At 45.3% G+C, this 143,514-nt stretch overlaps 5 protein-coding genes and 3 long non-coding RNA genes across 15 annotated transcripts; 3 read left to right on the forward strand and 5 right to left on the reverse strand.

The window, feature by feature from the left end:
• Nucleotides 1–8,113: 8,113 nt before the first annotated feature.
• On the reverse strand, nt 8,114–9,173 carry LOC109257323 (olfactory receptor 6N1). Its single transcript, XM_019433358.2, has one exon. It carries the CDS (start codon nt 9,086–9,088, stop codon nt 8,114–8,116), a length of 975 nt encoding a protein of 324 aa, XP_019288903.2. The 5' UTR covers nt 9,089–9,173.
• A 9,602-nt stretch (nt 9,174–18,775) lies between these two features.
• On the reverse strand, nt 18,776–21,728 carry LOC109257214 (olfactory receptor 6N2). The gene has a single exon (XM_019433175.2). The coding sequence runs from the start codon at nt 20,654–20,656 to the stop codon at nt 19,598–19,600; it is 1,059 nt and encodes a 352-aa protein (XP_019288720.2). The 5' UTR covers nt 20,657–21,728; the 3' UTR covers nt 18,776–19,597.
• Nucleotides 21,729–30,423: 8,695 nt separating this feature from the next.
• LOC109257209 (uncharacterized) lies at nt 30,424–37,842 on the reverse strand. Its single transcript, XR_002075917.2, has 2 exons — nt 37,604–37,842; nt 30,424–31,083 (listed from the first exon to the last, which is right to left on the reverse strand). It is a non-coding gene; the product is annotated as an uncharacterized LOC109257209 (long non-coding RNA).
• A 5,848-nt stretch (nt 37,843–43,690) lies between these two features.
• On the reverse strand, nt 43,691–45,763 carry LOC109257211 (olfactory receptor 10C1-like). The gene has a single exon (XM_019433173.2). It carries the CDS (start codon nt 45,375–45,377, stop codon nt 44,433–44,435), a length of 945 nt encoding a protein of 314 aa, XP_019288718.1. The 5' UTR covers nt 45,378–45,763; the 3' UTR covers nt 43,691–44,432.
• Nucleotides 45,764–51,497: 5,734 nt separating this feature from the next.
• Nucleotides 51,498–56,683, forward strand: LOC109257322 (uncharacterized). Its single transcript, XR_002075955.2, has 3 exons — nt 51,498–51,739; nt 53,652–53,755; nt 56,615–56,683. It is a non-coding gene; the product is annotated as an uncharacterized LOC109257322 (long non-coding RNA).
• A 6,067-nt stretch (nt 56,684–62,750) lies between these two features.
• MNDA (myeloid cell nuclear differentiation antigen) lies at nt 62,751–70,799 on the forward strand. Its single transcript, XM_053908893.1, has 4 exons — nt 62,751–62,890; nt 66,241–66,674; nt 68,294–68,482; nt 70,616–70,799. The coding sequence occupies exons 2-4, from the start codon at nt 66,252–66,254 to the stop codon at nt 70,751–70,753; spliced, it is 750 nt and encodes a 249-aa protein (XP_053764868.1). The 5' UTR covers nt 62,751–62,890; nt 66,241–66,251; the 3' UTR covers nt 70,754–70,799.
• A 16,500-nt stretch (nt 70,800–87,299) lies between these two features.
• LOC109257229 (pyrin and HIN domain-containing protein 1) lies at nt 87,300–111,980 on the forward strand. 8 transcript variants are annotated; one of them, XM_019433194.2, is made up of 12 exons: nt 87,301–87,539; nt 92,002–92,280; nt 93,165–93,295; nt 93,910–94,077; nt 97,609–97,776; nt 100,329–100,514; nt 104,021–104,188; nt 106,690–106,857; nt 109,251–109,670; nt 110,540–110,725; nt 111,347–111,462; nt 111,667–111,980. In XM_019433194.2, the coding sequence occupies exons 2-12, from the start codon at nt 92,016–92,018 to the stop codon at nt 111,719–111,721; spliced, it is 2,031 nt and encodes a 676-aa protein (XP_019288739.2). In that variant the 5' UTR covers nt 87,301–87,539; nt 92,002–92,015; the 3' UTR covers nt 111,722–111,980. The 8 variants fall into 8 exon arrangements, with proteins under 8 accessions (XP_019288748.2, XP_019288739.2, XP_019288743.2 ...); XM_019433198.2 differs by having other exon boundaries at nt 110,540–110,645; nt 111,333–111,462; XM_019433196.2 differs by having other exon boundaries at nt 100,347–100,514.
• Nucleotides 111,981–130,000: 18,020 nt separating this feature from the next.
• On the reverse strand, nt 130,001–135,977 carry LOC128778810 (uncharacterized). Its single transcript, XR_008424523.1, has 3 exons — nt 135,360–135,977; nt 132,613–132,673; nt 130,001–132,121 (listed from the first exon to the last, which is right to left on the reverse strand). It is a non-coding gene; the product is annotated as an uncharacterized LOC128778810 (long non-coding RNA).
• Between the last annotated feature and the right edge of the window lie 7,537 nt (nt 135,978–143,514).

Here is a 143,514-nt window from a genome sequence, read left to right on the forward strand (position 1 = left end):
TGGTTCTTTTTATTTTGGAACTGGAAAATGATCAGTCTTATAACTAAATCCCTTCACACAAGAGTCGGACGTTCTCAGGGCATGGGCTGAAACACTGCTCCTCTGGGTCTAGGACAGGAGATTCTCATCCCAGTTGAAATTTCCTTCCCTCAAACAGGGACTGAAAACACCAGGGAACAGAGCAGCAAGCCTGTCTAAGAAACATGTGCTGGCCTTGCAAACCCTTGGTTTGGGTCAGTTTAACCAGTGATATCCCTCCATTCATGTATATTTTTCCTTTTTAAAAATAAATGTTTTTAATTGTTTCTTTTGCTACACTAGACTGCCTTCCATGTGTCTTATATCTTTGGACTAATCAACTCCCATGTTGGGTAAAGTAAAAAGGAAAATAATCATGGAAACAGTTATTTTGTTGTTTTTCTCTCCCTTAGTCTCTTCCCCTCCCCTTCGTCCACCTAAAATCATATGTTCAGAGAAAGTAGTCATGAAGGCATCTATATTTCAACAGAGAATTTCTTTACGAGTTGCATGAACTTGAAAAATACTTCATATGTATGTTTCCTCTTTAAGTTTGATATATACGATCTAGCTATCTATCTATATACACACATACACATGGAACATATATATATGTATATAACTTTATATGTAACATGTACATAACTTGTATATTATTTTTATGTATGAAATTTATGTAATATGCAACTAAAGCTTAATTACATATAATATGGTATATATTTATATGATATAATACGCATATTTAAGTGTAAGTTTGATTTTTCCATATCCTCACTTATTATTTGCTTGACACAATTATTTTTAATTCTTTCAGAGAAATGTCAGCAAGTGTTAGTGTCTTCCCCTATTTTTGTCAGCTTTTTACATGCTTCGAAGCTATGTTGTTAAATGCAACCGGGTAAGAATGTTATGTCTGGAATGAAATTTTCCTTACAATATTTTAGAGTTTCTCTCTATGTTGCTACTAATACTTCTTTCTCATAGATTCTATTTTGTTATTATACCGTGACACCAAACATTTTCTCTTTCTTTCCATACTTTGCATGTCTGTATGTTTAGACAGATCTCTTATAAGCAGCAAATAGCTTAATTAAAAAGACTCTTATGAGAGTCTTTGTATTATAATAAGTACACTTAGCCATTTACATGTTTTGTGATTTAAATAGGCTTGAAAGTGTTTCTCCCAAAATACTTGTGTTTCCTGTTTTTTTCATTCATTTCCAATTTGTTTTTCTTCCTTTCCTTTTCTAATTGGATGGATAAAATTTTCTATATTTTTCCCTACAAACTTTTTTCTCTGCTAGTTTGAAAACACGGATAGTCTTCTTTTAATGATTATTCTATTTCTTTGTTTTTTAAAGTTTTATTATGCAATATTTGTAAACATTCATGAAAGTGTAGAAAATATTAAACCCATAGATTTCAAAGTTGAATCATACAAAATATTTTGTCATTTCCACTTCGTCTATTTTTTTAATAATTTATTTTATTATATTTTTAAATGTTTATTTCTTTTTTAATTTTTATTTTTTTAACGTTTATTTATTATTGAGAGACAGACCGTGAGCAGGGGAGAGGCAGAGAGCGAGGGAGACACATAATCCAAAGCAGGCTCCAGGCTCTGAGAGCTGTCAGCACAGAGCCCAAAGCGGGGCTCGAACTCACAAACCGCAAGATCATGACCTGAGCTGAAGTCAGACGCTTAACTGACTGAGCCAACAGGTGCACCAGTGTTTATTTCTTTATTTTGAGAGAGAGAGAGAGAGCACACATGAGTGGGAGGGGCAGAGAGAGAGGGAGACAGAGAATCCCAAGCAGGCTCTAAGCTGTCAGCGCAGAGCCCAATGCAGGGCTTAACCCCACAAACCACAAGATCATGACCTGAGCCACGTTCAAGAGCCGGCCGCTTAACTGACTGAGCCACCCAGGCACCCCTTTTAAAAAATATTTTAAAATAAATTCCAGGGGAGGCAAGAGTCCAGGGCCAGATGGCTTTCCAGGGGAATTCTACCAAACATTTAAGGAACGTTTAACACCTATTCTCTTGAAGCTGCTCCAAAAAATAGAAATGGAAGGAAAACTTCCAAACTCTTTCTTGAAGCCAGCATTACCTTGATTCCAAAACCAGACAGAGACCCCACTAAAAAGAACCATAGACCAGTTTCCCTGATGGACATGCAAAATCCTCAAAAAAATCCTCAAAAAAAAAAAAATCCTTTTTTGAGGCAAAAATCCTCAACAAGATATTAGCCAACCGGATCCAACAATACATTAAAAAAATTATTCACCACGACCAAGTGGGATTTATACCTGGGATGGAGGGCTCATTCAATGTCTGCAAAACAATTAACATGATTCATCACATCAATAAAAGAAAGGACAAGAACCATATGATCCTCTCGATAGATGCAGAGAAAGCATTTGACAAAATACAGCATCCTGTGTTGATAAAAACCCTCAAGAAAGTAGGGAAAGAAGGAGCCTACCTCGAGATCATAAAAGCCATATATGAACAACCCAATGCTAATATCATCTACAACGGAGAAAAACTGAGAGCTTTCCCCCCAAGGTCAGGAACAAGACAGGGATGAAGAACTCTTGCCACTGTTATTCAACATAGTATTGGAAGTCTTAGGCTCTGCAATCAGACAGCACAAAGAAATAAAAGGCATCCAAATCAGCCAGGAGGAAGTCAAACTTTCACTCTTCGCAGATGACATGATACTCTATATGGAAAACCCAAAAGATTCCACCAAAAAACTGCTAGAATTGACTCATGAATTCAGCAAAGTTGCAGGATATAAAATCAATGCACAGAAATCGGTTGCATTCCTATGCACCAACAATGAAGCAACAGAAAGAGAAATCAAAGAATCGATCCCATGTACAGTTGCACAAAAAACCATAAAATATCTAGGAATAAATCTAACCGAAGAGGTGACAAATCTATACACTGAAATTTATAGACAGCTTATGAAAGAAATTGAAGAAGACACAAAAAAATGGAAAAAGATTCCATGCTCCTGGATAGGAAGAACAAATATTGTTAAAATGTCAATACTACCCAAAGCAATCTACATATTCAAAGCAATCCCTACCAAAGTAACACCAGCATTCTTCACAGAGCTAGAACAAATAATCCTAAAATTTGTATGGAACCAGAAAAGACCCTGAATAGCCAAAGCAATCTTGAAAAAGAAAAGCAAAGCAGGAGACATCACAATCCCCGACTTCAAGCTATACTACAAAGCTGTAATCATCAAGACCATATGGTACTGGCACAAGAACAGACACTCAGATCAATGGAACAGAATAGAGAACCCAGAAATGCACCCACAAACGTATGGCCAACTAATCTTTGACAAAGCAGGAAAGAATATCCAATGGAAGAAAGACAGTCTCTTCAGCAAGTGGTGCTGGGAAAACTGGACAGCAACATGCAGAAGAATGAACCTGGACCACTTTCTTACACCAGTCACAAAAACTCAAAATGGATGAAAGACCTCAATGTAAGACAGGAAGCCATCAAAATACTAGAGGAGGAAGCAGGCAAAAACCTCTCTGACTTCGGCCACAGCAATTTCTTATTCAACACGTCTCTGGAGGCAAGGGAAACAAAAGCAAAAATGAACTACTGGGACCTCATCAAGATAAAAAGCTTCTCCACAGTGAAGGAAACAATCAGCAAAACTAAAAGGCAACCGACAGAATGGGAGAAGATACTTGCAAATGACACATCAGATAAAGGGTTAGTAGCCAAAATCTATCAAGAACTTATCAAACTCAACACCCAAAAAAACAAATAATCCAGTGAAGAAATGGGCGAAAGAGATGAATAGACACTTCTCCAAGGAAGACATCCAGATAGCCAACTGACACATGAAAAAATGCTCAACATCACTCATCATCAGGAAAATACAAATCAAAACCACAAACAGATACCACCTTACACCTGTCAGAATGGCTAACATTAACAACTCAGGCAACAACAGATGTTGGTGAGGATGCGGAGAAAGATCTCCTTTGCACTGCTGGTGGAAATGCAAGCTGGTGCAGCCACTCTGGAAAACAGTATGGAGGTTCCTCAGAAAACTAAAAGTAGAACTTTCCTAGGACCCAGCAATTGTACTGCTAGGCATTTATCCATGGGATACAGGTGTGCTGTTTCGAAAGGACACATGCACCCCCATGTTTATAGCATCCCTATCGACAATAGCCAAAGGACGGAAAGAGCCCAAATGTCCATGGACGGATGAATGGATAAAGAATATGTGATACACACACACACACACACACACACACACACACACACACACAATGGAGTATTACTCGGCAATCAAAAAGAATGAAATCTTGCCATTTGCAACTATGTGGATGGAACTGGAGGGTATTATGCTAATTGAAATTAGTCAGTCAGAGAAAGAAAAAAATCATATGACTTCACTCATATGAGGACTTTAAGAGACGAAATAGATGGACATAAGGGAAGGGAAACAAAAATAATATAAAAACAGGGAGGGGGACAAAACAGAAGAGACTCTTGAATATGGAGAACAAACAGTGTTGCTGGAGAGGTTGTGGGAGGGGGGGTGGGCTAAATGGGTCAAGGGCATTAAGGAATCATTGTTTCACTGAAACAATCATTGTTTCACTATATGCTAACTAATTTGGATGTAAATTTTGAAAAATAAAAAATAAAAAATAAAATTTAAAAAATAAAATAAATTCCAAAGATGTTTACATTTCCCCCTAAACACATTTTCTTCACTAATCACCGTACCATTGCCTCATTCTAAAAATTCAACAATTTCTCAGTATCACCTGATATCCAGTCCATAGTCAAGTGTCTTCACCTGCCCCATAAACATCCTTTCACGTTTGGTTTATTTGAACCAAGATTCACGTTACTTTGGTTGTTGTCTCTTTCAATTTAGAATAGTTCTCTCATGTTCACTCACCCTCTACCCCTTCCCCTTTCCACACGTCATCTCTCTCTCTCTCTGTCTGTCTCCCTAAGTCTAAAGATCATGTTTAAAGGCTTCTGCCCTGTGGAGACATCTAGAATGAAGCCCATCCTGTCAACAAGCTGCTGGACAGGTTGGCTGTGTTCTGGTGAGACTGTGTTCATTCACCTGTTAAGCCCAGAGCATCCCAGAAAACTCCAAACAGTGTACCACAGTCGGTTTTAAAGCAAATATTCATCAGGTGAGCTTAACTTCAGCCCCATTTTTTAAAACAGGTTTACTGAGATACAATTTACAAACCAGACAATTCACTCATTTTGGTGTAAAACTGAATGGCTTTTAACATATTCACAGATGTTGCAAAACCATCACTACAATAAACTTCAGGAAGGTTTCAACACCTCAAAAAGAAACTCTGTATTTTCTAACTATCACCGCTCCCTGGCCAGTTGCCCCCCAGCACACATTTCTGCCACTAATCTAGTTGGGGTTTTCTAGATTTCTCTCTTCTGGGTATTTTACGTGAATGATATCACAGAGTATGCGGCCTTTGTTGTGTCTGGATTCTTTCACGTAGAATAAAACTCGCAAGATTCCTCCAGGCCGCGGTGTGTATGGAGACTTCATTGTTTGTTATGTATGAAGATATTCCGTTGCTTAGATATGTACACGTTTAGTTCATTCACTTCTCCATCGATAGACATCTGGATGGTCTTTTTGTTTTGGCCACTAGAAATAATACTGCCGTAAATATTCATGTACAAATTTCTGTGTGGACGTTTATTGTCGTTTCTTTTGGATAAACACCCAGGATTGGAATTGCTGGGTCCTGTGACAACTCTCTGTTTCATCTTTGGAGGAAATCCCAGGCTGTTTTCCAAAGTGCTTATGTCACTTTCTGTTCCCACAAGCCGTGTGTGAGGGTACTGCTACTCAGACCCTTTGTTCATTTTTCAATTGTGTTATTTGCCTTTCTGTTATTGAGCTGCAAGAGTGCTTCATACATGCTAGAAACAAGTCCCTTATCAGACACATGGTTTGCAAATAATTTTTCCTATTCTATGAGTTGTCCTTCGCTTTCTTGAAGGTGAGACCCCCTTTCACAACTACCCCTACAAGTCCTCGGGTGCCAACGTCCTGGGGCTGCCACCGTCTGCTTGTTTCCAGACCCAGAACCCAGTTATCAACTCATTCAACTGTCACTTTCATCTTTTCTCCTTGTCCTGTCCTATCCTGGACCTTTTAAACACTAGAGGCACCAAGCCGGGAGGCTGAGGATTTGTTTTCTTAATCAGAATCCCTGACTGATTTTCTCTGTAGGGTCGGCAAGGTGTTCTCTCCACCTGGGTCTCAATACAGATACAATCATTGTTTTGATGAAATGGCTGATTCGGGTCTATCTCTCAGTTTGCATCTTCACTGTAACCTCCTCGAGAAGAGGGTGTAGGGGTATTTATCACTAATTACCACAATTTTAATTAACTAACAGTAACTAAGTATAAATCAGTTGTAATTTTAATATTTATATTCTCAACTCTTTCCAACCAGCCTAAGTGCAGGAACTGGACAGTATCTGTTTTGTTCATCCTTCTGTGGCCTTAACAGACACGTGATGTATGTAGTCAGAGCTAAATAAAGAGCTGAATGGAAAAGATGGGTGGTTGGATGGGTACCTTTAAGATAGTACAAATATCAACTTTGGGATTTTCATAGAAAGTTCTATAAAACTGCAAGTTTTCTAATAGTCAATACTTGACTTTCTATTCACAGTAGACATTCAGATGCATGATAACCTCTAACACCAGCTAATAATTCAATCACCATACACGTCATACGTTAAGCTATAGGATTATTTTTCACATATTCTCATATGTTTAAGGAAATAAGTAGCTTGAAACAGAATAAAGAAGATGTCCAATGTAAAAAGTAATCGTATTTCTTGCTAGTGGTTAGACTCCTACACTCTCCCTGTGAATGGATGTCAAGGCCACCAAGACTGACATGCACAACCAGGCAGAACCCAAGTGCAGTCAGCTAGCTGACTTCTCAAGTACGTCCTCTGGCTCCCTGATTCCTGTCCTTTGGGGAAAAGTATCCGGGAAGTACTTTTGCTTAATGACATCTTCCTGGGTATTGTTCTAAGGCTCAGAGTAATGAGAGGTTTGGGGCAGATACACACACGCACACGCACACACACACACACATTTTTATGTATACACACATATATACATACACATACATGTATATATATATATATATATATATATATATATATATATATATATTCTTTTTGAAAGAGAGAGAGCATGAGTGGGGAAGGGGCAGAGAGAGGGGGAGAGAGGATCCAAAGCAGGCTCTGCCCTGACAGCAGCAAACCTGATGTGGGGCTTGAACTCACAAACTGTGAGATCATGACCTGAGCCGAAGTTGGACTCTCAACCAACTGAGCCACTCAGGTGTCCATATATATATATATATATATATATATATATATAGTTATCAGTTGTATCCCAGACACTTTACCTGTGGTATACAGACCTTATCACTAACTCGCAAAATAACCTTCAAAAAATGTTTTTAACAAATGGTGAAATTAAGACTCAGAGAGTTTGAGTTACTCACTAAAGATCGTGTCATCAAAGTAACTGAATGAATTAGGATTTAAACCCGCATGTATACAGTCAAAAACACGCTGTCCTCTACTATACCGGTGTTTTCCATTTCAATACACAAACAAATGGTATACATGCAATACCATTTAAGTGTAAATGGTACACGAAAAAAAAAACAGTTATTTTTTGTTCTAAAATGTATCTCAATATTATTCAATATTATTGTTTAGAATACGAGTAAATGTATTTACATTAAATATTCATCAAATTTACTGTATATTGACATATAGTAGGTAAGGCCCAGATGTGACGAAATTCCTATGTATGATATACAAACATCTGAGATTTGAAAACCACATTCCAATCTCTGGTCTCTGGCCGCGTGTGGCTCCAGTGTGGCGGTTATGTGGACGCTGAGAGCCAGGCAGCACTTGCCCCAGTTCTGTATCCCACGTAGAAAAGCACTCAACGCTTGACTTCTCATCTGCGGTGACTGGCGACCCCCTGGGTCACCGTACCTCATCTTCTCCCTTGGCCTGCCTTCCCCACCTTCACTTCAATAAGTATCCCTGACCTCTTCAACTGCCTCCTCACGGCCTCCTTAATATCCTTGTTGCGCAAGCTATAGACGAAGGGGTTGAGGAAAGGTGTGAGCACCGAGTAGATCACAGCCAGGGCGCGGTCACAGTCCAGTGAGTAGCTACTCTTCAGCCGCACGTACATAAAGAGGATGCTCCCGTAGAAGATGAGAACCACGGTCAGGTGGGAGGCACAGGTGGAGAAGGCCTTGGTCTTGCCTGCAACTGAAGGAATCCTGAGCACCGTGCGGACGATCTGGACGTAGGAGCTGAGGATCAACAGGAAGGTGGCCAGGATCTTGCAGGAGTTGATAGCAAAGTCCACTAGGACGTTGATAGATGTGTCAGTACAAGCCAAGCTCAGCACGGGCGGGAAATCACAAAAGATGTGCTGAATGCGATTGGGGCCACAGAAAGGGAGACGAGACACCAGGGAAATCTCAGCCACTGGACCAGCCAGACCTCCCAACCAACAGCCAACGGCGATCTTGGCGCAGCGTGCTGGGGTCATGAGGGTGAAGTAGTGGAGGGGCCGGCAGATGGCTAAATACCTGTCATAAGCCATAGCTGTGAGGAGATAGCACTCAGTGGCCCCAAGAGAGTGAAAGACATAGATTTGCAAGAGGCATCCGGAGAAAGAAATGGTCTTCTCCTCCCTGAGCAGGTTCGACAGCATCTTGGGGACGGTGGCAGCCGTGTAGCCAAGCTCCAGCAGGGAGAGGATGCTGACAAAGTGGTACATGGGTGTGTGGAGCTGGGAGTCCAGGCGGACCACTAGGAATACCAGCAGGTTTCCCAGTACGGTGGTGACATAAATTAGAAGTAACAAGACAAAGAGGTAAGCCTGGATACCCTGGAGATGGGGAAAGCCCAAGATGATGAACTCTGTTACCTGGCTCCAATTCCCAGCATCCATGGCTCACCATTCATATTCCTAGACTGTGAGGCATGGAGGGATGAAGAAGAAAGTTGAACCACAGAAATCCTAAGGACAAGATCCCTCAAAGGACTTTATCTCCCCTCTGCCACCTCCAGAGTAAAGGGCTCCCAGCAAATACGTTAAGAGGCCAGAGTTTGGATCCCTTTCTAGCCCTTACCATTGTCAGCAGCTTCCTTCAGAGTATCTGCTCTTGTAATCAGACTCTAAGTCCATCTCTGGTGTCACAGCCCATTTTTTGGCCTCCATAATCCATTGTGTAACCCGGTTATCTTGCTTAATGGAAACTATACAGGTTTTGGAAACTTCAGTATTCCTCATCCAAGGTTTATCTTATTATTTACCTATATTCCTTGTCATTTATACTGATAAAATATCGTAGTATACTGGACCAAGATTACATCATTTCAGTTATATATTTTGATTTGTAATTTCAGTTTATTTTCTTCCTCAACTTTCTGGATACCAAAGCATCAGCCCTTTCACCCTCGGCTCCCTCTCATTTCCTCATGGAGACTCGGGTCTGGCAGCATCCTCCAGGAGCAGGTAGGTCAGGGTTTCACCTGTCTCGGACTCGGGGGTGAATCTCAGTCAAGGCAAGGGGGTTTGAGTTAATATAAGAGCCACAGAAAACAAGGGGGCAAATCTATGTCTTTGCATTTCTATTCCCAGCTGTGGCCACTTTGTTGGTCCTTCCTTCCGCTTTCCTCCTCCACCAACCTGGAGTGTGTTCTTCTGGTTTACTGCTTTTTAGATGGCAAATATTTAACTTGTACTGAGAGGTCCATGTGACAAAAATTTATTGAACATTTTCTGTATTGGAGGTATTGTTCCTAGAACGGGAGCTAAAACAGTAAGTGAAGCTAGGCAACTAATATTCTACTAGAGAAAATAGAGAAGGCCACTCATTGCCAACCAGCTCTGTATTGGAACACAGCATCATCACAGAAACGTGCTCCTGTTGTCACTTGTTAAACAAGTAAAAGACAAGCCCCCCAAATTCCTTCTCTTGACTCACTTATCCCAGAGCCGCTGGTCCGTTTCCTCCCCTGTTCCTGCAACAACACCCCCCCTCCCCAAAGAGCTGCCTCCACTCTCATTCCTAATGGTTGGTTTTCTCTTAAACCTTTCCATTCAGACCTTCACCACCTACCACTCCATCAGACCACCCCTCTTCACACACACGAGTTATCTCACATTTACCACATCCAGTTCCTGTTCCTTAGCTTGCCCAGGCTATCCTCCAGCCTTGACAGAGGTCCCTGTCCTGCCCTTTGACACACTCATCTCATTGGTTCTCAGGGCTACATCTTCCTATCAGAGTGCCATCATTCAGCTTCTTCCTACTTGACTGGTCCCCCCTTACCTCCTTTGCTAGTTCTTTCTCCCTGACCTACCTTCCTAATTCACAGCGGTCAGTGTCGGTTCTCCTTTTTTCCTTTCTCTGTAAACTCACTCCTTGGTCGATGCCATCCAATGTCATGACTGAAAGCACCACAGATGTTTAGACAGCTTTCTAAATAGACTCCCCAGCCAACACGGTCTCCCCGACTAGGCCTCGCCTCTCCCACATGGACCGTCACAGTCTTGCAGCTCATGGACCCAAATTCTCACAGTTGTCATTGCTTCTGTATTTCTGCCAAATCCGGGAGCTGGTTTTCACTGGGTTCGAGCCATGACCTCGCTCACCTCCATCACTGTAATGGACTCCTAACAGATCCTACTTGTGTTGGTCCGTCTGTAGCCTGTCCTCGACACTGCAGCCACATCTGTCCTTTCCATTTCAAGTCAGGCCCTGCCTTCACTGCTCAAACCTCTTCAGTGACCTAACAGCTTATAGTCTTTGTTGTAGCTTTCTCTTCCTCGAGCCATCTTCTGCCAAATCTCCCCTTGAGTAGCTTTTTCATTTGTTCCAAGCCTTGGTACAGATCTGCCCTCCCCAGCAGCCCTGCCTGAGCTGCCCTAAATAGAACTGGAGTCTGCCTCCTTCCCCACGCCCAGGTCCTGTCCTAGCACCACCTTTCTGTACTCCCCATTTAATCCTTTCCACGGTACTTACGTGTCCTAACGATACAAATGAGCTTACTTGTCATCTCAACTATTTGTGGTTTCTCTCCCCTATGACAACGCAAGCTCCACCAGGGCAGGGAGATTTTCTGTTTTGCTCCCTGATGAATCTCAGGTGCCTACAGTTGGGTCTGGACCATGATAATGAATGAATCAAGAAATATTTGTTACATGAAAAAGCAAATTGGGTAAGGTAGCTAACTGCTTATTTGCATATGCAGGAGGAGCCATGAATGAGCCCTGGGCTGGAAGTGGAGATCAGGACCACCTCACAGAAGACATCATTTTTTTTTAAGTTTATTTATTTATTGAGGTGGGGAGGGGAGAGAGAAACTTAAACAGGCTCCATGCTGATGCAGGGCTCAATCTCATCAACCATGAGATCACGACCTGAGCCAAAATTAAGAGTTGGATGCCCAAGCAACAGAGCCACCAAGGCACATCAGAAGACATCATTTTTATTTGAAGTAAAGGGTCAGAACTTCCAGGTGGAAAAAAACACAAGAAAGGTATTCTAGGCAGAAAGGAACACTTGCTCAAAGGCAAAGTGTTACAAACGCATCCAGTCTCCTCCTCTGTTCTCCAAGCTGCTTTTCACTTCTCCCTCTCATCCCATCCAAACCTACGTTATTTACCCTGCTTGCTCCTGGCTGCACCGTCTTCTAAACCCAGGCAACATGCCATCTTCTTGTGCCGAAACTTTCTCATTCCAAAGATAGGATGTTTCTCTACTAAGATGTCAGAAGACCATTTCCGGGCAGGATCCTTCTGAGTGATCTTGCTTCAGCAAAGCCTTAATAACCATCTTAATATTAGAGATTTCCCCTTTGCCTTAGTTTTCTTTGCTTCAAATCCATACCTGCCCATTGTCCAATTCTGCCTTTACCTCCTTCAAATCTTAGGTGCAGATGTGCCTCCTATAAAACATCATCCCAACATTTCTATCCAACTCAGATCATATTTATTCTAGGCTTTTTACATTCCTTCCCCTTCAAGTGTAAATATAAAGTTTCTGCTCCATCTCTGGCCTCCCAACCACACTCAAGATGAATTGTTTAGTGACCTTAGCTAAACTTCCAGATATATGGGGGCTGGCCTCAAGGTTGAATAATGGAAGGCAACGTCTTGCCCTTTCCTTCCTCAGAGGGTAAGGTTTCCACATGACTCCAAAGACTTAGTCTCAAGCTACAGAATAGTCCCCCTTATCCACGGTTTGTCTTTCCACAGTTTCAGTTACCTGTGGTCAACTGCCGTCTGAAAGCAGACGGTCCTCCTTCTGACCTATCATCAGAAGGCCACTAGTAGACTAATGCTGTGTCACAACGCTTACGTCATTCACCTCCTCCATCTCATCACCTAGGCATTTTGTCATCTCACATCATCACAAGAAGGGTGAGTACAGTACGGTAAGATATTTTGAGAGAGAGAAAAGCCACATGCACATCACTGTTATTACCGTGTATTGTCATAATTGTTTTATTACTGTTGGTAACTCTTATTGTTTGTTAATTACAAATTTAATTCTATTTATAAATTAAACTCTATCATAGGTATGTATGTATTGGAAAAAAACATAGCATATGTAGGATTTAGGACTATTTGTGGTTTCAGGCATCACTCGGGGTCTTGGAACGTATCCCCTAGAGATAAAGGACCTTGTTTCTCTGCTCGCTGATGTCCTGCTGACATTCACTCCCTGGATACTCCACCTGGGAAATCGAAGTCAGCATAACCAGGTCAAGCATTATTTCTCCCTGAAACTAGTTCCCCACACCTGCTTCAATCCCCAGGTCACAATTCACAGAGATTCTGGCTACTCATCTCTCTCCCTCACACCCCACCCAATATAGCAAAAAAACAAAAAACAAACAAACAAAAAAAAAAAACCTGATGGTTTCCCCTTACGTTGTCTTTTTAAAATTATTATTTAATTTTCTTTTGATATTTCTAATTACTGTTTTAATTCAGTTTCCAAAACTGAGAGATATTGAGTCAGTGTTGGAAGAAACTTGAGGAAATACCAATTCTCTTTGGAGCTCCCATAATCTTGGGTTTCATTGGATCATGAAAAATATCTTTTTTAATATGAAATTTGTTGTCCAATTGGTTTCCATACAACACCCAGTGGTCATCCCAACGGGTGCCCTCCTCAGTGCCCATCACCCACTTTCCCTTCCCTCCCACCCGCCATCAACCCTCAGTTTATTCTCCATTTTTAAGAGTCTCTTATGGTTTGGCTCTCTGCCTCTCTAAATTTTTTTTTCCTTCCCCTCCCCCATGGTCTTCTGTTAAGTTTCTCAGGAGCCACATAAGAGTGAAAACATATGGTATCTGTCTTTCTCTGTCTGACTTATTTCACTTAGCATCACACTCTCCAGTTCCATCCATGTTGCTACAAAAGGCCAGATTTCATTCTTTCTCATTGCCAAGTAGTATTCCATTATATATATCAACCACAATTTCTTTATCCATTCATCAGTTGTCAGAAATTGTGGATCATGAAAAATATCTTAACTGTATCAGACATTCCCATGAATTCATAAAAATAAAAGATCTTTTAACACTACCACAAAAAAAGAATAATAAGGAGGCTGAAGTTTCTTGCCCCATAAGACAATTCTGTCTGTTGTCAAAGAACTTCAGTCTGTAAACTGGGTCACTGAGATCCACCCATTATCCCTACTTCTGCTTACAGAAAATCCCTGTCATTCTGGTCCAGATTCGTGCTTTAGACACTGTTTTCACCATCATCATAGAAATTTCACCGTTTGCCAAATGGGTCCCTGTACTTCGTTTTAATCTTTTTGTTTGCAATGCATCCCCCAAGACACTTCTTCCTGAGTCAGTCTGTAGACATCTAACCATTTGGGGGTTCAAGTCCACCACTGTCTTTCCTTGAGCGTCTACAGTGAACACCAGTCTCCCCCACCAATCTCCCCTGCTGAATTCCCAGTAGTCCTTCCTCACTTTGCCTCCGACTATACCCTGTCAAGTGCTGCAGTGTTTTCCATTCATTATTTTATTCCGAAGCGACTTTCTGTGAGGATTTTGAAATTAAAGATGTCTCACTTTACGTCCCGCCTCCCGGAGGATTTGGCACAGCGACCGATGTCCCAGTTGTGGTAGGAAATGAAAGAATCGATGGCAGCCAGGATGATTTGTCCAGACCCTTATCTCACAACTAACTACTCGTCTCCTCCCTTCGGTCTCCTGATATTGGAATTAGATCTCTCATGAAACCTAACACGTGCATCTCATGTATGAATTAGCAGTTATCTTACGTGGGTCCTTTTCAAACGTACTGTGTTCCTCTTACTCCAAAATGCTTTTAGAACAAATCTTTTTCATTCTATGCTCTAGTTCTCACCATTGCATTCTCCATAGTATCTAATTATTTAGGCATAGGGCCAAAGCGCTGGGTCAGGAGGGGATTCCATTTTAGATGATCTCATTCTGTGTCTTCATGGTGCAAGAGAGGAAACTGGGACCCAGACAAGGGACATGGCTTGCGCAGGATCATACTAGTTTTAAAAGAGCCCTATTTGCTCATTCTGCACGCAGACTGTATGATAGCATTAGCAAGGCAGAATATCTGTGTATGTTTTATTTTAAATAGGTTTCATGTTCTGAATGATATGTCTGTGGACCCTAATTATCTGATACTTCTCCTTAGTTCTGAATTCCCTCGGTTTCTTCCCAGTGCCCCAACCAGAGAAGGACCTGGGGGCAAATGTGCCTGAGCGACAGCATCCTTACCCAGAGCCCAATGGTGGGGAGCACTCTGCACGTCTTGCCACGGGCAGTCCAGTCATGGCTCAGAGTCTGGAGCTGGGAGAAAGCTCTCTGCTCACTTCTTCCCCTCTCATTTATGGTCACATGGGGCACCCCGGAGCTGGAAGGGATTGAAGCACTTTGATGGGGCCCGTGGGAGTCCGTCCCAGCATGAGGGACTCCTCTCTCGTGACTGTGTCCTTGATAGGTCCTCATAGAGACAGAAGCCCCTGGGCCTTCGGAGCAGCCCTCCTGGGGTTTTCAAAGTGCTCTCTCAGAGAGGGAACTGAGACACAGGAAGTTCACTAACCAGTGGTCCTTCATCACCTGTGAGTTCACCTCAGTAATAGGAACTACCCGCCCGGCTTGAGATAGAACATCTCTCAGGGAGATGATTTTCTTCGACACAATACAGTAATTGGGGTGGGGGTTTGGGCGGCAAACAGAGTCCTGCGAGAACCTCTTTCTCTTGTGGGACCTGCGAGAAAGCACATACCTTCCAATCATAACAGGGTCTTTCTAAAATGTGACTGGCTTCTTGGACCCTGAGTGAGGGCAGGGATGGGCTGAGGACACAACACTCGAAGCAGACCCTTGATCCTGCCCTTTGTTCCTACCTACAGTGGTCTTATCTTCGCTTGCACATGGGAGCCACCCCTCTACTCTCCTGTTATCTTGCCCGGAAAAGAGCCTTGCTTCGGAATTTTGGATTTAAATCTCAGTTGTTCTTCCGGCTATTTATGTGACTTTGGCTGCCCAACGGAGGGTTTGATTTCCTGTATTTCATAGGGAGAGGCCACAACTTGCCTCATATGAAACTCACTGAGATGACCAAGAGCAAAAGACAGACAGTAACAAGTGGGGGTGAGGATATAAAAATTAGGACCCTCGGTACCGCTGTGAGAATGTAAAATGGCGCTGTCACCTTGGAAAGCAGTTGAACCGTTTCCAAAAAATTTAAACCTGCCGCCACCATATGACCCGGTCATTCCACTTCTAGGTATGTCTACCCAAGAGAACGGAAGTAGAACTCGTACACAGAGGCACTGTCCACAACAGTCAAAAAGTGGGAATGATCTAAATGTCCATCAAATGATGGATGGACAGATAGAATATGGTATATCCACACAATGGAAGATTATTTAGCATTAAATGTATGTTAGCATTTAACTTAAGTATTGATGTGGCTGGATTAAAATCTATGTTACAGCATGGATGAACTCTGAAAACATTACGCTAAGTGACAGAAGCTGGTTGAAATAAGAACACATATCCTATGATTCCATTGCTATGCAATGGCCAGAAGAGGCAAATGCCTGGGGTAGGGGGCCGGGGGAGGATAGGGTGAGGCAAATATTCTACAATTAGATTGCTATGATTGTTGCACAAGTCTGAAAATACACTAAACATCACTGAGTTGCACAGTGTAATAGGTGAACTGTATGGCATGCAAGCTGTAGCACAATAAAGAAAATAAACATTTTTAAAGAGGTGAAATAAAGACATTTTCAGGAAAAGAGTGAAAGAGATTACTGTCCGTAGACATGCATTGCACGAAATAGTAAAGAAAACTCTTCAAGCAGAAGGAAAACAATACTAGATAGAAATTTCAAACCACACAAGGAAATGTAAGACCACAACAAAAAGCGTAAGGCAAATACCTAGCATCAAATTGTGGTGTATTCCATAGCAGCCGAGAAAGTAAAAGATCTACAGCAAAATAAGACAGTAGAGGTGAATCTCGTAAACATGATGCTGAGTGAAAGAAAGCAGAAACAGAAGCCTGTAAATTATCGGAACCGATTTCTATAAAATACCAGAACATGTAAAATCCACCTTCAGTGTTAGACGCCGGGTTAGATGTCCTGGGGCAGGAGAGGAGTTGTGTCGGATCTGAAGGAGCGTGGGGGAAATTTTGGAGATGTCTCCGAAGTTCTGTTCTGAATGTCCCTTACATAAAAGTTTATTAACCTGTGGAAGTTCACGGAGTAGCACACTTATGTCCTGCACGGTTCTCTGTATGTAAATTTCAATGCCTTTGAATATCGGTGGTCCCCCATCCAGCTTGCACGTTTTCATTTCTTTGCCAAGTTGTAGATTCCGTGTAATGCAAGGGTTGTGGTTCCACAAACAGTGGCTGCACGTGGGTCATAATTTACTCGAGTGTAGCAGAACAAAAACAAAATCAGAGTGGGTGTAAAACAAACTAGGAAACAGGCCAGAAGAAAGGAGAGTGTTCTCTTCTATCACTTCTGAATGCTTTGCTTTCTGTTTTCCATGGAAATTTTGGTTCTGCTATATTTAACGTAAGCATGGGGGGGCTGGATGAGAAAGGAAGATGATGGCTTTCTCAGAAGTAGGAAGTAGGAAGGGATAGTGTGAAAGCTTCCTGCTCCCCATACATGTCTAAGGACCATATAGAGAAGTAATAGTTGCAATACACAATAATATAGAGAGAAAAATGGATACAGAAATAAGAAAGGTGAGGCATTAAAATATAGGCAAAGAAATACTAAAGCAGTCTCATCTATAAATGAGGATCATGATTTCTTCCCTCTTTGTTCTAAGGAGTTTTGAAAGTTACATATATGTGTGTTTATATGTTTGCATACTATATATATATATATATATATATATATACACACACACACACACACACACACAGAGTTTTTATAACTTCATATCCATATGCTATACATAAGAAAAATAGTTTCAATGTTCAATTAATCTGCATGGCTAAGAAAGGTCTTATATTTGAGGTAATTGTTTGAACACCTAGAAAATGTAATAAATGTATGAGGAATCTTAAAAGATTCTGGGAAATTTGTGACTCAGAAAAAAACTCTTATGTTTGTGATAAATTACTAGCCTTGGAATTCCAGGCCCCCCAAAGAACATCTAAGAAAGTAAAGGGTTAAATGGGGTCTTAGAACTGTATCATGTTAGCAGGGAACGTCACCTAACGCTCGCTTACTCGTCCACCACCGTTTGTGAATAAAGAAATAGAGATCCAGAAAAATCACTGAGAGCAGCACACAGTTAGTGGTTAATAAGGGTTAGTTGTCAGTTATTAGCCAAAAAGTGTTAAATGGCAAAGTGTTACATGGTTACGGACAAGTTGAGGCTGGTTGTGTAGGAAACACGGGTGAGTTCAACTGGTGTGGATCAAAGCATTCTAGGAAAGAGTGGGTTCCAGTAGTGATCAAAGTAGGGATCAAAACGTGTGAGTGATAGGAGTAGGTAAGATTGATTACATTTTTCATTCTTGGCATTTTTATTGATACTCAGCACGTTTAAACACTCGTTAAATTCTGGACATACAGTGAATAACAAAACTGACATGATTTCAGACCAAATGCAGTTTATGGACTTGTAGGAAAGAATGACATATAATATCTATATAATACCAATATCTATACCTATCTACCTACATATACATATATAAGTTGTAGAACACATTTTGAAGAAAGCAAACATAATTCAAAAGAGAAAAAAAAATGAGTAACATACATTAGGTGGGCGTTCAAGAAGTCCTCTAGAAGTTAATGTCACTTGAAAGTGACATTTGAACAGAAACTCACACAATGAGAAGGATTGAACCAAATGAAGGTCTGGTGGGAAATCGGTGCGAATTCTCAGATCCATTCAAGTCTTAATGCATTTGAAGAATTCAAAGAGTTCTGTCATAGGTACGAAATTGAAAGCCATAAGGACACCTCAAGCATCAAGTAAGATAGGACAAAAAAGACAGAAAGATGGAGTCAATGAAGAAGGAGAAAATCAAGAGATAATGATGCAATCAAAGCGAAGAGACCACTTTTTAAAAAAGAATTGGTCATGTATATCAAGAGTTCAAGAAAGATGAATATCATACGATTTCACTTATATATGGAATTTATGAGACAAAACAGATGAACATAGGGGAAGGGAAGCAAAAATAAGATAACAGAGAGGGAGACAAACCACAAGAGGCTCCTAAATACAGAGAACAAACCAAGGGTTGCTGGAGGGGCGTTGGGTGGTGGGATGGGTTAAATGGGCCGGCCCTTGTTGGGATGAGCACTGGGTGTTATATGTAAGTGATGAGTCACTAAATTCTATTCCTGAAATCATTATCACACTATATGCTAACTAATTTGGATTGAAATTTAAAATAAATAAATAAAAATATATAAGAGGAAAGACAAGACGAGTCTAACAGATAAGGCAGCATGGAAGTCATTAATGAGCTTGACACAATATTTTTTGAAAGCTCTGAGCCAAAGCCAGATGGCAGTGGGTTGCAAAATGTGTAGGGAGTGAAGACGAGGAGGTAGACTGTGTCATTAATCACGTTGAGAAGTTTAATTGGAAATGAGAGCTTAAGAAATAGACCTGTAGCTGGCTGGGAATGTATGCCCAGGGAAATATGTGTGCTTGTTTCTAAGAAGGAAGATTCTAAAGTATTCTTAAATGCTGAAAGCACTGATCAAGTGAAAAATGGAAAACATAAAGACGTAGGAAATAAAAGAAAAACGTACTTTGAGAAGGCAAGAGGAGATGGGATCCATAGCATGTGTGATAATGGGAAGATTATTCAACGCCAGGACCAAGGTACATAGAACGTTTCTGAGGCCAACCCTAAAATGGAAGAAGGACCTTGGTAGAGAGTCAATGGTGAGCCCTTCCTGACTTCTGGCAGATGGTCCTTTTGATGGCCTTAATGAGTTCCTTGTTACGAAGACTGTAGATAATTGGGTTGACGAGTGGTGTTAGTACAGAGTAGACTACAGCAAGTGTCCGGTCAAGGGTCAGGGAATAGCTCTTCTTCAGGCGCACATACATGAAAATGATACTCCCAAAAAAGACGAGCACCACAGTGAGATGTGATGCACAGGTAGAGAAGGCCTTCTTTCTTCCTTCTGCTGTTTTTATCTTCAGTACAGCACTGATGATTCTTCCATAAGAAACCATAATAAAGAGGAAGGTGATAAGGATGATGACGGCATTGATAGCAAAGTCCACAAGGACATTAGTGGATGTGTCCTTGCAGGCCAGGCTCAGCAGAGGTGGGAAGTCACAGAAGATGTGTTGAATTTCATTATAGCCACAAAAGGGGAGCTGGGAGACCAGGATGACTTCAGAAATGGGACACAGGAAGCCACAAGTCCAACAACCAGCAGCCAACTTGCCACAGAGTGTCGGGGTCATAACTGCAGGGTAGTGGAGGGGTCGGCAGATGGCCAGGTATCGGTCATAGGCCATGGCTGTAAGAAGGTAGCATTCAGAGGCCCCTAGGGAGTGGAAGAAGTAGGTCTGAAGGAGGCATCCAGCAAAAGAAATGGTCTTCTTCTCACGGAGAAGATTGGCTAGCATGTTGGGGATGGTGGTGGCCGTATACCACAGTTCCAATAAGGAGAGTATACTGACAAAGTGGTACATGGGTGTGTGCAGGGCTGCGTTCAGTCGTATGGCCAAGAAGGTGAGCAAGTTGCCGCAGAAAGTGAACAGATATGCCAACAGCAACAGGGCAAAAAGCCAGCCCCTGACATGTCCCACTTTGGGGAAACCAAGGAACACGAACTCAGCCAGGCTCGAATGGTTTCTCCGTTCCATGGGAGGCTGGGGTGGGGAAGGGAAGGAGAAGAAACTGAGTGGAGGTGACCGCCAAGCCCAACTCAACACTTCATTTCTCTTTATTGTGTTTTTAAATTTATTTAAAGGCTGCATTTTATTACTCTTTTTTTCATTAAATTTTTTTTAATGTGTATTTCTTTTTGAGAGTGAGAGGGGAGGGGCAGTGAGAGAGGGAGACACAGAATCCCTCGTTTCTCAGACCAGGGTGACTGAGAGGCTTCTCAGAGGAGGAAGCTCCAGAACTTTCCAGGCACAGTAGCAGTTAGTTAGAGAAATGAAGAAAATAGACAGTTCAGACAAGAAGTACATGAGCAAATGCTGAGCAGGAGAGAGACGGACTTAGGGAAATGCGTGTTCTCTTCTATAGCGAGGCAACGGGGGAGGTTCCCCCAGTGACCTGGGACTTACCCCCTTAGGAAGAATGCCAGCCAGATGCCTGGCATCATCAGATGCAGTTTTTAAAGCATCACTGATGTTTAACTCTTCTAACCTCAACCTCAGAGGCGAAGGTGTGAATTCGCCTTGTGGGTGTTTCTGGCGGAAAGAGGAGTGGGGTGTTTCACAAATCTGGTGAGACTGTGGACTCCAAAAGAACCGATCAGGTGGCAGGAAACATACATCCTGCATTTTCACAAAACTGATTGTATGACTAGAGGTTGGGGATACAGAGCTGGCTTGGTGAAATTTCATGCCAAAAAAGTGTGGCGCATTCTAATTGTTTTCAAGCACAGTGTGCAGCAGATACAGAGAGACAGGAAGGGAGAGAGACAGAGGGAGAGGGAGAGGGGGAGGGAGAGAGAGAAAAGAAACCACCAACACAAAACATCGCAATGTGACTACAAATGCATAAAAATGGTGGCCAGTGTCAGCCATGTCATACCCGGTAGAGGTCACAGTGCCTCTGGAGAGGGCTGTCCAAACTCTAGCTTCCATATTGACAAGCTGCTGTGTCTTCTTTTTGTAGTCCTAATACTTGGGACAATGGTTTTCACATTCAAGGTATTCAATGAAACCATTTTTTAAATCAAACTAGTAAATATAACAATTAACGCAGCCCATACGCTTTCCCTTCAGCCCATACCACTCACTCAAACTCAAATGTTACTCCTAAACCCATGTGCCCCGCAGCGCAAATAAACTTCTGAGTTTGAGACTTTAAAATGCTCAATTGATTCAAAGCAATCAGTGTTTAAGGCACTTCTCTGTGACCTCTTGGATCTGCAGGGAACGCGCATTCACCTCTCTAATTATAGGAGACAAATAATGTTAACACATAAATCTTTGCTTCATTGCATTTCTGACATCTGTGCCCCTCCTAACCGTGCGCTTCCGGTTTGCCCCTCTCTCTTTTTTCTCCACCTGGCCACTGTTTCTCATCCTTCAATATTAGGTCAAGTGTCAACTCCTCAGTGAAGCCTTTCCTGACTCCCTTGTTCCTTCTTCTATGTCTCGTAATGTTTACAGTGCCCGCTAAACACGCTGTAGTACCTTTATAATGAGTGTGCTCTCCCCCTTGAATTGGCAAGATCCTTGAGAGTAAAGGTAGTACTTAATTAACTGCTGTGTGTCCGCACCAATGCCCAGAATAACAAAGCACAAACCTATGAACTCGTTAATGTTTTTCCAATGTGCTTGAACTTTTTTGTAGCCTGAATTTAACTGATATTTTTTAATTGCCCCTGAACACATCCTTCTTGTTGTCCCCACGGCATCATGGGCTCCATATATCTAAAGGAACTTAATGGGGCACCTGGGTGGCTCAGTCGGTAGGGGGCAGACTTCGGCTCAGGTCATGATCTCGCGGTTCGTGGGTTCGAGCCCCGCATCAGGCTCTGTGCTGACAGCTCAGAGCCTGGAGCCTGCTTTGGATTCTTGTCTCCCTCTCTCTCTGACCCTCCCCTGCTCGTGCTGTCTTTCCCTCTCTCTCTCTCTCTCTCTCTCAAAAATAAATAAACATTAATTTTTTTTCTACAGGAAGTTAGCATCATAATTTTTTCTTGCATCGCTTCCTGTAACCCTGTTGAAGAACCCATTACCCTTCCCCACCCAGAGAAGTTAAATTCAACAAGTATTCTTTATCATCTTTTGTGTGTAATTGTTATTGATGATGTTTTATCCTTCCGCCAATTAGCTTTTCTGAAACCGACGGTTTGTGTAGATCGGTAAGGTCTTGCAAACATGGAATAATTCCAGAAGCACCCACCTTCTGGATCTAAAATTCTTATGTCAGCAAGTGTCTTTAACCTCCCCAGTTAGAGAGCCTGCATACGCCCCTCTCTAGGTGAAGTTTTGTCCTTCTTTTTCTTTTTCTTTTTTTTAATGTTTATTTATTTATTTTGAGAGGGGTGGTGGTTGGGCAGAGAGAGGGAGACAGAGAATCCCAAGTAGGCTCCACGCTGGCAGCTCACAGCCCGACGCAGGGCTTAAACCCATAGACCCTGAGATCATGACCTGAACCTCAATCAAGAGTTGGACGCTCAACTGACAGAGCCACACAAGCGCCTCTGGGTGAAGTCTTTTCAAATACGTCTGCTTCTGAGATGATAAAACACCTCATGATCTTTGTATTCACCGTTCCTGTGTCATGAATAATTTTCACAGGAGCCCCCACGTTCTGCCCTCCGTGCAGCACACACAGGGCAGCTTCCTGTCTCTCAACATTTTCAAAGCAGGTGTTAGCACAGTTAGCCACTCTCTCGGTTGTAGAGTGAATTTAAGTATCGAATGGGGAGGACGATGGACAGGATGGCCTTCAAAGTCTCTTCCAATGTGGTAGTCTATGATTCTCACAACAGGACATTCCAAATCCTTATTTCAGTCATCTTTCCACTAAGCCAACTCTCTGATTTCAAAATATTAGCTGTTTTCAAATCCCGTGTTCTGGGTCCCAGAATCGCATAGCTAGTGTGGCGGTCGGCTCACCTACCAGCAGTTGAACATCGCCCACATCTGCTTCCGTCTTTCCTGGCTCAGACATATGTGGGAGACCAAGACTGGATCCAGGAGCCTTTTCTTCTCTTCAGAGAGTCCTATCCCCATGGGTCAGGGTCCCCTGAGCCCACTCTGACTGTTTCGGGCCACAAGGGGCGCAGGCAAGGGAGAGACCTCCAGCCCCAGAGGCAGGTGAGAATCTGGCTCAAGCCAGCCTCCTGGGAGGCACTCGGACAGATGCCACGTTGCCTTCCACCACCTGGGCTCCAAGAGGCTGTCCCCAAACACTCCCTATCTTGTCACCGCTTCCTCCATGCCCACCCCACTCCTATCACCACTGACTTCTGCACACAGACTCTTGGACTCTGGCTCTGAAAAACACAGCCCCATCCTATCACCTCCCTTCCCATAACCAATGCACCCTTGCATTTCCTGTCTCACCTCACAGGCCCGAAGAGACCGCGTTTCCCCACCTCTTTCTGAACAATCACTTCCCCGATCGTGTGCCTGATTCAACCCTACATCTCTCTTTCTTTGAGATGCCTCTCTGATTGGAGCTGCCTGTTCTGGGGGTCGGAGGAAGCATGGGTTTTGGAGCCTCAGAAACGTTCACTTCAACCACAGCTCTAATAAAATACCCATTTACTGAGCCTCTGCTAGGTCACACGTATCTTGCTCGGCACGGCCCTTGCACTAACCCTTGCAGTTACCCGGTGAGGTTGGTGCCGTGGCTACTCCGTTTCACGTTTGAGGAAACCAAGGCACAGAGACTCTCATGATGTGCCCCAGGTCACACGGCTATAAGCGCCCACGCTCTGGCCTCAGAACCATTGTTCATCACTTCTAAGCTCAGGAATGTTGGTAGCGGTTGAAGAGACATAACCAAAGTCCCAAGTGGTGACTGTCTCAAGGCTTGTACTCCTGACCCCCGCTCTTTGCCAGCCTGCCCTTAGGCAGTCATTTGTGTCCTTGAGTCTGTATTTTCTTGTGTATAAATGTATGTGGTGAGGATTACGTGAGAGGACTGTAAAAAGAAACTACATTCGTTCTAAAATGTGTCCACCTACCTGTTGTTTAATGGAATGGGTTCTACTGACTCACCGCCATGAGGGGGGACACACAGTGGAATTTCCAAAGGATTCATGGATTCGTGTTAGGTGATCTGGGGTCAGCCTCCTGGAAGCAGGGCTTTATCTCAAGTGAATCCCGCCAGTTACTGGACATAAATCTATGAGCAGGCGTCTTAATGAATCTTATCTAGAAGTCAGGCAAAAGCTGTAACTGATAGAGAAGCAACAGTCATTCATATTAGCTAGGAGAGGGAGATTCTTTTTTATAGTTTGTATGGTGATCTCATGTTTGTACATGCTTCTACAAGATTTTTTTTTCCTCATATCATCACAATCACAGAGTGGCTTAGTCTGATGTTGGTCTCCTGTGAGAACACCATAGCTGCCTTTCAATGTCTTCCATTTCTCCGATAAAATACATAAAAGGCAGCGCGTAAAAGTACACACTAGGTGATGCATATACTTTAAGTTTCTTCCCCTCCCTGCCATTATACCATTTTCCTGTCTAGTGTGTCCAACATTAATTTATAGTTTCCCGATTGAGGACTTGACTTGTTACAAAATAAAAGTACCAATCTGAATTGTTGAAATGTGAGTTTCCAGGAACTGAAACTCATCTCTTTGTCACTCTCACACATTGGTCCTGAAGTGACCTTCTGGACCCCATATGACTCTATTTCACCAACACTAGAGCACGGCTTTCATGTCCTGACTTGATTATCTTTGCTTCTAGCGGAAGGACCTCCGACTGTCCCACCTCAAAGTCCTTCAGCATACCGGTCACCCTATCCCAGATGGGCTTGAGTTTGTCTCTGCCTTGGCACTGAAAACAGCAACAAGGCTACAAAGATTTCACATAAAAAGAGAAATCAGCTACATGCCCTAAGTTTTGGAATCACACTCCACTCTGCTTGGAACATTCTACAACAAAACCCCATTGTTGTGTACCTCTGTCTCCTCCTCCAGGGTAGCACCTCCTCATTCTTTGGTCTCCACCTTAATGTCTCTTCTTCAAAGATGTCCTACCTGACCACATTACGTAAACACCCTATCTTCCAACCTTTATTTTGTCATTGCAACTAGGAGATTCTTTTCATAGCACACATTTTAATTATTGATTTATATGCTTATTTCTCGCTATTTACCAATAAATTACAAAGTCAGTGAAGACAGAGACCAAGTTTAACACTATCATTCAGTGCTGGTATTTTTCCTTTTGCACAAAGTAGATATTCAATTACTGTTCATTGTATGAATTAAGGAAAGGGTTCCCTGGGACACCTGGGTGGCTCAGTACATTGGGCGTCTGACTCTTGAGTTTGGTTCAGGTCATGATCTCATGGTTTGTGAATTCAAGCCCCATGTTGGGCTGTGCACTGACGGTGTGGAGTCTGCTTGGGATTCTCTCTCACCCTCTCTATCTATGCCTTCCTGCTCTCTCTCTCTCTCTCTCTCTCTCAAAAATAAAATAAATAAGAATTTTTAAAAAGGGTTCCCAGATAATTGTCCCCCCCATCCACCCTCCATAAATGTACTCAACGTTTACAACCAGGGTAGGCCAGATTCTTCTGTTATATGTTTCCAGAAAACTCTTTATTTATGAATTCATCTCATTTCTAGTAACTTACATCCACTATCTATTTTCAAATGGAACTGTAAGCTTCATTAAGGCAGAGATTATGTTTGTCTATTCCATATTTGTCTGTTCCATGCTAAATCCCTCTTTCTGACACAGTGCCTGGCATAGAGAAGACCCTAATAATGCCTTAATGAATGGATACAAAGATTTTTTTTTCCTATCCATATTTGTTTGGAGGGTTTGTTGTGGTTATTGTACTTTCTGTTTTTGTTTTGCTGCCCAGACACAAGACCCTTCCTTACCTCCATTACAGTCTATCTTGTGTCACTCATCTGTTTCCCAAGTGCTTGGATGCTAAAAGATCCTGACTCTCTCATCTGCCAACTTCATGTGACCTACAAACTTGATGAATATACTCTTTAGGTTTCCCTTTGAGGTTATTAGGACAACTTCTGAGTGTCACTGCTGACTGAGTAGAGATCCCTGTGACAAAGCCCTGGATCCTTTTCTTCAAAGTTATATAAAACACGTTCTTGGGGTGTTTGGGTGGCTCAGCTGGTTAAGCATCTGACTCTTGATTTCGGCTCAGATCGTGATCTCAGGGTCGTGAGACTGAGCCCCACGATGGGCTCTGTGCTGACAGTGTGGAGCCTGCTTGGGATTCTCTCTCTCCCTCTCTCTCTGCCCCTCCCCTACTCATGCTCTGTGTCTCTCTCCAAAATGAGTAAACGTTTAAAAAAATTAAAAATATTTAAAATAATAATAAAAAAAAGTGTTCCTCAACACATCTAAGGATGCCGTCTCCGCACCAGAGCCACCAGTGGTGAGATGCCAAATTGCGAACAAATATAAAAACGATAAGCAAACACTTCATTAATTTGTGCTAAGAATATAATTTGCCCTAGAACTATAATGTAATCTGTTAAAGTTTCCCAGTCTATACTTTATTTTTTTTAATTTTTTAATATATGAAATTTACTGTCAAATTGGTTTCCATACAACTCCCAGTGCTCATCCCAAAAGGTGCCCTCCTCAATACCCATCACCCACCCTGCCCTCCCTCCCACCCCCAGTCTATACTTTATAGGATAACATGTAAATACTGTACAAAGGCACGGGCAAACTTTTTATTGAGCTACAAGGTAAATACTTGAGGCTCTGCAGGCCTTTTGGGTTCCGACACAGCCACTCAGTCTGCACTTGTAGGACACAAGTAGCCATAGACGATACCCAGATGAATGTACGCGGCTGTGTTCCAACCAAAGTTTATTTCCACAAACAGGCTAGAGATCCCATTGGGTCCATGAACCATAGATGGATCTGGAGCTATAGTTTGGAAACCCTTTCCACGTTCGCGCACGCGCACACACTTTATATTGAATAATATTTCTCGACTCCAGTGTTTTGATGCTGCTTCTATTTGCCATCGCCCCTGAAAAGGTATCTCGCCCAATCCCAGAAAGCCTTTATACAGCCTAAAATCCTCAAGTGTATGTAGAGCAAACAGATATTCTTCCACAAGTTTTCTCTTATGTGAACTTCAACGCAATCTATAAATATAAACGTCGCCCACCGAGAACAGAGACAGAGCTGAAATTGGGGCGTCTGGGCGGCTCAGTTGGTTGAGCGTCGGACTCCGGCTCAGGTCATGATCTCGTGGTCTGTGAGTTTGAGCCCCACGTCAGGCTCTGTGTTGACAGCTCAGAGCCTGGAGCCTGCTTCAGATTCTGTGTCCCCCTCTCTCTCTGACGCTCCCCCATTCATGCTCTGTCTCAAAAATAAATAAATGTTTAAAAAATTTTTAAAAAGGAGTCAGAGCTGAAATAAAACAAGTGAAAGCATTTATTTGGGGTCTCACAATAGTGATTTGGAGAGCACAGATTCAGGTAGCAACCGAGATTGTGTCATCCTAGGGAACAAACAGGAGGGACTTTTAAGGAAAATTGAGAAATGTGTGTGTGTGTGTGTGTGTGTGTGTGTGTGTGTCTGTCTCTGTGTGTGTGTGTGTGTGTGTGTGTGTGTTGTTTACAAAGAATTTGGATCGGTGTCGGCAGCAGGAAAGTCATCTTGGCTGGGCATAATTGGTCGTGAGGGCTCTCACCAAGCAAATCCAATATGTAGCAGGTTGTAGATGTTCGCGCAGAGTCGTTGGAATATTTGTGGTTTGGGCCAGTTCAAATGTTCGTGGTTCCACTCGGTGAGGACGTGCATGAAGCCCGCTTCCCCAGTGGCCCCCCAGCTCCATTGTAAACCCCCTGACATAAGTGACCCCATTTCAGGTCACCTGTCACAACTTGTAGAGCCCACACCCACCCTGCACCCTGTCACTTAGAGCTCGTAGGCAGAGCCCTTTGTGTGGCTTGCTGATGGCAGAGATGCACTCACAAGCCCTAATGAGAGCAAGGGTCACAGTGGGCATGTCGCATTAGCCCCCTTTTGAAGAAGAAAAATGAAAATTTCGGAGTAGCCAGCCCACGAGGAAGGAAATTAGCTAGAGTTGAAACTACAAAACCATCGCTTGGACCTCAAAGTTTGTTTAGAAACTTTTTAATAAATCTCCTGATGATCATTAATAAGAGAAGCATAAAGACATAATGATATAAGGGTCGCCTGTGTGGTGCAGACAGTTAAGTGTCCAACTCTTGGTTTCGGCTCAGGTCAGGATCTCCCAATCCATGAGATTGAGACCGCATCAGAGAGACAAAGAGCCTGCTTGGGATTCTCTCTCTCTCTCTCTCTCTCTCTCTCTCTCTGCCCTTCCCCAACATGTGCACTCTCTCCCTGTCTCTCTCTCTCTCAAAATAAATAAATAAATAAGCAAACAAACAAACTTAAAAAAAAAAACTGTGTGTGTGTGTGTGTGTGTGTGTGTGTAAAGTATATAAGATGTAAGTCCCTGGAAACTAGACCATTGCGCATAGGAATCACGCTGAAGCAAGATTCATGCTAATGCTGCCCAGAAGTCTACCACCCGCACAGACCGTATCTGTTTTGTTTCTAGGTTAATTTGCATCATCCACATTATTTCATAGATCTGAGGGCATCGTAAAGTGTGTCCACCATGACGGATTAGGATCGGTTCGTGACCTGTACTGGTGGTTAATCATTTCAGCTATATCTGAAGGTGGTATTTCCCCACCAAACCAAACAAAAAATAGCCTTTGTTTTCCAAGGTAAAAAAAATTATGAAAATTCATAACAGCTCTTGATTTCTAAAGTGGTAATCACTTGATTTCTAACGTGGTAATCACGTTCACTCTCTTCCTCCCTTCTGTTCACACTTGTAGGAGTCTAAAAGAAATAAAAATAAAAGTCCTTTTGGCAATTTTTTTTAATGTTTATTTATTTTTGAGACAGAGAGAGACAGGGCATGAGCAGGGAAGGGGCAAAGAGAGAGGGAGACACAGAATCGGAAGCAGGCTCCAGGCTCTGAGCCATCAGCACAGAGCCCGATGTGGGGCTCGAACTCACAGACTGTGAGACCATGACCTGAGCCGAAGTCGGACGCTTAACCGACTGAGCCACCCAGGCGCCCCATCTTGTGGCAATTTTTGAGCTGAAATTATGTGGAGTTTTTTATAAACTATGGTGGACACCCTACAACCTCCTGTTGAGGATTCCAGATGCCGAACATGGTTCAGCTCCTCATGTGGATTTCATACTCTCCCACATGGTCTATTTTAGTTCTGTGTCTAAAAAGCCATTAGAGAAAAGATTTACATTCAAAATGGCTCTTTATTGTATAAAACAAAGTTTAAGTTACAATTTCTTTTAGTACTGTCACTTTCCTAGACCACTGAGTATAACTAAATTATCTTATAAACCTGACTCACCTGATCTATGATGGGATCCCTGTCACCCCCACGTAGGACACTTTTTCTCCCTTTTCATCTTGAATATCATGATTACTTTTGACCTTGGGGAATGACCTTGGGGAAGGTTGTCAAATTCCATGAACACTACTTCCGGAACTTGTATGAGATTTTGTCTTATCAAAAGGCCAATACAGGGTAGGGAGAGGTTTTCCTAATATTGATTTCCCTTCACACAAATGTGTTCAATCTCATCATTTATATATAAGTGTTAGGTAATGATGTTGAATACAAATTCACAAGAATTTCTCCAAAAGTCTTGAACATCTTTTGTTAAGTACTTTATATATTTTTTATTGCTGTTGTGAATTCTCTTTAATTATATTTTATGATAGTTGTCATTATGCAATAATGACATTGGCTTTTTTGAACTGAATTGTATCCAGCAAGCTGGTCGACACTCCATACTAATTTTAATAATTTATTTGTGGTTATGATGCTTCAACACAAGTAAGAGTACATCTACCAATAGTTACAGTTTTTCCCAGTATTTATTCTTTTAATGGCTTTAACCTTTTTTGTTTATTTGCTGCAACAGCCACTATCTCCTCCAACGCTGAATGGAAGTTGCGTTAGCCATTAATCGTGTTTTGCTCTCGATCTTAAATGTTCCTTAAAAGGAAATGCTTTTCACAGTTCACTCTCGGATCCACGGCGTGACTTTTTTAAAGCGCCTTTATCAAGAACTGTATTTTCTATTTGTAGCTTTACTGTTGTTTCTTATCTTTACATTTATGAACGATTATGGTTTTCTTATTGCCGCGTCAAAGAGATAATCATTCTTTCTCTTTCAATCTGTTAATATGATAAATTACATTATTCATTTTTTCAAATGTTAGATCAATCTTGAATTCCTGAGATAAACCAAACTCAGCCATAACCACTTAGTGCACAGGATTGAATCTGGCTCAGGAGTACGTGGAGGGAGAATTTTGCATTGACGTTCACGAGTGAGTCGGCCTCTGAGTCTGCTTCTTCCACTGGTTTTGTTTATTTTGGAATCAGCATCAGGCATCAGGCGAGCTTCATAAAATGCATCGCTGAGTGGAATTTCCAGGTTTCTGTTCTCTGCAGGGGTTAAAAGTAGGAGTTACCGTTTTCTTCAATATTTGGTGGAACTCACTTGTTAAGCTATCTGGGCTTGACGTTTTCTTTTACAGTAATATTTGTAACTAATTCACTGTTAAGAGTTTCTAGTGCTTCCAAACTTGACATTGGTGATTTTAAATTTCCTGAAAATGGGTCTAGCTAATTACATTTTAATTAATTGGCATATATTGTTAATACTTATCATCTGGGGGGCGCCTGAGTGGCTCAGTTGGTTCATAGTCCAGCCCTCGATTTTGGCTCAGGTCATGATCTCATGGTTCATGGGATTGAGCTGCCTTGGGCTCTGTGTTGACAGTGCAGAGCCTGCTTGGGATTCTCTCTCTTTCTCTCTCTCTCCCTCCCTCTGACCCTACCCCTCCCATGCACTCTCTCTCTCTCTCTCTCTTTCAAAATAAATAAACTTAAAAAAGTTATCAACTTCAACTTTATAGTTTAAACCTGCAGTTTATCCATTTTTCATTTTTAATATCCATATTCTTACCCCCTCTCCCTTTTATTGTTTGTTAGTCTTATCAGGAGTTTGTTTCATTATATTTTCCCTATAACCAATTCTTTAATTTATATATCTTTGTTGTATTTTTTTATTATATTATTTCTGCTCCTGTATTTATCTTTCTCTTTCTCCCCTTGTTTGTTTTTCCTCCTGATATTATTTTAATTATTTTATTATTTTTCCTAGAACCAACTCTTTAATTTATATATCCTCTTTGTTGTATTTTTATTATATTAATTTCTGCTCCCATATTTATCTTTTTCTTCTTTACTTGTTTTTCCCCTTAGATTATTTTAATTATTTTATTTTTTTTCCTAGAACCAACTCTTTATTTTTTTAGGTTTATTTATTTACTTTGAGAAAGAGAGAGACGGTGAGCAGGGGAGGGGCAGAGAGAAATGGAGAGAGAATCCCAGACAGAGAGAATGTCCACTTGGGGCTCAAACTCACAAACCATGAGATCATGACCTGAGCCACCCAAGCACCCCGTAGAACCAACTCTTTAATTTATATATCCTCTTTGTTTATTCTTTATGTATTAATTTCTGTTCCCATATTTATCTTTTTCTTCTTTTCCTTGTTTTTTTTCTCCTGATATTAGTTTTCTAAGTTCCTATTTTAGATCAATTTTGCACATTCCTTCTCTGACAATGTAAACACTTAAGGTTATGAATTTCTCTCCAAGAAGCACTATAGGTTTATCCTGAAGTTTTGAAAGTATGATTAATTTTATTATCCCTTGGGTCTGAAAGTTTTCCACTTTCTTTTACAATTTCTTCTTAGATTCATAGGTTGTTTAGAGGTGGCCTTTAAAATATCAAACATATGGACATTTAAAATTTATCATATAGTTATTTATTACAAACTAAATTATGTTATAATTTAAAAACCTGTCTATTGGGCACCTGGGTGGCTCATTGGGTTGAATGTTCCATTCTTGATTTTGACTCAGTTCGCAATCCCACGGTCATGGGATGGAACCCTGCATTGGGCTCTGCCCTGAGCATGAGGTCTGCTTAAGTTTCTCTCTCCCTCCCTCTGTCCCCTCCCTCACTCTGATGCACATTCTCTCTCTCTCTCTCTCTCAAATTAAAAATATTAAAAGTTAAAAAATAAAATAAAATAAAAATGTATAAAAAATATCTATATAATATTAACTCTCTTAACTGTGTTGAGGCTTACTTTAACTTATTTTCATCTTTATTGACATATGATTGACAAGTAGAAATTGCGTGTATTTAGGTTTACAACTTGATGTTTCAGTTTACAAGTGCAATAGCCCCTTCTGATCTGTAGGTAATATGTTGCAAGACCCCCAGTGGATCCTGAAATTGCAAATATATTATTATATTTATTCTTGTACATAATACCTAGGATCAAATTTGATTTATAAATTAGGCACGGTAAAAGATTAACAACAATAGCTTATGATAAAATAGGACAATTATAAGAATATACTGGGCTAGAAGTTATATGAGTATGGTTTCTATCTCTCTCTGTCTCAAAACACCTGACTATCTTGCACTCTCCCTCCTTCTTGTGAGGATGGCAGATGATAAAATGCCTACTTGATGAGATGGAGGAGGTGAAGGGTGGAGGCATTGTGACACAGCGTCAGTCTACTAGTGGCCGTCTGATGATCCGTCAGAGAGAGGATCCTCTATTTCCAGACCATGGCTGACCATGGCTTCCTGGAACCACGGATAAGGGATAGTCACTGTGAAATGATGGCCACAATCAAGCTAATTAAATATCCATCAGCTTACATACTTACGATTTTCTTTCTTTCTTTTTCCTTTTTTTTTTTTTTTTTTTTTTTTTTTTTTTTTTTTTTTTTGTGGAGCGAACTCTGGAGATCTCTCTTAGCAAATTTAAAATATACAATAAAGTATCGTTAAGTACGGTCCCCGTGCTGTGCAGTAGATCTCCAGAACAAAGGGCACACAACTTTAGTGTGCCTTATTTTACAGCCTGGAATGAGTTTAATTCGTGCGTGCTTGAAGTTGATCTGGATTTCATGTGCCTTCAGTGGGTGGGTTGTGTTAATTACTCTCATGAAATGTTTTATATCCTTACTTATGATTTATCAGCCTGATGCATTATTTACTCAGGAGAGGGCTTTCAAATATCTTACTTTGACAGTGGCTATGATTAGTCTGCTTGTGGTTCCCCCATCTGATTACTGGACGTCGTCCATGAGGACAGTTCCCTTCCACTCCCTGGCAGAGAGAACATGCAAACTGGTTGGGGGGGGGGGGGGACCCAGGACGGGAGCAGAGGGAACGGCTGGGCCACACATGCCCACAACGTCCCCCAATTTCACCAATCAGATCAGATCAGTGGTTCTGATTTGACTTTGCTCCAAAGCATCCTGAGTCTTGTTGAAACACAAACTGCCAGGTCCTCCCCTCAAGCTTTGTCGTTTAGGTAGTTCTTGGACGCACGTTCTCACTAGGATAAAATTCATTATTTGTGGCTACGGTTTACCTGCGAAGATTCCAGCTGAGCTGTTGAGCCTCATCTATGCCACGGCTAATCAATGCCCCGTGTTTGGGAAAACTCAAACGTGTTGTGACTTGTTCACTAAGTGAGGCAAAGACCTGGAGTTGTTTCCTATAATTTCTTATTTTTAGACCTTTATGATTGTGGAGAGCAAAACACTTTGCCAATAATGACTGCAGTTTCATGTGAATCATGTTTAAAAAGTCTGTTCTGCAATTAGCCGACATTTAAGGAAAAGTCCCTTCTGGCTTCACACAGGCTCTGAAAGGTCCACAGTTGGCAGGGGTGGCAGAGAAAGTGAAAACTCAGCACAACCAGACTCTGTTTTGTTAACTGTTGTTCTTTCCTCTTGCTCAGGAGAGTTCACATTTTTGAAATGAGTTCAGACTCTTCACCTACTCATGGATTTTGGAAAGTCACTCACCCATTTTCCCGCTGTGGGAAATTCGGTGAGAAAACGGACACAAAATAGTCCAGTATAAATGGTTGGTCTGCATAAGAGACTACGGAGCTGGGCAGGAGCTCAGGAAGGCTTCGGGAAGGGTGGAACCTGCTCCTACCTCTGGAAGGCAAAGTAGAAACGGCAGGAGGCCGGGCCCTTAGCGCTGGCCAGAGAAAGCCTTGTATATACCCCGTGGCAGGCCACGTTCTTTGTATGTGGGAGGAGACAAGCAGCCCCCGCCCCACCCCGCCAAGTGGTACAGTGGGAAGAGTTAGAAACCCTTGGTACTGTTCCATCCCCAGACGACTTCTCAATTCCCATGTAACCGTGGGCAGGGCGTTTGCCACCCACTGACTTCACTTTTATCTTCCATAAAGACAGACGAGTTTGGGCCACATGGCTGCCTAGGCCCCACCCAACTCAGAAGTTCAACGATTCAGGGACTTCCTGGTGGCAGGGACTTGCAGATGGTGTCTGCTCCAAGTAAGTCTTCGTAAATCCTGTGCTGGCTTAATCTGGACTTGAACCTAGTCCACTTGTCTTACCAGGACAGGCCTCTCCCCACCCCACCCCACTCCCACAAGAAAACAACAATCACATTGCCCGGGGACCCTTTGGACACTTTGAGTTCTGCCACTGTTGTTGTTGTTGTTGTTGTTGTTTTTGTTGTTGTTACCACACATAAGATTAGCTTTCATGCTTTAATAGTGTTAAAATGGGTTTCTCTTCACTCAGGACCCCCACAAAGGTCAGAGCAGAGAATGTAGTCCAGATCTGGGCTGGATGGTCAGGGAGCTGACCTGAAGCCAAGGCTACATTGCTGTCAGAAAAACCTCAAGTTCGACAGCCCATCTCCATTTAATGAATGGAGATTCCAGAGGTGCCTGGGTGGCTCAGTTCCTTGAGCATCCGACTCTTGGTTTTGGCTCAGGTCACGATCTCACGGTTCATGAGATCAAGCCCTGTGTGTGGCTCTGTGCTGACAGTGTGGAACCTGCTTGAGATTCTCTCTCTCTCCCTCTCTCAAAATAAATAGATAAATATGAAAGAAATAAATGGAGATTCCAGAACATTCCATGGCTCTAGTGAGGATTACTGATTTGGGAAGGAGGGCAGTGTCACTGTACGTCACCCCACATACCTTTTTCTTCCACTAAAAATAAGTTAAAATAAACACCAAGTCATCTTTGCCTTAGAAAGTATCTCAACATCATTAGGAAAAAACAAGAAACCCCCCAAATCATTCATTCTACCATTGTTTTAAATGCTGCCCAGAAGAATTCTTTCGAAAGCAAGTTTGCTTTACGTATTTTCAGTAGAGATGCTGCCCTGTTCTCTTCAGACAAGGCGTCCCCTCTGCGGATCCCACAGTTCCGTGTCTGGTCTGAAGGGAACTTTCAGAGAAGTCCCAACTAGGCACCTAGGAGGTTAGGATTCCACAGTCGGAGGCTTGGGGGGATTTATCAAAATCAACAACTTTGAAGCTGCTTTATTTTTCCCTCAGCCCTTTTCTGCCAATCCTGTCGCCGCTTCCCTCTACCTTCATGACCTCCCACCACCACAGATACGCATGGAGCGAAAAGCAAAAAGGAAACATCCATTTCTTGATATTAGTCTTTATGTCACTTATGGTGGTGGTGCTGTGTGTGAGAGAGAGAGTGAGAGGGGGGGAAAGACGGGGGGGGAGGGGGGGGAAGGAGGACTGACTCTTCAACACAAAACGGTAAACTCTCTGGAAACATAAACGATGCCTCCTTTTGATTACCTCCTCTTGGTTCCCAGAGCTAGTTCTGCACTCACGCGACTCGGTCAGTGGGGTTGCCCAGATGCCTAACTGATGACTCCCAATTCACACCGCAGGGCATATTCCTCTAACTCGCTTTTAACCACCCGCACCCCCAGAACCCTCATCTCCCATCTTCGATCTTCCCTTTTGGAGAATAACTTCCCGGCTCCAGCTTCAAAGTCTCTTGGACTGCGGGATTTCCTGGGGACGTGGAACCCCACACTTGTATCAGCCCCCTTCCCATGGTTTCCCGATCCACATCGGAACACGTGCCCGACAAGCTCGTTCCCTTTCCTTCTGCTAGCCTTGTTTTTCTCCTTTCTCCATGCTTTTCCAGGACCCCATCTTGGACATAATCCCACAGTCAGACTTCGGTCTTCCAAATCTTTTCAAACATAGTTCCATTTCTCCCTAAGTTCTAAGTCTGCCTAAAGATCTGCACCCGCATCCTTACTTTTGGTTATTTTTTATAAGATGTGTCTTTTCACCCGTACTGGACAGGAAAGGGTTCAGAGGCCACGTTGGCTTGACCTCTACAACTCTCTCAGTTTGCTTCAAACCAAGACGCTGTCTGTTGGAATATGCAGGGTGTTTGAACATCTACTGGAATTTATTTATATACATTAGAATACACAGTGCATTTGAAAAAATTATTTGATGGATTGTTTGAGCGACTAACGAACTGACCCCTACGGTCACCAAATGACTCCATAGACCCTCAGGGTCCCTTCAACAGAGCCCTGATCCTCGGCATAACCCTCCTGACAACCTCCTTCACCTCCTTGTTACGAAGACTATAAATAATGGGGTTGAGGAGAGGAGTGAGAAGGGCGTACCCCAAGGCGACATGCTTGTCTGTGCCCTCAGAGCGGCTCCCATGCAGCCCCACATAGACAACAAAGGCAGAGCCAAAGAATAGCGCCACCACGGTCATGTGGGAGGAGCAGGTGGAGAATGGTTCTTTGGGGCGGAGACAGAAGATTAACTGCTTCAGAACTTTGCTTCTTGAAAAATTTCCCGAGCCAAAAGTATAGAAGGAATAAACCTGAAAATGACATAAATGTTATAAAATCACTTTTCAAGCCCTCACTTTTCGGAAGGCAGAAGAGGTTTGCATCTCAGTCTTGCTGACAGTTGGAGTGGAGTCCAGCTTCTTGCTGCACAGCCAGTGCTTTCCTGGGGGGACGGAATGTGACCCTAGAGTCAGGTTCCAGTGTTTTCTCCCACATTCCCCATCAGGAATCCTCATACTTACCCCCTTACAGTCCAAAGGAAACATCCCTCGATTCGTTAGAGCCTCCACGCCTTAGTCCCCATATCCAACAGTCAATTGTGCGGAACTGTGGAAGAAGGAAACACCCACGTTCTCAAAGGCGCCTGCTGAGTCTCCCTGGAGGAGCCCCTCTGGAATTCCAGAATGTTCTCAGTAAGAGCTGGAGGAAGACGCAGTGAAAGAAGAGGGAAATGTGAGTCCTCTCAGAAGAGCCCCACAGAGCTCAGAATGGTAAGGCCAGAAGAGGAATCAGTGAGTAGACACAGTGCATTTTGAGGAAGGGTCCCCAGGGAGAATTCTGCACCGGGAAGTCCCTAAGGCAGGTACGTATGAACCGATGAAGTCAGGACTCTATGGTAGGATTCTAGAAGGGTGGTGGCATAAGAGAAAACTCATTCTGCTTTGGAATTGGCTTTCTGAAGTTGTGTTGCTGTTAACTCAAAATGAACATCCAGCTGGCCATTTCTGCTTTCTTTGCCTCAACTTCCTCTTCTCTAAAATGAAAAAGTTTAAGCAGATGTCTTGGTAGCCTTGGACTACCGCAGTCCTCTAAACCTACTGAAAAATGGTTTGGGGGGAGGGGGGAAGGACGCGATCTACACTAACATGCCCAGAGTTCTCCTCCCACACCCTTCACCCTAACGAACCTCCCCTAGGAAAGATCAACACCCTCCCCTGGCCCTCTGCTTCTACTACACTCACCCCTGCTGCCCTGTCCCTGCCCGTTACCTGACCGTGTGGATGACATTAACACTCATGGGACCCTCCTCATCATCGCTTGCCCCCCAAGACTCTGCCCTCCTTCTATCTCATGCTCCGGGACACACTGGTCTCCCTGGGGCTCCTTGCTGCGTGCTCCCTGGGGTTGCCGGGTGTGACTAGCCGTCTCCAAGGGGTTCCTCTGGGGCAGGAAGTGGGGCACGGGAAAAGTGAAGCGGATCCACTCTGTTTCTCAAACAACTTTTCTCAGCCCTGCAACCCTGATTGTTGGGTTCTGGAGTCCCGTGTCTTCAAGTTCCAGAGAGCTTTCTCCAAGGAGAGAGAGCCCACCCCCCATAATCTCGGGCACACACAGACAGTAACACCTTGAGCATCCCAGAAGTTTTATCTTTTCAAAATTCTCCTTGCAAAGAGATTCCTCAATCAGCTGCTCTTTCTGACCACCCTTAACCTCAGCACCATATGAGCACGGTCCATTTAGCCACCACTATCACTTCTGTGCCCAACGTCACCACCTCCTTACTGTCACATCTGTTGTGCCCCCTGTCGTCATTCATTGTTTCACTCGTGGTTTATTAAACACCTAATACACTGCTCTCATCGCATGTTCCAAATCTCCATTACCAGTACGGCTACCATTACTTACACGGTCTCCATTATGATTACCCCGGACTTCCTCATGAGGCTTATCTACTCATTCATGATCACTTTCGCTTATATTCGTATCCCCAATATTTTCTTCAAAAGCCCTGGGATTAGCATCTGAGCTCTGATCTCAGTTGGGCACTACTTGTGAGTATATACTTGAATAAATATGGAATTCAGAACAATGATAGAATAAAAGCATTTATCTGTTGAAAGTAATGCACGTGAATCATTCATAAATCCAAATGTACTTATTTTTTAAAATCAAAGGAGGGGACAAAATACATGCTAACTTAAATTTAAGGTAAAGAGGTAACCATAGAAGATGAACAAGTAATTCAACACTGAAATGGAGGGAATCATTGAATGTTCTAAGACCCAAGCGGAGAAGTTTCCTACGGGAGCTGAAGATTTTTGAGCAAAAAGAAAATGCTTTGAGAATGCATTTGAGGCCTTTGAGAATGCTAATGTAATTCCAGGACTGTAAGAGTCCCTCTGGGGCGGGGCGGAGTGGGGGGTGGGGGGCGGAAATCTCAAGTATTTGGACAGAGAGTCTCGTTCAGGCTCAGCCAGCAGTGAGCCCATATCCCACTTCCTGTGAAATACGGAACTTTCTACAGGGTAGGGAGCTACAACTGCCCTCTTCCTAAATCACTGCACCCTCCACAGTCCCAAATACCAAAAGACTCTTCCGTTTTACCTTCATTTCATGAGTCTACACAGATTATCCATCTGTCTAGACTCTTCAAATGAATAATCAGGCTGGACCCAGAGTGGTCACGTTAATTCTTATTTTTTGTTGTCTCTGTATCACATCACATTGATATTCCTACATCCCCTTTTATAAGCCAGACTCTGAAACAGACTTCCTTCCTTATTTGCTGTGTCCAGTTGTACCCCCGGCTGTCTTGGCATTAACTGAGTAGATTAGCAGGCTGTCAGTGTGATACAAATGACTGAACAAAGACTTGTAGACATTACCTGGAATCAGTCATGTAGAAATAAAAATATATATTAAAGGGCCAAAGGCTTCTAAATACAGGCCAACCCAAGAAAGCTGTTTCCTCTCCGTACGTCATCCCCTTTTTGTAGAGAGTGCTTCCCTGGCATTTATTCTGTATCAGGAATGGAACAAGAGAAAGGCACAAGACCTCATGCCTCTACTAAGTCATTCATGATTTGGGAAGGACGATGACATCTAAAATTATTTATGCTTAAAACGTAAGTGAAAAAAGTAGGATTCAATGTGTTCAAAGATTCATGGCATCATTGTTTGTATTTGGAAACAGTATATATTTATTAGAAATTAGAAGTAAACAGGGGCACCTGGGTGGCCCAGTCCTTGATTCTGGCTCAGGTCATGATCTCACTGTTCATGGGTTCAAGCCCCACATCGGGCTCAGTGCTGACAGCTCGGAGCCTGGAGCCTGCTTTGGATTCTGTGTCTCCCTCTTTCTCTGCCCCTCCCCAACACAAGCTCCCTCTCTCTCCCTCTCTCAAAAAAACAAAAACAAAAACAAAACCTACAATGAGATACTATTTTTAAATTTTCATATTTATGAAGGTCCAACAATTAGAAGCACACTTTATAGATGTTGCTGTGGGGAAAAAAGACTTCATCCACTTTTGGAGAAAGAACGAATGGCATAATCCCTTTTAAGGAAAATTTAGGAATATTTACGCATACTCTGTGCAGCCTCACTATGGCCCAGGAGCCGCACTCCCGGGAATGTGTGTGCACATATGGGAAGTGAAATATACACAAGATTGTCCCTGTAGGTCTGTACTAAATAGGCAGAGATTGGAAGAATTCAAGGGTCCTCCAATAGAGTACCAGTCAGATTAAACACACAATGGAGTACTATGGGATTAATTTTAAAATGGGAAAGCAGGAGCGCCCGGGGACTCAGTCAGTTGAGTGTCTGACTCTTGGTTTCAGCTCAGGTCATGATCTCATGGTTCTTGGGTTTGAGCCCCGAGTGCGGGCTTGGCACGGACAGTGTAGAGCCTGCTTGGGATTCTCTGTCTCTCTCTCTGCCCCTCCCCCACTCTCTCTCTCTCCTCTCTCTCTCTGTCTCTCAAAAACAAATATTTTTGGGGGCACCTGGGTGGTTCAGTCGGTTTAAGTGTCCGACTTCAACTCAGGTCACGATCTCGCGGTCTGTGAGTTCGAGCCCTGTGTCAGGCTCTGGGCTGATGGCTCAGAGCCTGGAGCCTGCTTCGGATTCTGTGTCTCCCTCTCTCTCTGACCCTCCCCCATTCATGCTCTGTCTCTCTCTGTCTCAGAAATAAATAAACGTTAAAAAAAAATTAAAAAAAAAACAAATATATTTTTTAAAAAAACGGAAAGCACTCTCTACAAGGAGATGGAAAGATCTCTGAGATTTCTCACTAAGAAAAAGGAAAGGAAGGGTGGAATGAAATGTATGGCGTGGGGCCTTATGCCTAAGAATCGGGGACTATGAAATAGAGTCATCTTCTGAGTGTTGCACATAGAAACACTAATCCTGCAGGGCAAATGTTGCAAGCCTTTCAGGAATATTATTTGTTGAAGCAAAAAAAAAGTATATATTAAAAAAACTTGTTACGTCAATGATATGCTACCGTCATATGTCCTTGTTTGCCCCCACCGCCTCTCCTGCTACAGTCTTCTCCGGAGGTCACCAAGGGACAAGTGGACAAAGTCGGGTCTTGCCTTCAGCGCTCACCCCAACCAGGCATTGCTTCTCAAACATTTTTCTCACGTCACAGCACACATTAAAAGTGATGCTATCTGTAGAAAACCCTTGGGTTTCTGCCAGAGGTAGCCAGGCCGGGACTCCAGCCCCTTCGGGCCCCACAGGACCACTCAAAGGGCAGGTTTTAGAGGTAGGAGTCAGCAACTCAGCACCCCAGTTCTTTGTATCAGTGGGGAAAGGGCACTAGGGATGATCCAAACTGCAGGTTGTAGAAGGAAGGACCCGAGGTCGCAAGAGGGGAAAGATGATAAAACGAAGGCGAGGGGAGTTTGGAGCTGTGGAGAGACTAAGTAAGGCCCTGTCTCGTTCTGCGGTTCAAAGAGGGGCGCTCAATCTCCATGACGCTCCTGGGACTCTCATCCGTTTATTCATTGATTTGTTCATAAATCATCGAACACCAAGCCCTGTGCTAGAAATCAATGATGCTGCCTTGAGTTGTTAACTGCTTGTCTCCAAAACAGGATTGTGAGCCCCCAGGCACACCGCAGAGTGTAGACACAGGGACGGGATCCCCAGGGCTATTAACGACCATGACCCAAGCCACTGCAAGGGCAAGAGGCCCCCAGCCACTCTCTGGTGCTGCCCCCGCAGAGAACAAAGCTGTTTCCATTGTGCTCATAACCGCACCTGCGACAAGAGCTGTCTGAGTGAAAAGAGGTACAAGGGGAGAGAAAAGACCAGAGCAGAAAAGTGAGACATAACCGGCCAGCAGAAGTGAGTGCTGCACCTTGCATTTAGGGAGGCGGCACAGACTTCCTGCAGCGCTGACATTGGATGCTTAGGTCCAAAGAAGATGCCTCGCTCGGCATGTTACCAATTCTACTGACGTCACCCAGAATAAAAATGTGAGCTCTGTGTGAGACGAAGCATCCTCACAGGAAGAAATTTCCACTGCAGAACTGTATGTGGGGGAACAGTAAGTGTTTACACAGTGCTTAAAAGTTCTAGTATTGTCTTCATTTTGCGGATCAGGAAACTGAGGCACAGGGAGTTAAGTGCGTTGCTGAAGGTCACACAGCAAGTAAATGGTAGAATTAATGTCCGAGCCCAGGCAGATAGCCAGTAAAGCCCGCGCTCTAAATCACTACCCTGCCCTGCCTCTAGACTAATATGGCTAACTTATGTATTGAACACTTAGGATGTGTCCTTTCACTTAATTTTTAGAACTCTTGGTTATAGAATTTTTTAAGGACAACAAAAAGAAGGAAGAAAGAAGTTACTTTTTTTTTTGGTCTTTTTTTGACATAGTCGAAAAGCAGCAAAACCAGGGGTTTGGACCAACACCTTCCTCTCTCTGTGTTGGATGTCCAGATCTGACCCACGGGGGCCTCCTTCGGGCCCTGCTTTCTCTAAGCAGTGTTGCAATCATGGAATCAAAGCTCCGTAAGCAGGAAGGGATATGAATGGCCACGTGCTCACGCAGAGAGGACAAGACCGTGCGTCTCACCAAGGTCATGCCCGTGAGGGTGAACCCACTGACCCTCAGACCCGTGGCCCCACAGATCCCGGTCTGGTCCGTGTCTCTTCACCACAGCCCAGAAATCGTACTATTTTCCTCACATAGATATTCGGATGCTTCTTCCTTCTTCCGAGGGATATTATGAAGGTTAAAGGCATACATTTGAGAGAAGCTAGCACTGTGTTCTGAAATAGGGCAGACATACCAAACATAATTGGTTTGAGTTTTTTAGCAGTTACTTGTATAAAAATGAAAATAGATAGGGTATTCAAGAGCCATACAGTGGCCTCAGCTCTGCCAAAATTTGGGTCCTGTCTCTCACCCTCTGACACGCTTGGGCAGGCATTTGACCTTCAGTCTACATGTCACCAGAGTCCGGAGGTTGAACCTGAGCATTAACTTTCAGACTTTGCTCACCAGAGGACTTGGTTTGGCAGGGGCTGGGGAGGGGGGGGGGAGGAGGGCAGGAGGAAGAGCCAAGGGGAAGAAGGCACAGAACGTGATCCTACTTTCTCTTTCAACCTGTTTTCTACTTCGCAGGTGAGTGCTTAGTACGCAAGATTTGCAAAGCTCTTTGTTTGCTGCTCGGGTTTTGTTTCTGTTGCTGTTTACTTAGCACGGCTGCGGATCCCTTCTCTGGAATGGTCCGTGACATTGGGCGAGAACTCAGACAACACCCCCGTCGTCACCATCTCCCTCTTGTCCCAGTAGAGAGCACACTGTAAAATGCAGCCTCCGGCCTCCTGCTCCCGGGGTGGGGGGTGTTCTCCCCCCACGGAGCTGCCCTCCCCCACCCAATAGCCCACCACCCCTGGCTCTGCCTATGCTCACACCTGGGAGCCATAGCTTTGGGCTCCTGTTTTCCACTCTCCCACCCTTTCTTCTGGGCAACCCTCCGCCCCCACCTTAGCTTTAGATTATCTTCCTCTGCTCAGCGTTGCTCTGTCTCCCCAGGTTGGAAGTTCAGCAGAAGCGTTTGCATGGGGTCCCTGTTTTTTTCCTTTCTCCTCTGTGGCATTTCCCCCCCGTTAGATTCGAATGGAATTGAACACACACCTCCCTTCTCCCTACATGTTCACATCTGATGAACCCAGGTATGTCCCCCTGAGTGCGCGTCTGCAGCACGTTCGACAGATAATCTGATGGATTCGTTCACTGGTGTGGACTTCAACCCTGACCAGATGATTGACCAACCAACCGGCCGGTTCCCACTGTGGCCAAGCAGCTGAGCTGTGACCAATTCAGCCCGTCAGGGTCCCTTCAGAATAGTCCTGACCCTGACAGTGACCCTCTTCACGGCCTCCCTCACTTCCTTGTTGCGAAGGGTATAGACGATGGGGTTGAGGAGAGGAGTGAGAAGGGCATACACCAAGGCGACACACTTGTCTGTGCCCTCAGAGCGGTTCCCAGGTGGCCCCACATAGACCGTGAAGGCGGAGGCATAAAAGAGGGCCACCACGATCATGTGGGAGGAGCAGGTGGAGAAGGCCTTGACCCGGCTGGCAGCCGAGGGCAGCTTCAGCACGGCCCTCAGGATGCCCCCGTAGAGTCCCCAAATGAGCACGAAGTTGCAGCCAGTGGCCGCACCAATCACCGCCCCGTGCACTCGAGCGTGCCAGCCTGCGTCCACGCACGCCAACCGCATCAGCGGTGCCAGGTCACAGAAGTAGTGGGCCACCTCTTTCAGACAGAAGGGCAGGGTGGCCGTGAGGCTGGCTGGCACCAGTGCCGCTGAGAAGCCAGCCACCCAAGCGGCCCCTGCCAGCCAGAACCGGACCTTTCTGGTCATGAGTGCCCGGTAGTGGAGCGGGCGGCAGATGGCCAGGTAGCGGTCCAGCGCCATGACGCCCAGCAGATGGCACTCGGTCATGCCCAGGGAGTGGAAGACGTACAGCTGGATGAAGCACACCGCTGCCGAGATGGCTGAGCGCCCACGGAGCCACGTGTGCAGCAGCGTGGGCACCGTGGCGCTGACGTACCCGAGCTCCAGGAAGGAGAGGACACCGATGAAGAAGTACATGGGCGTGGACAGTCCCGCATCCACCTGGACCAGGACAACGATGAACAGGTTCCCGGCCAGTGTGAGGAGATAGAGGCACAGGGTCCCCAAGAAGGCAAGAGGTCGCAGGGTTCCGGGGACACTGAAACCAGCGAGGACGAAACTCTGGGTCCACGTGTGGTTGAGCGGATCCATGATTCCTAGGAAGTACTTCAGGATCTTCCTCTCTTTGGAAAAGTCTTCCTGGTGCCAAGAACACGAAGTGTGAGCACCTAGCAGCAACCTGACATTGTCTAACCAATGCCAGTCCCTTCACAATAGAGGAATTGCACTCCCAAGGGCGGAAGTGGACGGACCCACATCATAGAATCTGTTGTTGACAGGGCTGGAACTAGAAACCAAGGCTCCTGATCCCAGTTGAATCCTCTCTAATTTATAATATTGGGTTCTAGATACTTGGGCATCTGGATCTTGTCTCTAGTCCCCCATCAGCAAATAGAAGAGACAAGAAAATTCCTACCTCTATCCTTCCTATAGTTTCCGATGATGAAACAACCAGCAAAACTGGGCTGTGGAGAAGAATGGAGTCATCCCCTAAAGGTGACTTCCAGGGCCTCTTTGAGGAAGCCCCTCTGGAGTTTATAGACTGTGCCCATAAGGGCTGGAAGGAGAGGTGGGAAATGGCAGAGATAGGGGCACTCTGACAACAGTCCCTGACATCTGAGGTCCGCGGTGCCCGACGGTACCTCCCCTAGTAGACTCACCATGTCTTTTGAAGTATGATCTCCACAGGAGACATGCACTGGGATCCCTTAGAGAGGAAAACCGTAAGGTCAAAGTCCCAAGCAAGAAGTCCTATAGCATAAAAAGAAGAGCCTTCTCTGAATCAGTGATTTGGCTTTAGCACCTGCTCTGTCACTGACCGGCAGGGCACCCTGAGCTGAGCAACTTCTCCTCACATACCCTCAACTTCCCTAAAATAAACAAAAAACAGTGTTGAACAGATGTTTTCTAAGACTCTTACGACACAGAGCATTTATGGTCCCCTAAAGTCCCCGAAAAATGGTTTGGGGGGAGGGGGGAGGGACGCGATCTACACTAACATGCCCAGAGTTCTCCTCCCACACCCTTCACCCTAACGAACCTCCCCTAGGAAAGATCAACACCCTCCCCTGGCCCTCTGCTTCTACTACACTCACCCCTGCTGCCCTGTCCCTGCCCGTTACCTGACCGTGTGGATGACATTAACACTCATGGGACCCTCCTCATCATCGCTTGCCCCCCAAGACTCTGCCCTCCTTCTATCTCATGCTCCGGGACACACTGGTCTCCCTGGGGCTCCTTGCTGCGTGCTCCCTGGGGTTGCCGGGTGTGACTAGCCGTCTCCAAGGGGTTCCTCTGGGGCAGGAAGTGGGGCACGGGAAAAGTGAAGCAGATCCACAGTGTTTCTCAAACACCTTTTCTCAGCCCTGCCCTAATTGTTGGGCTCTGGAGTCCAGTGTCTTCAAGTTCCAGAGAGCTTTCTCCAAGGAGAGAGAGCCCACCCCCCATAATCTCGGGCACCCACAGACAGTAACACCTTGGGGACCTCAGAAGTGTCTCCTTCCTAAAAACTGCCTTGGTAAGAGACTTCTCTATCAGCTTCATTTGCACCAAAGACAAGGGCTGGGTGACCCTGGAGGACTGAGCCATGAATTTGCGCGCAACTAGCTTTGCCCTGGTTTGAGGAAGATCAGCTGCACACGATTCTCTTCTTGTCCATGACAAGCATCACCGCTCCTTCCTGAGCACATCTGCTACTACTCATTCACTGAGCCCCCCAGCACTGCGTGTCTACTGTGTGCCCAGCACCATCGCAGACGCGGCCATCGTGCCACCGTCGTGACTAAGACACGGGACACCCACGTGCTGCTGACCCCGCCTCCCGCCATCACGCCCCATTTATAACCACCAGGATCATCATCATAAAGGTCCTGCAGTCAGCTGTGGCACCCTGACCTCAACTGGACACCATGTACGTGCCTGCACTGGACGGGTAGAGAGGCCATATAAATAGTAGACCGAAAGCATTAATCCACTAGAGACTACTGGATGTCCACCACCTACGTTTGTGGATTTGAACATGGTTTAACATCTAGGAATCAGAAGCAAAGGACAAGATAATAGCGAAACTAACCCGGCTATCAGGACATTCACCATGAAAGATTTGCGCATAGACCACATAAACGCAGAACAAACTCTCTTCGGGTCAACCTAGAAAATCTTGAGAGAGCTGGAGTTGTTTAGTTGGTTTCGAGAAGTTTCTTTAGAAAATTATGTAACCTGTCTTTTTTTTTAATATGAAATTTATCGTCAAATTGGTTTCCATACAACCCCCCGTGCTCATCCCAGCAGGTGCCCTCCTCAATGCCCATCACCCTCTTTCCCCTCCCTCCCACCCCTCATCAACCCTCAGTTTATTCTAAGTTTTTTTAAATTTTTTTAGTACATTTATTTATTTTTGAGAGACAGAGAGAGACAGCGCAAGTGGCGGAGGGACAGAGAGAGAAGAAGACACAGAATCCGAAGCAGGTTTCAGGCTTCAAGCTGACAGCACAGAGCCCGACTCAGGGCTTGAACTCACTTGAGATCATGTCTTGAGCCAAAGTCGGACACTCAACCGACTGAGCCACCCAGGCACCCCTTATTCTCAGTGTTTAAGAGTCTCTTATGGTTTGCCTCCTTCCCTCTCTGTAACTTTTTTTCCCCTTCCCCTCCCCCATGGTCTTCTGTTAAGTTTCTCAGGATCCACATAAGAGTGAAAACATATGGTATCTGTCTTTCTCTGTATGACTTATTTCACTTAGCAAAACACTCTCCAGTTCCATCCATGTTGCTACAAAGGGCCATATTTCATTCTTTCTCATTGCCAGGCAGTATCCCATTGTATATATAAACCACAACTTCTTTATCCATTCATCAGTTGGTGGACATTTGGGGTCTTTCCATAATTTGGCTATTGTTGAAAGTGCTGCTATAAACATTGGGGTACAAGTGCCCCTATGCATCAGCACTCCTGTATCCGTTGGGTAAATTCCTAGCAGCGCTGTTGCTGGGTCATAGGATAGATCTATTTTTAATTTTTTGAGGAACCTCCATACTGTTTTCCAGAGTGGCTGCACCAGTTTGCATTCCCACCAACAGCGGGTTCCCATTTCTCCACATCCTCTCCAGCATCTATAGTCTCCTGATTTGTTAATTTTAGCCACTCTGACTGGCGTGAGATGATATCTCAATGTGGTTTTGATTTGTAGTTCCCTGATGAGGAGTGACATTATAACCTCAAGATGGGAAGAATCTCGACCTTCTCTGATGCTTGGGCAATTAGGGGTTCTCATTCAGTCTTTTCCAGTCTTGAGCCTATATTCCACATCATCTGAACACCTGACTTTCCTCCAGGATAGATGTTTGCAACTGACATTTGACAAAATTTCTGCATTCTCCGTAGTCCCAAACACCAAAATACCCCTGAGTTGCAGTCTTATTTATAGATCTGTAGGATTCTGAGACAGACTTCCCCCATGCTTTGTAGAGCCCAGCTGTATATCACCTGGTCTGGCAATAAGTGTATTATAATAACTGTGTGCGCTTGCCTTCAGAAACCTATCAATGTGACACACACATGTGTTTATAAGAAACAAACCCAGATCAATCCAATAATATGTGCCAAAGTCTTGGCAGTGTATATGAATAAGAAGTGAGGTGTTTGACCTAATCACAAAAAAGAGAGAAAATAAAAATTGGAGGGTTGCTTGGCTCAGGAAGGTATTTATTTTCTTCTCGGGTCATCCTTCACCAGCAGGGTGGGCTCACCTAATATTTTTTCTGCATTAGAAACTGAGCAAGAGTAAAGAACAACTTCCAAAGCCTCCATTAATAAATTTATAATGTAGCAAAAAAGACTACTGAGAACCCTATTACGGTGTTAAGGGAAGAAAGGATTTCCAAAGTGCCGACATTTTACAGTATGATTGTTAATATTTCTTAAAAAGCCTTTGGGCAGGGAAAGATGAAAAATAACAGATAGTAAGTGTTTAAAATGATTTTATAATGGGGCACCTGGGTGGCTCAGTTGGTTGAGCATCCGACTTCGGCTCAGGTCATGATCTCACAGTTCCTGAGTTCGAGCCCCCTATCGGGCTCTGTGCTGACAGCTCGGACCCTGGGGCCTTCTTCAGGTTCTGTGTGTGTGTCTCTCTCTCTGCCCCTCCCCTGCTTGTTCTCTGTCTCTGTCTCTCTCTCTCATAAAAAATAAATAGTAAAAAATAATAATAATAAATAAAATCATTTTATAAGTGATTTTTTATTTTTATTCATAAATATTCTGTATTATGGACATATGTAGATGTAATATGGTTCTCCAAGAGAAAAAAGTGATCCAAAGGTTAGAAAAGTTGTCATCAAAAGCAGCTGAAATGATATGAAGAGAGGAAAAATCACAGTGATTCTGTTATTCATTAGGTATATTTAAGTTATTAAATGCTCTTTATTTTCCACACTGCCTATTAGGGAAAGCATGAGGTGTATAAAACATCCCTTTCTTCAAGATGCTTGATTTGGAGTGAGGGAGTCAGACCCCAAAATGGGCATTTATAAAAGAACATGGGCACTTAAGTGTATGAAGAGGTATTCAACCTGACTCATTCTAAGAGTCATAGAAATTTACATACATCGAGGTACTTTCCTCACCATCGGCTTTGAAAACGATCCAAAAGTTTAAAAATACCCTTTGCTGTCAAGGCTGCAGGGAAACATTCTCACGCATTGCTTCCAGGAGGACAGAATAGTTAAGAAATTTGAAGGAAAATTTAGCAATGCTTCCATACACGACACATTCACTTCCGCACAGCAATCCCACCTCTAAGAATCTGTCTTACAGACATGCGTGCGCGCATATGTGAAATGACGTGCACCCAGAGGTTTTCATTGTGATTCTGTTTGTAATACCAAGACATGTCATTATAGCGACACAGTGCAATCGTATATCCTGGTTTGCCCAGGTGAGTTCCAGTCAATGCCTGTTTTTCAGGGATAATTATCCATAGAGCCTCCCTTCTTTCTGAAAAGTACTTGGGTTTATTTAACTGGAAACTATATAAGCATCTGGGGGATGGAGCGTTAGCTTTAACGCTACCACAGAGTTTGTGGTCTGAATATGTATGTGTACATGTATACATCATGCTTTGGCTCCTTCCTTCTTCTGTGCTGACAACAGTCTATCACTACAGAATGAGAGAAATAAGTCAGTAAAATACTGTACAACCTTGGTTTACGAGCATAATTCGTCCCGAAAACATGCTTGTGATCCAAAGCACTTGTGTATCAAAGTGAATTTCCCCATGAGAAATAATGGAACCTCAGAGAGTTCATTCCAAACCCCAAAATATTCATATTAAAATGGTTATAATACAAAATAATAAAGAAAATACAAAATATTAAAAAAAATAAACAAGTTAAACTGCACTTACCATTGAAAACCTTTGTGAATGGTGTGGGGGAGACAAGAGAGAGGAGGGTTATTGTGTAGGAGTTTCACTATCACTAACAGATGTTGGTTACAATACAATAGCAATAAACTCTTGTCATAGGCTGTATTTAACGTAACTGGCAATAAGGCATCAGAGAAAAGGTACACGAGTGCCAGTGTGGGCACCTTCCAACGTTCCGAAAAAATCAGCGATTTCTGCCAAACACCGTGGCCTGAGACCGAGCATGTGAGCATAGGAGATGATCACCCACAATCCCTCAGTAAGAGAGAAGAGCCATTGGCTCAGTTGTGATCACGTGACATTTGACATCACGCACATCGTGTCATATTGCACGGCATCACTCGTTATCGAGTTAAAATTTGTTAGAAATGTTTGCTCGTCTTGCAGAACACCCGCAGAGCAAGTTACTCCCAATCCAAGGTTTTACTGTATAGACATATCTATCTATATCTAGAGTATATATATAGTATACAGAAAAAGATGTATATAGGATATAGTATATAGACATAAGTGTATATATATATATATATATATATACTTATATATAAGTATATAAATAGTTTAGTCTATAGAAATAGGTACACATATAGAGTATATGTAGAAATAAGTATACATAGATAGCACAAAGAAATAGGTGTATATTCTTATTTCTTTCCTTCTAGAGTAAGAACCCTGATGGCAACACAGAAGAAGGAAGTAACCAAAGAGTTGGCCCTGAGACATCCACCCAATGAGTCGCATGGATGTCTTGCTTCTGACTTCTTTCCACATCACAGCAAAAGAAAAACAGTGGTGTTCCTAAGACACAATGGGGTGAACAGAAAGGCCGTTTGCTGGCCCTGTTGACCACCCAGGGGAGGTGATTTCCCCGGGCTCTCTCTTCTCTCTCTCACCGCTCCAGGGGAGAGGCGCGGGGATAGGGGTCAGCCGCTTGCCTCAGGTCTGCGTCTGTTAGGAGGCTCTGAGAAGACCCGAAGGGAAGGGCCTCAGGAGGCTGTGGAGAGAAAACACTATGAAGCGAGGAGGCGGGTGAGTCTGGAGCGTGACACTGATGTGGGTGAGAGGGATGGCTGCTGGCCGGGCTTTGGGAAGGGGACCTGGTCCCTGTCACCCTGGCTCGACCCTTAGGATCCAATCACACATTCCTTGTTTACTCAGCAGTGGGCAGACACGCAGACCCCACGTTAGAAGGTAGCGGTGACTTTTGGGCTCCCCTGGGTTGTCAGGTAGGCATGCATGTCCCCACAAGAGGACTACAGGCCCCAGGGCTCCCTGCAAGGACCTGGACAATGGCCAGCAATGCCTTCAGACCATCGCTGGGGAAATGCGTCGGCCCATGACCACCCCTCAGGAAGAAGAACTGAGAGAGCACCGTGCAGGAGAAGAGAAAAGGGTGAAGACCCCAATCCAGGCATTGAGGGCAAAGTGTAGATTCTGCAAGGGCAGGGAGAAACACACAGAAGGTTCCAGGCTGATTTGGGAACCTAGGCCAGGAGAAAACACTTGATTTGGAGTCTTAACAGTTCCACTGACTCACACGGGACAGCAAAGAGAAGTACGGAAAAAATGGGGCATGCTCTGGGGTGCCCGGGGGGCTCAGGCAGTTAACCTTCCAACTTCCGTTCAGGCCATGATCTCACCATTCGTGAGTTCGAGCCCCGCGTCGGGCTCTATGCTGACAGCTCGGAGCCTGGAGCCTGCTTCGGATTCTGTCCCCCTCTCTCTCTCTGCCCCTCCCCCACTTGCATTCTCTCTCAAAATAAATGAACATGAAAAACAAACAAACAAACAAACACTGGGCCCTCTCCAAGGAAAGGAATCCCCCTCCAGAAACCTATGTGGCAAATTGGAAGTAACAATGACCGATGCTTACGTAGTGTTTAATAGTCTGTTTGCTTTGCAAGTACAAAATAATTTAACCCTCCCAAGAATTACTTAAATAAGATTCCACTGTGCAACCCATTTTCCAGATGGGACTGAGTGCCTGGTCCGAGCAAGAAAGTGGTAGAGACAATGATCGATTGAATCAGGGACACGGGCTCAAAGGCCCTTCTCTAACCATGACCCTGCCCTGCCTCCAGGATAGTGAGGCTTCTTCATTACGCGTGGAACACCTCTTAGCCATCGGGAGCACTGAAGTGTTCGGCACCTTGCATGTTTTGTTTTCTTTCATGGTGATAGAACTGTGTGGTGGAAATGATATATATGTAAAAGGTGAGAAAAATGGATGTTTGCAGAGAGGTTGTGTGTTTTACTGACATCAATAAAAGTGAAAGAAATGGGGTTTGGGCCAACACCTTCCCCTCTCCGTGCTGGATGTCCAGATCTGACCCACAGGGGCCTCGTTTGGGCACTGCTTTCTGTAAGCAGTGTTGCAGTCGTGGAATCAAAGCTCCGCAAGCAGGAGGCGATGTGACCGGCCACGCGCTGCAGGGAGGACAAGGCCGCAGGTCTTGCCAAGGTCATGCCCGCCCGGTGAACTGCTGACCCGGGATTGGGTCCGTGTCTTTTCACAGCAAGTCCCGGAACCTTTGTGGCGTTTTGTTCTGGGTTTTTGTTTTTGTTTTTGTTTTTGTTTTCATTTTAACAGCAAAACTATTAAAAACAAGTTTACGAGGACAGTGATCTGTCTGCCACGTCTTTGTCACGAACAGCGGGGCCTGTCACCTCCCTGACCCTCAATTCACTGGCCAGAAAAGTGAAAAGACTGACCTAGATGATCTCAGCCAAGGAAGCAGTTGGGAGCCAGGGGAGAAACCAGGGTGTAGGGAGAGGCCTGGGCTTCCGGACCCCAGCTCTACTTTCCCTTTCAGTCTGTTTTCCACTTTGGTGCGTGTCTGCTTCGTGTATTACGTTCTAAGGCCATTTGTTTGAAAACGGGAGGTCAGACGATTTCCTGGGTGTCTCTGCTGTTGCTTGAAGAGCGTCTGCTTCTCGTCAGGCTAGGCCGCAGGATGTGGAACGGGCGTGAAGAAGGAAAGCGTCCCCGATCCCCGGCTGCCCGCCCACCCGCGGCGCACACAGACAAGTGTACATTCTGAACAGGTAACACAACGCAGCGTCCTCACGGGAAGAGTCAACAAGAGTAGGGCCACGGGCGTATGGGTTGGGGTCTGGGAACCAGGGCCTAGATGATGGCCTAAATTAGTTAAAAATCCCCACTAAAGGCCAGGGGGAGAGGTGCATTGAGGATGGAAACACTGAGGCAGGTCTGAGCCCTCTGGTATATACTCATGACTCCTCTGTTTCTGAGAAACTGGGTGCACTAAGAAACTAGGGGTGAGGCTGTTAGTAGATCTGGGAGCCACAGGCCAGGGAAGGGAGACTTGGGGTAGCGATGAGCTCTGACATCTTCTGAATCTGTTGTCTTGAATTACATCTCCCACTTACCCCCCACTTATATGCCCTTCCTCTCCATCCATTCTAGACTGTCCCAAATCAGCAAACCATCTCCTTACCTACCTATATGGGTCCTTTTCAAACAATGTCCTCCCCACCCCCCCCCGCCCCGCCCTGGGCATGAACACCAGATCCGTCCTTTTTCTAGTAGCCTAGACTAGTCAAAACATTCTGAACCTCAGTTTCCTCACGTATAAGGTTATATCCCCACTTGAGGGGGCACTCAGTAAGTAATATTTCTGTTATTTATTACAACTAGTTTGTCGGCGGTAAATATGTAGGTACGGACGAAAAATTACTGATGGTTGGTCTGAATGGGCTGAGAGATTGGGAACTTTGAATGTCATTTCAACTGACCTCAAAGAATAAACCCACATAGTCAGTGTCTGTTCTGGGAAAGCCCCCAGAGCCTCAGGCCTCTACTTGCGAGATGGGGAGGCCACGCGTGTCCTGTCCTCCTCGCCGCGGTGCAGAAGCACTCCAGAGGCAGGAGAGTGTTTGCTGGGCAGCACAGAGCTGGGCCCACATGTGGGGCCTAAGGGAATCCTTCCCTAGGAAGCATCAGCATCCAAGAGCTGGATGATGGCCTAAGTCAGTTAAAAACGCCTGCTAATGGTAGAGGGCAGAGAGGAGGGGGAAACTGAGGCCTCCGATATACTGGTGCAGGTCTTGTTTCTGCCACTTCTGACACAGATCCCGGGGCGTGTCAATAGCCTCTCTGCTCACGCCGGCAGCATGAGACGGCCCTGGCAATCTTGGAGCAGTGTGTCCGGAACAAGCCTCAGACACTGCCCTGCTTCTCGGTTAGATCTCACGCAGTTTTGCTGACCTTCCATATCCTTAACTTTGGGCCAGCAGAGGCACCTTGGGGCCACCGCTGAATGGTCCGCTGCCACAGGCATCCTGTCAGAAGGAGCTGGGTACCTCGGATTCCCCCAGGGAAGCCTGACAGCCAGCCCCATCCAGCCAAGGAATCCCTCCCACGACACTTTTCTTCTGAGCACCTCAGGGGACAGAGTAAGGGGCTAACAAGTTTGCTAATAAGAAGACAAATGAGCTGTTGAATTGAGCTGGGGAAGCCAGAGGGTGAGGCAAGAGTCCTGTTCCCCGGAGGGGCCTCTGCCTGCTTAATGATGCGCAGTCCGAACTTGGTAATTTCAGTAATTATCAGCATTTTGCCTCCATCCTGCTACACCCCCCCACCCCCGCCCCCGCCGGAGTTGTGAGCTGTAGAGTCTTTTCTGCTTGCCTCCCTCAATTAACACTAATTGGGAACATGGGAACGCAGACCCAGGATGTCAAAAAGACAGCCTCAGAACACCATACTTCGGAGAGTCTTTTCCCCAGGCCCGGTCAGGAGACACCAGGGTCCCAGCTTCGCCTGAGCCACACCGAACTGTCCCTACCGTCACACGAGGCACTGTGCATGTGGTGTGGCTTCCGCAGGCCTGAGTTGTAATGTAGGCTCGGACTCTGCCTGACAGATTCAGAGTCGGCCACACATGTTCCCTGACCTATATTTTCGTAGCACCTGAAACGTGGAGATCGGATTTTATGACTTTTGCGTGGCTCCTTTGAGCTCTAATTTTAGCAACCATGATAAATGTGTTTTTTGTTCTGATACCCAGGAAAACAGCATCAAGAATCAAGAGTTGTAGACTAACTTATGCTTTAAAAAAAAAAAAAAAAGAAGAAGAAGTTTCTTGAGGGTGGGGAAGTGAAAGAGAAACAGGGCATATGATAGACAAATGTGTGCCCCCTCCCCCCAAAAGAGGGGCATATACCATCTGAGCTCAAAGGAAGGAATTGCTAACACTTGTTTGCCCTTTCAGAGAGTTTTTTAAACTCTCACTTCCTTTTTAAGAAAAAAAAAAAAGATTATAATTTCCTTCTAGAAAAAAATGAAATGGGCTGGTCCCCTGCCTGTCCCCTGCCTGTCAGCACATGCCTGCTTGTCTGTGCACCTATTCACGCGTACGCGGCACTGAGTCTCCCGGCTCTCCGGGCGACTCAGCCATCAGAACCACAAGTGCAGCGTTCGGTGTTGGTAATCATAGGGAAGAACACGCAGTCGAGAAAACCTTGCGTTTGAATTCCACCGTGCACAAATCAGCAGTCATGAAACGTTGTGCGATTTAGTGAACCCCTTTTGGCCTCATTTTGAAAACTGTTCATGTCAATGACGCCTACCTCGAAGGTTGTCGCAGGAACTGGGATCATTTACGTGGGCCTGCCCTAGGCGCTGCAAGAACAACATCGAACTCGGTCGATTGCTGTTGTTATCCGCATTGTACTTACGCACCCGATTCCTAACAGAACCAAAGAGATGACTCTTGACATCTGTCGAGTAGCAGCCCTTTGAAGCGTTTGACAAAGGGCATAAATCCAAACGAGTGTTAGGTCTGTGGAGTCAGCGGGTCCCGTCCCAAGTCCTACGATCACACAGAGATTAGTTAAAAGTGGTCAGAACCACTTGTGACGCTGAGCCGGACTGTTCCCTCCTAGGATCCTACCTGCTCCGGACAAGAGGCAAGCACACCAGAATGCTTTCTAGGAGATCCCACGTAGAACATAGGGCATCACAACTAACGCGTCAGCCTTCATGAGTTAGTGGGAGGAATCAAGGGGCGTGAGAAAGGACCCTGACCAAAGCCGAAGTTCAGTCGGTATTAAGGCCCTGTCTCTTCCCCTTTTAGAAATGCCCAGGCTGCTGAAATCCGCCCTCCCCCCCCCCGCCCCCCTCACCACAGTTCGATCACTTCTCAGCTTGCCCACGGGGTTTCACATTAGCTCTGGTCTTCCTGTGTGTTCTGTTGCAAAGAAATCTTCAGCTGCCTTTGAATAACATAGCACAGCCTTTTCTTAAAAAAAAGAAAGAGACTTTATTTTTTCAGGGAGGTTTTAGGTTCACAGCAAAACTGAGCAGAAATTACAGATCTCCATTATACCTCCTGCCCCACACATGCATAGCTTCCCCTACCGTCATCGTCCTGCACCAGAGTGGCCCGTTTATGACAATTGATAATGACGCATCATTATCACCCAAAGCGCATAGTTTGCATTAGGGCTCAGTCTTGGTGGTGCACATCCGTGGGTCCGGACAAATGTACAATGACATGTATCCATTACAGTCTCATTCGCTGTGGTTTCGCTGTGTTCCACATTTCTCCCCTACTCCCTAGCAATCACGGATCTTTTTCCTGGGTCCGCACCTTGGTCCTCTCCAGAATGTCCCACGGTTGGAATTTTTCAGTACGTAGGCTTTGCAGATTGGCTCCTGCCACTTAATAACATGCAGTTAAGTCACCTCCAGATCCTTCCATGGCTTCACAGCTCATCGCTGTTTCTAATGGTCCGTTGTGTGAATGTATGTGTGATGTTAGTTTGGACTAAGACAATCAGCTTTCTTTTCTGCAGACAGCCTCAGAACGTTTGCCCACATTAGCTCTTGGGAAGCCTCATCCGTCTTGCGGATCAGGTGGGGGCTTGCCACAATACCGTCTGTGAGCTGGTGCCATTTATTTGCCACGTCAGGGTTTATGGTACTCCAGAATGCATCCACTGTGTCGCAGAAAAAAAACACTACAGAACAAAGGGTTCATCAGGCCCCCGAAACTTCAAGAAGCTCCCTGCGAAAGAGAAATCGTATTTACTCACGATGAATGCAGAAAGCGCGTGTGATCGAGATTTTAATCATTGTGATAAGGCAGCCTAGTCAAGAGGCAGCTAGTGCCAAACTCCTTTGATATGTTTTTTTTTTTTTTTTTAATTTTTTTTTTCACATTTATTTTTGAGACAGAGAGAGACAGAGCATGAACAGGGGAGGAGCAGAGAGAGAGGGAGACACAGAATCTGAAACAGGCTCCAGGCTCTGAGCTGTCAACACAGAGCCCGACGCGGGGCTCGAACTCACAGACCGTGAGATCATGACCTGAGCTGAAGTCGGTCGCCCAACCGACCAAGCCACCCAGGCGCCCCTCCTTTGATATGTTTGAGTAAGACCTTCTATTTATAATGTCTTTGTCTTCTATGTCTTTGAAGTTTCCGGTCTGCCAATTATTAAAAACGGGGTGAATGCATAGGTACCATTTGAACCAAACAATGTCACAGATGGCCCGCCCCCTTTCCAGAAGATGCAGTCAAGTACTAGTAGATATAGGTGCCTCTACCAATGTCTCCTGTCACTGCTGGTCCTTGAACGGGAACATACGGGGACGTAGCTGGGTGGCACGCCTTTCCCCGACAATAGGCTGAGTCTCATTCTAGGCTCTATGGGTTTCTCAGGACCCACATGTAAGTGAGGTGAAAAAGAAAAATCTAATGTTCAAAATCCTTTCAGCCCCTGATATTTTTAGGCCAAAAAAGCAAAAGAGGAACTACTTAGCTATAGTTTCTCCTTGTGGCAAAATTACTATTTACAGACAGGAAACTTCGATTTCTCTGGCTGCTGAGATAGAAATCTACAAGCCTGAGATGTGGCGCCTCAAAATCGCCCCCTAAATATGTAACTTCTTTCCCCTTAGAAGTGAGCACGGTGTGAAACAGATGTCAACAACCAGGTTTTTCGCCAGGTTTTTTCTGGCTGGTTTCATTTTTCCTTGCTATCTCTCAGAAAGCTTCATTTTCTCCGCCCTTCCTGAGATGATCGCATCCTGAAGGTGCTCTGCAGGGGTTCTCCGACATTTTATTCATTCAGTCAAGAGGGTGGTATCTGCATTTCTGAGCACTGGGGTGGAGGATGCATCCAGTGAGGTGAGGTCTGCGAAAATTTCTCCAGAAAAGCCCCAGGGGGTAGAGTCAGAAACCACAAGATCACAGTGGAGAATTAATCATAGGATTGTCTGGGAGCATAAGGGCTGTGTCAACAATATGCAGATAAGTGAAAATGGATTCAAATCCTTCCCCTATGTAGGTGGAAAATAGACATCCCTTATTCTACCGCCCCTGAGGCCTGAACAAAGGGAAATGTGTTTTGTCTATAACAAATTGAAAATTCATTCTCACGTGTGTACTGACATACGTTGGCATTTAGAGGAAAGTTTTGTTTTGTCCACCGGAGGATGAGTAGGAAACTTGGGGACTGGTGTCGGACCTGTGTAAAAGACAGGACATTAACATGAGAAAATCATCATGAGCTGATATTAAGCAAAAGAAGAATCAGGACGTAAAAGCTCTATTCTGTGGTATTAACACTGTGGTAGTATCTGGAATTTAGAGTACGCACAAGGAGATACTTTCTCAGTTCTACAAACACACTTGCACCAAAATGGGGCTTCTTTTCTTCGTCACGAGTCTGTTTAATTTATTCTGAGGTTTATTCTACGACAAGGGCCAGAGGCATTATTTCAACACTTTTGAAACTCCTTTCCTTAGTCACAGATAACTTTCAGTGGTGCCAGTGGATAAGGGAGAGTTTTAAATGCGTCACTTAGCTTTGGTATATATTTTGCCTTTTTTGTTTTCTCCAAGATTCTATTTAAATCCAAGTTAGTTAACATATAGATAGTCTTGGTTTCAGGAGTAAAATTTAGTGATTCATCACTGACGTGTAACACCCAGGGCTCACCACAAGTGCCCTCCTTAAAGCCCATCGCCCGCTTAGCCACTCCCACCCCCACCTCCCTCCATCAACCCTCAGTTTGTTCTCTGTCATTAAGAGTCTCTTCTAGTTTGCTTCCCTATTTTTCCTTTCCCCTATGTTCATCTGTTTGGGTTCTTTGATTCCACATATGAGTGAAATCATACGGTATTTGTCTTTCTCTCGCCCACTTATTTTGCTTAGTGTGATGCACTCTAGGTCCATCCACATCATTTCAAAGGGCCAGATTTCATTCTTCTTGATGGTTAAGTAGTATTCCATAGTGTAGACATAACACCTCTTCTTTATCCATTCATCAGCTGATGGACACTTGAGCTCTTTCTGTACTTTCTGTTGATGGTGCTGCTATAAACATTGGGGTGCACGTGCCCCTTCGAATCAATATTTCTGTATCCTTTTGGTAAATACCAATAGTGCAATTGTTGGATTATAAGGTAGCTGTAGTTTTAGCTTTTTGAGGAACCTCCATACTGTTTTCCAGAGTGGCTGCACCAGTTTGCATTCCCACCAGCAGTCCGCATCCTCACCAACCCCTGTTGTTTCCCGAGTTGTTAATTTTAGCCACTCTGACAGGTGTTAGGTGGTATCTCCTTGTGGTTGTGATTTCTATTTCCCTGACGATGAGAGGTGTTGAGCATCTTTTCATGCGGCTGTTGGCCATCTGGATGTCTTCCTCGGAAAAGTGTCTGTTGACTTCGTATGGTCAGGTACATGATGAATATTTTCGAATTATTTCATGGGTGCTTGAGAAGAGTTTATAAGTGTGGGATTCAGAATCCTGTAGGTTAAAGTTTCTTAAGCTTGTTAATTGTGCTGGTCAAATCTTCTAAATCTAAATCTCAACTATTTTTTTTTTTTTAATTTGCTCTTTCAACAGTTGGGAGATGACAAAATCTCTACCTCTATAATGGCGATTTTTGTCAGTTTCTCATTGTCATTCTCTTGATTTCAACCATATGTTTTTATATATAGCTTGCATACCTATACAAGTACATACACTACGTGTGCTTATGTGAAAATAAAGGAAACAAATCGACTTATGCTGCCATAAATGTAAAGTGATAAATTATATATATATTTATTTATTATATTAGAACATAATTTAATTTTGAGAGTTGAATATTTTGTCCTTCTGTAGTGAAACTCTACCTGTACTGACATATTTTTTGTAAATATTTTGAGCTACCCTACTAACCTGGCTTTCTTCAAGGTAAGGCTTGAATAATATAAGTTTTTCTAAGTTTTTGTGAAGTGACTTAATGCTTTATGTGCATTTTGTCAATGATGCATAGCTGGATTTGTTTTTTAATCTAAATGGAAAACATTGGTCTCTGAGCTGCTGACTTCAGTTCACGTATGTATGTATTTATGACGATTTTTTATATTGAATTTATATATTGAATATATATATATATATTATATTGAATTTATATATTGAATATGGAATTTTAAGGACCTTCCTGTGATTTCTTGGGGCAGGTGCTCTTGCGTCTGCTCGAGCTCCTCTCTGTAGGAAACATCTCCTAACAGCGAGACCTACTTAGCACATCAACCTGGTGGTGACTCTTGACTGGGGGTTTTCAGCGATCTTCTAAAATAGTACGTGAGACCAGAACTAGAGATGACAGCAGGTCCACAAGCGTTTTCCAGGCTTTTCCCCCATGTTGAATGTTCTCTCCATTCCCAGGTGGCTCATATCATTACATTGATGAAGCTTTGCGAATTAGGGAACACTGATGTTTTAGTGGGTGGAGGGCCAGATCGATCGCTTTGTATCTATCTCTGTAATGGCCCCGGTCACTGATGTTTGACCACTGATTAAGAGTCAGGGAAAAGGCACATTTGTTTTTGGTCGCTTTGGTTCATCTTCTACGACCCTAAGCGCACACATGCATGTCGGAGCATTGTCCTGACTCCCCGTTGTGTGGGCCAGTGACGTGTGTGTTCTCTGAGGGGGAAGCATCAGAGAGCATCACTCCACATAAGGTAGTTTCCAGTTCAACAGGAAGAAAATGTCCTGAGTCGTCCATATTCCTGTCCTCTGCCTCCTGGTCTCTGGTCGGGGACCCTCTGATCTCCCTGAAGTCCCTCCACTCTTAATGTGAAGAGAGCTCAATGCATCCATATAAGCAGCACTTAAGTCTGGAATAAAGAATTGTGACAACCCACTAGAGCCTTGGGGACTCCTGCCAGCCCCCACCTTGCATCCCTGCCTCACTCATCGATTGCAGATGTTTTTCAGACACAGACTACAACTCTCTCCTCCACAAACCTAGTTCCAATTGCCTCAATTGTCTCCATCAGTTTTCTTCTCCCTCCCTTCACGTGCCCTGCTTTTGGGACCCCTTTACATTTCACTGACTCTGCCTTCCTGCAAGTCAGATGGTGTGTAATCGCCATACAAGGATGCTGCCTGGTTCCATCCAGTTGACCTCTCAGGGTTACAATTCTCCAAATTGTACCCGCAGTCCTATACAGATCACAACATTGCAGACAACCTTTTTAGTAAGCCCTCCTCTCTTCTAGAATCTTCCTGATCTGCCAGGATTTGATGATTCATTGCAGCAAGGATACGAACCTGTTAGTCACTTAGGTTTATTTGGAAATAATTTCCCTAAGATCTCCTCCCTCCCATCGAGTGCCATGTAAGCAGGAAAACAGGAAGTTGTGGGCAGGTGACTCACTTCTCCTCTTTGATAGTTGAGCCTCACTGAAGGGGCTTCAGGGTCCACTGACCAACAGTAAAGTCTGCTAGGATAAGAAAGTTCTAAGTTGAAACTCCTTTCAGACATTCTTACAAAATAAAATAAAATAAAATAAAACAAAATAAAATAAAAAAGTGATAATTTAGCTCTTTTCATGGTCACTGAAATGTTTAAGAGAAAGCTTCTCTGACTCACATTCTCTCACTAAGAAAAGACAAAGCTAAAGGCATGGATGGGAGGAGCCTCAGGAAAAGTTTCCCAACACTGGGCGGGCTCCAGGCTTTAGCTCTTCTGTGACGTTTACCAATGGCAATTTCCCAAGTTATCTTGGAAGGATTCCATTTTTTTAGAGCATTTGCAGTTCAGTTTGTGAGAGCTTTGCTGTGATATCTTCCTACTCAAACCAAACCTACATCGATCGCTGTATTTCGGAAGAAAATCTCAATAGCTGGACGACTGTGGCGAGTCGTCAGTGAGGTGAGTCTGGCCAGGACTTCTGTGGGGGATATCTGGGCAGCTCGATGATACCACAAGGTACGGGGGAAGGGTGAGTGTCTGAGCCTTGTGTGTAGCGCGCAGGGGAGGGGGGTTGCCATCAGCTGTGTTCTGAAGACTGAAAACCACAGTGGCTCCTTCTAAGCCTTCTCTGCCAGGGGAAGATGCCAGACATCTTTCGTTCCATCTGACTGAGGCCTGAAGGAAGGGAAATGCATGTTGACTGTTGTAGATTCTAAAATTCATGCTGCGGGTGTTTCTAACAGGAGTAACTATTCAGAAGACGGCCTTGGCTTTCTTGCCTGGAAGTTTCGCGGCTGCGGTGGGGGCCTGGGTAGAGGAGACAGGACACAGGACAGGGTGGGGAAAAAGTAGTATGCGATGATACTCAATAGAAAACATGTCTGGATATGTTTCACAAAACCTGGGAACAAACACACACACACACACACACACACACACACACGGAATAGAGCATCAATCGGGTTCACAAGGGCACTCACAGGGATACAAGGCACCTTAGCACTTTCCTACCTGTCCTAGTCCCCTGCCACTTCTAGGGGCGGGGCTGCATCTGGGTCCCCCAGGACCCCCTCCGAGCCTCCCTCCAAGGCTCAGGCAAATGGGGTAGTGCAGTTTGTAGAAAAGAGGTGGTTGGAGACAAATCTGGAGGCACACTTTGGAATGCTTGTCCTTCTGTAGAGCCCGGTACTCAAACATGTCGTGTGCTTTTGAGAGAAATGTTATGTTTCAAATATTGGTTTCAGAAATTTCTAAATATTACATCAAGCTTTTACTTAAGCTGAACAGTGATGGTCAACTTTTCTAAGTGTTTTTTTTTTTTTCCTTGCTTTTTTCAGTAGCTGACACAGGGGAGCACCAACGTATAATCATGATTTTGTCCATTTTTCCCTGTGGTTCTCTCAGCTGTTAACACATATACGAATATACAGTGAGAGAGAGGGGAATGTGTTCGTGTCATAACACTATTCATAATAATGAGGATAATATAAACTAATAATAAATAATATATACCTATAACTATTAGGCAAATATGTAATTAAACTGTTGCATCTGTCTGGAATTGAAAACTTTTATCATTGGGCAGCAAAACTCAGTTCAGATTAGTCTTTGACTTAAGGACCACCTAAAGCTACTTGAAAAGAGGTTAGAGTGGAAGAGAGCCAAAGCATAAGAGACTCTTAAAAACTGAGAACAAACTGAGGGTTGATGGGGGGTGGGAGGGAGGGGAGGGTGGGGGATGGGTATTGAGGAGGGCACCTTTTGGGATGAGCACTGGGTGTTGTATGGAAACCAATTTGACAATAAACTTCATATATTGAAAAATAAATTTAAAAAAATAAAAAAAATAATAAAGCTACTTGAACATTGAAATCTTGTCTTTTAATGGGTTTATCACTTTATGTCCATTCTGTGAAATACTCCATTTTGATTAATTCAGAGCACTTTTCTGGAGTGCTTATTCTATGTTGTCTTGCTGTCTTCTCCACCAACAGGTTTTTTTTTTTTTTTGTTTGTTTGTTTTAGTGTTTATTTGCCTTTGAGAGAGAGGGAGGGAGAGAGAGAGAGAGAAAAAGAGAGCGAGCATGAGTGGGGGAGGGGCAGAGAGAGAGGGAGACACAGAATCGGAAGCAGGCTCCAGGCTCTGAGCTGTCAGCACAGAGCCCGTCACGGGGCTCGAACTCACGGACTGCGAGATCATGGGATCATGACCTGAGCCCAAGTCGGATGCTCAGCGGACTGAGCCCCCCAGGCGCCCCTCAACAATAGTTTTAAGTTAATGTCTCTGACTCCTCTTTCCGGGCAAGCAGCTCAGTGAACAGATACCATCTCTCCTTCCTCTATTCACCCCACTGTGTTGATCTACTTTCTGTTTTCTTTCTCTTCCGTTGGGGCTTTATTGATTTTTACAACTTTGAAAGACTCAACCGAGGTCTTGTCCTCACTTCCTTTTTAGTCTGCAGCGTGTTTTTATGTTAACCTCCTTTAATGTCTTGGGGAATATCATCTCCAAAAGAGTGCTTAATAGGTATCTTTGTGTTGCTAAATCTTCTGACTGTTCATCATGTTGGTCAATATCAGAGATTCACCTATAGGACATCACATTTAAATGCCATTTTCAGTTTGCTACAAAATTCTTGTCTCAAAATTAGTTTTTCCCTTCAATACCTGTTCACAACCTCGCTCTGGGGCCTTTGGGTTCACATATGTTGTGGAATTCAGAATTTGAGTGACCTAGGAAAGGTTACCAAATGCACACACTATCTATCATGTACTATACTGACGATCTAGGAAGATCTGAGTCCTGTCTCTCAGCTCACATGCAGTCATGTTTATGTAGCAAGACGTATGTGTCCTCACACTAATGTGGATTTTTAAAAAATATATACGTAGGCTCCTGAGACCTCACATCAGATATTTTCCTAATAAGTTTTGTCACCTAACTAACACGCATGCGCGCGCGCACGCGCGCGCGCGCACACACACACACACACACACACACACACACACACATCTTTTGGATTCCCTTTTTGGGGGGATTTCCAAACCGCAGATATGGAATTTGGGTAGAATGCTGTACAAACGTACTACAGTGCAGTTTTGCTGTTGAGAATCTGGTTCTGCAACTTTGTTAAGTGATCTGTACTTTTTCTCTGGGAATCAAACTTTCCTGGCTGTTTTAGGTATTTTCCGGGGTCTCAACATTACGTCCTGCCTGACACGGGTTTTTCCTTTACTCTCCTTTTTGGCATTCTTTTGGCCACTCTGAAGATGTTCATGTTACTTTCATTCCAAGAAGTTTATCTCATTATTTCCTCAAATGTTTTCTCCTTTTCATGTTACATGTCAATTTTTTTCTTTTTTACCACTGACAGCATGTGCACATTGGCAGTCTGAGCTGTGCCCAGACATGCCTGACATTCATTTTCTATTTGCTCGTTCTGAATCTGCTCTGTCAAAGAAATATTTGAATCTGTCCCTCATTAGCTCAGGGCAATGCTCTTATCACCCACAGTTCTGTGCATGTCTTGGGCTCAGGATCGTGCTTGAATTCGGAAAGGCTCTTCTGTTCAACTGAGGGTGTTTGGACTCTCATCCCAGTCTGCTGCCTTACACTTTTACTACCTAAGCTCTCAGTTCATTAGCCTTTCCTCTCTGTTAGGCGACTCCTTTCGAGCCTGGCCCCAGCTCCAATGATCTTTGAGGGTTGTTGTGGCCCCAGTGTCATAAGCGAAGTGTCACTCACGAGTAAATGACCTGGTATTCCATGCTCAAACTTCTACCTTTGTTCTCCTATTTCTGTCCAACAGAGAACCCAGCTATGCAAGCCCCAAATCAGGTGGCTCCTAGAAGGCCTACCCTTCAAAAGGACCCCATAACAGTGGTGGTACTGACGGCAACAGATCCAATTGAGTATGAATTCCCAGGGCAGAGGAAAAAAAAAGTGTTCCTTGCTACGGTGGCTACTTCCAATCAAGTTTTCCAAGTGAAGGTTTTAAACATCAAGCTGAAAAAGGAATTCAAACAAAAGAATGTCATTACCATGTCAGCATACATTCGATACAAAAATGTCCTGGAGATAAACGAAAGGTCGGTTGTGCAGAAAGCTCCTGATGGCCAGACGATTGCGGTCCCAAACGACATCTGGATAAGAGCAAAAACCCCTCCCAAGATCGGAGATCTTTGTCAGGAAGATCCGGATAATCTTCCAACAATCGTGTCTGGATTGTTTCTCCTGCAGAAGGTAACCCCTTCACATTCGTTTTCATGTTCTCCATCCACACCTGAAATTAACTGTTTTCGATCGCCAGGTTCCGTGTGCGCTGACTGACACTGGGTGAGCCCAGTTCTCAGGCCTGTCTCTTGACCACGCGTAGGTGGTCAAGAGAGCCACGTGACAGGAAATGGGACTAGTGACCTGGTAGTCTTGTCCTCAAGATACCTTCATGCGAGTTCTTTGAAAAAGCGTCACCAGAAATCTTGTCGTGTCCCCGGTCAGGATTATTTTCAGCCTCTGTTATCAGGGCATGAATCAGTATGCATGTGCTTATCTCTGAGCTCCTCCAAAACTGTATAAATCTATCTTTCTCTTTTTTTAAATCTTTGAATAATCCATCAGCCTCCCAAAGATTCATTCTGGTTGGGACACATAATCAGAGTAACAAATATATCGGCTCATGTCCTCCTGAATATGAATACCTTTACCACGTAGGCAAACGACAGACATGGGCAAGGCTGTCTCCTCTAGCTTATTTATTTAACACGTTATTTAAACAGTCTATTGAAGACTAAGGTTTGACATCGCAAGATATGTTGAAAACACGGCAGTCCAACTCCATTATATCCCCCAAAAGGGGGTGCGTGTGTCAGAGAAGTTCACTTGTACGGCACGTCCAAATTCAGGTTAATAGTATGATGTGTTCAGGTCTCCCCAGAATTCACAAACTTTCATGAACTTACCTGGCATCTTGTAGGATTGACTGCTTCATAATCTTACACATCTCTCTTCTGGGAGAGCCCCTTAAGTTACCTACATTACCCTCCAACTCCGTCTTTAAGAGAAATGCATTTCTAGAATGGATGAGTTACAACTTAAGGAAGTGAGACTCTGTCGTTTGTGAACTGCAAGATCCAGGTCAGTGGAGATAAGACTTGGAGAAGAGTGAGTTAATGGAGAAGGTTGGAAAAGGAAGTAGGGAGTTACTGGAACCTTACTTGTTCTGTTGGTTCTGTATAATCTACTGAATCAAAAGTTGCAGTCATGTCCATTCCATTCTGCAGAACAACAGGAGGTAAAGGAGTCCGTGAAAGCCTCGGGTTCCTCTGATTCCAGTGTTTGAAGGAATCAAAGCTTCCCTGGTGGTGAAGCAGTAGGAAATAGGAAGAAAATTCATTGTTCTAGGACTGCCAGATAGAAAATATCTAGAACAAGGAAGGGGAAACTATCAAAGCAAGATCGTAAGCCGAAAGTTCTTGGAGAAGACCTTGCCGAAGCTGTATGTGTATCTGTTCCTCTAATTGCTTTTTTATGTCTTGTATTCACTGTGTCCCCGGGGTCTTCCTTCAAATATCAACGTGATGATGTCTTCAGAAACAGGATGTTGGGGGCAGCTGGGTGGCTCAGTCGGTTAAGCGTCCGACTTCGGCTCAGGTCACCACCTCACGGTTCGTGAGATCGAGCCCCGCGTCAGGCGCTGTGCTGACGGCTCAGAGCCCGGAGCCTGCTTCGGATTCTGTGTCTCCCTCTCTCTCTGATCCTCCCTTGCTCGTGCTCTGTCTCTGTCTCTGTCTCTCTCTCAAAAATAAATAATAAAACATTGAACAAAGCCGAAAGAGAAACGGGATGTTCAATTTCTGTTACAGAAAAAAGATAACAGGAAGACAACAGTCTATGTAATACAAGACGATACAGGAACCATGGAGGTCGTGGGGAGTGAAATATGCTACGGCATCAAGTGTGCGGAAGGAGACACAGTCCGACTCTTCTGCTTTTATCTGAAAAAAATTAAGGAGAAGCTAAAACTGACAAGTGGAAAGTACAGCTTCATGGAGGTGAGACCTTGGTAGAACAACATTCGTTTGCCCGGGAGGCAAATCGTTTGGCCTGGGTTTTGAGAGCACCTGACTCCTGTCTTCTTACACACGGGGTGCAGGCGGTGGGAGGAGAACAGAACCATACCTGGCATTCATGTCTAAGTGGAGGAGTTTCAAGAGGCTCTGAGGAAATGACATTCACACAGATCTCAAAAGGATACGATACTTACGTGAAACAAGCAAACACTGGGAGAAATTAGGAAGGCGGGAAAGAAAGGAATTTCTCCCGGTGGCTGAGAGCAAGGCTTTGAATAGGACAGTCGTGCTTTGAGTCCTGGTTCCAGCACTCACCGCTTGCCTGATGTTGGCAATCTGCCCCGATCGGTCGTCTGAAATGGTCAAAGTCTCTGCCTCACGGGGTGAACGGAAGACCCTGCCTGGCTCAGTGAAAACGTGCATATACGTTATGTCACTGCCTGGCAGAAAAGGGAAATCAAACTGTAGTCGGCAGTATTTTTCTTAGCAAAGAGGACGCTGGAAAGCGCTCTAGGCAGAGGAAGTGATTCAGGCATTTCCTCAAGAGTGTGAGAGACAACATGACTTCTGTACAAGCGAAAAACACAGCAGGTGTCAACACAGTGGGAAGAGGAGGCCAGAAAGGTACACGGAGGAGTCAGCCGAGCAGGTAGTACAGCGTTGTTTCAGAAACCAGTGGAAAAATCCCTGTGAAGATAGGTGTCAACTTGAAAAATTGTTGGGGGACCAGAAGAATGCTTGATCTCTTTGAGATTTTAGCAAAACATATTGCAGTGACTACCTGGACGGATGCGTTAGGGAGAGAGGCGAGGTTCAGGGTCAAGGATACCGGAGCAGAAGCGGCAATATTTGTCAGTTAGAGATCTTTCTTAAAGTCATGGGTGTAACGATGCTGCTTGTGAGAAATCTCAAGGTGATAACATGTATATTGATATAATAAGAAAACTTTTTTTAAAAATTTTTTTAATATTTATTCTTGAGAGAGAGAGACAGAGCATGAGCGGGGGAGAGGCAGAGAGAGAGAGAGAGAGGACACAGAATCCAAAGCAGGCTCAAGGCTCTGAGCTATCAGCACAGAACCTGATGGGGGGCTCAGACCCACGAACTGTGAGATCGTGACCTGAGCCGAAGTTGGACGCTTAACCGACTGAGCCACCCAGGCGGCCCAATAAGAAAACTCTGAGTGCTCCTTGTGTGCTGGGAACTGAAACAGGGATGCAGACACCGTCATTATTCCCATTTCATTGATAGACATACTGATGATCATCATCAGAGAAAGGTAGGCCCTTGCCCTAATTAGCACTGCCTGTCTGTGGTGGACCCGCCATTCCTACACTGGCCCCAGTGCTTGGGTTCCAGTGTCAGATTCGCGGGCGCGCTCACTGAAAAGCCCAGACGCATAAGGGTGAAGCGTTGAGAAGAACTGATTCTTGGGGGTGAAATACTTCACACCTGAGAAGGAAAACAAGTGAGCACAGGGGTCAAGGGGAAAACAGAAAGTGTGTCTAATGAGCGTCACAGAGAAGTGTAAGGAGAAAGAGGGTCAACGGAGCTCACACCAGACACTAATGACCCATGGAGCCCCAAGATCTTGAATCACTAACTGTATCTTAGAGACAAAGGTACCACACTCTGGTGCAGTGCACATCCTGACCCATATGACACCACACTCTTTCCCATGCACATAGGAACATACACACATACTCACAAAGTCCACGTAGGAATTGTGGATGCGCTCATCAACATTCCTCTCCTCTAGAGCAACTGCACAGAGAAACATACTTACCCGCGGAAGCTTCCCGTCACTTCTGTGCTCCCTGAGGACTCGGCACTCAGCACTGCGGGCACCAGCTCCACCCTTTCTTTCCTGGTTCCTCCGCCCCACCCCGGTGGACACTTAGGCGGGGCACCAGGAAAGATTCGGGCGCCAGGGCATGAGGAGGGAGAAGATGGGCTGGGGGAGATGGGAAACAGAGAATGAGCAGCCTCTGAGACAGGACAGGGGATGCTAGGGAGCAGGAGACAATGGCCGCAGGGGGCTGGGGGTTGGCCACACAGGAGACCCTCTGGTAGACCCTTAGGGTCTCATCGTGTCTTTCTTATCTCTCCTTGAAGGTCGTCAAGAGGAAGGGACGCAAACAGCAACCATGCAGTGTAACTTTCAAGCTGGACATTGCAGTGAAGAACTCTCCTCTGAATCCATTGAGTGGCGTTAATTATGTTGTCAAAGTGGAGAATATCAGTGAAGAATAGTCTCGGTGGAAAGTGGTCCAGCACATTAAGAGCTCCTTCTATCCGCGTGATAGATTTCATTACTTCCTTCAAAAAAGCATTAGATTAACATGTTTTTATGCACTTACCAAACAGATTAGATTTCGCGTCTAACACATTTGTAGGGCAAAAAATAAATAAATAAATAAATAAAATTGGCTTTTTCAAAAGGCATCTTCTGCCAAAGTGCCCGATGTGGTCTCTTTCATCCAGGAGTGAGCTGCATGGGGGCGGTTGACTTGTGCACTGTGAGCCACACAGGATGGGGTACACCGGACCTCACCAATACGGGGGGCTACATTCTGTGACTTCCAGAGGGCCAGGCCCTAACTGGAGTCAGTCTCAGGTTATGTATGTTAGTCCTACAACAATATAAAACTCAGTGAGTCCCCTGCCCTGGGAAAAGGTTTATTCGGTCCACAAAAATAAACCTTTTCTGCAATGAACCCCCCCCCCACACCAAAGGGGAGCATTTGTTTCATTGGTGTCTCTGGAGGAAGCACAATTGGGAGTTTATGCAAAGGTACAAATACTCTCAGGAAGGATCCCTACCCTTAGTGCTATGAAATATTTAGTCCCATCCTCTGATTTACTGGTACATCACATGATTTATTCTTCAACTGCATGTTCCTATTGTCATATCTCAAATGTGCGGATTCCTGAACCGTGTTACCCATGGAGGGACATGTCAAGAGCACAGAGTCATGAATAGTGAATGAAATCTACTCCAAATGACGGGAGATAACACTTAACGAGATGAAATCTCTAAAGTTAGTATTTGAAGCATACCGGGTGACTTCCCTTTCTGGAGAGAGCAGAGTAGCCTCCCCCCATAGGCCATGTTATGACGCAATCAGGACATGACAGTTTCAGGCTTTGAACAATAGGCAGCACAAGGGTAGGATCCCTGCCAGAAAGCAGACTCTGCAGGCAGGTTCCACAGTCGCCCGGGTCTCCCCTGGGAGGGTTTCCCGACGGCGCCTAGGGAGCAGGTGTCCGTGCAAAACCCGGCAGTCGCACTGCCCAGGACGGTAAACATCAGTTTTCACGGCATCTCAATAACGGGAATGTAGAGAGAAGAGAACGATCCGGTTGGGGGGGAGGGGGGTGGCATTCACTGGCTGAGTCCTGGCTTGCACTTGGGGGTGAGACCAGTGAGGCCTCCAGCTGCCGGGGGTCGAGCGCAGGGCAGAAGTGCGAGAGAGCGCAGGGAGCTGGCAAGGTGGAGGCTGCTGAAATAGAGACGCATCTTCCCGACCTGGACAACACCCTGACGAAGCAGGGAGGCTGCACGTTAGGAGTCAATATGGGACAACGAGTGGACTGAGGACAGCTCTAGACGCATCCTAACAAGGCCCAAACCAAGCCTCATGCGGATTCAGAGTGCGAGGCGGGGGTGCGAGGATGGGGAAGGGAAGCCGGAATCAACTGTGCTAAGAAACCTGAAACCCTCAGTGGCCTCTAATCCTTCACTTACCTGGGGAGAGAGCAGACATCTTGTATTCTCCTAAAACTGAGGCCTGAACGCAGCATTTGACTGTTGCAGCTTCTAAAATTCACTCGGGGGGCGTTTACAACAGGAGTATAGTTAGACAAGGGCTTTGGCTTTCTTGCCTGGAAGCTTGGTGGCTGTGGTGGGGGCCTGGGTAGGAGACAGGACAGTGGGAGGAAAAAAGCATTATGCAATGATAATAAAAAGATAAAAACAACAGGCATCTGGACATAGAACCGTATTCTATGGTATTAGCCCCACCTCGCGAAACATGAGGACACACACACAGGGAGTAGAACATTTCTCAGGGTCACAAGGGCACTCCAAGGGTACAGGGCACCTTAGCACATTCCTAAGTGTCCTAGCTCTGTGCCGTCATGGGGACACGACTGCATCCCAGGCTTTCCTGGTCCCCCTCCCCGCCTTCATCAAAGGCTCAGGCAAATTTGGTGATGAACGTTTCTAGGAAGGAAGGGCTGGAGTCTAATCGGTTACCTACCTTGTGAAATGCTTTAGTCTTTCTACAGAGTCTGGAATACAAGCACATGGCATGCACTCCAGAGGAATGTAAAGATTTCAACGTAGGTTTGAGAATTTCCTAAGTATTAGAAAATTTTTTATCTAACCTCACGTCTGGTGGTCGAGTAAAAAAACATTTCGGGGGCGCCTGGGTGGCTCAGTCGGTGGAGGGTCCGACTTCGGCTCGGGTCATGATCTCGCAGTCCGTGAGTTCGAGCCCCGTGTCGGGCTCTGTGCCGACAGCTCGGAGCCTGAAGCCTGCTTCGGATTCTGTGTCTCCCTCTCTCTCTCTGCCCCTCCCCCACTTGCACTCTGTCTCCTTCCGTCTCAAAAAGAAATAAACATTAAAAAAATGAAAATAAAAACAGAATCTTAACTCTGCCGTTTTCTCAGCAATAATAGCACGTTTTCAGATGCACCCACTGTCTCCTCCGCTCTCACCTCCCCCCCCCCCATTATCGAATACTTCACTCCGAGGTGTCAAAGGACCACATGATTGAAACTTCATTGTTCTGAGATGGGTCCTGCTCTACTTGAGATTAAAAGTGGCCTTAGCTACTGGGGCAGACAGAATTCTCAAGGGTATTATTTAGTTGACAGTCCTCCCAGGTTATAAAGAAAAAGTCTCAGAACAGAAACTTCCACACTTACGGACATTCATTAACTATATATTGCCCATTAACCAAATGCTCAAATTAGTTCCGTCCTCTGATCTTCAGTTATCAGGAAATAATAGCTCCCCAATCTTTGGTGCGATCTTATCATCCCCTTGTTGGAGGAATTTGCTAGGAGCCAAAATTTCAGAGAAAAGATTCTGGGGTCCTTGCAGTCTGCATCCAACAGATAGAATCCTTTAGCTGTGTCAACTATATTCAACACAATTCAAGGGCATTGCCATTACACTGATTTTTATACCATGTGTGAGCAATCTCATATTGTATCAATTACCTTCAATATCACTAATGAAAGCCTTTCTCTAACATTCGTATTTTGAGGTTCATTTGCCACTGAGTTACCATCTGGCGTTCAGTAATCTAATTCATATAATGCCACCTATTGACAGACAGGTAGGAGGTGGCTACTGGAAATCCCTGTGGGCGGAATGATTAAAATATCTGTGAACCACGTCCAGCACCTCTTCCTCTTTAGACTTGCAGAAACCGAGCTAAGGAAAATCAATAAAGGAAAACAACCAGATCATCGGACTGTGAATTGTTTTCGGAACAACTTGCAGCCCTTGTAACAATTCCAACTCTGGGCTGGAAGCGTTGTATGCCCACCAAATGCTCATGTTTTAGAGGTCATCGAGGCTGGGTTTTAAGGGCTCTCTCACTAAGTTTGTGGTCTTGAGGAAGACTTAAACCCTATGAGCTTCAGTAATCTCATATGTGAGATGGCAGTGACAATAGAGTGCTCACGGGGAGGTGGCTGGTGGCTGGGGGACCGTGTCAGTGCAAGGAGAAAGGTAAAATCAGCTGCATCTCAAGTGTCCTCTATTCACCTCTTTCTTCTTCTAGGTCATCAAGCCCAGGAAGAGCAAGAAACAACCACTCAATCCTTACTTGTACATGGAAACCACACTAGGGTGTCCTTTAAAAACCTGGATGCCATTAACAATGATGTTTATGGAGATAAAATATAAGTACAACAAAAGTATATATGGAGATAGATAGACAGAGACAGATATACACATATTATTAAAAGTATCTATCTATCTATATATTACATATATAATATATAGTATATAATATTATTGAATTTTAGAGATATATATACCGGCTATCAATTCTAAGAGAGAGAGTATTAATAGGTACTTTTTATTTTTTTAAATACTTTTATGTGCCATTTTAATGCCAGATTTTGCACGTATATATAAGTTTTTATAATTTGGAAAAAATAATAGACATTTTGTTCCAAAGGAGTGCTATAACAGGAGTCTAATTTATTGGTGTGATGCTTAAAAGTAAATCGTGTGTAACTTGCAGATCAGGTTGGAGCACACAGGCCCCAAGCAATATTCGCATTTATGCTTTGGGTGCGACCTCGACAAAGGAAGGCTGGGGTCAAGAACAGGCGTGTTGAACGGGCTGTGCCCTGCTCAGAGACACCCTGCTGAGGGCGCACGTCAGCACAGAAATTCTCTGCGCTGCAGTTGCTAAGCCCTGTTTTCCTAGGAAAGGCTTGCTGTCGCTCGGAAGGATGGGAGTCGATTCCGAACTGGTGCCCCTGAGCGGGCATAACGCCTAATTGTTCCGCCAAATAAGTCACCTCCGGGCAATCTGCAGGAAGACACGTACGTGTTGCCTGTGGTTCTAGCCCCGTGTGATGCGGCTTGCCTGGCTGCGTTCCTTTACTCAAGGCCCAACAGCTTGGTGGCTCTCCAGCCATGTGTCCTGGCTCTCATGCTGCCCCTGCGTGGATTCCAGCGGGAAGTTGCCTCGGGCAGAGACCCCCTCGCTTCAGGCAAGCGCTGAAGAACCATTCACGTACTGTGGAGTTCAGTGGCAGGAAGGACGTATCCAAAACCGGACGTTTACAATCGATTTCTTGACCACATACTCGCTTCCTGGTGCTTTGCAATTATTTTGTGTCACTTAATCTCCAGCCTAGCTCTAGATGGTTGAGAGTTTTCGCCTTTTCACTCTCCTAACGTGAGAAAAACAGGGAAGAGAAAGGTGAAATCACTTCCCTAATGATACTCGGGTGGTCAGTCGCTGTCCCTGATGGAGAATCAGGCCGTGGTCCCGGTTGGGGTAGGTGTGTTAGGGGGAGGGGAGCGAGGATCAGGCGGAACTTGAGAAGAATGGAATGAGGGGTCTCCCTCCGCGAAGGTCCAAGGCTGTTCATGTGCAACTGATCTAGGAAACGAGGCATTACAGGTCTGCCTTTATGGTTTGGGGCCCAGGTCCCTGGAAAGATAATGAGTGGTTCTCCCCTGTACGGCTTCCTTTCTGAATGCGTGTCTTTTATTCTGGGAGGCTTAGATGCCAAGAGTAATGTGTATACTTAAAAAAATCCTGCACAATGCCAACCTAATAGCATTCATATCATTTGGGGCATTTGGGGAAAATCAGAGTTGGAAGGAAGTTAGAAGTTCTAGAATCCCATTTTTCCCTCCGCCATGTGAAAACTGAAGTTTTCACTGAAGAGAGATTGAGGGAAGTCATCAAGATCATAACGTCCCTCAGCTAGTTGGAGAACGGATGTCATGCACAGAAGATGTTGCCAATCTACCTGCCTCATTAAAGTGTAATTTCTCCGAAACTTGGATTTGGTTTCAACTCCCTGTTTTGTCACCAGAACCGAAAAGAGTTCCCATTAACTATTAGCAGCTCAGTGGATATTTACTGAAAAGAGAGGTGGATGGATGGGTGGGTGATGGGCTCGCTGCTCACCAAGGCCGCCATAATAGGCACCTTGGGTGCCCCAGGTCGATGGCCAACTTATGTTGCATCATGAAAAGCCAAAATCCAGTCATGATTTTTTAAATACCATGTATCAAGATTGTCATGTTCAACTATTTGAGATACTCTCAGGCAGAAGGGGTGAAAGGTTATTAGGGTTTTTTTCTGATAGAAATGAGTAGTTCTGGGCTGCAAATAACAAGGCAATCTTTGACTTTAAACTTTGAATTTACTCGAAAGAAGAAGGATTTAATTATTAGAGCTGTTTCAGAGTAGAGCGAACTGTTTCAGAGTAGAACTGTTTCAGAGTAGAACCCACAGGTGGTGGGTTCCCTGTCACTACCTTTCAAAGAGTACAAAGTGGTCAGGGCTCGGTCACAGGCCATTCAGAGAGATCTCTGCTCTAGGAAGAAGGGAAACTAACCCTCCAAAGGTAAGTCAGTTCCGCGAAACAGGTGTCTCAGAGAGGTATGCAGATCAAGTCTCCCTTCCATGTGGACAGTGTGGGAGAGACAACAGACTCAAGAGAGACCGAGGGAATCCTCCTCCTGGTCTCCCTCAGCACGGCAGCCCTTTTCCTCTCACACATGTGGTACCAAGGAAGCATTTGGGGTCCCAAGGATCTCATTTTCCTTAACATTCGGGTGCGTGCTTGTATTCGCCATTTCATCTATCATTTTCAACCTTCTCCTTTCATCTTCCACGGCTTTCACAGACACCGATTGTATCTCCTCTGAACTTCCAGGCTTCGGTGACCTTCATCTCTCTTTCTGTACAAGCCTGTTCCATCTGCTGATTATTGACTCTCCCTCCATGCAAGCTCCATGCAGCTCTCCTCCACCTTCCATGAGGTGAGGGCGTGAGTAGGACAGCACTCAGCAGTCCGAGTGCAGACGGGCAGTGGCTACGCAGAGAGAACAGTCCACAAAGGTTGAAAGGTGAGACCCACAGGAAACACAACAATCACAGGTTTTCTGCCAGAATAGTTCAGAACAGCACGGAGCACAGAGAAGTGTTCGCACCCAAAGGAGGCCTAAGAATGACCCGGGAAGGAATTTTAGAGCCATAAAGAAAACTTAATTGACTTCCCATACACGGCTGTTAGTAACTTTAAGCACTTATGTGTAATTACTGCCACCCTGAGACCATCTCTAAGAGATACGACTTCAGATCAAAAATACAGTGCAAGACACAGCGGTCCCTTCTCTAAAGTCCCTTAGATACTGCATAGCAGACTATGTGCCTAGCACTATGTGCTTACACCATCACTTATATGGTTTTATTTAGGCTTCATAGAAATCATCAGAGAGAAGCCATGTTATTCACGCTACACACACACACACACACACACACACACACACACACATGCACACATGCACACACACACATGCACACACACAGAGTACTATATAAAAGCGGTCACAGTTTTTGCTGTAATTTAGAATTGAACTGAGCATCATAAATCTGTTACATTTGTCATTGGCTGGGAAAAGAGAGAGACCATGCTAGAAGTATTTCTTCCACACACTTTCCACCATCTTGCATGTCAATAATTTTTGTTTGTTTCTTTCTTTTCCTTCTGACACTCATGAGGTGATATCGTAAACATTTTAAGAATACAGAAACATGCATTTGGGGTCATGAGAGCTGCTTCTATTAGGCAAAAGATTTTTAAGCCCTAACCTGAAGCTAAAAGAGAACAAGATTCTGAAGTCAGACCTCTCTATCACTTGTAAATTATTTTCCTCTCCTCAAACTCCCAACCTATTCTGTCCTTATCGCTGAAGTAATGTGAGCGAATTATAGTTTTAGTGATTTGTCATAAGAATCCCCCCAAATTGGATATCTATGGTTGGATGAAATTTCAGGATTAGTCACAGTAAAGAATGTCACCTCTAATTTTAGAATGAAATAACATCAGGAAATGTCTTGAGAGCAAGTCCAAAAATAAAAGAGAGTAAAGGAATTCTCGGTCTGGCAAGCATCATCAGAGAAGCCTTTGCAGAGGATGGTCTATCTTAGATGAAATGATCAAATAAGGAATGAGAATAGCAGATATAATGGCCGAGAGGTGGGAAAGTGTGGCTTGTGCATTACAGGGAGGGTCAGAGAACCGTAACTTGAGTGAACGGGAAGCTGCACGTATTCACGAACTTTCCCTGTGTCGTGCTATGAAGATGAGACCTCAAAGTACAGAGATCATCCACGGGGCTGCAGATGCCCTTTCTGCCACCAGAATTGTTTGGATTGTGTGGTGTTGTTTGGGGGACAAAAGAAAGAATAAAAGCAGTTAAAACAGAAACACGGATTGTAAATGCCAGGGGAGAAGAGCTAAGTGGGAGAAGCAGTTAAGTTGGAGAGGAAAGAATGAATGCCACCTTGTAATCTCCATGAACTCCTACTTGGTGCTCGTGCCCCAAATTTCCCTCATCCCAATGAGTCTATAGGATTTAATCTCCCTGCAGCCATGTTATATAGCAACATAGTCACATTTTCCTAGATGGATAAGAACACCATGACAGAGAAGAATACAGAAAGATAAAGGGGGGAGGAAAGTGGCACAATATCAAGTATGAAAAAGTAGATAATGGTCACCACTTCTGCGTGTAACTGGGAGTAACAAGCCAGAGGTCAAAGCTTGTATCTGAAATTCAGGGTTTCATACAGGTAGGAGTTGTATAGACAAACATTAGTTTTCCAAAGAGACAAAATATTTGGTGCCGGCTTTGGGAAAATGATATTCCTGTGGTTTTACAGAGAAAGTTCAATGGACACAGGAACTATAGGATCCCAACGATGTGCTAATATTTTAGATGAAGAATTTTGCTACGGGATATTATTAAGGAAATGTAGGCTTACCTTCATATAGACTTTAAAAGCATATGAAACTTGTGCAAAGTGATAGAAGATTTGTAGACATGAACAGTGTAGGGAAGGACGTTGCTTTGGTGGTTAAGAGCAAGGGACTTTGGAGTGAGATAGGCCTGCCTTGAATCTGGCTCCATCAGCGTCGGGAAAGGAGCCAAAGCAGATTTCTCTGTCATAGAGAAAGTCTCTCCTTCACAGGTTGGTTTGAAAGTTAAGTGAGATAATCCATACACCTTACTCACCACCGTCTCGGTAGATCTTGAGAGATCAAAGCACAGCGGTACTGTGTTTAGCAGGATGAAGACATAAGCTATTGATGGGTAGAGGAAATGTCACCCGCAAATGTTCAAAGCACAAGCTGGTGTGGAGGGTTCTGTACAGCAGAAGTTTGACATATGCGAGAGCATAGGGGCAAATTAGGCTGGAGAGGTTTAAAAAAAAAAGGGTGTTTGATAGCAGCCTACTTTATGTCGGAAAGAAAGAAATTTGGATCTTCAGGGTAGAAAGTGGGTAACTACTTGAGAGGTTTGTGTCAAAGAAATTGTTTTGACATTTAAAAAAAAGTGTTGTGGCAAGGAGACGACATTTTTGAAGGCAGGGACATAAATGGTCAGTGGCAGCATGGTGGCGTCTGCTCATCCCACAGGTATAAAGAACTAATTTAAATATTTAGGGATTTTGCACACTGGTGGATAAACATTGGGCGCCACGAAATCAACCTGGGTAGTAGTATTTACACCACGGAAATTGGCAAGTGCTGTTAAAATTAAACACTTGGTCTACCAGCCCAGCTCAGTAGGCAATTTCAGAAATCTAGATAAGAAAAAGAGAAGCGGTGAAATGGTGTATTGTTTTAAAAATATCTTAAAGGTCATCTTGGAGTGTTTGTGGCTAATTAAGGGATAATATTCAGAAAGATAAGACATGCAACAATTATGACCCACTCTTACTCTTGGAGACTTCAGTGCCCCCTATCAGCACCTGGCAGGTCCAGCAGGCAGAAAATAAGTAAAGACATAGTTGAACTGAAAAGCACTATTGGTCCCTGGCAATTTATTCCAGATATGCAAAGTTGGTTCAATGTTCAAAAAAATCGATTAACTTAATCCAGCACATCAACCAGATAAAGAGGAAAAAATCATATAATCATATCAACAGACACAAAAACATTTGGAAAAGTACAGCAGCCATTTATGATAAAAACTCTCAGCAGGCAAAAGAGAGAGGGAAACAAACCACGAGAAGACTTTTTTTGTTGTTTTTGAGAAGACTCTTTACGATAGAGAACAGAGTTGGTGGAGGGATGTGGGTGGGGGGTGGGCTAGATGGGTGATGGGTACTAAGGAGGGCACTTGTGATGAGCACTGGGTGTTGTATGTAAACGATGAATCACTGAACTCTACTCCTGACACCAAAGCTGCACTGGGTGTTAACTAGAATTTAAATAAAAACTTGAGAACTAAAGTGAGCTTCCAGCAAGCTGGGAAGAGAGGGCACCTTCCTCAAGGCGACAAACATCTACAATCAAGTGTAGAGTTAACGTCATGATTAATGGTGAGAGACTCGATGCTTTCCTGCTGAGATCGGCAACAAGACGAAGAAGCCCCCCTTTACCACTCTCGTTCAACACCACACAGGCAAGAATGTGCAGCAACAGAAGCTGTCGTTTGTGGCTTCTGGGAATGCAGAACAGCGCAGCCGCTTTGGAAGACAGTCTGGCACGTTCTCGCGAAACTGAAGATACTCCTGCCATGCAGCCCACCAGTCGCGATCCTTGGCGTTTACCCAGAGGAGTTGAAAACTATGTCCGTACAAAAACCTGCACACAAATGTTCACGGTGGGTTGATTCATAATCGTCAAAACTTGCAAGCCACCAAGATGTCCTTTAATAGATGAATGGGTAAACGAACTGGTGCTTCCAGACAATGGAATACTCTTCAGTGATACAAAAGAAATGGGCTATACAACCATGAAAAGGTGGGAAGAAACACATATTGCTAAGTGAATCTGAAAAAAGTGCCAATCTGAAAAAGCTACATACTGTGTCATTCCAACTCTGTGACGTTCTAGGAAGGCAAAAGTATTGGAGACGGTGAAAAGATCAGTGGTTGCCAAGGGGAAAGTGAGGAGGGAGGATTGACCGAACAGACAGAGCACAGGAGATTTTTGGGGCAGTGAAAATATTCCGTATAATACTGCAATGGTGGATACATGTCTATACAGACATATATACATATACATATATGTCAGGTTTTGCTTCATGTATTTTGATGTTCTGTTAGATGCATGCACGTTTAGAATTCTTTTGTCTTCATGAAGAATTTACCCCTTTATCATTATGTAATAACCCTCCATAACCTGGAAAGTTTTCATTGTTCTAAAATCTGCTTCATCAGAATTTAATACAGTGACTCCTTTTTGTTTTTATTAGTAGGAGCCGGGTGTATCTATCGCTATTCCTTTGCTTTTAACTTAAGTCTTTACCTTCAAAGTGGATTTCTTCGGGTGCCTGGGTGGCTCAGGCAGTTAGGCGTCTGACTCTTGATTTCAGAGTCATGATCTCATGGTTTGTGAGTTCGAGCACCATATCGGGCTCTGCACTGATGGTGTGGAGCCTGCTTGGGATTCTGTTCTCGACCCCTCTCTGCCCCTCCCCTACTCTCTCTCTCTTTCTCAAAATAAATAAACATTTAAAAAAAAGTAGATTTCTTGCAGAAAATGTAGAATTGGGTTGTTTTGCTTTAATCCATCTCATTTATTTCATGTATTTAGACCACTGGACACTGAAAGTGATTTTTGACAAAGTTAGATTGGTAACTACCATGTTTCTAATTGTCTTCTATTCTTTGTATTCGTTCTTTGTTTCTTTTCCCTGTCTTTTTGTCTCCTTCCCTTCTGGTTTTTTGAAGCTTATTTATTTATTGAGAGAGAGAGAGAGAGAGAGTGAGGGAGCATGGGAAGGGCAGAGAGAGAGAGGGAGAGAGACGCACACTGTCAGCAAAGAGCCCCATGCAGGACTGGATCTCACGCACCATGAGGTCAAGACCTGAGCCAAAGATCAAGAGTCAGACACTCAACAGACTGAGCCACCCAGGCGCCCCACTGCCTCCCCTGGTTTTAACTAAGCTTTTTATATCATTTGATTTTTCTTCCTCTCTTAGCATTTCAACTATACTCATAACATTTTCAGTAGTTGAGAGTGTAGAGACAGGTTTTTAAGCAATCTAAATCTGCCTGCAGATTCTCTCTCTCCTTCTCTCTCTGCCCCTCCTCCACTTGCTCTCTGTGTCTTTCTCAAAATAAATAAAAATAAACTCAAAAAAATCAGAAATGCAAAACATGCTCTCATTATTTATTCCTCTCTGATGCTCTTCCGTTCCTCATGTAGATCTGAGTTTCTGACCCGTATCATTTTCCTCCTCCCTGAAGAACTCTTAACGTTTCCCATAGACCAGGTCTGCTGACAACAAATCCCCTCAGTTTTTGTTTGGTTAAGCAAGCCTTTATTTCTCATTCACTTTTGAGGGATAGTATTCGTGGATATAGAATTCTAGACTGATAGGCTTTTTCTTCAACGTTTTAAATATTTCGCTTCACCCTCTTCTTGCACCGTCTCTGACAAGAAGGCCACAGCATTCTTATCTTTGTTCCTCTGTAGACAGCGTGTTGTATTTTCCTTTGACTTCTTTCAAGATTTTCTCTTTGTCTTTTGTTTTCCGCAATTTGAAAATGATATTCCTTGAGGTAAGTTTTTGATATTTACCGTGTTTGACACTGTCTGAACTTCTCGTCCCTGCGGTTCTGTGTCTGTCATTAATCTTGGAGTCTTCTTTGCCGTTATTCCTTCCAATACGTTTCCTGCCTTTTTCTTTACCCTTCGGATTTCTGAGATGCAGCATATGCTGCGTCTTATGCTATGATGCCACCGATGGTGGCTACTCTGGTTTTTCTTTCTCTCTTTCTCTGCATTTCAGTGTAAGTAGTTTCTATTGACCTATCCTCGCCGATCCTTTCCTTGGTTGTGTCCACTTACTGAATACCTATCTTTTGTGTCACAACATGTTTATTTCTTTTTAAAATTTTTTTTAAAATTTTGTTTAATGTTTATTTATTTTGGGGTGACCGCGAGAGAGCAGGGGAGAGGCAGGGAGAGAAGGAGACACAGAACATGAAGCAGGCTCCAGGCTCTGAGCTGTCAGTGCAGAGCCTGACGTGGGGGCTCAAACTACCAAACGGCGCACGATCACGACTAGAGCCGAAGTCAGGTGCTTAATGTACCGAGCCACCCAGGCGCTCTTCAACAATTTTATTTCTTAAAATTCCTGTTGATTCTTTCTTAGAGTTTCTGTCTTTCTGCTTAGAGTACCATTCGGGGCATGCTTTTTACTTTTTTGGCCAAAGCCCTGCTACAGGCTCACTTGTGTCCCCCGCACCGAATTCGTATGCTGGAGCCCTAACAGGCAGTAGAGTAGAATGTGACTATATTTGTAGACAGACCCTTTTAAAGAGGTGATTCAGGCTAACGAGATCATATGGTTGGTTCCTGATCCAGTCTGATGGGTGTTCTTATGTGTAGGGGAAACGTGGACACACAGAGACATCAGGAGGAGGACAGAGGGACAGTTGTGTGAAGAAGGTGTCCGTCTGCATATTAGAGAGAGAGTCCTCTGAGAAAACCAGCCCTGCTGCTTCCTCGATCTTGGACTCCAGCCTCCAGAACTCAGAGAAAATCAAGTACGGTTATTGAAGCCACCAATGTGTGGGATTTTTCTCGTGGCATTTCTAGAAACTAACACAAGCCCTTACCATATTAACCAGAGACACTTTAGATTCCCTGTATGCTAACTTCAACATCTATGTCATATCTGAGTCTGGCTCAGCTGCCAGTTTTGTCTCTTCAGACTGTTTGTCCTTGTCTTTAGACATGCCCCATAATGGTTTGTCGAAAGCATGACATGTTTTGTCAGGTGATAGGAATGGAGTAAACACACCTTTAGTGTCGGGCAGTGTTTAATGTTCATTCTCGCTGCATTTGCTAGAGGCTTCAAGCCCTCTGGTCTCCTTCCATTCCCCCTGGGCCTTGGGCTTTCCTGTGTCCCTGTCCTCAGAGACAAACCTGTCCAGTGGGACTACATAAGGGCAATAGAGAGACAGTGGAAATGCCCAACTTCTGGAACATAAGGGGACACTGCAGAGCCTACAGAAATTTAAAAGAGAACAAAAAACATATTATGAACCACTTTAGGCCAGTAACTTCGGTTACTTAGATCCAATGGACAAAAATTCCTGGAGAACACAACTTACCAAAACTCTCATAAAGAAAAAGAACATCTGAATGTCGCTATATCTACGCAAGGAGATTCAGTTGTAACAAAAACCTTCCCACAATGAAAGCTCCCGGAATACACACTTGATGAATTCTATCAAACATCTAAGGAGGAAGCATTAGTGACGTCACGTGCACGCTTTTAGGAGTGTCAACACTAATGCTGTACCAAAATCAGATAAAGACCAAGCAAAAGGAGAAATAAAGGCCAATGCCTCTCCTGAAAGTAAATGTAAAAGTACTTTTTCACATACCTCAAAACTGAATCTCTCAAAATGTGGTAAGTGATGATGCATCCTGGAACTGTTGCTTTATCTCAGGGATACAAGACTGATTCCGCATAGAAACCTCCATCACACTTTGCATTTCCTTTGAAAGAGAAATCAACTTCCCTGAGAAAGCATGCTGTTCAGGGAAGCGGGGTGGCGGGGGTGGTTCTGTAAATTCATCCATTGAGCCAGCTGAGGCTCCCACACTAGCGAGCTTTCTACCGGCCCCTTAGGATAAGCTGTTGGAGAAGAATTTTGCCACTCTTCCCTGTATTCCTTTGCTAGAGTTCCCATAACAAACTACCACAGACTGGGGGCAGGGTTGGGGGGGGGGGGTGGCGGCTGACACAACAGAAATCTATTTTCTCACAATTCTGGAAGCTAGAAGTCCCAGATCAAAGCATCAAAAGATTTGCTTTCTCCTGAGGCCTCTGTCCCAGCTTGCAGGTGGCCACTTCCTTGCCGTGTCCTCACATACTTTTCATCTGTGTGGACGCATCCCTGGTCTCCGTGTGTGTTAAAACCTCCTCTTTTTAGAAAAGCTCCAGTCACGTTGGATTAATGCCCCTCCCTTATGACATCATTTTAACTTATTTACCTCCTTAGAGGCTCTATCTCCTTCCAGATACAGTCGCGGGGGTGGGTAAGGCTTCAACATGTGAATCTGGGAGAACACAGTTCAGTCCCCAACCCTCCCTTTCTGTTTCTTTCTCTGAGACACAGACTTCATCACCAAGCTTTTCTCCACAGTCCTACTGTGGATTTGAAAAGGTCTGACTGTGGTTTCTTGATGTGCTTGTTTTCTTCCTCACTTCTGCTTTTCCCTGTAGATTCTCTCTGCTCTCTCTCAGCCTGATGGCTAAGGGCACAGGCGGACGAGATTTTTTTCTTTCAAGAGCCATATAGTGAAAACCTGGACCGTGTGGCCCGTCGGCTCCTCAGTGGCACCAGGAATGCAGATGTAGACAATGCATAAATAAATGAGTATTTCTGTGTCCCAATAAAACTGTATTCACAAAACACAGTGTGTTGGCTTTGGCCCACGGAAGGTCAATCCAGTGGGGACTTGTCCTGGGGATTTTGACCATGTGAATTAACACTTGAGACAATAAAAACTCGGCATAAATTTATCCATTTTTCTCCGTATCGAGGTTTCTTGGATGTTGTACTAGCGAGCTTTCTGCATCACCGCACAAGCCACCAAATGTCTGGCTACTGCCTGTGAGCCAGGAAGAAATACACGTTTTTAGCATTCCTTTGTTTCAGCTATTAAAATTCCAGCTTCACTGTATGAATTATGGAGCACCGCTCGGAATTGTCCTTATTGATGACAGGAATCTGTGTGTTATGTGCAGGAGTCCCAATCAGGGACATCACATCACCTGATTGCAAAGAAAAGGAGCAGGAAGATGTCCTGATATGGTCATTCTTCCCATATGTTCTCTACCCTCTGATCTCTGGGATGGGGCCCTCTCTGACCTCCCTAATGTTTTCCTCCACCTCTTACCTTAAGGCCAGCTCCATGCCGCGTGAAACAGCAACCTAAAGCCTTGAAAAGAAGCAATGGACACTCACAGGTGTTTATGGACACCTCCAGATCCCCCTCGCCTTCCCATGACTTACTCATGCTTTGGTGGCGTTTTCAGATGGTCTCAAATCTCGACTTCAGCTAGCCACTCCACGACTATAGTCTGAATTAAAATAATCAGCTTTCTTCTCTTTAGATGACCTCAGATCATCTACCAACACCATCTGTCCTTTGGGATCCCAGTCCTGGCGTCATCCCACCTGCAGATCCCCTGGTGAGTTACAGCCATAATGTCAGTTGATTGGTACCATTTATTTGCTATCTCAGGGTTTCCGATACTCTGGAATGCATCCACGGTCCTTCATGGGAGCAACAACAACAACAACAACAAAACCATTGCGGAACAAAAGGTGAATCAGGCCCATCTCAGTCCAGAGGTTCAGTGTTCATCCAGAATTTGCAAAGACTTCAACGCTGTCATGATATGAACTTGCTACCCAGCTATGTTTATGCGTGAATAATGCAGAAAGTATGAGTAACCATTAACTTAATCAGTGAGGCAAAGTAGCCTAGTCATAGTTGAGAGGGCAACTTCCTTGATATATATCTAAGGAAAGATTCACATATTAATGACCTTCTACCTCTGTGGTACCTTCTACCTCCAAGTACCTCACTTACTAATGGGGTGAATGCTTCAGGCACTATTTAAACCCAGAAGGATTTCATAGCAGACTTGTCTGTACATATATGCAGGATGTCCAGTCAAGTGCGTAGCAGAGATAGATGCCTCTTTCAACATTTCATCCTAGAACTCTGAAAACAGGAAGTGAGGGATAAGTGGCCCAGTGATTCATCTTACTTCTACATCTGAACATTTTTGGAGGGAATATAATTTCTAAGGACCCGCACGTAAGTCTGCGGGACAACAAAGTTCTAACGTTGGCACTCCTTCCCTCTCCTGACATTTGTAACAAAAACCCTTAATTATATTTTTGCTCTGATTTTTCGTCTTGACTCAGTATTTACAGGAAGGAGGCTGTTTATTTTCTCTGACTAATGAAATCGAAAGCTAAGGACAAGGGAGGGAGGAGTCTCGGGATGGTTTCATAACCTCCCTCTGGGGGACAGCACAGTGAGAGGAAACCAAAACTAGTCAAGTTGTGACTCTACACAGTGCCATTTCTGATTGCTATCTTTCAAAAACATTTCTTTTTCCTGTGCCCTTCAGGAGATTATAATAGCTTGCAGTCCAGTCTCTAAGGGTTTTGCTGATTGATCTTTCTCCTCAAACAAAATAAGCAGTGATTCCTGCATTTCTGAAGAAGACCTCAAGATCTGGACTTGTGGGGAATTCCAGCAAGGTGAGAACCGTGGGCTTTCTGTTAAGAGATATTAGCTGAGCAGGAAACATCCAGGGGGCTTCGGTTATAAAGAATGGGGGGGGGGGGGGTGCTGGTTATCAACTACAGTCAGGAAAATGAAAACAGTAGCTTCGTTCTATTTTTTTTTAAGTTTGTTTATGTATTTTTGAGAGAAAGAGAGACAGTGAGAGTAGGGGAAGGGCAGAGAGAGAGGGAGAGAGAGAGAATCCCAAGCAGGCTCCATGCTGTCAGGTCAGAGCCCAAAGCAGGGCTCAAACTCATGAACCGTGAGATCATGACTTGAGCTGCAATCAAGAGTCACGTGCTTAACCGATTGAGCCACCCAGACTCTCCAACAGTAGCTTGATTCTAATCCTTTCCAGCTCAGGCAAAAAACAGACATTCTCATTCTACCACATCTGAGGCCTGAACAAAGGGAGATACATTTTGACTATAGAAGATATTAAAATCTATTCCTTAGGTGACTACTGGCATGAGTTATATTTAGAGAAACTGTTTAGTTTCCTTCCCTGGAAAGTGCACAGGAAATGTGGTGGCTGTGGCAGGGTCCCGGGCAAAAGTCAAGAGAGAAGCACAAGGAGGAAAGTATCATAATCTAATATGAAGTAAAACACACATCTGGATTTAAAGTTGATTGTATGGTATTATCCTAATCTTAGAAAACTCACATGCACGCATACACACACACACACAGAGCAGAAAAAAATTTCCTTTCCACAGACACAGTTATGCAAAAACATGGCTTCTTTACCTCTTGTAGACAGTTTAATTTTTATCTTATACTCCAGAGCCATTATTTTAGTTCCTTTTACTATTGCTTTCTGCCTTCCTCAAAATTACTGACTTTTTTCTAGTGGCAAGATGCAAGGGAGAGGGAGGGAGTCAGTTATACAGAGATTTCTATTGCCTGCTTGCAGAATTGCTGAGCAACTTTCTGGACGGCCTGTTATAATACTATTTCATTTGCTCTCGTTAGAGTGTGAGATTTTTCATGCTGATTTCAGAATTTGGGGTATGTTAGATAAACCTCGTTAATTATGTTTATTAATTGCGTTGGTCGGATTTTCTAAATCTGTACTGATTTCTTAAAATTTTATTTCGCAATTGCGAGATGCATTAAAATCATCACGCATAAAAACCGTGCCATTGTGAGGTTTTCGTCCCGTACGTCTGTCAAATTTACATACACAATGATATATACAGGTGTGTGTGGATGTATGGAGAGAAACATACGATATAATATACAAATATAATTTTTATATTATTATAGGCGAATCATGTTATGAAATAAATTACATAATATTTATAGCATTATAAAGGGATATCACAACAAAAATAATATATATTTTCGATTAGCAAGTAAATACACAATCACAACTGTGTTATTTCCCTGGGACGTCAGCTTTGTCATTGTGTTGTGCTTTGATGATATTTTTTTTATCTCCAGATCTATTTAAAGCTACACTAATGTAGATAAGCTGGTTTTCTCTTGGTTGCTCGTCGCATGATGAAATATTTGTCTTTTATCTCCCCACCTTTAAGTGATCTTTTGTTAACAATACATTGGCAGATTGTGTAAATGCCATTTGACTACACTTTCCGCTTAACTCGTTAAGGCCATTTCTGTGTCTGCTGATGATTAAGGGGTACAGTTTGGCTTCGGCCACGCTCGTTCCCGTTTCTGACACTTCTGAATGCTCTTTTCTCGTGCTTCTGTTTTTACGTATACCTTTATCTGATCCTTTAAGACAAATACATTAGCGAAAGGCCCCATTGGCTTTCCTCCCTTCCCCCGCCGTGGCGATATGCTTCCTGTCTCTCTCGTCTTTAGTCGAAGTTGCATTTCTTTGTAAGACAGAGGCACACCTCGCCAAGGTAGTCCTCGCTCTGGCTGGCAGTAGTTCTGGGCTCTATGTGTCATTTTTATTATCGAATATCATTTCCAATAGACGTTTCCTTATAGGTCTTTGTCGTACAAACCACAAGGCCTTGAATATCAGAAAATAGTTTCTGAGGCCCCCACATTTAAATATCAGTTTGGCCAGCTTGGAATTCTGCTCTCAAAATTATTCTGCCCTCCCTCTATGTAGACAGTACCTTTTCTGATACCCCCGGGGCTGCATCTGTTTTGAAATTCACAGTCAGGGCATTTCAGAAAGGCTATTTAGTGTACCTACTTTGAATACTGTAATATTAGAGGGCACCCGGGTGGCTCAGTCGGTTGGGTGTCTGACTTCGGCTCAGGTCATGATCTCATGGTTCATGAGTTCGAGCCCCACATGGGGTTCTCCGCTGTCAGCACAGAGCCTGCTTCAGATCCTCTGTCCCCCTCTCTCCCTGCCCCTCCCCTGCTCATGCTCTCTCTCCCTCTCTCTCAAAAACAAACAAACATTAAAAAAATAGAAACAAACAAACAAGACACAAAAACAAATACTGTAATACTAGAAACCCAAGAGGGGTCTGGATGGTTATTCTAAAATCAAACACACTAATATTTTGGAAATACAAAATGCACGTTCATATTTAAGAGGAATGAACAAAGATTAAACCTAGCCTCCTGTCACCTTATATCATATTATATCTTATTTTGCAAACGAATTATGTTGTCACACTCATATATACCACACACAACACAAAAATTTCATTTTAAACACTATTCAGCTTTGAAACAGATATGGAATTTGAACAAATACTATTTGAATATTACCCTGTTTCACTGTTGGTGGACAGCTTTGCTGTTGAGCGTCAGATTCAGGCTGCTCCTTGAATCTTTACAGGTAATCTGCTCTTCATTTCTGGAAGCTTTCAGAGTTTTTAGTTTGTTGTTAATGATCTTCAGTTCTGCTATAATCCATCTTGTGGATTTATCCTTCAATCCATGAGCCTGACCAATCCGAGGATCTCGTACCCTCGCAGGAAGGAATCATTCACAGCCCTGGGGATTTGAACATGCTAATTATACAGAAGCTACACAAACACACGGTGCCCGAATAAGAACAATTGATGAATTTAAACAGAAAAGTGGAATCCGTACCATGTACTGAGTGCCATAGAGGAAGTACGAGAGGTGCTAAAGGGGCCCAGAGGCAGGACCCTCGGTCCAACAGGGGGACTCTGGTGGCTTTTGGAAGACAAAGCCTCAGCGGAGTCCTGAAGGCTCCGAGGAATCAGTCGGAGGAAGAAAGGCAAGAGCAGCTTGTTAGGCAGCAGGGAGGGAATTAGCAAAGTCCTGATGCATGAAGAGGCGAGATGGGTTGTATATTTCTGGAGCATAAGCCGCAGGAATCACAAAAGACACAGATGTGTAAAAAAAAAAAAAAAAAAAAAAGATGCAGATTATTCAAGGCTCTCCAAGCTAGGGTGGGGAGCAAGAAAAATTTCAAAAACAAACCGGGGAATTCTTGGCGGCTGTCAAGTGGGACAGAGCCATGGCTGGATAGAGGGACATCTGGCTCTCCGAAAGAACTGTGCAGAGGAATTCAGCCTAGAAGGGTAAAATCAAGGAACTGCTAAATAATTGCACCAAAAAGTGCAGTGTTCCTGCTCTAGCCGGAGTGTAGAACTCCTGTGAGAGGACTACTAAATGGTCCCAGAAAAAAAATGCTGTGATTGTGCACGAGGCAGCAGGTAGAAGGCCAGCAGGGGACAAGGGCACAGAGGACACAGAGGACATGCCCAAGCCCCAGGGAGAGGGGACGCTAGAAGGACTGACTGGAGGAAGGCAGGTGGACATGGGCGGGTCCCTGGTGTGGAAGCGAGCGCCCCGGTGGCGGGGACAGTCACGGAGGGTGAGAGGCTGCGGTCCACTCGGCCATCAGAGAGGGTAACAGGGTCAGGAGCCAGCGAGCAGACATCCAGGGAGACACCGCAGCCCCAGTAGGGGACGGCCGCTGGGAACAGGTGCCCTGTGACACCGTACAGCCCACACTCCACGCACAGAAAACACTACCTCTTTCCAGACCTCCTGCCACCACACCCGCCCTGACCCAACACAACTGTCATTATTAAATGAAAAGACTTCCTTAGGAGTTCTGAATGCAGGGTGCCTGGGTGACTCCGTCGGTTAAGCGTCCGACTTCGGCTCAGGTCATGATCTCACAGTTTGTGGGTTCGAGCCCCGCGTCGGGCTCTGGGCTGACGGCTCGGCGCCTGGAGCCCACTTCAAATTCTGTGTCTCCCTCTGTCTGCCCCTCCGCCGCTTGCACTCTGTTTCTCGCATGGTCTCAAAAATAAATAAACATTTAAAAAAAATTTTTTTTTAAAAAAGAAGTTCCGAATCCAGCAGATCTCAACCCATTTTGCACAGTGATGCACCTGGTCTTTGTCACACACACTCAAGGACAACACCTTGACATGGGCCACTCACCCACATAGACACAACCAGGCTTTTAAATTGTTCCGATGAGGATGTAACGCCCTATGGTATTTTTCTCCTGCTTAGACAGACCTTGAGAGATGGAGACAGAATGCAAGAGAATTCTTCTGCTGAAAGGGCTTCAGCCCCTCAACGACGACCAGTTTAGCATGGTTAAGTCCCTGCTGGATTCTGATTTGGGGCTGACTCCAAAAATGAAAGAAGACTACAGCAAGGTCAAGATTGCTGACATGATGCACAAGAAATTCCAGGGGATTCTCTGTGTGAACAAACTCCTGAGGCTGCTCAAAGACATAGAAGGACTAGGAGACACTGTGAAAACTATTCAAAATGAGAAGAGAAAAGGTAATGCAGAGGAGCCCTCACTGTCCGTGTGCCCGCCCTCTGTGCCCAGCAGAGCCCTGGTGTCGGCACAGCGGGGAGATCCCTTTGCCAATTTACGACTCAGTTGCCCAGATGAGGTGGCCCTTCGAGCGCCAACAGGTTGACAGGTCGAACAATTCCTTTGCTACAAAGGGGGGCACTGTATTCTACAGGGTGTATTTGGGGGATGTGGGTAAAGAAAAAAAGCAGGAGCTGACGACAAAGGCTGAGGCTTCCCCCACATTACGATGGTTACAGGGTGACGACGAAATTAGGAAAAAATTGTGACTCTTAAAAATACTGCAAACGGTGCGTATACTGCTCCCTCACAATATTTATCCCACCGTTACTCTATTCCCCAGCAACAAACGTGAGGCAGTGCTTAAAGAAAAACTCATCTCTCGCAGATGTGAAAACATTGCCTCCCGTAAAATCACTGGATCGTAAAAACATATTTTGAAGAGTCAAGCATCACCAGTTTGTCACGTCACTAATTAGATCGGATTTCCTTTCTCTGCTTGCTGTAATTCAAATAGACCTTCCATAGGAGTTAACCCACCATCGGCATTTTGAAAACTTAATATTCTTAAAAGGAAAATATAGGATAAATGGGTTGGAAGAGGGTTTGACTGAGGTTCCCGGGAGTCCAGACGATGGAGGGGTGGGCTTGTGCCCGTGGGGAAGGAAGGAGACCACCCGAGACTGAGTCAGCACCTGTAGCCGGGCTGGCTGGTTGATGGACACAGGGGGGACAGAAACGCCAACTCAGACCCACAGGCATGAGCTCCGAGGAAACGGCGCCGAACGTGATGCAGTTGCCCTAGACCGGCTCCTTTGGATTTACCATGTTCTTTTTGCTGCCTCAGTTATGAAGAAGTACAAAACACAGGGACTGGCTCCAGTGAAGAAAAGAAAGCAGGAGGCGTCCAGTACTGACGAATCGACATCCACCGCAAACAAGGCTTCACGGCCAGTGGATGGTACACTTGTGTCGAAGGTAAGATGCAAAAGGTCCCGCTGAAGAAGCTTCCCCTATGGCTCTTCCCCTGATTAGCTTCCTGGGAGCACTTAGCTCTTCCTTCATTTCTCAACCTGCAAATAGAAGAATCAAGAAAAAAGGGATTCCAGGGGCAGAATGAAAATGAGGTTTGGAGTCAACAAATCCATAGTGAACAATCACCCACCCGTAGTTGGCCATCACCCGTTATGTTTCAGAACTGTGTTCACTATAACACGTGTGTATAACTCCGTGGGAAGGAGATGTGGAGTCAGGACCCCTCTTTACATGTGGGATAAAGGGAAGTCTCACCAGGAGGGCAGCTCACCAAAGAGACACAATTCAGTTCTAGATTTTCCAAATCCTGGTGCAGCATCCTTCGGGCCACAGGGAGGAGAGGAGATTCCCAGCTATTGTGTGAAACTCCCATCAATGTGGGCTGCACACCTCCCGTCATCTCTCAAGAGGACGGGCTCCATGTGGTCCCCTGGATTCCTGAAACAGAAGTTTTAGTATCCTTATAATCTAGTAATAAAAAACTGATTGGCTCAGTAGTAATAATGTTTTACCTCCAACTGCAAACCATTACCCAGAGGGTTGGGATCTACTTTCAGAAAAGGAAAACGAAAACCACAAGCAATGGTAAATCTAACAAGACACAGCCAACGCCGGAATGGGGTCAGCTTGGACAACCTGCAGTCACAGGTGCCCTGTCACCTACGAGCTCCTCTCAGCCTCCTCGGATGCCTCCATCAACCCCAGGCAGCAGTTTCTCAACCAAGGTACCGTCTTGCTCTTCCCCATACTTGTTCCTCTCTCTACAACATAGTACAGGAATCATCAGGACCTATAAAGAGCTTCTAGGTAACTCTCTACTATGTACAATTTCTTTAGATAACAATAATCACTCATTAGCTTATCAAATGCAGATAGTGAAATTTCAGTGTAGTAGAAACCCTTTGCTATTTGAAAGTATGCATTTTGAAATAATTCCGAATCTCAAGTGGGTTACCAACTTGGTGCAGGAGTAGGGGTAGGGGGTGGCCGGACCATTAACGATGAACACGGGAGGGTGTTTATACCCTGCATTCCTGTCTCCTTTTGTCCCTTTCCCCTTGGCTTATTGACCATACATCTGGATTCACTTCCAAAATTGGGGGCTCCCTCCCACATCATGTGTGTAAACATAAGCTATCTCGATGGTTTGGAATTCATGACTCTTGTCTTTTCACTGGCCCAGATACACCCACCTTCGGACCCCAGCCTGACTCCCTTCACCCCGGCAAGTCCTCACTGATGTGCCCCCAACAACACATCACATCTTCCCACTGCTGGCTGTCACGGGTCCTTTGATTTTTTTCCAGCATTTATCACCACTCTAATGAGTGTGAGTTCTCCTTTTATGGGACCATAACCTCAGGTTATAGGGGAAGAGCAGGCGAGGTGGAGAAGTGAGTGCACACGTGTGTATCCCCTCCCGCCTAGCGGACCTCTGTCCCACCCTGACATGACCACGGTGGTTGCCTACACTCGGGAGATATAATGTCCATTCTGCGGCAAATACCACAGGAATACCCACCCGAGGAATGAGCCAGGCAACACTTGAATCACTATTCTCTAATGTAGTTTGTCACCCAGGCCCCAAGCTGCCCTCTGACCCAGGCTGTACCCCGGCCCCAACACACACATAGCACTTGAGGACAAACTCCCTAAAGACATCTTTCTCAAGTTGTGTCTTGTGGATCCTACTATTGTCAGCACCAAAACTCATCATCCCTACCCAGTGTCCCCAGGACTTGTTCATGGGATGGAGCTAGCTACCTGTGCCTGTTGGATCCCAGGCCCAGATGGCCGCGGATGTGTCCTTCTCCAGTCACTGAAAACTCAGCCGCTGTGCCTCTGCTAGGACAATGACATATGTGCACATCTCAAGATAATTCTGCTTTGACCCTGCATCCTGGCTTGGGAGTGACAGATTCTCAGTCCCCACCTGCTTATATATGGGACACAGCCATTTCTATCCTGGGAGAATCCTCACACTGCCCTTAAACGTCTTAGAGAGCAGGGACCCCGGGAAGGCTCGTCTGCCGACTCAGCCTCTTCCCATAAACACACCATGCAGTCGGTTGTTCCACGGGGTCCAGCCACCTGCACAGGAAGCCTGCAAAAAATGGGTCCACCACTCCATCTCTGTCTCATTAGATGAGCAGGAAAGCCTTGCTCTGATTCATCACAGGGTCTCCCACCGATTTTCTTCAAGTGTGGGTTCTGTTCCTTTTGTTTCCCCAAAACCAGATGCAGGCAAATATTACCTTTGATTCCTGTGTTTCCAGAAGCAAACAGCTCAAAACATCATGTTTCAAGAACTAGAGAGGGTGAATAAGTGAAAAATCTGGAGAGGGAAAAAAATTCAATTATTATTTTTTCATATTATTCAATCAAAAATAATATATTCAGCATCTAGGGTTGCCTCGGTGGCTCAATCGGTAGAACATCCAACTCCTGATCTCTGCTCAGGTCATGACCTCACAGCTTCTGAGATCAAGCCCTACACTGGGCTCTGGGCTGAGAGTGAAGAGTCAACTTGAGATTCACTCTCTCCCCATCTCTCTGCCCCCTTACCCCACACATTCTCTTTCTTTCTCTCTCTCTCTCTCTCTCTCTCTCTCTCTCTCTCTCTCTTCTCTCTCTCTGTTTGCATTCTCGTTCTCTTGCACTTAAAATGAAGAAATAAACTTGAAAAAATATTTTCAGCATCTAAATCCTACTGCTATGACAGAAGCTTTCAGTGTCGCTGATTTTGAGGGAATATCAAGATAATGTTGTCTTGAGATAAATTGCTACCTATGGCAGAAGCAAATAGAGAGGCTACTTTAGGGAAGTATTTCCCACGCCATCAAGAGGGACCCACATACAACATGAGGCATCTGTAGATCAGAGCCGACCAAAATCTCTAAATAGAGCGTGAAATAGCAGTGACAAGGCCAACATGGCTGTGTATTGCCCACGTAGTGTGTTGGACCCCGGAACCTGTGTGCTCTGTGTCCATGATCTCATCTCGTCTTTATAACACCATTCGTTATTTATCACTCAGGGTGCTGCCATTAGGGCCATTTCGCCTCTGAGAAAACTGAGGTTCCTAGAGGTTAAACACATTCTGCAAAGGTCACACAGACAGTGAGTGTCAGAGCGTGAACACGTGAGCTCCTCATGGGCACATACAAAATCCACGTAGCTGTGTGGATGTTACAATATTTTTTTAATGCCTCTAATGTATGAATAACCAGAGTCATGGATGGACTTGTTTCCACAACCCTGGCTCTGTAGTCCTGCAAAAGAGGAATGAGGTGTGGAGGTTGGTCTGACGGTGTTCTAATCAGGAAGGCGCCTGCCAGAGGCAGGCATTCCAGAAGCTCCCTCATCTAAAAGTTTATCCACAAGTCACACTTGACAAACTAGTCAAATGGATGCTAAAAGTGATAAGAATAGTGGCACGGGCATCTCAGATGCAGGATGGTCCAAATGGGCTTTCGTTAGTGACAGTAAAGGTAGTCAAGACAAACGAGTTTACAGACTCTTTCTGCAATTCCTAGAACGATCATAAAAGTCCAGGTCCTGGGAAAGCCTGGGGGAAATCCTCATTGGGTTTGTCTGCCCTTGAGATCTCTGAGGGATTTAGTGGCCTGCTGCAGAATCCGGCCTCTGGAATGATGAACAGGGGGAATCTCACTGGCATGGAAAACAAAGCATTCACAGGGTTTCCTGAGCTGAAGGACAGGAGATAGGAACCAATGTGCTTATTTGCTGAAGCACAAGGCAGTGAAAAACTTGGCTAATGAAACATCCCGAAGTTCAGCCAAGTAGTTCTGAGACTGGTTTCCATTGGAGCCAGGTAGGGTTTTCTACCAGGCCACGATCCACGTGTCATCTTGAGGAGCTTGACATAGGGCCCTTGGAAGCAGAGGTGGAGGTAGAATTGCCTAGCATTCCAATGAAAGTTCAATCATCTGTGTGGTTAAAGTTTGCAGAGGGATGTTTGTACCCTGGTTGGGGTCCTAGCCAGAGAGCAGAAGGAGGTATCCTTCTGTGCTAGTATTCCAGATTGAAGATCCTGGTGTGTGTGTGTGTGTGTGTGTGTGTGTGTGCGTGCGAGAGAGAGACACACAGACAGACAGAGAGGAGGAAGGGGAGAGGAGAGTAAGCAGGAAAGTGGGAAAGTGAGAGAGAGAGAGAGAGAGAGAGAGAGAGAGAGAGAGAAATTGTGGCTCATCAGATATTGAAAACTATTGACCAAGGGAAAAAACTCCTTTCAGAAAAGAAAAACTAAAGCCACAAGCAGTGATAAATCGAAGACGATTCAGCCAACACCAGAATGGGGTCAGCTTGGACAACCTTCAGTCACAGGTGCCCTGTCACCTGCGAGCTTCTCTCAGCCTCCTCGGATGCCTCCACCAACCCCGCGCAGCAGTTTCTCGACCCAGGTACCGTCTTGCTCTTCCCCGTACTTGTTCCTCTCTCTACAACATAGCACAGGAATCATCAGGACCCGGAAAGAGCTTCTCAGCAATTCTCCTACTATGTAAAATTCATTACACAACAGTGACGCTAACCACAGCCGCTGTCTCTCTCCTATGACAGTGACATATGCACACACCTCAGGATAACACTATTTTTGCCACGCATATTGGCTTGGAAGTGACACTTTCAAAGTCCCCGTTGGCCTTCTCAGATGACTCCTTAAACAAATGACTCCCATGAGAATTTCTACTCCCATGAGCAAAGTTCTCCTGCCCTGAATCCTGCTTGGAGCACCGGGACCATAGAGGCTCATCGGCTCCCTCAGCCTCTTGCACATAAACACACATGTAGTGAATTCGTCCCTTGGGTCCAGCCGCCTGTACAGGAACAAAACAGGTGTCTGATTGTTCAGTCTTTTCTTCGTTAGGTGAGCACAAAAATCTTGCTCTGATTCATCATGGGGTCTCCCAATGATTTCTCTACCATGTGGGATCCGTTCAACTTTTATCCCGAAACCAGGCGTAGACCAGTTTTGCTCTTGATTCCGACAGCTACGTCTCTTCTAAACCGAACAGCTCAGGACATCGTGTTTCTACAACAGGGCAGGGTGATGAAGGAAATGAAATCAATTATTATTTTCTCATATTATCCAGTCAAAAAGAATATTTTCAGCATCTAGGGGTGCCTCGGTGGTTCATCCGATAGAACATCCAACTCCTGATCTCTGCTCAGGTCATGACTTCACAGCTTTTGAGATCAAGCCCTAGTTTGGGCTCTGGGCTGAGAGTGAAGAGTCGACTTGAGATTCACTCTATCCCCATCTCTCTGCCCCCTTACCCCACACATTGCCTCTGTCTCTCACTCTCTCACTCTCTCTCTCTCCTCTCTCTTTCTTTGCACTCTCGCTCTCTTCCACTTAAAATGAAGAAATAAACTTGACAAATTTTTTCAGCATCTAAATCCTACTCCTATCATAGAAGCTTTCAGTGTCACTGATTTTGAGGGAATATTAAGATAAGGTTGTCTTCGGATAAATTGCTACCTGTGGCAGAAGCGAATAGAGAAGCTACTTTAGGGAAGTATTTCCCATGCCATCAGGAGGGACTCACATACAACATGAGGCATCTGCAGATCAGAGCCGACCAAAATCTCTAAGTAGAGCGTGAAATAGCAGTGACAATGCCGACATGGCTGTGTATTGCCCACGTAGTGTGTTGGACCCCGGAACCTGTGTGCTCTGTGTCCGTGATCTCATCTCGTCTTTATAACAGCATTCATTATTTATCACTCAGGGTGCTGTCGTTAGGGCCATTTCGCCTCTGAGAAAACTGAGGTTCCTAGAGGTTAAACACGTTCTGCAAAGGTCACACAGACAGTGAGTGTCAGAGCGTGAACACGTGAGCTCTTCACGGGCACAAACCGAATCCACGTAGCTGTGCGGATGTTACAATGTTTTTTTAATGCCTCTAATGTGTGAAGAACCAGAGTCATGGGTGGACTTGTTTCCACAGCTCGGACTCTGTACTCCTGCAAAAGAGGAATGAGGTGTAGGGGTTGGTCTGACGGTGTTCTAATCAGGAAGCCGCCTGCCAGAGGCAGGCATTCCAGAAGCTCCCTCATCTACAACTTTATCCACAAGTCACATTTGCTGAACTAGTCAAATCAATGCTAAAAGTGATAAGAATGGTGTCACGTGCATATCGGATGCAGAATGGACCAAATGGGCTTTCATTAGTAAAAGGACAGGTAGTCAAGACAAATGAGTTTACAGGCTCTTTCCGCACTTTCTTACACAATCATAAAAGTCCATGACTTGGGAGAACCTGGGGGAAATCCTCATTGGGTTTGTCTGTCCCTGAGGTCTCTGGGGGATTTGGTGGCCTGGTGCAGAATCCGGCCTCTGGAATGCTGCCCTCGGCGAATCTCATTGGCATGGAAAACAAAGCATTCACAGGGTTTCCTGAGCTGAAGGACAGGAGTAGGAACCAATTTGCTTATTTGCCCAAGCACAAGGCAGTGAAAAACTTGGCTAATGAAACATCCCGAAGTTCAGCCAAGTAGTTCTGAGACTGGTTTCCATTGGAGCCAGGTAGGGTTTTCTACCAGGCCACGATCCACGTGTCATCTTGAGGAGCTTGACATAGGGCCCTTGGAAGCAGAGGTGGAGGTAGAATTGCCTAGCATTCCAATGAAAGTTCAATCATCTGTGTGGTTAAAGTTTGCAGAGGGATGTTGTACCCTGGTTGGGGTCCTAGCCAGAGAGCAGAAGGAGGTATACTAATATGTGATAGTATTCCAGAGTGAAGATCCCCTGGTGTGTGTGTGTGTGTTTGTGTGTGTGCACGTGAGAGAGAGAGAGAGAGAGACCGAGACAGAGAGAGAGACAAACAGAGAGATGAAAGGGAGAGGAGAGTGAGCAGGAGAGTAGGAAAGTGAGAGAGAGAGAGAGAGAGAGAGAGAGAGAGAGAGAGAGAGAGAGATTGTGGCTCATCAGATATTGAAAACTGTTGACCAGGGGAAAAACTACTTTCAGAAAAAGAAAACGCAAAACAAAAATTCAGCAAAATCTGAGATGATGCAGCCAACACTGGAATGGGGTCAGCTTGGACAACCTGCAGTCACAGGTGCCCTGTCACCTGTGAGCTTCTCTCAGCCTCCTCGGATGCCTCCACCAACCCCGGGCAGCAGTTTCTCAACCAAGGTACCGTCTTGCTCTTCCCCGTACTTGTTCCTCTCTCTACAACCTAGTACAGGAATCATCAGGACCTGTAAAGAGCTTCTCCGTAACTCCCTACTATGTATAATTTCTTTAGATAACAGTAATCACTCATTAACTTATCAAATACAGGTAGTGAGATTTCAGTGTAGTAGAAATCCTTTGCTATTTGAAAGTATGCATTTTGAAATAATTCCGAATCTCAAGTGGGTTACCAACTTGGTGCAGGAGTAGGGGTAGGGGGTGGCCGGACCATTAACGATGAACACGGGAGGGTGTTTATACCCTGCATTCCTGTCTCCTTTTGTCCCTTTCCCTTTGGCTTATTGACCATACATCTGGATTCACTTCCAAAATTGGGGGCTCCCTCCCACGTCATGGGTGTAAACATAAGCTATCTCGATGGTTTGGAATTCATGACTCTTGTCTTTTCACTGGCCCAGATACACCCACCTTCGGACCCCAGCCTGACTCCCTTCACCCCGGCAAGTCCTCACTGATGTGCCCCCAACAACACATCACATCTTCCCACTGCTGGCTGTCACGGGTCCTTTGATTTTTTTCCAGCATTTATCACCACTCTAATGAGTGTGAGTTCTCCTTTTATGGGACCATAACCTCAGGTTATAGGGGAAGAGCAGGCAAGGTGGAGAAGTGAGTGCACACGTGTGTATCCCCTCCCGCCTAGCGGACCTCTGTCCCACCCTGACATGACCACGGTGGTTGCCTACACTCGGGAGATATAATGTCCATTCTGCGGCAAATACCACAGGAATACCCACCCGAGGAATGAGCCAGGCAACACTTGAATCACTATTCTCTAATGTAGTTTGTCACCCAGGCCCCAAGCTGCCCTCTGACCCAGGCTGTACCCCGGCCCCAACACACACATAGCACTTGAGGACAAACTCCCTAAAGACATCTTTCTCAAGTTGTGTCTTGTGGATCCTACTATTGTCAGCACCAAAACTCATCATCCCTACCCAGTGTCCCCAGGACTTGTTCATGGGATGGAGCTAGCTACCTGTGCCTGTTGGATCCCAGGCCCAGATGGCCGCGGATGTGTCCTTCTCCAGTCACTGAAAACTCAGCCGCTGTGTCTCTGCTAGGACAATGACATATGTGCGCATCTCAAGATAACTCTGCTTTGACCCTGCATCCTGGCTTGGAAGTGACAGATTCTCAGTCCCCACCTGCTTATATATGGGACACAGCCATTTCTATCCTGGGAGAATCCTCACACTGCCCTTAAACGTCTTAGAGGGCAGGGACCCCGGGAAGGCTCGTCTGCCGACTCAGCCTCTTCCCATAAACACACCATGCAGTCGGTTGTTCCACGGGGTCCAGCCACCTGCACAGGAAGCCTGCAAAAAATGGGTCCACCACTCCATCTCTGTCTCATTAGATGAGCAGGAAAGCCTTGCTCTGATTCATCACAGGGTCTCCCACCGATTTTCTTCAAGTGTGGGTTCTGTTCCTTTTGTTTCCCCAAAACCAGATGCAGACAAATATTACCTTTGATTCCTGTGTTTCCAGAAGCAAACAGCTCAAAACATCCTGTTTCAAGAACTAGACAGGGTGAATAAGTGAATAATCTAGAGAGCAAAAAAAAAATCAATCATTATTTTTAAAATATGCATATAAAAATAATATTTTCAGCATCTGGGGTCCCTCCGTGGCTCAATTAGTAGAACATTCAACTCCTGATCTCTGCTCAGGTCATGACCTCACAGCTTCTGAGATCAAGCCCTACACTGGGCTCTGGGCTGAGAGTGAAGAGTCAACTTGAGATTCACTCTCTCCCCATCTCTCTGCCTCCCTACCCCACACGTTCTCTCTCTCTCTCTCTCTCTCTCTCTCTCTCTCTCTCTCTTCTCCCCTCTCTCTCTTTCTTTGCATTCTTGCTCTCTTCCACTTAAAATGAAGAAATAAACTTGAAAAAATATTTTCAGCATCTAAATACTACTGCTATCATAGAAGCTTTCAGTGTCACTGATTTTGAGGGAATATCAAGATAAGGTTGTCTTGAGATAAATTGCTACCTATGGCAGAAGCAAATAGAGAGGCTACTTTAGGGAAGTATTTCCCACGCCATCAGGAGGGACCCACATACAACATGAGGCATCTGCAGATCAGAGCCGACCAAAATCTCTAAGTAGAGCATGAAGTAGCAGTGACAATGCCGACATGGCTGTGTATTGCCCACGTAGTGTGTTGGACCCCGGAACCTGTGTGCTCTGTGTCCGTGATCTCATCTCGTCTTTATAACAGCATTCATTATTTATCACTCAGGGTGCTGTCGTTAGGGCCATTTCGCCTCTGAGAAAACTGAGGTTCCTAGAGGTTAAACACGTTCTGCAAAGGTCACACAGACAGTGAGTGTCAGAGCGTGAACACGTGAGCTCTTCACGGGCACAAACCGAATCCACGTAGCTGTGCGGATGTTACAATATTTTTTTAATGCCTCTAATGTATGAATAACCAGAGTCATGGATGGGCTTGTTTCCACAACCCTGGCTCTGTAGTCCTGCAAAAGAGGAATGAGGTGTGGGGGTTGGTCTGACGGTGTTCTAATCAGGAAGCCGCCTGCCAGAGGCAGGCATTCCAGAAGCTCCCTCATCTAAAAGTTTATCCACAAGTCACACTTGACAAACTAGTCAAATGGATGCTAAAAGTGATAAGAATAGTGGTACGTGCATATTGGATGCAAGATGGTCCAAATGGGCTTTCGTTAGTAAAAGTAAAAGTAGTCCAGACAAATGAGTTTACAGACTCCTTCTGCATTTCCTTAAATGATCATAAAAGTCCAGGTCCTGGGAAAGTGTGGGGGAAATCCTCATTGGGTTTGTCTGCCCTTGAGATCTCTGAGGGATTTGGTGGCCGGGTGCAGAATCTTGCCTCTGGAATGATGAACAGGGGGAATCTCACTGGTATGGAAAACAAAGCATTCACAGGTTTTCCTGAGCTGAAGGACAGGAGTAGGAACCAATTTGCTTATTTGCTGAACCATAAGGCTGTGAAAAATATGGTGGAGAAAACATCCCGAAATTCAGTCAAGTAGTTCTGAGACCCATTTCCATTGGAGCCACAAAGGGTTTTCTACCAGGCCACGATTCATGTGTCATCTTGAGGAGCTTGACATGGGGCCCTTGGGAGCAGAGGTGGAGGTAGAATTGCCTAGAATTCCAATGAAAGTTCAATCATCTGTGTTGTTAAAATTTGCAGAGGGATGTTTGTACCCTGGTTGGGGTCCAAGACAGAGTGGAGCAGGACGTATCCTATATGTGCTAGTATTCCAGAGTGAAGATCCTCAGGTGTGTGTGTGTGCAGAGAGAGAGAGAGAGAGAAAGAGAGAAAGGGGAGGAAGGGAAGAGGAGAATGAACAGGAGAGTGGAAAAGTGAGAGAGAGAGAGAGAGAGAGAGAGAGAGAGAGAGAGATTGTGACTCATCATATATTGAAAACTATTGACCAAGGGTAAAACTACTTTCAGAAAAAGAAAACGCAAAACACAAATACTGCAAAATCTGAGACGACGCAGCCAACGCCAGAATGGGGTCAGCTTGGACAACCTGCAGTCACACGTGCCCTGTCACCTGCGAGCTTCTTTCAGCCTCCTCGGATGCCTCCACCAACCCCGGGCAGCAGTTTCTCGACCCAGGTACCGTCTTGCTCTTCCCCTACTTGTTCCTCTGTCTACAACATAGCACAGGAATCATCAGGAAGTGAAAAGAGCTTCTCAGCAATTCTCCCACTATGTAAAATTCATTACACAACAGGGACAATAACCACAGCCGCTGTCTCTCTCCTATGACAATGACATATGCACACAGCTCAGGATAACACTACTTTTGCCAAGCATCCTGGCTTGGAAGCGACACTTTCAAAGTCCCTGTCGGCCTACTCAGATGACTCCTTAAACAAATGACTCCCATGAGAATTTCTACTCCCATAAGCAATGTTCTCCTGCCCTGAATCCTCCTTGGAGGCCAAGGTCACGGAGGCTCATCAGCTCCCTCAGCCTCTTGCACATAAACACACATGTAGTGAATTCCTCCCTGGGGTCCAGCCACCTGGGCAGTAACAAAACGGGTGTCTGATTATTCGGTCCTTTCTTCATTAGGTGAGCACAAAAATCTTGCTCTGATTCATCATGGGGTCTCCCAATGATTTTCTCTACCAAGTGGGATCCGTTCAACTTTTACCCCGAAACCAGGCGTAGACCAGTTTTGCTCTTGATTCCTACAGCTACGTCTCTGCTAAAGCAAACAGCTCAGGACATCGTGTTTCCACAACAGGGCAGGGTGATGAAGGAAATGAAATCAATTATTATTTTCTCATATTATTCAGTCAAAAAGAATATTTTCAGCATCTAGGGGTGCCTCAGTGGCTCAACCGATAGCACATCCAACTCCTGATCTCTGCTCAGGTCATGACCTCACAGCTTTTGAGATCAAGCCCTAGTTTGGGCTCTGGACTGACAGTGAAGCGTTGACTTGAGATTTGCTCTCTCCCTACCTCTCTGCCCCCCTTACCCTACACGTTCCCTCTCTCTTTCACTCTCTCTCTCCTGTCTCTCTCTCTCTTTGCATTCTCACTCTCCCTCACTTAAAATGAAGAAATAAACTTGAAAAAATATTTTCAGCATCTAAATACTACTGCTCTCATAGAAGCTTTCAGTGTCACTGATTTTGAGGGAATATCAAGATAAGGTTGTCTTGGGATAAATTGTTATCTATGGCAGAAGCAAATAGAGAGGCTACTTTAGGGAAGTATTTCCCACGCCATCAGGAGGGACCCACATACAACATGAGGCATCTGTAGTTCAGAGCAGACCAAAATCTCTAAGTAGATCATGAAAAAGCAGTGACAATGCCAACATGGCTGTGTATTGCCCACGTAGTGTGTTGGACCCCGGAACCTGTGTGCTCTGTGTCCATGATCTCATCTCGTCTTTATAACAGTATTCGTTATTTATCACTCAGGGTGCTGTCGTTAGGGCCATTTCGCCTCTGAGAAAACTGAGGTTCCTAGAGGTTAAACACGTTCTGCAAAGGTCACACAGACAGTGAGTGTCAGAGCGTGAACACGTGAGCTCTTCACGGGCACAAACCGAATCCACGTAGCTGTGCGGATGTTACGATATTTTTTTAATGCCTCTAATGTGTGAAGAACCAGAGTCATGGATGGACTTGTTTCCACAGCCAGGCTCTGTACTCCTGCAAAAGAGGAATGAGGTGTGGGGGTTGGTCCGACGGTGTTCTGATCAGGAGCCGCCTACCAGAGGCAGACATTCCAGAAGCTCCCTCATCTACAACTTTATCCACAAGTCACACTTGACAAACTAGTCAAATGGATGCTAAAAGTGATAAGAATAGTGGCACGTGCATATTGGATGCAGGATGGTCCAAATGGGCTTTCGTTAGTAACAGTAAAGGTAGTCAAGACAAACGAGTTTACAGACTCTTTCTGCAATTCCTTAAATGATCATAAAAGTCCAGGTCCTGGGAAAGCCTGGGGGAAATCCTCATTGGGTTTGTCTGTCCCTGAGATCTCTGAGGGATTTGGTGGCCTGGTGCAGAATCCGGCTCTGGAATGATGAACGGGGAATCTCACTGGCATGGAAAACAAAGCATTCACAGGGTTTCCTGAGCTGAAGGACAGGAGATAGGAACCAATGTGCTTATTTGCTGAAGCACAAGGCAGTGAAAAACTTGGCTAATGAAACATCCCGAAGTTCAGCCAAGTAGTTCTGAGACTGGTTTCCATTGGAGCCAGGTAGGGTTTTCTACCAGGCCACGATCCACGTGTCATCTTGAGGAGCTTGACATAGGGCCCTTGGAAGCAGAGGTGGAGGTAGAATTGCCTAGCATTCCAATGAAAGTTCAATCATCTGTGTGGTTAAAGTTTGCAGAGGGATGTTTGTACCCTGGTTGGGGTCCTAGCCAGAGAGCAGAAGGAGGTATCCTTCTGTGCTAGTATTCCAGATTGAAGATCCTGGTGTGTGTGTGTGTGTGTGTGTGTGAGTGTGTGTGTGACGGAGAGACATAAAGACAAAAAGAGAGAGAGAGGAGAGTGAGAGAGAGGGAGAGGTGAAGGAAGAGAGGGATTGTGGTTCACCTGATACTGACAACTAACCAGGGAGAAAAAAACTATTTTCAGAAAACAGAAACCCAAACCATAAAAACTGAAAAATTTGAGATGATGCAGCCAATGCCGGAATGGGGTCAGCTTGGACAACCTTCCGTCACAGGTGCCCTGTCACCTGCGAGCTTCTCTCAGCCTCCTCGGATGCCTCCATCAACGCCGGGCAGCAGTTTCTCAACCAAGGTACCGTCTTGCTCTTCCCCATACTTTTTTCCGCTGTCTACAACATAGTACAGGAATCATCAGGACCTGTAAAGAGCTTCTCAGCAATTCCCTACTATGTATAATTTCCTTACATAACAAAAGTCACCTGTTAGCTTATTAAATGCAGGTGGTGAGTTTTCAGTGTAATAGAAAGTGTGTATTTTGCTATTTGAAAGTGTGTATTTTGAAATAATTCCTGATCTCAAGAGGGTTACTGACTTAGTGCAGGAATGAGAATAGGGCGTGGTCAGACCACTAAAGATGAACACAGGAGGAAAATATGAACGATTGCATGTAACTCGTCTCCTGTCTCCTTTCGTCCCTCTCCTCTTGGCTTATTGACCACATTTCTGGATTCTTTTCCAGCATTAGGGGCTCCCTCCCACGTCCAATGTGTATACAAAAGATATTTCTCTGGTTGGGAATTCATTACTCCTGTCTTTTCACTGACCCAGAAACACCCACCTTCAGACATCAGCCTGACTGCTTCCCCTCCCCACCGGGCAGGTCCTCACCGACGTGCCTCCAACAATACATCACATCTTTCCTCTGCTCGATTTCACGAGTCCCTTTATTTTTCTTTTCCAGCATTTATCACCACTATAATGAGTGTACCTTCTCCTTTTATGGGAGAATAACCTCAGATTCTAGAGAAAGACTAGACTAGAATGGAGAGGCAAGTGCACAGGCAGGCATGCCCTCCCGCCTAGCTCACCTCCGTCCCACCGTGACATGACCATGGTGGTTGCCTACCCTTGGGGGTAGAGTATTGGCTTGGAAGTGACTTTCTATGGAAGTGACTTTCTATGTCCCCATCTGCCTATACGTGAGACACAGTCACTTTTCCTCCTGTCAGAATCCTTCTGCTGCCCTGAACCCTCCATGGAGCACCAGGACCCCAGGAGGCTCTTCTGTGCCTTAGCCTCTTACACATAAACACACCATGGACTCAGTGCTTCCCTGGGGTCTGACCACCTGCACAGGAGGCCTTCAAAAAGGTGTCTGACCTTTCAGTCTGTGCTTCATTAGGTGAGAATGAAAGCCTTGTTGCTATTCATCACGGGGACTCCCAACAATTTTCTCTAGGGTGTGCGTTCTGTTTGCTTTTTGGGTTCAAAGCCAGAAACAGATCACTATCACCTTCAACTTCTGCTATGATGAAGGGAGTAGCACAGAAAAGCATGATTTATGAACAAGGTGGGAAGTGGAGAATATACTCTGAGAGAAAATGACCTGTTCATGCTTTCAGAATATTATCCAAACCAATATTTCCTCAGCCTCCAAGCCCCACTCTTGTCATGCCAGTTTATGATAACTGAGTTTTAAAAGGCAATAGCTCAGCATGATCCTGTCAATGAGATTACTGAGTATATGTGGCTTACCCAAATGGAGAAATTTCTTTTATAAGGCTCTCCCTCTAACAAAGATTCCACCAACAGGGTCAACACAAAGCATGAAATATCTGTTTATCGGAGCAGACTACAGGCCTCTGAAAAACCATGGAAAGACTGTGCTGACGACATTTCTGCGCACTAGGCATTTACTTGGTGCTGGGTTCAAATCCAGGCTTTGCGATCTAAAGCTTTAACATTTAGGGGAATTTTTATTCTCTTTGTAGAGCTTTTTCTATGCTGCTGTTTTTTAGAATCATTGGGTTCAAATAATTCTATGCCAAGGAAGCATGTTTTCAGAAGGCTCATTCTTCTGCTGTTCAAGTCTGGAGCCAGAACATTTCTAAATCAGGGAAGTTCATGAGCTTCTCCAGTGATTGCTTAACTAATCTCTTTTGAGCACAGCCCTTCTTGGAAAAGGGCTCACGGTTTCCCTCTTTCAATTGTGACATCTACCGGGACTGGTTCCAGATGAAATCTGTGGTTTCTGACTAGAGCCGCTCCCTGCCAGTGCTGTTAGGGTGATTTATTTTCTTCCTTACTGCTATCTTACTTTGCTCACTAAAATGCTGATTGGTAAATTAAGATAATATATTTATCTTCATGTCTAATGGGAATCCCTTCACAACAGCATGGCTATTTTCCTCTTCTTCTATGCTCTCCAGAGCTCTCCTCAGAGAAATGTTGTTTTGTTGTTGTTTTTTTATCTTGGGTTAATGCCTTTAACAGAAAAAATAATATTCCTCCCAAATGTATGAAACGATGAAGAAAATAAGTACAATTACATGTAATTCTTCCATGTCTTCCACTAGCTACCTTATACTAGGTCAGCTGTCTCTCTCTAGCTCATTTTTTCCCCCAAATCCATCCAATCTGAGCCTTTCTGGAGGCTCAACATTAAGCTTAAGGTGGCTGTCACTAGAAAGGACCGTGTATTCCCTTTCTTAACTGGGCCACTTTCTGATGTGTACTTCCAAGTAGAAACCAAGATTGAAGTCTGTACCTACAAAAGCTTCCAGAGAAGAGGGTTTACAGACATGCGCCAAGGAAGTGATGGTGCTGAAAGCCACAGAGCCATTCGCATATGACGTCATAGACGAGGAGAGAAAGATGTTTCACGCCACTGTGGTTACTGAGAGCCAGTTCTTTCGAGTGAAGGTTTTTCATGTCGGCCTGAAGGACAAGTTCATACCAAAGAGAGTCATCACCTTAGCAGATTATATTGGCCGCAACGGGTTCCTGGAGGTGTACAATGTCTCTTCTGTGTCTGACGTCAGTGCTGACCGAAAGATGGAGGTCTCAAGCAGACTGATCCAAAATGCAAATGCAACTCCTAAAATCAAGGATCTTCACTCGGAAGAGCCAGGAACATTTGTGAGTGGGGTGTATCAGGTGCATAAGGTAAGCCCACACCACTGTTTTGTACTATTTCACCTATAACCCCCGAATTTAAAGGTCTGAACTTGCCAACTGGAGTTTGGTTCACTTCTGAAACACGGGAACTCAAGGCTCCAATGGCCAGGGTAGTTGGGTAGAATCTTCCCACTTCAGGATAAGGGCTAGAAAAACTCTTCACATTCCTCTTCCGAAGGCAATGCCATGTAAGTTCTACAGAAAGAGATTTCCCCAAATCCTTGGTATTTGGCAGATGCTATGATCCATTCACAGGTACTCTGGTCCAGAACAGTGCAGACTTTCTATCAGTACACACATCCTTATGATTTTGTTTGAGTTCTGTCTCATCCCTTTCAGTGACAGCTTAACTTGATTGTGAATAAAGAATTGCCCTCCCAAACTTGGATGCTGGTTGTGACAACCAGAGTAGGAAATCGACAGATGGCTCTGCCCTGAAACGCAGCTTGTTCCTTCTACCTGTGTTGTCTCCTGTGCCCTCTGTGTGAGTGGCTGTGCACACAGGTGCATTTGCAGAATTAATGAGTACAGTGAGCGAGAAGGAACCTAGAACAATGGGACTAGATGATCGAGATTCTGGATTTGGGCAGATTGGGAAGAGGGAGTAGAGAATGGACAGGAAAGAAGTACAGACTGAAATGACATAATCCACTTAATGAGAATTAGCGGCAATCCTTCTCAGACTCATAAGGAGAATCCTCTGAACAAAACATCTTAAGCTATGTGTTACTCCTCCTTCCAGACCTCCAGTTCATATTAACCTGTCAGAGACAAAAGTTTCCACCCACACCCTGTGTTTCTCATGGACGTGGAACCTGATCCATTCTGAGGAGGAGCATGCTGATTTTCTTTTGCAGAAAATGGTGTTGGATCAATGCATCACTTTGTATGAAATACAAGATGATACGGGGAAGATGAACGTCTTGGTGTATGGACGACTGACCAAAGTCAACTGTGAGGAAGGCGATAAACTCACACTCATCTGCTTTGAACTAAGCGGGGATACAAGACAGCTGAGATCTGTAACTCACAGCTTCATCAAGGTGGGGACTTCTGGGGAATAGCATTCTTCCAATGTGGAAGACTTATGACTGCCCTTTCTATCATTCTTTCTTTCTTTAAAGAAGGAGGTTTTGAATTGTGTTGGAGAGAGAAACCCCAGAGAAGACTTCAAAGGATATAATACCTAGCTAACTATTACAAAATTGGTTGAATGCATCAAAGCAGGGAGATTATGTAGTAAATTTGGGCTTCATTAAGGCCGATGTCTTTCAAAACCTAGCTCTGTGATTTTCTAACTGCTGGTGAAGTTTAGCACCAGAAACTTCAGGTTCATCGGTTTTAATATGGGGGAAATGCCATCTATCCCAGAGGAAGGCAAACAGAGCTCACACCAGACCTAGATGATCAAGAGTGCCCCTGAGTGCCTCAACACAAAGTAACTTGCCTTTAATGAGATACACAGACTGGTCTACACAGAGAGTATTGGTCCTCCAGGACTAAGTCCATGCTCTTTGTCCACGTGAGATTGTGGGAAGACCCTCAAAGGCTAGTACCAGAGTGAAGTAGATCAAAGATGGACACATCCAGACCCACAGCAAGGCCCAGACTCTTAGACATCTCCAGTTCTGAGTCTTTCAAACCTTCCAGCCTTTCCATTCCAGACTCAGTCCCTCCTCCCACCTGCCTTCCCCGTGAGAACCGTCCCTTCAGCTCTTGGCATCGAGTACACCTGCTCCTTCCTCTCTCTCCTGCCCTTCCATGTGCATTCATGCTGTGGGTGAGTGACTATCTCACTTTAGGGTCTCAACCAATGTGGGAGGTGACCCAAAGGACAGGAATTCATGGAAGGGGACAGGGGAGAGTGAGAAGAACCTTACGACAACGGGATGCAACTGGTGGTTGGAGGACAGTGTCAGTGCAGAGAGAAAGTCAGAATTAGCTACATCTCACCTGCTCTAACTTCAGTTCTTTCTTCTTCAAGGTCATCAAGCCCAGGAAAAACAAGAAACAACAACTCAATCCTGATTTGGATATGAAAACCCCAGCATAACGTCCTTCTAAAAACCTGGATGCCATTAACGATGTACATGGAAATAAAATCCAGATACAGAAAAGCTATATATGTCCACGATAGAAATTCAGTGATAGGTATACCAGCCGTTAATTCTAGGAAATAGAGTGTTAATGGAGACTTTTTATTTTCTTTTTATATTTTTCTGTGCCATCCTAATGCCATATTTTGCATGTATAATTTTTATAATTTGGGAAAAAATAATAAACTCGTTTTGCTAAAGGCGTGCTAGAATAGAAGTCTAATTCATTTGGTGCGTTGCTTACAAGTGAATCGTTTACAGAGAGGGAGGCAAACCATAAAAGACTCTTAAATACAGAAACAAACTGAGCGTTGCTGGATGGGAGTTGGGGGGGAGGGTGGCCTAAATGGGTGATGGACTGTAAAGGAGGGCACTTGTTGGGGTGAGCACTGGGTATTGTACGTAAGTGATGCATCACTCAGTTCTACTCCTGAAACCTTTACTGCACTAGATATTAAGTAATTTGGATTTAAATTTAAAAAATAAAGAGGAAAAGAAAATAATACGAAAAAACAAAAGCAAACATGTGTAACTTGCAGATCAGGTTGGAGCACACAGGCCCCAAGCAATATTCGCATTTATGCTTTGGGTGCGACCTCGACAAAGGAAGGCTGGGGTCAAGAACAGGCGTGTTGAACGGGCTGTGCCCTGCTCAGAGACACCCTGCTGAGGGCGCACGTCAGCACAGAAATTCTCTGCGCTGCAGTTGCTAAGCCCTGTTTTCCTAGGAAACGATTGCTGTCGCTCGGAAGGATGGGAGTCGATTCCGAACTGGTGCCCCTGAGCGGGCATAACGCCTAATTGTTCCGCCAAATAAGTCACCTCCGGGCAATCTGCAGGAAGACACGTACGTGTTGCCTGTGGTTCTAGCCCCGTGTGATGCGGCTTGCCTGGCTGCGTTCCTTTACTCAAGGCCCAACAGCTTGGTGGCTCTCCAGCCATGTGTCCTGGCTCTCATGCTGCCCCTGCGTGGATTCCAGCGGGAAGTTGCCTCGGGCAGAGACCCCCTCGCTTCAGGCAAGCGCTGAAGAACCATTCACGTACTGTGGAGTTCAGTGGCAGGAAGGACGTATCCAAAACCGGACGTTTACAATCGATTTCTTGACCACATACTCGCTTCCTGGTGCTTTGCAATTATTTTGTGTCACTTAATCTCCAGCCTAGCTCTAGATGGTTGAGAGTTTTCGCCTTTTCACTCTCCTAACGTGAGAAAAACAGGGAAGAGAAAGGTGAAATCACTTCCCTAATGATACTCGGGTGGTCAGTCGCTGTCCCTGATGGAGAATCAGGCCGTGGTCCCGGTTGGGGTAGGTGTGTTAGGGGGAGGGGAGCGAGGATCAGGCGGAACTTGAGAAGAATGGAATGAGGGGTCTCCCTCCGCGAAGGTCCAAGGCTGTTCATGTGCAACTGATCTAGGAAACGAGGCATTACAGGTGTGCCTTTATGGTTTGGGGCCCAGGTCCCTGGAAAGATAATGAGTGGTTCTCCCCTGTACGGCTTCCTTTCTGAATGCGTGTCTTTTATTCTGGGAGGCTTAGATGCCAAGAGTAATGTGTATACTTAAAAAAATCCTGCACAATGCCAACCTAATAGCATTCATATCATTTGGGGCATTTGGGGAAAATCAGAGTTGGAAGGAAGTTAGAAGTTCTAGAATCCCATTTTTCCCTCCGCCATGTGAAAACTGAAGTTTTCACTGAAGAGAGATTGAGGGAAGTCATCAAGATCATAACGTCCCTCAGCTAGTTGGGGAACGGATGTCATGCAGAGAAGATGTCGCCAACTGCTGAAACTTCCTCCACCTCAGACCTGATCTATGGACCCTAAGGATCAGGATGGCTTCACACAGAAATGATGTTTGTATTCTGAGCTACATACTCATCGTCTTCACCTTCTTTCTCTTATGTAAGAGTCTTATGTCATGATCTCACGGTTTGTGAGTTCGAGCCCCATGTTGGGCTCCGTGCTCATAGCTCCGAGCCTGGAGCCTGTTTCAGATTCTGTGTCTCCCTCTCTCTCTGACCCTCCCCCGTTCATGCTCTGTGTCTCTCTGTCTCAAAAATAAATAAACATTAAAAAAATTTAAAAAAAATAAAATCCTTGATCCAGGTTTGTGGTTCTTTTTTAAAAAAAGTTTCATGGTGGGGTGCCTGGATGGCTCAGTCAGTTAAACGTCCAACTGAGGTCATGATCTCGCATTCGTGCATTCAAGCCCGGCATCAGGCTCTGTCAGGCTCTGTGCTATGTCTCCCTGTCTCTCTGCCCCTCCCCCATTTATTTAGTATAAAAAAATGGGTGCTTATTCCAGAAAAATCAAAAATCACAATCAAAAGAGTATTAAAAAACCTCCACAATTTTATCTTCCTATGTAGTACCTATTTTCCATTTTTTTAAATTAAGGTATAATATTCATACAGTAAACTTCAGTTACTAGTGCAAAGTTCTTTGGGTTTTTACCAATGCGTGCAGGTGTTTTACCACTAGAAAATCAATAGATAGGACACAGTGTCAACTCTTCCCCCAATTCCAAGCTCCTAACCACCACTGATATCGTTTCTCTTTTTTAAAAAAGTTAAATTCATTATTAAAGTATAATTGACATATAATGTTATATTCGTTTTGGATGGACAATATATTGACTCAGCAATTCTATACCTTGCTGGATGCTCACCATGAGTGAGGTAACCATCTGTCACCATACTGCATGATGACTATATTATCGACTTATACTCTCTATGCTGCATTTTTCATCTCCATGACTTTTTCACTTTATACTTTTGCCAAAAGTCTATTACCCTGCCTGATGGTCTCTGAGATTCTTGGATCTGTGGTTATTTGTCTATAATTAGTTTTGAAAAATTCTTTGCCACCGTCTCTTTTCAAATACTCCTCATGCCTCAATCTCTCTCTGTTCTCTTTCCGGGATTCCAATTACGAGTATTTTAAACTACTTGCTATTGTCCCATATCTCCTGGATATTCCAATCTTTTCAGTGTTTTCTTTTTTGTGTTTCCATTTTGTTAATCTGTCTCCTCCTGGGTTGTGTCAAGTCTACTGATGATACTGTCGTAGACTTCCCTCATCCCTACAGCTGTATTTTTCATTTCTAGTATTTCCATTTCATTCTTTCTCCTTGTTTACATTTTTCTCCTGAAATTGCTCACCTAAAGATGCTTGTCGTCCATCTGTTTTAAATACCCTACCTGATAGCTTCAACATTTTATTTCTTTTGATTGATTAGTCTCTTGACAGATTTTTTTTTCTTCTACTTCATTGCATGCCTCACAAATTTTATTGAAAGCCGTCTGTGATGGTGGAGACTGAGGCAGAGAGTCTTTATACCTCGAAATGAGCATGGATGATCTTACCATGCCTGTTGAATTGATCTGGTCAGGAGTAGAGATGGGTTTGAGATTTATTGGTGCTATTTACTCTCAGGGCACCGCATGCTTTGAAATTCTTCTAGTGCTATCTATACCATTATCTTAAGGTCTTCCCTTCACACCTGAACCTAAGAAGATATTTTTTATGTACTGTTGATCATCCCCTAGCAATGAACTGCTGTGATTTGTTGTTTGGTACTTATCTGTCTTGGCAGTCGGCAGCAGGTTGTAGGAGGAGTGATGGGGGAGTTCCTGTTGTTCTGACTCAGCATCATTCAGTCTTTGGTAGGCATTTTGTCCTACGTCTTACAGGTGAGATTGTCACCTCTGATCCCGTCCCTCCCTCACGTGTAGAATTTGCATTCTGCTTTACATTCTGCTCCCAGAACCTATTTCTACCCTTTCTCCAAGAGTAGAACAACTTTTTCTTCCCTCCCTCTGTTTTAATAGGGCTTCCTCTGTGTCCTAAAGATGGCAGAATTTGCTTCTCTTCCACTAGAGGGTTTTTTCATTTGTTTGGTTTTGGTTTTTTTTATTTGGTTGGTTGGTTATTGTTCTCTAAGGAAGGTTCCAGACAGAGTTTCATGTCTGCCCCACAATGGTTAGTCTCCCCATCTCCAATCTTTCTCATAACCATCCAATGAGGCCCACCGAGAAGTACCTACAAGTACGCACAAACTCTCCTTGTGGCTGAGACTCCCAGGGACTCTACACTTTTATGCTAGTCCAACATTAGCCTTGAGAAATCCATTAAAACTTTTAGCTGAGTTCTTCTTTCATGTGGGGAACTTGGTGTCTGTCACCTGCTCCCACATAAGCAAGTGCTTTTCTCTCCTTGGAGGGGTCCTCTCTCTTTCCTTAGATTTTTCACTAGATGCTTGTTCTGCAGCCTTAGTTCTCTAATGGGTTTAGAAAGAGTTGTGGTTTTCGTAGATTATCCACTTAAATTTGTTATTGTAAGGGTGGGAGCAAGACTTTTTCTAACTTTTCTACATTCTAACTAGGATCAGAGTCCTCTTATTCGTTATTTAATTGGGTCACAGATCATTGGTGAAGCTGAGAATGTTTTTATGCTACGAGCCTTTCATACTTGCTCTGGGAATTTGGTTAATTATAACTCTGGGTTATCTGACGTGTGTAACCGTATATAGTAAATATTTTCTATTAACCATTTTATTCATTCAAAGGCATTTACTGAAAAACAACAATCTCCCTGAATGTCCACACAGAGCAAAGTCCTATCCTTACCCCAAACTAAAACTGATATGGAGCTGCGCTGAATGAGAAATCAACTTTTATTGTGACAATATGTTGTGGTTTTGGAGTTATTTATCCAGCACTGGCCCCCTCCTGGCTAATCTAGAAGTGGTGGAGGGAGCCTGAGCCCTGCTGTTCTCAGGCAACTCACAGTCTGGTTGAAGAGGCTGTATTAGATATTCTTCAATTAAATGCTGTTTAGAGCAGTTGATCTGAATTGATCCTTTTCATTTCAATTTTTTTCCCTTAATAACCTGCATGAAGAAAAAATACAGTCTGTGAAGCCGCTCATCAGTCGCTCCTTCTCGGCTTACAGTGCCTCTGTCCTCATAAAGTGCACCCTTCTTCTCTTCTCATAAAATGATCTCTTCCCTTCCTTCTAGTTCATTTTTCACTCTCGGATCTCTCTCTTTGAGTTATGTCTGGCCTGAGATATACACTCCTGCTTAACAAGGGCATGTGCCACTGTCTCCTGTCTGCACTCCCACTCTTACAAAGGGAGGCAGGGGCCTGTGCCAACAATGCTGGGGCATGGGGAAGAAGGCCAACTGGTGGCAAAGGACAGACAAAGGACAGGAAGAGGAAGGGGACTTATCCTGACTCAGTTTCCCTGGACTATCTATGGTAGATGCAGGGATGGCTGGATTGACTCTGAGAAATGCGTCCTCAAGATGTCTTGGTCTGCGCCTACTTTTATATATATATCTGTCAGAATACTTTTCCCAACTTTGGGCAAACTGCATTAGACGTGCAGTGTCTCCCATGAACCCTGTGGGGCTGTATGGGCACCTTCATATGTGTCTCTGCCTTGTGAGAAAGCCATGTCCTCTTGACTGTGTATGTAAGATATGCATTTTGGAGAAGAGAGATCCCTAAGGTCCGTGAGATGCAGGGGTACAAGAGGACCTGTCCAGCTTTGTGAAAGTAAATACAAAATACATCCCCTTGGAGGAGTGACTTTCCATGCAGCTCCCACCTTAACGAAATTGTGAACTCCAGAGTTCAGCTGTACTTTTACTCGTTTTTGACAGCTCAAAGAACGTAAGTTAAGATATATCCCCTTCCTCACGTTTGACCGTGTTCTGTTTTCCAAGCATCAATGCTTCCATGCTTCCCGCTCTGTCATTTAGGTCAAATAATATATGACTCTTCTGTTTTCTGCAAAAATAAATCAACGCCCAACCTTTGCTCATCTGATTAAGAAACGCCACATCAATCAGATACCAGAAGTGTCAGCAACAGCCTCCAGAAGGAAAGACAGATCTCCCTTGGCTTGTGATGGGGTTACATCCCGATGAACCCACCAGAAGTTAAAAATTCATTTAATACATCACAGTTTAGCCTCACTTACCTTAATCGTGCCCCGAACACTGAACGATGAGCCTAGAGTTGGGTAAAATCATCCAACATAAAGCTCATTTGATTGTAAAGCGTTGAAGTATCTCACATGATTTATTGAATCCCGTACTGAATGTGAAAAATGGAAAGGTTTTACGGGGCAGAACTGTTGTCAGTGTGTAGCTTGCTGACCCTGGAGATCACACGGCTCCCTGAGAGCCATGGCCACTGCCCAGCATCACGAGAGAGTATCATCTACACGTCGCTAGCCTGGGAAAAGACCCAGATTGAAAACTCGAAGTACAGCTTCTACTAAATGCGTATCAGCCCTGCACCGTTATAAAGTCTAAAAAATGTAAGTTGAACCATCATAGGTCTGTATACGAAAAAAATCCAGCTTTGAAAGTGGCAGGTGTGTATGTAATAGATGTTAGCAAATTCGGGTAGACATAACTGTCTTACTAAGAATGATGGCCTCATGTGTCTGTCAGCTGCCCTCCTTTGGGAGGCTAGGAGGGCCCGTGGGCCGATAACTGACAGCTGGAGAAGCTGGGGTTTCTCCAGGGCCAGTAACCAGAGCAGGCAGCGGAAAGGAGATCCCACGGTTGGAGGAGAGTCACCTGAAGCAGCCGTTCCAGGAAAGACACGAGCAGATGGTGCAAAATCTAGTCCAAGAGTGAAGAACGAAGAGAGCAGAAAAAGTCACCCCAAAATGTGCCACTTTGACGCATAGGTTATGTTGAGCTGAAGGCAATTAAGACCCACAAGACTCAAGAAAAGCTTTTTGCGTCTCCTTTAACTATGAAAATTTTTTTTTCCATGGGAGCCTATGCCAAGAAAAGAGCTATTACCCAAGACAACTTTTTATAAAAGACAGGTGTAGCAGCATGGCAGGGCAAACACGTGTGAACCAAACAGTGGGTCTTCTCATCTTCCCATGAATTGCCTTGCTGCCCCTGAAGCCCTGGACCCCTGTCCCCTTCTCCTTAGCTCAAGATGGCATTATAAGCCTCACATGCTTGACTATCTCAGAGTCTCATATTTTTTTATGGGGCCCCAGTACGTACAAAATTAAGTTTTTCTCGTATTCACCTATCTCATGGCAATGTAATTATTAGATCAGCCAAAGAACCTAGAAAGGAAGAAGGGGAAAGTTTGTCATTCCTATAGGAATCACGGACAAGAAACAGTCACCATCAAGTACAGGTCAAAAGGGAGCAGGGTGTTGATCGGTTACATAAAAGATTGATAGTTCTTTAAGTTTAATTTAATGGACTAAATGAATGCACGTTGGCGGGTGGTTGGCCAGATTGAAGGCTCCAAACTGGAATGGAGGCTATCACCTTGTTAACCAAGGTCATTTTGGGCCTGAATTTTCCAGAAGGACAGATTCGCCCTATTGGTTCCTCTACAACTAACCCCAAGACAGCAGGGCTCATCTAAGGTTCATGGAGGTGGAGTGAGTGGGATCCCTCCTTGTGGTCCTTCAGGTCCAACCCTAGACCAGGGAAGCAGACATGTCCAGTCCCTCTGAGGCTCAGAGACAAACACTTCATTTGTCCTCACTTCTAGGGCTCTCCTCACAGACTCTCTCCTCCTCCTCCTCCTTCTTGTCCTCCTTCTTCTCCTCCTCCTTCTCCTCCTCCTCCTTTTTCTTTTTCTTCTTCTTCTTCTTCTTCTTCTTCTTCTCCTTCTCTTCCTCCTTCTTTTCCTCCTCCTCCTCCTCCTCTTCCTTCTTCTTTTTCTCCTTCTCCTTCTTCTTCTAAAGTTTATTTATTTTGAGAGAGACACACATAGAGAGAGGAAGAGAGAGAGAGGTGGTGGGGGAGGGGCAGAGAGAGAGGGAGAAGGAGGATCTCAAGTGGGCTGTGCACCAACAGCACAGAGCCTGACGGGAGGCTCCAACTCACCAACCGTGAGACCATGACCTGAGTCGAAGTCAGATGCTTAACCAATTGAGCTATGCCCCTTCTTCTTCTTCTTCTTTGCCTCACAGCTCGTTAGCTTGCTCTACCAATTCGTCTTCCGGGTCAGTTAATCTGGCTTATCACTCAACTACACTGATTGTGTATTCACAAAACTAGTAGCCTTAAATACAGATCCTTTGTATACAGTGCAAAAATAACCCAGAGGGCAGACACGATTTGTGTCTGAAGTAAGTAATCCCTCTTTCAAAAGCTGCAAGGATGGAGGAGAATTGAAATGGGATTGTGATAGGCTTTTCGAGAATAAAAACACATTGTTTTTGGTTTTAGCACATTCACTATGTATTTTGGTTTTAGCACATTCACTATGCAGCTCTTTAGTTTTGAGGTTTTTTGTTGCTGCTGCTGTTGTTGTTGTTTTCTTCTCTCTAAAGAAAGTTGGAAATGAATAATTTCTAAGTCTTCTCCAAGCTCCTGGTGGAGAATAAGCTAGTCTTAGTAAGCAATATAAAATATATATGTATATATATGTATATATTATACATATATAATATATATAATATAATATATAATATATAATACATATATAATATGTATGTATATATATTATACATATATATATATAATACACACACACACACATATATATATATATATATATATATATATATATATATATATATATTCGGGACTGCAAACAGCCCATTTACAATTGTTCCAAGGGGCTGAGCTTGAAACTCATGGATCTTTGGGGTTTCACCAGCTTTTCCAATAATGTGTTCTGGGACACTGGTCCACATCAAACACAAGCAAGGCACCATTCACTTCCAGGAAACCACTGTGTCAACAACATTTTGATATTATAATTATTTTTTGTTTGGAGTGAGTTTATCTTTTAGCTCTGTATGCAAACTTTTACAAAAAAGAATTGGCTGCCCAAAGCCACTGCAGCGTCTGTATTTTTCACGCTGGAAAACCTAGTTATTTGAATGAAACCAAAGCACCCTCCCTGACAGCAACTGTTCCTTAGCCTTTCATTTCCAATGTGTCACCAAATCCTAATCCCTCTTCCCAAGTCTCTTTCAGTTCGGTGTATTTCCCTCCATTTCCACTTCAGAATACCTCTCCCTGACTTCCAGTTGTTCCCAAAGTCAAACTGGCCCGTCACATTTTCCCCCCACGATATCCAGAGGGATCAATCCAAAGTGCAAATCTGGTATCATTCCCCTTTTGATCACTTCTGATTTCTCTTAAAACAAGGAGAATTCTAATCACGCTCCACACAGCCTTACCTTGTCTGTCTCTCAAAGGGTATCTCAACCACCCTCTGGTGACTTTCTGTGCTCCAGCCACACAGGTTTTCTCTCAAGTCCTTAAGTAAGCCAATGACTTCCGCCACAAGGCTTCGTCACATGGTGTTCCCTCTACTGAAGACACTGTCCACTCTTATTTATTTCTCAGAGTTGAGCTGAAGGGTCACGTTTCACGAGAAGCTTCATCTGACACCTTCTCCTCATCTGACACCCCCTCCCAGCCTACACCTCCTCCTGGCTTTTGTTATGTTCCCTTGACACATGCTCCCCAATGACCATCTCCTTCATTGAGAGCTCTTATCTCAGCTTACTAATTCATTAATTTTCATTAGTTAGAAAAAGACTTACCTCCCTTATTAGAACGTAAGTTTCCAAAACTTGCATTTGTTTACAACTCCCTATTTTATCACCAGAAATGAAAAGAGTTCCCATTAACTATTAGCAGCTCAATGGATATTTACTGGAAGGATAGGTGGACGGATGGGTGGGTGATGGGCTCGCTGCTCACCAAGGCCGCCATAAAAGGCACCTTGGGTGCCCCAGGTCGAAGGCCAACTTCTCTTGCATCATGAAAAGCCGAAGTCCAGTGATAATTTTTTTAAATACCGTGTACCAATATGGTCCTGTTCAATTATCTGAGATACTCTCAGGCAGAAGGGGCAAAAGGTTATTGGATGTTGTTTCTGATAGAAATGAGTAGTTCTATGTTAAAAATAACAAGGCAACCTTTGGAGCTAAGCTTCGAATTGATGGGGCACCTGGATGACTCAGTTGGTTGAGTGTCCGACTCTTGATTTTGGCTCAGGTGATGATCCCAGAGTCATGGGATCGAACCCCATGTCAGACTTTGCACGGAACGTGGAGTCTGTTCAAGATTCTCTGTCTCTTCCTCTGTCCCTCTCCCCCACTCACACACACTCTCTCTGTCTCAAATCAAATTAAAAAAAAATTTAACTTTGAATTTACTTGAAAGAAGAAGGATTTAATTATTAGAGCTGTTTCAGAGTAGAGCGAACTGCCTTCTGAGGTGGTGGGTTCCCTGTCACTACCTTTCAAAGAGTACAAAGTGGTCAGGGCTCGGTCACAGGCCATTCAGAGAGATCTCTGCTCTAGGAAGAAGGGAAACTAACCCTCCAAAGGTAAGTCAGTTCCGCGAAACAGGTGTCTCAGAGAGGTATGCAGATCAAGTCTCCCTTCCATGTGAACAGTGTGGGAGAGACAACAGACTCAAGAGAGACCGAGGGAATCCTCCTCCTGGTCTCCCTCAGCACGGCAGCCCTTTTCCTCTCACACATGTGGTACCAAGGAAGCATTTGGGGTCCCAAGGATCTCATTTTCCTTAACATTCGGGTGCGTGCTTGTATTCGCCATTTCATCTATCATTTTCAACCTTCTCCTTTCATCTTCCACGGCTTTCACAGACACTGATTGTATCTCCTCTGAACTTCCAGGCTTCGGTGACCTTCATCTCTCTTTCTGTACAAGCCTGTTCCATCTGCTGATTATTGACTCTCCCTCCATGCAAGCTCCATGCAGCTCTCCTCCACCTTCCATGAGGTGAGGGCGTGAGTAGGACAGCACTCAGCAGTCCGAGTGCAGACGGGCAGTGGCTACGCAGAGAGAACAGTCCACAAAGGTTGAAAGGTGAGACCCACAGGAAACACAACAATCACAGGTTTTCTGCCAGAATAGTTCAGAACAGCACGGAGCACAGATAAGTGTTCGCACCCAAAGGAGGCCTAAGAATGACCCGGGAAGGAATTTTAGATTTATAAAACGGGAACTTGGCCGACTTCTTCTATGGCTGCAGAGCTCCAGACATCCCTGTCTCCCACCCAGTCCCAGATTGGGTCGCTTTTACCGAGTTGGGATAATAAGATCCTAGGATCACTGTTAAACACAGCAAAATGGAGAAAGTCTTCAACAGAGGAAATTGCGTGTTACCCCAAGCAGGGAAAATGAATTCTTGAGATAAAAACCGAAAGACGTTCCTAAGTGTGGTCAGCCTGTGGTCCGCCCACACTTTTAGATGCCTGGGCTCAGAATCAGAAAAGCCAGTGGGGTCGGTTCTTACGTGTCGTTACCGCCCCCTCGAGGCCAAGTCCAAGAGCTACACCTTCTGACTTCAGACAGCCGAGGCAACTAAACTCCCGGACACGGCCGCTTTGATACAGTGTCTGTGGTTCTGCGTGGCCCCTGTGCTCACGTCGTTGCTTACATTTGCCACTCGCCCATTACAGGCTCGTGTGTGAGAAGCCATGCTGTTCACGTGGTATGCACACAAATATGTATAAGGTGTCGTGACTTTTGCTACCAAAGTCGCGTGTAGAACCCTGGAATTGCTGCGTTTGGAGACTCTCCTTGGGAGGGGTCCTTGGGGGGGGGGATGCTCCTTGGCCGGCTCTGTTTTTCATTCGGATATAAAGCCAGATGTAGCCGTCGCGCTCAGGGAACAGGAGATCTTCAACCCACGGGGAAGAACGCACCCACACCTGCCTGGCTGCCCAGGAGTGAGGTGCCCAAGCCAGGAAGTAACACAGTTCCTCACTGTTACTCCCGGTCCCCACTGTGGGACCCACACGGAGTGACACCACCCAAGAGAACTCTCCTTTCAAAGTAAAGCACGGTAAGTGGTCAGTATCTTTTTAAAGGGAAGATGAAGCAGAATGTTTACGGTGCAGCAGAGGAGATCCTGTTGAAATGTAAGCAAGAGCTTCTTAAGAAAGAGGGTCGGGACTGCCGTGAAAGGGACTCCCCGGAGGTTATGCAAGGCCTCTGGAGTTCTTAGACGACAGCACATCATCTACGGGGACTTTAAAAACAGATTCCCCTTGGATTCCTTATGTTGTGCCATTGACGTTTCTGTCCTGGAGCCCAGACCACCTCACAGTAATTTTATTATCTGTGTGTAATATCCAAAATAATACCCAAAATATTAAAAATAACAACTCAGCCATGTTTCTAGACATTAAGACAAATATTCAAAAATGGCAATTTTTTTTATTTCAGGAAGACGCCAATAGAAAAAGATCTGGAGGGGCACCTGGGTGGCTCTGTCGGCTATGTGTCTGACTCTCGATTTTGGCTCAGGTCATGATCTCGCGATTCGTGGGTTCGAGCCCCCCATCACGTCGGGCTCTGCCCTGAAGCCTGCTTGGGATCCTCGCCCTCCCTGTCTCTCTGCCCCTCCCCCATTTGTGCTTTCTCTCTCTCTCTCTCTCTCTCTCTCTCCCTCTCTCTCAAAATAAATAAACTCAAAAAATAAGAAAATAAAAAAATCTGGAATAGAAAAGTACAGTTTCCAGTAACAACTAAACTACGGCATACTTAAGGACATCTAACAAAAGATTTGTAAAGTCCTTAAAGAGACAAAATTTAAAATTTCATTGAAAGATTTATATGAAGATCTAAGTAAAGAAGGATATGTATGATCTTTTTAACCAATAAAGATTCAGGAAAACGAAAATGGCGGCTTGTCAAAGTAACCCGTAAACTCCATGGAGAATTTCAAAGGGCTTCCCCTTGCGCTCATCAGGGTGAGCCCAAGACCTACCTAAAGGAGTAAGGACAACAATACCCCAAAACAAGTTTAAGATATTCATTAAGAAGTACTGTCCCTACTAGATATCAACACTTACTATGAATACGTGACAATTAAAGCAATATGATGGTGGTTTACATATCATATCTCTCACACACAGAGAAAAATCAACTAATTAGTACAGAATGGGGTAACGGAATCACACATGCATGAAAATGGTATATAATTCAGTGACATTACAAATCACAAGGAAAGAGTGGGAAACTGTAAGAATGGGACAAGTGGCAATCTATATGGGGACAGATAATACCGAAGCCTTCTCTCACATCGTACAAAAATATGTGTATCTAGGTGGATCAAACCCCTAAATCAGAACAGCACTGCTCCTGAGGGATTCACAGGAGACTCTCACACCCCGAGGTGGGGGAGGATTCTTACTCCAGGTACAAAAAGAGAAGCAGAGAGGAACACTTGGTTGGATTTCCCTGCACGCAACATGGAAATCTTTGAGGGAGGAAACAGAAACACACATAGAGATGCACTAAACAGAGTGACCATACAAGCCCCAAACTGGGAAAATATCTGCAGTGCATAAACCTAATAGATGTTTTGAATTCAGAATGCATGGAGAACCACCTGTCAATAAGGAAAAAGATAGTCCGTCTGTCTGAAAAGTGGGCAAAAGTTATGAATAAGCAATTTAGTCAAAGGTCTGATGAACATTAGAAAAAAGATGCTTGGCATCACCAGTACGGCATCACAACACCGTATGGGGCATAAGCCACAGAACATAGGCCACAGGACATAAGCCACGGAACAAGAAAGGATGGTCATGAATCGGCAATAATAGGTGGGGCCTTAAGGGAGCCTGAGTGACCCATCAGTAAGTCATCCAAATGATCCCCGTCCCTGTGTCCTCGTGATGCTTTCCCCGCAGGCAGCTGACGACAGGAAAAGTCCTTCCACGCGTCCAGATCCTAAGTGGGAACTCAAACTCTTCTCAGAACTATTTTCAAATTAACACACCCATTTGAAATCCTTGGAGTGATAAAGCCATTGAAGCTCCCCAGTCCTGGGGACGAAGAAGGAAGAGGAGCTCACATCTGTGGAGGATCTACAATATGTACACATCCAGTTCCTTATTTTTTGTTTGTTTCCCCCTTCTCCTTAAGAATTTCATCTTGGCAAAAGCCTCTTACATAATAGCAATCGCATTCTGATGCATTTTATATACTGTATAAGGAGACAAAGGCCCGCTGTCTCTCCAGAGTTTTGTTTTTATCTTGTACATATACAATTTGCATTGAACTCCAGAAGATCTGCCTCCTTAAAAACGGTTTTTTAAATATTTCTCAAACGGTAACATTCACGCCCAAAGAAAGCGCATTCGGATCTCTCTGGCAGCGTCGTGATTTCAGGAGCGCACGCGCTGGTTTGGGAAGCGGGGAACCAACCTGGCCTGGCGTGTGACTGACCACTGGCAGGTGGCTTACCAGTCACAAAGCACTTTCACTGGGCCTGGCCGACGCAGAGGAAAACGACCCGTCCACCTCTGACATGGGGATAGTAGTTCCATCTTTCAGGGCTGCTTGGAAAACGGGGGGTGTAAGCATTTGGCAGGGTGTGCTTGACACACAGCAGATTCATTTGTTATCATCTGCCCGTTGCTACAGGTTGAATTCGGTGTCTCAAGTGCAGTGACATACCCGAGGCCACACAGATAGTAAGGGGAAGTAGGAAGGTATAAAATCGAAGGCTTCCGAATGCAGGCCTTGTGCTCTTTCTATTGATATCTACCTTTTTTGGGTGTGCAAAAAGTGTAAAATGATTCCCTGTATAAAAAAAGCAAAAACAAAAGCACCAAACAAAACAAACAAAAACGTTGGTGCTGTTGACTATAACGTGAAAGGATCCCGTCCGCCCCAATATCTAGCCCTCTTCAAATTCTAACATTAGCCATTCTTTTCTTTGCCTAAACCATTTACCTCTTTTCGCCGGGAACGTCTGCACAGCTTGCTCCCTCGCTCTATTTCGATTTCTGTGCAATTGCCCCCCTGAGCAAAAGAGAGTTTGGCTTACGATGTATCAGTGACAGGGACGATCCGATGTGGCAGGAAGTAATGCTGATTTAAACCAAGAGTGTAGGCAGGATGTAGAACTCAGAGTCAGGAGGAAATCGGGGCCAGACTTCAAGCCGTCTGACCTCTCACAGAAGGATCTTACTTAGCAGCAGGTACATAAGAAATCGGGCTGCGGGTAAAAGGGGGTGGGAGTCGAGGACTTGCCAGGCAAGTTAAGCTTTGGAGAATCGCACTCTCGGGAGGACTGAATGTCCAGCAGGGAAGCAGAGGCAGGCAGCCCATGGTACAAACCCAGGGAATTTATCAGGAGGAGGGATAGGAGGGGCCAGGAAACATCAGCAGTCACATGTGTATAACTGGATCCATGGCAGCGAGACAAATTCTAGACTCCTCCGGGAGCTGGGTCCTTCCTGCCACAGCCACCAAGGGCTCAGGACTTCGTGGGCTTCAGCCCCTGAAGGAAACGACAATAGCAAAGGAGTTGGAACGTGCGAGTTAACAGAGGTCTGTGGTTTAGGTGATGCAGCTGAATAATATCGCCTGCAACCCTTGAGTTTGGCTTTTGTCGCTCAGACGCACACACGCTCACAGACAGGCAGACACCTGCGTGTTTTCGCAAGCCTGGATGAGAGGTTTGTTGCCCCATTTTATTAAATGCAACAAATATTTAACAGATGCCAGAGATATGATATGATTCTTGGCACCGTAAAGAAGTAAGCTCACACAGAGCGTCTTTGCCGGGAGGAGAAACTGACGAGAAACACACAGACAAGTAGTAAAAAACAGCTTGGATGGTACTAAGCCCACGCGGAAGGCGTAGCGGGGATGGGCGGCCGGCACAGCCACGGGTGCGGTTGGTACGGTAGAGAGATGGAGACGGGAGAGGAGAAGAGCCGAATGTACACAGAGGACTGGGGAGAGGAAGGCAAGCCCACGGCTTCACGGGGAACGCGGCTCCAGAAGGGAGGACGGGACGTGCAGGCACCTGGTCAAGAGTATTTCCAGAACATTCCAGGGGGTTAAAATCGGCGTGGATGGCGGGGGGAGGGGGGACAAGGGGAAGAAAGAATGGAGAGGAAGCCAGAGAGGAAGAGTTAGACCAGCTCCCGAAGGCCCCGTAAGCAACTTGCTCTCTGGAATTAGACGGTTCCACGCGGTGGACGTGGCCCACGTCTTCAAGCACATCTCTCCGGCTGCCTGAGAATATGCCGAGGCACGGTCAGGACGGAAGCCACACGGCCGGTTCACGGGCTGCTGTGACGCAGGTGACAGGTGCGGGTGCCCGGGTCTGGGCGCGTGCCGGTGACGAGTCTAAGGAGCGACGGGGCGTCAGACAGGTTTGATTTGTACCAGATGGGACTTACGGAGAGGGTGGATGTGGAGGGTCCAAGAGGAGTTAAGGGAAGCACCTGGGTGTTTGGACTGAGCACCGAGAAGGATGTCAGAGGAGCAGGTGTGGAGTGTGTCGGGGGTCCGGGAATTTGGGTTTTGAAGTGTGAACTTGAGACGTCTGTCGGAGCTTCAAGGGCATCCTTTCAGGGGCACAGGCAGAGTCCCAGGAGAATGCTAGTCTGGAGAGACCAGTTTGGGAGTCATTAGCATACTCGTAGCAGGAGTTACAGCCAAGTCCCCGGGGGCCACTCCCTCCGGGAGGGTTTGAAAACCAGGACGAGGTCTTTTTTTTTTCATATGAAATTTATTGTCGACTTGGTTTGCATACAACACCCAGTGCTCATCCCAGCAGGTGCCCTCCTCAATGCCCATCCCCCACCCTCCCCTCCCTCCCACCCCCCATCAACCCTCAGTTTGTTGTCAGTTTTTAAGAGTCTCTTAGGACGACGTCTCAAGAGGGGACAGTTCTTGAGATAAAGGGACCAAGCCGCTCACGTTTCTGAATACGCCAGGCAAGACGAGGCCTACAGAAATGCCAGACTGGCAGTGTGGCCTCCCTGGGTGCCATTAACGAGGACATACTTGAGGGAGAGGCAGAGAGACAAGGGAGGAGATTAGCAAACCCAGTGCTTGGATTGCAAAGGGGCCAGCAAGTGTGCTGGAAGCAGGAGGGAGATGTGGGGTTGAGAGGCTCCTTTCTGGGTCTGCTTGCTTTCCCAGCCAGGGAGACATGGCAGGTGTTTTCACGCCACTGAGAAGGATCTGGCAGGGGTAGAAAATCAGAGGTGCAGAAGACCGGAGTGAAAACTGCTTCAGGAAGCGATACCTCAGAAGCGATACCTGTTTGAGACACAGCCTGTGTAAAGGAGGCCCGCCCGCTGTTTTCCCCGTGTGGCACCTGCCGGGCGAGAGCGATGGTCTCCACCCTCACTCCAGGATTTCCGAATCCCCCAAGGATCTCAGGCCATGTCAACCTGCCTCCTAAGGCCGACAGCAATATGGTCAGACAGACGTAGAGGCAAATCCTGCTTCGGCCATTTACATACGCGCGTTTCACCCGGGAAATTACAGCCTCCCTAAAGCGTCTACATCCTCGACCGTAAAGCGGGGAAAATGCTATCAACCTGCACGGAAGGATACCGTTGGAATCGGATGAGTCCGTGCAGGTCCAGACCGTGTACTAGAGTCTGGGGGGGGAGCGGCCGTTCAATCAAAGTGAGCCATCAGTACAAACGCGACGGAGGTAGGTATATAGTAGCGATATTCCTGTGACAAATAACAGTTTTACCTGGGGTGTGGGTGTGATAACCTGGATTCCAGACTTAAAAGAGACTGTGGGTGGATATCCTTCGAAAATGCTTTCCCCTGGGCCCCTGGGTGGCTCAGTCGGTTAAGCGTCCGACTCTTGATCCAGTTCCAGGCCACGATCTCACAGTTCGTGGGATCGAGCCCCGAGTCAGACTCTGCACTGACAGTGTGGAGCCAGCTTGAGATTCTCTCTCTCCCCCTCTCTCTGCTCCTCCTCCGTTGCTGGTGTGTGTGTGTGTGTGTGTGTGTGTGTGTGTGTGTGCCTGCATGTGCTGTCTCCCAAAATAAATAAACTTAAAAAAAAATAAAAATGTTGGGGTGCCTGGGTGGCTCCGTGGGTTATGTGTCTGACTTGGTTCTGGCTCAGGTCATGATCTCATGGTTCGTGGGATCAGCCCTACGTTGGGCTCTGTGCTGACAGCGTGGAGACTGCTCGTGATTCTCTCTCTCTTTCAAAATAAATAAACAAACATGAACAAGATGCTTCCCCGAAGGACAGAGACAAGAGGACTTCGGGGAGGTGGGTGCATGGCGGGGGGGGGGAGGTGCGGACAGAGAGGCTGTGCTGGCTGCAAGGGTGTGGTGGTGGTGAGAGTGACAAAGAAACGGCCTTGAAGTCGCTCCAGTCGCCCAGTGGGCAAGACCGGAGCTTCACGCTCTGGTCAGGAAGACGAGGCCTCGCGCTGCATGCGGACAGACGTTCTTTATTGAGAGACTTCCAGGAGCTGTGCAGGACTTGAGTCACGTCAGCTGGATCACTGGGTCACAGCCTGGGGACCCCGCCAGGGGCGCCGTGGCATAAAGGGCACTGTCACTAATCGACTGGTAGGGAAACCGCTGGGGAGGCTGAAGCTTAAGAGGGACAACACAGGCTCAGGGACACCAGGTGACACAGCCTCGAGGGACGGTAAAACAGAAGTAAACCCGCCCTTTGAAGCCGATGCCCACCACACCCCTCGCTGCTAGGCAGCCTGGCACTCAGCTCGACTCTCCACCAGCGGGGAAGGAAGCAAAAGTCTCCAACCGTTGGAGATTCCGCTGCGAACAAGGGTCTGCTCGGCAACATTTTGTTTTATCTAAAACAAAAAAAATTTTTTGGTACCATGTGATGTTTTCAAAGGTGTGCAACGGGACGATTCAGTGCACGTATACAAAGCAGCTTTGGTAGGGACTATGAACCTCTCTGATTGCTGGGAAGGCCGAAGGGCAGTCAAGTCAAAGGCAGAAGAAACCCACCCCTGTGCCTCCATCACCTCCCCTCCCCCACGCCTGCAAGGACGCGCCACACCAGGCAGCAAAGCTCCACGCGGGCTCAGCGCTTCTGCGGCCACACCCAGGATGTGGAGACCCGCCTGTCGTGAGACCTGTGAGTCCTGACGTCACCTCCAGGGCAGGGATCCCATCTTGTCATTGCTGCTGTCTCCCAAACCCAGACACGTCTGAAACCAGCTGCATCAGCCGGCCCGAAGCCCCGCGTGGAGCCTGGTTCGCCTGGCGACCTCCAAACCAGGCCTCCCTCGGAAGGAAGGGACTGCAAGCCTTCGCCCCCCGGGGGTGTACTTCCCGCGTGGGACAGGGCTGGAGAGCTTGGCTTCTGAATGCGGAGGTGAACTTCCTACATGCGAAGTATGTAAAAGACGTTGGCCATGGCCACCCACGAGCACGGCAGGTGTCTGCTATAAAGCCACAACGAGGGGGGTCATTACAGAGAAAGGGGGGTGCGAGAGTCCTTGGAGGTGGGCCCCTGTGAGGTATGCAAAGGCAAGTGTTTAATGGAGCCCATGACCCGGACTCCTGGTGATGACTCCAGCGGGAGGTGGTGGTGGAGAACAGGGCGAGAGCCAGGACGGGGCCAGCGAGTGAGGAGACGGTGGGCCTACAGGCCCCCGTGGCTGGGACAGTAAGCCATCGGGCCCAGGAGGAAGCGTAGGCCAGGGGGACTTCCGGAGGCCCTGAAGGCCAGAGTTTCAAGAAGGACGAGGTTGAGACCTAGCAAACCCTTCCAGGGAAGAGTCGCTCCGTAATTGTTCTTTTCCTCCGCATCTCCCCCCTCCTTCCACGATTCCGTCTGGTTTGCCCTGCTCATGCCGGCTCACCGCGCACTGACCCGGAGCAGGGAAAGGTCAGCACGGGCCACGCGAAGGTCAGCCTGAGAGGAGACCCTGACGCTTTCCCGGCCTTTGCATCCTCCACGTTTGCCCGAGTTCTCAGGGCCTGTTCTTCGCGAGCTGGGGACCGTGTGGTCGCCGTTCTGTTCCCCCCGGCCACCTCCTCCCAGGCCTTTCCCCGCATCCCCGGACCCCAGCGCACTAAGCTCCAGGCCGCCCTGAGCCCGCGTGGCCCCCTCCATCCGTCTCACCGTCCTGCATCCCGCTAGTTCCCACTCCCCTCCTTGAGTTTCGCTCAAATCCTGCCGGCCTCACTTTGGCTGGACTGCGCCTCCCGTTCATCCGCACGCACCCGGGGCGTCTCAAACGGCAGTAGCGTGCAAAGAAGCACCCGGGCGCTGGCCGCACGCCGCACGCGTGAAACGCCCTGCCGCACCCCCGACCGTGAGACCTGGGGCCAGTCTGTTAACCTAGAGCACCGAATCCACGCAGGTGCTCTCCACCGTACAGAGTCGAGGCGCTTAAAGCACCGAGCCGAGTGACTGAGGGCCCACTGCTCTCGGCAGACGCGGTCCGTCACCAATAATCAGCATCTTCACCGCCATCGTATCGATGCGCCGATTTATGCGGCCTGATGTCTTGTCCGCCTTATTCACCGAAATGTAAACCTTGGGCGGGGGCAGAAACTGAATCCATTCTGTTGAAAAACAAAAGTAAAAAAAGAAAATCGGCACAGGGGCTACACTATCTTAAGACTTCAATGCAAATTTGTGAAATATGTGATTCCCGTGTACTCCGTGTAAAAAATAACCCCGTTTGCAGAGGACCAAGCGTCCCCGCCACCAGAAAACACAAGGCGTGCGGTCACAAGGTCACACTGGCCTCTTCCACCCAGGGGCAGGATGACGAATCCAACCTCAGCAAATCCGGGATCAGCGACGATCTGGGCCTCTCTTACCTTCGCCTCCTGACCCCTCCTGTGCATGAAGTCTCCACCGCACCCCCCCCCACCACCGGCCGGCGGGTGAGACGCCAGCCCCACTGTCTTGTGTAGCTCTGCCCTCCTCCTTGGGCCCCCACATCTGGCCAATACCATTCACAGGAACAGCTATCAACATGGCCGGTAAGGGTGGGGGTGACGGCAGCCGAAAAATATTTATTTTTCATAAATAAAAACGATCATCCTACCTGACGCTAAGTTCTCCTTTAAACACCCCCGGGGAAGCCCGTCTGAAGGAACCATCCTGTGCTGAGACAAGAACAGAGGGAGCAGCATGGTGATTCGGGTATTTAAATCCCAACATTCATATTAATCATGCATTAATGGATTTTTAATGGTGATAATCTGTCACGCCATTTGTGTGTTACGAAAGGCAACCCCAGGCTTCTCCGTCCTTCTGGAGACTCGAGTTTTGAACTTGACAAGGGACAAGTCGCACAGACAGACGTCTGCAGGGCCAAAAGGCCCTTGATCCCTAAGGTTTTCTGCATCATCAGAAACTTCCCAGCTTACTCTGGCTCCTCTCCTATTTCCGTTACCGCTGAGGGAAAATAGAAACGATGTACTGAGTGAATCCCGCCTGCGGTAAGAGGGGAGAGCGGCCCTCACCAGGACATCAGGAGGGCGGGAAGAGGGGACGGCACAGAAAGAAGCATCGGGTCATTGTGACACGATCAGCCTTCGCTGACCATCGAGGGGGACAGAAGTGGCTCCGGCAGATGGAGTCACGTCTGTGTAGGTGCAGCATGCAAGTTGTGTCTCTGACGCCTGGACCCTCCATACCCTGGCCCTGAGGCCAGGATGTTTTTTCATGGGCGGAGGTGTGCAGGCGCTGGGAGCCTGGTGTCTGATGGGTCATGATATCAAGGGCGCGACCTACACCTTCAGCCTGGTTTATCCCAATTCAGTCCCAAAGCATACACCTTCCACGAGGCAAATGCTGTTCCTCTGCCCAGCCCCCAGATCAATGACGCTGTGCTGTCGAAATATCAGCTGCAGCTTGTTTCCTACGTATTGTTGGCTAAAAGTAGCTTTTCTAGGTCGCCTGGGTGGCTCGGTCGGTTGAGCGTCCGGCTTCAGTTCAGGCCATGACCTCCCGGTTCGTGGGTTCGAGCTCCGTGTCGGGCTCTGTGCTGACGGCTTGGAACCTGGAGCCTGCTTTGATTCTGTGTCTCCCTGTCCCTCTCAGCCCCTCCCCTGCTCTCTCTCTCTCTCTGTCAAATAAATAGACATTAAACATTTTTTAATAAAACTAAATAAAAAAAATAAAAGTAGCCGTTCTTCAGTTTATCTCCATTCTCAAGCTGGATTTTCGTCCATCATCCAACCCACTCCGTCTCTCTTCCCACCTCTGTCTTTCAGTCACAGAAAAGACAGCATCCTTCTTAAGAAAACCTGCTAAGGATTGTCACTCACATTCGAGATGGACCCGCTTTCCATAGCACCCTCTGGCCTGAGTGACCAGCTATTTCCGAGCCATTCATCTAGGTGCTTACAAGTATTATTTCAATCAATATTCCTAACGGCCGTGCAAAGTAAACAATATTACTATCCCCGCTTTCTAGATGAGGTGATAGGGGTTTAGGTGACGTGAACAGGGTGGAAACGGGGTCTGATCTCCGGAGCACCTGCTGCTAAAGGTTACACAACACTGCCGCCCGGTGGCAGCGTGTAGAAGTACAACTCGACCCAACGAACCAACCTCCAGGAGGAGGTGGGAGACCCAGAGGTAGGTCTTGCTTAAAGAGGCCCCTCTTTGGGGGTCGTGAGTCCAGCCCCGCTACCTCCAGGTTTCCCTGCTCAGTCTCACTATCCGGCTCTCCCTTAAGAAGACACTTCCTGATTTCATCCCTTCGCGCTCGGGACAGCTAATGCAACCCTAAACACAGGGCCGCTCAGCTTGGTTATTCAAATCCTGCAGCAGCCTGGACAAAGGCATTTCCCTGAGCCTCTGAATCACCAGATCATGACGGGGCCTGGCCGGAGGCTGCAGCCTGCCGGCTGCCAGAGCCCACGACCACAGCACTGGTTCTGGCTGCCCGCGGGGGGGAGCCAGAGGAAGCTGCCCTGCCCCCGCCCTGGAAGCCACTGGCAGCCAGGGGTCTAGCAGAGACTCAAAGTCCCAGTCTCCCCGACTCCAGGGAACCCAGGGAGCTTGGCCGAGGCCCCTGTCCCAGCTGCACCGCCGTCCACCTTCGCCCTCCGCCCGGTCTGCCCCCCGTGCCTCCTTCCAGGGGTCGCGAGCACACCTGCCCAGAGCCCTCCTCCAGCAAATCTTGTCTGCTTCTTGGGGAACCGGCCTGAGACAATATTCAGCTCTGGTTCCGCGGCGTTTACAGAAACCGCCTCCTAAAATAAAGCCAGGACCGCAGCAGGAAGGCGCTTACCACAAGGGCATGTGCCAGAAGGTGGAAATAACACGAGTCGCGGACGGCGGGGGATGAGCCCTTGTCCTGCAGCGCTAGAAGCGGGCGGTGGTTTCACATTCGATGACGTCGTAATGGCCTTCGTGCCACCTGACTTGGCTGGCCTCCAATTTTTTAATCTCTCAGTGAAAGGGTCTCGTTACATGTTTTCTGTGATCACCCCAGGCCGAGTCCAAAACTGTACCTTAAATCTGCACAGGGAAAACTCTCACTGTCTCTCCTAGAAGGTTGTGCGTTCGTTTTGTTTTGGCCTTGAGCTGCGGATCCGGCGTCCCCTGCTGTGATTAGGGACTCGGGGCTTTCTGCCAGTGCCAGCATGGGACTCGGGTAAGGCCAGGCTCAACTCTAGGAAACCCCTGGGGCAGTGACTTTTGATCCTCCTTTGGGGGGAAGCTCTCTTTTCAATGGCTACTAAACACGTTCGCCAGGAAACAGTCTGTTCAACCACATAGGCATGAAGGGTCTCGGCCTCAAAGCCTCCAGCTCTTCTGGAATAGTTTCCCACTAACCTTCCTTCCTTCTAGTTTCTTCTTCAATTCGAAACGCAGGCTGAGAAAGCAGCAAAGACGATTGGTTAAGTGAGACATCTCGTTCTGAATCTTAAGGTTTGTAGAACTCGGCTTGCGACGTCCTGAGCAAAGCGTGAACTTAGGAGGGAAGTGGGGGGAAAAAAGTAAAAGATAAAGTAATGTAAGAAATACAGTAGAAAGAAATTATGAGATAAAAGTTAAATTCGCTACGTTCGGCCAGTCTTGGCCTCACAGATGCGAAGGACAGAGAAGCTGTTCTCCAAAGGGATTATTTCCGTGTGTGGCTGCGGGACCCCTGAAAAAAGCAGGCAGAGTCAGCTCACGGTGACCCCGTGTTCCCATTTTCATGTCATAGGCTGGGTTCCTTCCCACTGTGCCCTCTGGGGAAGCGGAGGAGGAGGTCTCGTGATCCCTGAAGATTCCCAAGTTACAAGAGCGCCCTGTATGCTTGAGGGCAGATGGCAGGTCACCGAGGACAATGGATAAAACTCTACACTTATAAGATACAATCATGGCACGCAACCTCATTATCCCTGTACGGGGAGCAATCTGTAGGAGAGTGTGAATCAAGGCAAACAGCCCAAGGTTTCCTCTCTGGATTGCCTTTAATTTGGAAAGTACCTTAGGAGGCCAAAATGTAAAGGAAGCGTTAACCAGTGGGGTGTGTGTATGTGTGTGTGTGTGTGTGTGTGTGTGTGTGCGTGTGTGTGTGTGTGTGTGCTGTTCATCGAAATATCTATAATTTCCAAACCAAAAGAAGTGGCTTTGTCCCTCTCCATTGAAAAGTTCGTCTTTAAGAGGTGGACCTTTAAACCCATCTCACCTGTAAAAATGTTCTGTCACAAAGGGGACTTCTATGGGACACATAGAACAGAAAGTGAATGGTGTCCCCGGAGTTTTGCGATATGATAGAGGCAGCGGGAGCAAAGGGGGTGCTTTGTCCAAAGACACACACGTCCTAAAGACACCCTTGCTTGTAACTCACAAACTAAGGAAGGAAACGACTGATGTGAAACCCTTAGATTGGTCTGGGTCTTACAATGCATTAAAATAAAGATTCTTGAGAAGGGAGAGCAAATGAGTATAGTCTGGCAACCCACTTGTCAGTATTTAACTTAGGAAACCCACATGTGAGCTCATACTTGAATACATGGCTCTTCATCCTAACGTAATTGTTTAATGTTTATTTATTTTTTGAGAAAGAGAGAAATAGAGCATGAGCAGGGGAGAAGCAGAGAGAGAGGGAGACACAGAATCCGAAGCAGGGTCCAGGCTCCCAGCTGTCAGCACAGAGCCCGACGCGGGGCTCGAACTCACGAACCATGAGATCATGACCTGAGCCGAAGTCAGATGCTTAACCGACTGAGCCACCCAGGTGCCCCCTAACACAATTCTAACAGTAAAATATGAAAACATGCCTGAACCCACAGAACTAAGAGACTAGCCACCAAAGTGGCCGTGGAAGAATGTGACACATGAGCTGATTTACCGTGTTGCGTTATTACAAGGTGACCTAAGTGCCATGAATATATGGGCAGCAAAGCCTTGTTGCAGCTCATAGCAGTTTCAGCCCTAACAAAACACTCCCCACATGACATACTTTAGAGACTGGATCCCATTCTCTGCAGCCCGTCACCATCAGACAGGAGCAGGCAGGCGTTCTCTTCCGGGGGAGCAGAAGACGTGGGGGCTGGGGACACAGCCCATGTGGGGGATCTGAGAGGGAGAGGGTGCACCCTTATGCCATTTCAGGGATTCTCCAGGCCCAACCACATCCCCTCACGGATGGCAACAATTCTGGTGTCCATGCCTAGCTGGAGAAACTAAGATGTGAAGAGATGACGTTCCCTACCCAAGGTCACAAAGGTCTAGTAGAGGAATAAGAACTTGATCCCAAGTAGTCCTTCTCCGGGACCTAAAATCTTAACCAAATACCAGTCTGCTTCTGCACAAATAAAATACTAGGAAGATGCTCAGACACACGCACCTGCACCCCCCCCCCCCATGTCATTCACAAATGGAAAAAAGTATTCGTGGAAGCATGTCTAATTCCACAGAGCGAAGCAGGTGACTTCAGCTCTCCTCCTGGCTAGAGAACCGTCAAAGGCCCCTGAGTTTCCTGAGGGTCAGTGGAGTGACGGAGCCAGGCACGTCAGATTCTGGGGGGAGAACTAGATTTCACCTTTGCTACAGATGACCTAGAAGAAGGTCAGTTCGTAATACTGATTAGTGAACTTGCAGGTGCTTGAAAAGATGCACCTCTAGAGTTTTGATTAGTGGAGAGAAATCCATTTGGAAGAACAATTTGCAGAGGCCACCGGATTCTGTTCCGATCAAGCTGTTTGTGTTTCCCTTGGAGCCACAGAAAATACTCAACATGCATGTTTGAAAACACAAAGAAGGAAGGGAAGCTTGCCTGTGTTGGTTAGCACAGTAGAAGTCTCAAATAACCTAAAAGGACTAGAAAAAAAACCAGGCACCAGAAGTTGGCAAAACCCATTTTCATCAAGTGAAGTTATGGAACCTGATCTGTGTAAGTGCCTGTCTGACCAGAGGAACTGCGTTAACAGTTTGGTGCCTATTTCCATATGGAATAGACAGGAAGCGACACACATAAATCCGTTTCAAGTGGATTGAAAACTTAAGAAAGACAGAGCCTTAAGACTTTTGGGAGAAGACATAAACCAGTAGCTTCACGGCACTTGGGCAGTGACGGATCCAGAATGAAAACCACGGAAAAAGAAGTTGATGAATTATATGGCATTAAACTCGGGACCGTCTGTTAATTAAAACATGTCAGAGAAAGTGGGAAGGCCCAGCCAGAAACTGGAAGAAGGCGTGTGCAGGCCCGTAACGTACACAGAGGTCCCATAAATCTCGAAGAAGGCGGCCACGCAGCTCAACAGACAAATGAGCCAGGGGTGTGGGCGGCACAGGAGAAAACACAGCTGTGAGACTCACACATGAGCAGCTGTTCGACCTCAGTACAGGTCATCAAGGACATGAACACGTAAACCACGGTGGGGCCGTATTTCCCCATCGGCAGAGACGCGAATACAGGTCTGACAAATCCAAATATGCTGAGGATGTGGCCACACGGAAAAGCTTATAACTGCAGGCTGTAACACGTCCACACAGCGTGTTTGGAGCATATTGTGGTGTTATCTATGAATTTGGGGTTTTTTTTTTCCAGTTTTACTAAGATATAGCTGACAGGGTGCCTGGGTGGCTCAGTTGGTGAAGCGTCCAACTCTTGATTTCAGCTCAGGTCATGATCTCACAGTTCGTGAGTTCGAGTCCCGCATCGGGCTCTGCACTGACAGCATGGAGCCTGCCTGGCGTTCTCTCTTGTCCTCTTTCTCTGTCCCTCCCCTGCTTGCTCTCTCTCTCTCTCTCTCCCTCAGAATAAATAAATACACTTAAAAAGATAAAATTGACATAGTACTTATAAGTTTAATGCATATGGCATGATGATTTGATTGTTGGATGTTTTGTGAAACGATCACCTCAATAGGTCTATAACATCCGTCACCTCACATGGTTACGATTTTTTTTCCTTGTGATGAGAATTCCTAAGCTCTCTCTTAGCAACTTTCAAATGTACAATAGAATATTGCGATCCATTGTCACCACGCTGGACGCTACATGCTCAGGAGGTTTTTATCTTGTCACGGCAAGTTTGACCACCTCCACCCAGTCCGCCCACCCCTGACTCCCCGCCTCTGGCAACCACACATCTGACCTCTATTACTAGGAGTTTGGCTTTTTTCAGATTCCACATGTAAGTGGGGTCAGATAATATTTCTTTCTCCGACTTATTTCAGTTAGCATAACGCCCTCCGGGTCCATCCTCAAATGGTAGAATGTCCTTCCACCGTGCATCTACACCGCATGTTTATGCATTCATCTACTGACAGACACTTGGGTTGTTTTCACGTCTTTGCTTTTGTGAAGAATGCAGCAACGAACACGGGGGGTGCACGTACCTCTTCGGGACGTACCTCTTTCCTCTCCTTTGGGTTTATACCCAGAAGTAGAATCACTGGCTCACGTGGTAGTTCTATTTTTAGTTTTTTGAGGACCCTCCGTACTGTTTTCCCCAGTGGCTGCACCAACTTACAAACCCACCAACAGTGCGTGAGGGTTCTCTTCTCTCCACATGCTCGCCAAAACTAGTAACCTCTTGTCTTTCTGATGAGGCTAAGTACCTGTTCAGGTTCTTTGCCCATTTTGAAATTGGAGTATGTGTTCTTTTGCTATTGAGTTGTATGAGCTCCTTATTTATTTTGGATATTAACCCTTATCAGATGTGTGGTTTACAAATATTCATTACGTATCAATTTTAAAGATACACCGGGGCGCCTGGGTGGCGCAGTCGGTTAAGCGTCCGACTTCAGCCAGGTCACGATCTCGCGGTCCGTGAGTTCAAGCCCCGCGTCAGGCTCTGGGCTGATGGCTCGGAGCCTGGAGCCTGTTTCTGATTCTGTGTCTCCCTCTCTCTCTGCCCCTCCCCCGTTCATGCTCTGTCTCTCTCTGTCCCAAAAATAAAAAAACAAAAAACGTTGAAAAAAAAAAAATTAAAAAATAAAGATACACCTATCCTCTGACACTGCACTCCAAGTCCTAGGGAAGCTTTTTAGCAGCACTGTTTGTTAAAGAAAAAAAAAAAGTAACCAACGGTGGAATGGAGAAATAAACTGTGGTATATCCATACTTTCACATAGTGGAATATTATACAACTGTGAAAAGATCTGCAGTCACAATAATGACATTAATGAATCTTAGTGAGCTGTTGAAGAATATATGTAATATTATTCCATTTATTTAAAGTCTAAAAATGTACAAATTCAATAATATTTATTGGTACAAAACTTCAAAGAAAAGCAGAGGGATAAAAACACAGAAAATTCAGGATAGTAGTTATTTCAGGGGAGCAGGAGGTAGGTGGGACTGGAGGGGCAACCGGGGGGGTTTCAGAAATCAAGGTAATACTGTATTTTATAAATCGGGTGACAGGCACATAGATATTTATTGTGCCGATATACCATTTGCACCTTAAGCAGGTGCTATGTGTATCTATGCAGTATTTAACAATTTTGGAAAATCAAAGGTTTCGATACTTTTTTTTAGCATCAGTGGTATGGCACACCGTAACACTCTCCTGCAGCTATTTAGAAAGGTTTTTGTTTTTGTTTTTTATTTTTTTAACGTTTTTTATTCATTTTTGAGAGACAGAGCATGAATGGGGGAGGTGCAGAGAGAGAGGGAGACACAGAATCCAAAACAGGTTCCAGGCTCCGAGCTGTCAGCACAGAGCCAGACGTGGGACCTGAACCCAAGAACTCTGAGATCATGACCTGAGCCAAAGGCGGATGCTTACCCGACTGAGCCACCCAGGGACCCCAAGGTTTTCGTTTTTTAGATTTTTCCAAAATTAAAGATTTTGCTCCACCATTTTGTTTTGTAAGTCCAATTTATTTTCAGCCAGTTTATTCTTATTCTAGACTGTTTATGCTAGAAAACAAAAGTAAAACCACCTGAATATCAAAAAGTGATTTTATTATTTCTTTAAGTGCACGCCATTTTCTTTCTGTTGTTATTACAAAAACAATTTGAGTCTTGACTGAAAATCAAAAAATGTAGCCCAACAAAAGTAGCAAAAAACCAACACTCATAACCCACTGTCCAGAGAGAGACAAGCCCATAACCCTTCTGTGGCAAGCCTTTCAGACCATTTTCCTCACTGGCTACGAGTTCCTGTAGTCATGGGAAGAGTGGTGTTTTGTCACACATGTTTTCTAATCTAATGTAATGTATTTAGTCAATCTAATTCAAAGTGCAGAAAATTCTGGACTGCCCTCTGTCTTTTGCCTCCGCGACCTGAGGGATCTGTAAAATAATCCCGTTGTTTTACCAAACTAGGGCTGAGATGGAGAATAGTTGCCCCTGTGAGGGTCCATGCCAATCGGATGGTGGTGGTTGCCTCACTCGGTGGGGACTGAGCTGAGCCACGAGCTCTGTCTGTGCCCAGGGCTCTGGAAGTGAGAGGACAGGACAAGAGGGCTCATGCCCAGTGGTGTCGTCCCAGCCTGCAGGCCTCTGTCCACGTGATAACTCCCTCTGCTCCCTCTATTTTCCCAGGCTCCACTCACGATAGCCTCACCCCGTTTGTCTTCCTCCTTTACAGCCCATGTTGAACCTGGTTCCTCTGATACCCAAAGTGTCTGTAACTCGAGCTCTCTAAGTACCACACTTGCGTTGAAGTAGAAAGACCTACTCTTAAAATGTCATAATGGATGCCTGGAAATCTGTAATGGCTAGAAGCATTTAAAATTTTGGGGCGCCTGGGTGGCTCAGTCGGTTAAGCGGCCGACTTCGGCTCAGGTCATGATCTCGCGGTCCGTGAGTTCGAGCCCCGCGTCGGGCTCTGTGCTGACAGCTCAGAGCCTGGAGCCTGTTTCAGATTCTGTGTCTCCCTCTCGCTGACCCTCCCCTGTTCATGCTCTGTCTCTCTTTGTCTCAAAAATAAATAAAACGTTAAAAAATAAATAAATAAAATGTTAATAATTTAATTGGCAACGTTGTACATTGTATACTATCAAGAACTCCCTAAGAAGGAGGTAAGAACATTGAAATGGAAAACATCACAGCCTGGATTTGTCCTTCATGTTGATGACTGTAGACGTTCCTGTTCAAACCAGGGCTATTATGGTGATCGGAAGGGCCAACCTGAGAAGAAACTGCAGAGAATATAGAATTTGGACCAGGGTTTCACATATTAAATCTCAATAAAATCTGAGCCATCACATCACACCCGTGCATTTTTAGAAACTCTCCGTCCGTTAGCATACACAAGACTGGAACTCCTCTTGGTGGAGTAGGTCTTGGCACTAAGAAGTCTCTACTACTGAAAGAGGGGGCTGGTCCCTGATATACTCTAAGCTGTCCTGTGAACCTGGTGAGTCATCTACTGCTGTCCACCCACTGTGTTACTGCGTGCTAGAGATATCCCCCAGAACTGGTTACCCAAGGCTTCTCACCTGAGACTCAAGGCGGGCAAGCAGGTGTAGAGCAAAGAGCAGGGACTCTACAACTTTTACATATCTTCGCATCCTTCCAGGGGACGCCCGGGTGGCTCAGTCGGTTAAGCATCCCACTCTTGATCTCAGCTCAGGTCTTGATCTCAGGGCGGTGAGTTCAAGCCTCACGTTGGGCTCCACGCTAAGCGTGAAACCTGCTTCAAACAAACAAACAAACAAACAAACAAAAACACATCCTTCCAGTCACCAGCTCTGGGCTTTGGGGATATCTCTTAGCCTGAGTCTTCTCCATCAAGGAAGATATAACACCCACTTTGTAGCAATGTGGGGAAGAGGAGGAAGGTAACATGCCAACATTCCGCAGCCCAAAGGCTAGCCCACCGTTTGAGCTTAACCATTGCCCGTTGTGTCACGTATAACCAGGGAATGATCCTCTAGGATCTGATAAATTGCCCTTTATTTCTCACTGCATTTTTTTATGGGTTTTGATGCAACTTATCCATAGTGTCCTTTTCCAGCTTTAAGGGACACTTTAAACTCATTGCTGGTAAGGCAGCCTCCCCACCCTCTGCGTATGTCCATGGCCTTCTAGCTCTTCCACGAGGTGTGACCACAACCACAACAGCATGGCGGCACGCTCAGGGGACGCTCGAGGGGCCCCTCACTCGAATCGCAGCTGGAGCCAGGCGTGACGAAGGCGTGGCGCCTCGGAGGCGTGGCAGCCACGCACACACGCGGCACCCACCCGGGACCCAAGTGCCTTCGGTCTCCGGGACGGGCTCTGAGGGGCTGTGCTGGCCTGTGGTGACATAAACAAAGGGATCCCTTTCTTCTTGAATCGCTTTGCTGCTTGCGATCGGGGTCACAAACCAGACGTTTGGTTGCCCTGATATGAAGGCAACTCGAAGACACAGGAAATCTGAAATTACAAGAAAGCCCTCAGGCCTCTCTTTCACGCTTGAGGGGGAGGAATCCTTGAGCTGCAGGATGTAAAAAATTCAGAACTCCGCCCAAATCTTAGGTAAACCACTAAGTCCTGTAACCGTGTCATCTCCGAGACGTCTCTGGCATCCCTTAACGGCCAGTGGGCCAGT

This window comes from Panthera pardus, unplaced genomic scaffold (assembly GCF_024362965.1).
Source record: "Panthera pardus isolate Hobbes unplaced genomic scaffold, ASM2436296v1 HiC_scaffold_21, whole genome shotgun sequence".
NCBI lineage: Eukaryota > Metazoa > Chordata > Mammalia > Carnivora > Felidae > Panthera > Panthera pardus.

Bases quoted from the DNA above. Each gene is read 5' to 3' on its own strand.
- LOC109257229 (XM_019433194.2), top strand. From the start codon at position 92,016: ATGGAGACAGAATGCAAGAGAATTCTTCTGCTGAAAGGGCTTCAGCCC. The intron at 93,296-93,909 runs GTAAGATGCAAA...ATCTACTTTCAG, and splicing joins ATGGTACACTTGTGTCGAAG to AAAAGGAAAACGAAAACCAC. The intron at 110,726-111,346 runs GTGGGGACTTCT...TTTCCATTCCAG, and splicing joins TAACTCACAGCTTCATCAAG to ACTCAGTCCCTCCTCCCACC.
- MNDA (XM_053908893.1), top strand. From the start codon at position 66,252: ATGCAAGCCCCAAATCAGGTGGCTCCTAGAAGGCCTACCCTTCAAAAG. The intron at 66,675-68,293 runs GTAACCCCTTCA...TTTCTGTTACAG, and splicing joins GATTGTTTCTCCTGCAGAAG to AAAAAAGATAACAGGAAGAC. The intron at 68,483-70,615 runs GTGAGACCTTGG...CTCTCCTTGAAG, and splicing joins GAAAGTACAGCTTCATGGAG to GTCGTCAAGAGGAAGGGACG.
- LOC109257214 (XM_019433175.2), bottom strand. From the start codon at position 20,656: ATGCAGCCTTTAAATAAATTTAAAAACACAATAAAGAGAAATGAAGTG.
- LOC109257211 (XM_019433173.2), bottom strand. From the start codon at position 45,377: ATGGATCCGCTCAACCACACGTGGACCCAGAGTTTCGTCCTCGCTGGT.
- LOC109257323 (XM_019433358.2), bottom strand. From the start codon at position 9,088: ATGGATGCTGGGAATTGGAGCCAGGTAACAGAGTTCATCATCTTGGGC.